The 144,179-nt window shown below is 39.8% G+C and overlaps 1 protein-coding gene across 1 annotated transcript; it reads right to left on the reverse strand.

The window, feature by feature from the left end:
- Nucleotides 1–6,382: 6,382 nt before the first annotated feature.
- MARCHF11 (membrane associated ring-CH-type finger 11) lies at nucleotides 6,383–118,529 on the reverse strand. The gene is made up of 4 exons (XM_030813922.1): nucleotides 117,780–118,529; nucleotides 116,467–116,622; nucleotides 29,806–29,998; nucleotides 6,383–7,039 (listed from the first exon to the last, which is right to left on the reverse strand). The coding sequence occupies exons 1-4, from the start codon at nucleotides 118,314–118,316 to the stop codon at nucleotides 6,717–6,719; spliced, it is 1,209 nt and encodes a 402-aa protein (XP_030669782.1). The 5' UTR covers nucleotides 118,317–118,529; the 3' UTR covers nucleotides 6,383–6,716.
- Nucleotides 118,530–144,179: the final 25,650 nt, after the last annotated feature.

Below are 144,179 nucleotides of genomic sequence, written 5' to 3' on the forward strand. Positions count from 1 at the left end.
GTCTTCCTGACAACCTGGCTTATCCATGCCCTGCCACTAACAGTGCCCAGCACAGAAAGCGCTCCATGTTTCTGCCACAAATAATTGAAAAGAGACAGGCTGCATATAGCTTCTAAATCTGTATCATATTGAAAAAGATTTTGAAGATAATAATTTAAAATATTTCCAACTCATTTCCTTACCATAAATGTTTTTGACATGTATGGCAGCCTGAGTTTGAATTACTGCATTAACTCATATAGCATGATATTAAGCATTTTAATTATTTTAAAGCTCTATTATTTCAATTCTTGAAATGCACTCCCCAGCCTTGAAGTGTTTCTTCTGGGTTTCTGTTTTTTTTTTTGTTTGTTTTTTGTTTTTGAGATAGGGTCTCACTCTGTCGCCTAGACTGGAGTGTAGTGCAATCTTAGCTCACTGCCAACTCTGCCTCCCAGGCTCAAGCGATTCTCGTGCCTCAGCCTCCTGAGTAGCTAGGATTACAGACGGGCACCACCATGCCCAGCTAATTTTTGTATTTTTAGTAGAGACGGGTTTCCCCATGTCAATTGACCAGGCTGCTCTCGAACTCCTGACCTCAAATTATACACCTGCCTCAGCCTCCTAAAGTGCTGGGATTACAAGGATGAGCCACCACGCTCCACCTCTTTTGAGTTTCTATGCAATCATTTTCATGAATGGTACATTTTGTTGAGTGGAAATTCTGCCAATTTCTTATTCCATCATTGATTCAGTGTGTGTGTGAAGGTGGGAGCTGTGAAGACAGGATGTAGACAAAAGGTACACTCAAAGAGCAAGGTCTTGGGAAACAGGGAGACTAGGGTGCGTGTTTTTTATTTTTTTTTCTGATGGATATTTCCATCATCCACTCTCCTTTCCATCATGCAGTCTTGTCTCCAGCCATCTCCACTTCATGCACCCCATACAGTCATTAGAGAAAGTGGGGTTCTCATCCTCTGTCCCTTTTTGTTTTCGAGTGAGTTGATGTGAATACAAAGGTGCGCACTAATTCGAAGGGCAGTGGAACAGTGATAATTTGTGTCTAAAGTCTCTTAGTGCAGTATTTTTAACACAATGCTCTAAATTGTAATGTCAATAGTAATAACCACAATTCTTATCCTCTATTAAACGTTATGCTGTTGATGTTCTGCCTTAGTTATGCTGTTGATGTTCTGCCTTAGTGATGAAACTGTTCAGGAATCGCACCCAGGATTGTGCTCATGGAACATCAGATTAAAACAAGCAATTAAACAAAGTTTGAAACACTGTTTAACATTCTCACCGTCTAAATCTGCCCTTAAATAGTGGCTGAATTTTCCTTCTTTTATGATTCATTTTTCACATTTCACATTTTCACATTTCTGTAAATTGTCACATCCTTATCATTGTGACACAGCTTTTGACTGGAAAAATATTATTTCAAGTTTTGGGAGAATTTGCTTTGGAGGAATCACAATTCTATTCTGTGAGGTATTCCATTATGTACACATGAACTATTCTATTATTAATCACCCAAAAGTTATTTTTAGAAAATAGAACATAAAGCATTTTATGTTCTATGATTTAAAATCTAGTCATTAATTACTTCAAACAACCAGCATGTTCAATTCATGTTTCTAGGGAAAACATCCTTCCTGTCTTCTCATCTACTCTGCAGTTGTTCATTAAAATGTGCCAATTAACTCCATTAGGTAGATAAGAAGGTAGAAAATCCCCAGGTACCACTAGTTAGCAACCTGTTCCTGGGGAGTCAATAGCCTCATTTTTTGCTTCGTCTTTAGACCACAGTGCAATCAAACTAGAACTCAGGATTAAGAAACTCACTCAAAACTGCTCAACTACATGGAAACTGAACAACCTGCTCCTGAATGACTACTGGGTACATAACGAAATGAAGGCAGAAATAAAGATGTTCTTTGAAACCAATGAGAACAAAGACACAACATATCAGAATCTCTGGGACACATTCAAAGCAGTGTGTAGAGGGAAATTTATAGCACTAAATGCCCACAAGAGAAAGGCAGGAAAGATCCAAAATTGACACCCTAACATCACAATTAAAAGAACTAGAGAAGCAAGAGCAAACACATTCAAAAGCTAGCAGAAGGCAAGAAATAACTAATATCAGAGCAGAACTGAAGGAAATAGAGACACAAAAATCCCTTCAAAAAATCAATGAATCCAGGAGCTGGTTTTTTGAAAAGATCAACAAAATTTATAGACCGCTAGCAAGACTAATAAAGAAGAGAGAAGAATCAAATAGACGCAATAAAAAATGAAAAAGGGGATATCACCACCGATCCCACAGAAATACAAACTACCATCAGAGAATACTATAAACACCTCTATGCAAATAAACTAGAAAATCTAGAAGAAATGGATAAATTCCCTGACACATACACCCTCCCAAGACTAAACCAGGAAGAAGTTGAATCTCTGAACAGACCAATAACAGGCTCTGAAATTGTGGCAATAATCAATACCTCACCAACCAAAAAGAGTCCAGGACCAGATGGATTCACAGCCGAATTCTACCAGAGGTACAAGGAGGAACTGGTATCATTCCTTCTGAAACTATCCCAAACAATAGAAAAAGACAGAATCCTCCCTAACTCATTTTATGAGGCCAGCATCATCCTGATACCAAAGCCGGGCAGAGACACAACCAAAAAAGAGAATTTCAGACCAATATCCTTGATGAACATTGATGCAAAAATCCTCAATAAAATACTGGCAAACCGAATCCAGCAGCATATCAAAAAGCTTATCCACCATGATCAAGTGGGCTTCATCCCTGGGATGCAAGGCTGGTTCAACATACGCAAATCAATAAATATAATCCAGCATACAAACAGAATCAAAGACAAAAACCACGATTATCTCAATAGATGCAGAAAAGGCCTTTGACAAAATTCAACAACGCTTCATGCTAAAAACTCTCAATAAATTAGGTATTGATGGGACGTATCCCAAAATAATAAGAGCTATCTATGACAAACCCACAGCCAATATCATACTGAATGGACAAAAACTGGAAGCATTCCCTTTGAAAACTGGCACAAGACAGGGATGCCCTCTCTCACCACTCCTATTCAACAGTGTTGGAAGTTCTGGCCAGGGCAATTAGGCAGGAGAAGGAAATAAAGGGTATTCAATTAGGAAGAGAGGAAGTCAAATTGTCCCTGTTTGCAGATGACATGATTGTGTACCTAGAAAACCCCATCATCTCAGCCCAAAATCTCCTTAAACTGATAGGCAACTTCAGCAAAGTCTCAGGATACAAAATCAATGTACAAAAATTGGCCGGGCGCGGTGGCTCACGCTTGTAATCCCAGCACTTTGGGAGGCCGAGGCGGGCAGATCACGAGGTCAGGAGATCGAGACCACGGTGAAATCCCGTCTCTACTAAAAATACAAAAAATTAGCCGGGCGTGGTGGCGGGCGACTGTAGTCCCAGCTACTCGGAGAGGCTGAGGCAGGAGAATGGCGTGAACCTGGGAGGCGGAGCTTGCAGTGGGCCGAGATTGCACCACTGCACTCCAGCCTGGGCAACAGAGCAAGACTCTGTCTCAAAAAAAAAAATCACAAGCATTCTTATACTCCAATAACAGACAAACAGAGAGCCAAATCATGAGTGAACTCCCATTCACAATTGCTTCAAAGAGAATAAAATACCTAGGAATCCAACTTACAAGGGATGTGAAGGACCTCTTCAAGGAGAACTACAAACCACTGCTCAATGTAATCAAAGAGGATACAAACAAATGGAAGAACATTCCATGCTCATGGGTTGGAAGAATCAATAGCGTGAAAATGGCCATACTGCCCAAGGTAATTTATAGATTCAATGCCATCCCCATCAAGCTACCAATGACTTTCTTCACAGAATTGGAAAAAACTACTTTAAAGTTCATATGGAACCAAAAAAGAGCCCACATTGCCAAGTCAATCCTAAGTCAAAAGAACAAAGCTGGAGGCATCACGCTACCTTACTTCAAACTATACTACAAGGCTACAGTAACCAAAACAGCATGGTACTGGTACCAAAACAGAGACACAGATCAATGGAACAGAACAGAGCCCTCAGAAATAATGCCGCATATCTACAACCATCTGATCTTTGACAAACCTGAGAAAAACAAGCAATGGGGAAAGGATTCCCTATGTAATAAATGGTGCTGGGAAAACTGGCTAGCCATATGTAGAAAGCTGAAACTGGATCCCTTCCTTACACCTTATACAAAAATTAATTCAAGATGGATTAAAGACTTACATGTTAGACCTAAAACCATAAAAACCCTAGAAGAAAACCTAGGCATTACCATTCAGGACATAGGCATAGGCAAGGACTTCATGTCTAAAACACCAAAAGCAATGGCAACAAAAGCCAAAATTGACAAATGGGATCTAATTAAACTAAAGAACTTCTGCACAGCAAAAGAAACTACCATCAGAGTGAACAGGCAACCTACAGAATGGGAGAAAATTTTCACAACCTACTCATCTGACAAAGGGCTAATATCCAGAATCTACAACGAACTCAAACAAATTTACAAGAAAAAAACAAACAACCCCATCAAAAAGTGGGCAAAGGACATGAACAGACACTTCTCAAAAGAAGACATTTATGCAGCCAAAAAACACATGAAAAAATGTTCATCATCACTGGCCATCAGAGAAATGCAAATCAAAACCACAATGAGATACCATCTCACACCAGTTAGAATGGCGATCATTAGGCCGGGCGCGGTGGCTCACGCCTGTAATCCCAGCACTTTGGGAGGCCGAGACGGGTGGATCACGAGGTCAGGAGATCGAGACCATCCTGGCTAACATGGTGAAACCCCGTCTCTACTAAAAATACAAAAAATTAGCCGGGCGTGGTGGCAGACGCCTGTAGTCCCAGCTACTCGGGAGGCTGAGGCAGGAGAATGGCGTGAACCCAGGAGGTGGAGCTTGCAATGAGCCAAGGTTGCGCCACTGCACTCCAGCCTGGGCGACAGAGCGAGACTCTGTCTCAAAAAAAAAAAAAAAGAATGGCGATCATTAAAAAGTCAGGAAACAACAGGTGCTGGAGAAGATGTGGAGAAATAGGAACACTTTTACACTGTTGGTGGGACTGTAAACTGGCTCAACCATTGTGGAAGTCAGTGTGGCGATTCCTCAGGGATCTAGAACTAGAAATACCATTTGACCCAGCCATCCCATTACTGGGTATATACCCAAAGGATTATAAATCATGCTGCTATAAAGACACATGCACACGTATGTTTATTGTGGCACTATTCACAATAGCAAAGACTTGGAACCAACCCAAATGTCCAACAACGATAGACTGGATTAAGAAAATGTGGCACATATACACCATGGAATACTATGCAGCCATAAAAAATGATGAGTTCATGTCCTTTGTAGGGACATGGATGAAACTGGAAATCATCATTCTCAGCAAACTATCGCAAGGACAAAAAACCAAACACCGCATGTTCTCACTCATAGGTGGGAATTGAACAATGAGAACACACGGACACAGGAAGGGGAACATCACACTCTGGGGACTGTTGTGGGGTGGGGTGGGGGGGGAGGGATAGCATTAGGAGATACACTTAATGCTAAATGACGAGTTAATGGGTGCAGCACACCAACATGGCACATGTATACATATGTAACGAACCTGCACGTTGTGCACATGTACCCTAAAACTTAAAGTATAATAATAATAAAATAAAAGGAAAAATAAAAAAAAAGAAAAAGCAGGATATATCGACCGGAAAAAAAAAAAAAACTCATCTAGTGAAAGAAGAAGACTTCTCACTTCTCACTGCTGGCAAACACGTTTCATAGAACTTCATTAAACCAAGTAATAGGATTAGTGTTTAAATGATTTAAGAAGGTATGTAAGGTTTCACAAAAAGAAAATCTAATTAAGATGGTGCTCAAGGAATTCAAGACACTAATAATTAACTAAATTAATTGTCATAGGTCTATCAGAGGGCTATGCAAATGTTAGTCATTATCATTATTGCAGGTACTAGGACACGACATTTTGGTGAGCTTTTGGGGTTATAAGTATGCAAGATACTCTGCTTATGTAGTATGTACTGCAGTAAAACTATTTTTATTTCACTCATTTTTATCTTTCTACAAGCTCTCTGTTTCAGAAATTAGATAACAAGACATAAGTCCTAGACCATGCATTCCTGGTGACTGGTTACTTTAACACAGCAAAAAGTCATGCTTCAGTTTGCCAACCAGCACGAGGCACAAGAGCATCACCTCGGAGCTCTCCATGTCGCAGAAGTGACAGGCACTTTGGAATCTGCCCACAGCATCCCAAACTCTTAACCATTTGTAACAGGTCTGAAAAATTACACACAGAGCGAAAGCTTTCATAAAAATATATTTAAAACAAGCAAGAAAAAATAGTTTTGGCCTTAAGGATAATTTTCATTATTCTCTTAACCAAGTATAGTTAAATTATATGTATAATGATTTCAAGTACCAACTTATAAAAGATGTGACAAACCAGACAACGAAGAACAAGAGGACTCTTTTTCTCAGAAAAAAATGTATTTGCAATTCAAATGTTCATATAAAAAGCATAAATTTTAAAAAGTTCATAGATGTGTTTTTAGAAGTGCTATGGTTTTGCCATTCATTGCAATTACATTCCAAAATGTGCAGGGTGGTCCACACTGCATCATCTTATGCTTTTGTCACACTGAAGTCACTCTCATCACAACCTCCCCCGAGCTGTTATCTTCTGATAAGTCTTCATGGGGCCTCATCCGATTGAATAGGTGCAGTAACACGTAGCCACACTGAAACCTTGGCGAGGTTAACTGAGTTGGGTGGACCAAGTTTCTGTTCCGCAGGGCTGTCAATGGCAACCACAAAGTCCTACTTGTGGAAGACTCTCCCCGGCTGCTTTCTTCGATGTCTGTGGCTTTGTCATAATTTAACACATCCCAGTGCAAATTCACAGCTCGCCAGCGCTTAAACACTCTGTAAACTGCAGCTCCTTCATGAACAATGAGACCTAAAATTTGAGGAAATAAAAAACCAGAAAGACTGGTGATAATCCAAGGTTGGGAGTGTTATTTTGTATACAAGTAAGGGATCCAAAAATAGTTGTTATTCATCATCAGCAAAAATACGGTATTCTGTTTACTCAACTATTATGGCTAATGGCAAGTTACTACCCATATGACAGAAATAATCCATTTTTGAAGAATAAGAATACACATTAATATGTAGAGAATCAAGCTATTGTGGATATAATTTCCTTGCTCCATCATGGCTCAGATTTTGCCTTGGGCATTTATATTGCCTTAGGAGAATTATTAGGTTCATTTATGCATTTAACACATATTCTTGAGTGCCTATTGTGTGGCCAAGCAATGTGTTAGGGGCTTGAACCCAGCTGGCAGTTTAGTTTTGAGAAAGAGACAGATGTTAATGTCATTACAGATACTAAGGTTACTGTTTCCCCAGTTCCTAAAACAATGCCTGACGCACAGTAAAAACCATATAAATTTTGTTATTTGTACTCTCCTCAACAATTCAACAAAAATGTATTGAACAGTTACTTTAGAGCTTTATGAATATTATCCCATGTAGTACTCATCGTAGTCATATAAAGTAAGTACTAGCACTTCCCCCGTTTGACAAACAAGGAAACCAAGCCTTGGGGATGTTCCGAAACTTGCTCAAAAACATACAACTAGTAGCGATGGAGAGCAGGGATCCAAAAACAGGCAGGCTGGCTCCAGGGTCCTTGCTCTTTGCTGCTATAAAGTGAATCAGCTCTTTCCACATTTCTGAGACAGACTCTCAGGAAAATAAAGTAATACGGCAAACTTGGAAACCGTTAAGCCAGACAGGATGCACTAGCACATGTGCCATCTCCACTATCCACTCCAGATCTGTCATGCACCCTGCATTTCACACATCTACATTTCAGCATGTAGTCCAAAGGCTTTTGAATTTGTGATCCCTCACAAAAAAGTAGTCCCTGGAGAAGGTCTCTCAGGTGAGGTGAAGTGAGGAAGAGCTCTTCTCTTTGAGGAGGCTGCAAGTCCACTGAAGTTGGTGGAGAGATCAATGAATATCCTTTGGTAGATGAAGTACGGCATGTGAGCAGAGCATGTCAGCTGGCACAACCATGTTTTAATGATAAATTTAAAAATGAGCAGATCCCACCTTTTAGTAGACCTTTGGGTATATGCCCTAGAGAAACTCTCACAAATGTGAACAAGGAAGCAAGTTAAAAAATGTTTACCACCTAATTGCCTGTATTTGCAGGAAAAAATTGCAAGGCATCTCAATGTCTGTCCTCAGAAGAATGGATAAATTGTATGTAGAACCAATGGATAAGGGTAATGAGATAAAAGGAAATATAGTCATATGCATTAATGTGGATACCTCTAAAACCATAACGACAATCCCAAAGTCACAATGAAAAAATTAAAGTTTCAGAAAGAAACAACCAGAATGAATAAATACTATACATTTTAATGAAGACACACACATATATATATATATGGTAGACATATAAAAGCATCGATGAGAATAATAACCACTAAATTCATGGTAGTGAGGAAGGAAAGAAAGAAAAAAAATTGGGAAGTGGCTTTAAAGAGGGTTTCAACATTTGGGTGTCCCAAATGTTGCATTTTTTAAACTGGGTGGTGGAGATATTGATGCTCAACATATTATTCTGTGTATTTTTGGTGCCTGAATAATTCAAAATTTCAAAAATAACAGAGAATTTATTAGCAAAGTTAATCTAAAGTGGATTTGGGGAGTTGGGGAGACAGTAAGGAGGTCACTGCGTTTACATGAAGAGCAGAGTGATAGCAGTAAAGACAGGACAGAGAAATAAAGTAATAAATTCCCAGGGAAAATGGACAGAAACTGTAATGGAAGAAAGGGGGGAAAATCAAAGTCCCATGTTTTTAAGGCTGGAGGAATGCGTGATTAAAAGATTGCTAGTAACCTTCCCATAGGTACAATGAGGTAAGTGTTTTGAGCACGTTTTTCTTGGAGAGACTATTACCTTTTTCTGTCAGATAAAACAATGCCAGGTGGTTATAGAGATACCTAGTCCTTGAAAAATGACACCTACCTAATGTCAAAACTTAAGTTTTGTATTGGTCCTTTACTAGGAGGTAAAGATACATGTGACTTACAAGCATTCCAAATATATTAATATAGGCTACAAAAAATGCATGTGGTCTAACAAGCAAACATATCTTAAGCCCAGTTACTATATATGACCAAAATAATAAGGAGAAATGTAAACTTCTGTTCATCATAACAATTTCAAATAATTGTTTTTATCAACTTCTTTTTTCAAAGGAATAATCAAAGTTGACCTAACTGATCAGATATTTTCAGGAAACAGGCAGAATGAAAAGTCAACACTACCAGATTTTAATTGATGGTTCTATTATTAGCTTGCTGAATTCCCCATGGTCAATAATTTAACATTTCACGTTCAATTTTTCCTCCTTAAAATGAAATCGGAATACCTAATCTCTACATTCAGCCAGGCAGTATAAAAATAAATTGGAATTCATCAACTATAAAGCCCTCACATTTCTTCTGGGATGGTAACTCTATAAATACAAGACATTATTATTAATTAAAAATCCATAGTGAATCTATGTGGTGGGGAACACACATTCACACTAATCACAAAATAATTACAGCCCGAGACAGGTTCATTCTGGGTAAGAGCAGCGATGGAGGGTGCAGGGGCACAGCTTCGCCAGAGGAAACCACTGACTTAGCAAGATCCTGTTCTTTTTTTATTGATTTCCTTTGCAAGGCCAGAAATCAGATCACTTACTAGAGCTTAAAGTCACTTTCTGGGAATATATTCCTGGTAGCTCTTTTCTAAATACATAAATCTAACCAATATGCAGAAACAAATCCCACAGGTCTTTATAGTACATTTTGAACCAAATTTAAAGAGAGAGAACTACTTGAAGTTTTCATGAAGACACAGTCCTTTTGAATTTCCAGCTCCCTAGGCTGCTTTTTAATTGCCCGTAGGTTATGAACGATGTTTAGGTTTTGTTTTGTTCCCCACGAGCATTCAGAATTACTCCTTGGCCTCTGCAAGCTCAGATTTTACTGAAATGCAATGAATTCCATTCCCATCCCCAAGGCTGTTCTCTGTAACGTCCATTTTTCCCCCTTTTTCTTTAAATGCTGTGGCATTACGGCAAACGCCTTTTGTGCTAGTGGTTATCAGGTGTGACTACTGTGATCATTAAAGCCAGGGTAAGGATTCATTCAACTCTGGCTCATTCTGTTGAAAATCTGGCTTTTAAAAACTCTATTAGTATGCTTTCTTACTGATGATCAAATGAATTGTCACCTTGACATTTCAGGTCATATGTGAACAGACTGACGTACTTTTTCACCTGAGTCACTAAGCCTACATGAAGCGAAAAGCAATGACCACTTCTATAAAATGTAAATACTAAATATTTTAGGATACTCACTACATTATTAACAGCATGGATATAAAAAAAATGTCATTCATGAGACTTTAGGTTTTGAGAGTTGAGGAGTATGTGTGTGTGGCTGGTTGGTTGGTTGTTGTCATTTTCTTACTAGTAATGTTTAACTGCAGCATCGCCTTACTGAAGTGCAAAGAAACATTTTTGTTAGAGATTAATCTTGACAAAGCAGGCTTAAAGAATTTCTGGTTTCACTGAATACACAGTTTTTAATTTAAGCAAAATAAAATCAAAATTAGGAAGTGATGTGTTACTTGAAATTCTTTCTGGTATTAGGCTATTTACCCAAATAAGTGATGGGGAAGGCTATCAAGGTACATATGGTCACATGCTCACATGCTTGTGCACACATACACACACACCATTTGTCTATGTTTACTTTAACATGTGAAGTTTTATAATTAATAGAGACTTACAAAATGTATGATCAAATGCAAACAAATTTTATCTGATATTAATTACCAAACCACTGGTCAAAACATTCCATATTGTGTTACCAGTCTCAGCTTTTGTTTGGATAAGTTTGGTTGTTTTTCTAATTCATGACATAAATTTGTATCAGGAATATATTCTGTGCCAAATACTGTGCAAAGAGCTTTGCATGCACAATTTTCATTTAATCTTGACTGCAACTGTACAAACAGGTACTAGTTTTTGATTTTTTGTTCGTTTGTGTTTTTGAGACAGTCTCGCTCTGTCACCCAGGCTGGAGTGCAGTGACGTGATCTCAGCTCACTGCAAGCTCCGCCTCCCAGGTTCACACTATTCTCCTGCCTCAGCCTCCTGAGTAGCTGGGACTAACAAATACAAACAGGTGCTAGTTTTAAACAACGTTACAGTTGAGAAAATTCAGACCTAGAGAGCTGTCCAACATCATGAAGACAGAAGAATCAGAGCTGAGATTGGAACACAAATTTGTCTAAAATATAAACCTTGAGTACTACAGTCCCATCCATCCTAAATCTTCAAAGTATAGAAGTCTCTTCTAATCACAGAATAATCAAATAAAAGAGGTTACTATGGACTAAACATTTGTGTCCCCAATGAACTCATATGTTGAAGCCCTAATTCCCAGTGTGATGGTATTTGGAAGTGAGGCCTGAGGGAGGTAATCAGGGTTAGATGAGATTGTGAACATGGGGCCTGCATGATGGGATTAATGCCCTTACAACAAAAAGAAGAGACATCAGCGCTCTCTCTCTCACTCTGTGTGTGTGTGTGTGTGTGTGTGTGTGTGTGTGTGTGTGTGTACATACACCAAGGAAAGGCTATGTGAGGGCACAACAGGGAAATGGTAGTCTGCAAATCAGAAAGTCTTCAGAGTCTTCAGCAGACACCAGATACGCTGCTGGCCAAATATCTGCCACAAGTTGTGTTATTTAGCTTTCCCAAGGGTTATTTTGATTAAACAGCACACAGAGTTTTGCCCTGCACTCCTTTGTGGTTTCATCAGGGGCTTGCATTTCCTGGGAGGGCTGGAGGTGAGTGTGGCTTCCCAGGCAAAGCTCTCATCATCTGCAGTGTTGCTTTCAAATAAGCCTTGCCAACCCTTTTCTCCTCGTGGATAGGAAGGGAGAGGAGGGAGTGGATGCTTCACCTGCACTCCTAGAGGTATAATAATGTCAGTGACACACAAGGATGGTAAAGACAGAAACTAACTGTATAAACTTTGCTTAAATCACAAACTCCAGAACTTAATTTACTCATGTTTTAAATGAGGGTGATGCAGTTTACCTACAGTCCCAATACATCTCATATATTTATACACCCAAAATCTATAATACATAGATATAATCCCATGTCATTCTGAGAAGTCAGTGTGCACAGGAAGCAAATGAGGACTTTGGGCTCTGTTTAATCCCATGTGCTAGAAGAGCATTTTAGAGCCCATCTAATAAACTGGTGCAACTTTTGACTCCTTAATTTCTGCTGCTACTTGGTGAAGGCCAGAGCATGGTTGTTTCAAAGAGGATTAATCAAACGAGACTGTGGCCCAAGACACCCTTTGTTGTGATGATCTTTGCTAGAATATAATACAGTGCATGAATCCTCCTGATGCTGTTTCTTAACCTACCCCAAACTTAAATGTCCAGGAGTTGTGGAAACTTAGACGTGAGTGTAGAGGTAATCACTTTAAACGTCACTAATCTATTGTTGGGTCTTGTTAATATGCATCAAAGCAATAACTGTAAGTCATGGTTACTTCCGCATGTACTGAATGTTTTTTGTTGGACTGAACTACATATGAAGCTATAGACATATAACTGTATATGAACTATATATAAATAGAATATAAAGTAATATATAATATATAATAATATATATAGAACTATATCCGAATATACTTGCAAAATATGCAAAAGATAAAATGTAAAGACATAAAGACTGAAAGATATACATATGTCATCACAAAAGTCACTAAGCTCACAAAACATAGCTGTCATAAACTGATATCCTAAAACCCAGATAACTGGGAACTACAATGTCTTAATTATATATGAGTATTTTGTGAATATGCATCTCCATTGTTGTCCATATAAAAACAAATAATGTAAAAAAGTAGCCCACGTAAAATGCACCTATAAACTGTAACCTAGAACAGATGCACTTAATAGATATTTCCAGAACATTCTACCCAACAACTGCAGAACATACATTCCGTTCATCAGCACACGAAACATTCTCCAAGATAGACCATATGATAGGCCACAGAACAAGTCTCAATAAATTTAAGAAAGAAAATGAAATCATATCAAGTAGTGTCTTAGACCACAGTGGAATAAAACTGGAAGTCAACTCCAAAAGGAATACTCAAAACCATGCAAATACATAGAGATTAAATAACCTGCTCCTGAGTGATCATTGAGTCAACAATGAAACACAGATCAAAATTAAAAAATTCTTTGAATTGAAGGATACTACTGACACAACCTATCAAAACCTCTGGGACACAGCCAAAGTGGTGCTAAGAGGAAAGTTCATAGCATTAAATGCCTACATCAAAAGGTCTGAAAGAGAATAAATAGACAATCTAAGGTCACACCTCAACGAGCTAGAGAAACAAGAACAAACCAAACCCAAACACAGCAGAAGAAAAGAAATAACCAAGATCAGAGCAGAACTAAATGAAACTGAAAGAAAAATACAAAAGATAAATGAAACAAAAAGCTGGTTCTTTGAAAAGATAAATAACATTGATAGACCATTAGCGAGATTAACCAAGATATGTTGGTTTTTCCCTTGTTGACTATAAATGGTATAGAGCTTTGCTCTTCTCAGAATGATCTAGAACCATGTAAAATTCACAGAACTGGGTTGAGAATGGCATGTTGATCATCACAGCTCAAGGGCTCAAACACAGATGCATCATTACCATTGATAAAATAAAATCCTCTGTGCAAGAAACATAAGGACAATGAATTATTGTCAACCTTACCATGACAATAAAACCCTTGACACGAAGGGGCTGGCTAATTTCTAAATATTGATGATCCAACCCACCCCCAAGTAGATAAAAGCACACATGAAGAAATGATTAGTGCAATAACGAAGATCCTAAATGATGTCAGAGTTTCTCCAGGAGCACACACAAGAAAATCAGTGTTCATTCTATGACACTGACACTATGTCCCCCTGTCTGCTTCATGAAGTCTGCAGCTATCGACCTGGACACAAAAAGCACATCCGTGCTGGATCTCCAGTGCTGATAACACCACTGCCTGGAAGAACAAGATGGCAAAGCCCAATTGTCAGATGGGAGTCTCATCTTTTACTAATTGGCAGTGAATGAAGCACACCCTTTTCTGAAAGGTTCTGACATGGGTTAAATTTGTCCTTGTCTTGCCATCCCTGTTTTAGTTAATGACCATCCCTCATGTCAATTAAACCAGAAACCTAGGAGACACTACGACTCCTCTCTCCTCTTGCACAAACGTCTGCTAATTCTGTCTTCTTGGCCAACCTGAGCTGAAAGCATAAGATGGATAATTTCCTGGAATGCCCACTCTTACATTTGCACAATGAAATATTAATTTGCTTCAAGATCCAGATTCTCTCGTAATTTCTTCTCTGATGTACTCAAATAAAAGCAATCTTTCCCTCCTTCTACTGCCCACCACTCCACACAAGAAATATGTGCACCGATTTCCTTACTACCTGTACTATAACAATTTGCTTCTATGCCTGTAATCCCTAATCAGCTGTGTGCTCCCTGACAACAGAACCATGTCTTATTTGCCTTTGGGAATCTGTTCCTGTCTCAGTACCCAGGTCAAAACTCAGTCTTTGCTGAAAGAGAGGGAGAGAGAGAGAGAGAGAGGAGAGTAGCTATCACTGAGATCTAAGGGGTCACAAGGAATGACTTAATCTAGTTGTGACTGCTCTATGAAAATAGAAAAGAATCTTGAGCATTGTTCTTTGAAAGGTTAAAGTAATATTTGCAGATGCCAAAGAAACTGAGACAGGCAGTTCAAGATGAGATTGGAAAAGAGTTTAGGGATTGGGGCCCATAGTTCATGAGTGGGTTTTGGTCTTTGGGGGTAATGGTGGTGAGGGGAAAATATGAGCAGAGGACATGGCCAGGGCAAAAGAACTAAAATTCTTAAAAATATCTGTGTTCAGCCCCAGCAAACTGTAGCTGCCTCCCCAACTGTCTTGCTGGCCAGGTCTTCAAATGTTTGCCTGTATCAATCACAAACTGAGATACTGGGCTATGCCCAGGCCTAAAGCCTAGGAGACAGATATGGATTCCTCCCTGCCATTTCAGGCAAAATAGAGAGGGCAAAAAGGGAAATGTCCATTCCTCTGACCTCTTGCTTTTCTAAGAAGCCAATGAATCAATCATTCATTTAATTGATTTTTAAAATTCCTTGTAGATGGCAGTATCTCCTGATCTTTTAATTAGTAACCCTGAAGCACAAACCCACTACCGGCACATTCAAAGAATATTTCTCAAAAGCTGTGAAGGTTATATATTATTAAAAATATGGTATATCTTTTTTATCAATTTTTTTAAATGGATTAACAGAATTCACAGGAGAGAAAAATTGTTATATTATCTAAGTTTCTTCCCTACAGTGCTCTAGAAAAAAAACATGGATATGTTTTTTTAATAAAAGAAATAAAAGAACATGTCCAATACTTTTATAGATAATAAATATCATAAAGATAGCCCAGAGTTCTCCTATAATTGGTGGAATGGATTGGAATCAGTTAAATTTTAGTGGAATGAAGTTTCAATTCTGTCTCTCAATTCTTGGACAGACGAAACACCTTGCAGCAAAGGGGGAGCATCATATATCACAGGGGTAAGAACATCAAGAGCCTGGCGGACAAGCACAGTCACCGAATTTCAAAATTAAAAAGTAGTGGATATAATTCAATCCAACCCTCTCACTTTGGGGAATAAGGACTCTGAGACCCAGAGAAGTGATGTAATGTGGCTTGCTCAGGGGCCTGTACCTAGGAAGTGTCTGAGCCCAGAATCAGAGTCAGACACAGGATGCCTGTGTGCTTGCTCTGCAATGACTCAGACCTCGGGAGCCATCCTCGGCCAAAGCCAGTCATCACCGGTGTCTCCTCAGCCTGTGAAATGGCCAGTGGCCAGAAGGGATATTACACTGACTATGAAGGAGATGACAGAATTAAATTACAATCTCTTTTCTGGAACAGCAAAGGCTGAGATGGGTAGATTTTTCTCTGGTCTTTATCCTAAAGGGTACATTGCAGCATTTGGATAGGGCATAGGAGGATTACGGCAACCTTCACAATTTATGAATATAAATAACTCTGCAACCTCTGATTCAATGAAAACCATATTTGGTATAAAAAGCCTATCAGTGTCTATCTTCTGTGTTAATTTAAGGTTTTAGCATGGGGAATTGCTTTGGTAGATTTCCATTTGTTTCCCACACTCTAGTATACGGACTAAAGCCAGTTCTTAGAAAGAGACTTTCTAAGAACTTTTTCTAAGAGACGTGGTGGTAGGCTTTTCCTAGTGGCAAGTGAAAATAAATACAACTAATTGTCTATTTTTCTCCAACGGATAAACTGTCTACTGCAAACTCACAAAAAAAATGATTTTAATAATTTTCACAGTAAACCATACATGTATTTGTTGTTCTGTTTTGGGGGAGTGAAAATAATATTTTTAAAGATCTAAATTGAAATGTCTAATTAAAACCTGTTTATCTTTGTGACTAGTAATAGGCTATTTTATTTTTGTTGGCTTCATTTTTCACTTCTCTTAAATCCTACAGGAAGAAGGCGAAAATTCCAAACAGAAACTACCATCTAAGTATAATTAAAATTTGTAACTCTTCTGTTTCATTGCATGACATCAGTAAGATGCTTATAATTAAAACTATTAATGAAATTTTTAACCTGAATATAAAAATGCTCAGACAGTAGTTTTCTTAATATTCTATTCTATGTCCTAGTAAGAAAATTCAAGATTGGGATGTGATTCTTTACATAGATAATTCTTATTAAGAAATTGTGTCACTCAGAACTGTGGGAAGAGAGAAATGACTTTTGGTATGGTGTATTCCATGTTTTCCATTCCCCTTACTAATGTTTCCATTTGTTTTAGACTCTTTTGCACTCTATTAATTTAGAATAAATGAATGAATACTTTGGGCTTTCAAGGAAAATTTTTTCTCCATTTCTGATCTAAACTCAGTTCATCTGTTATTTAAAAAGGTATTTACTCCCTATACCATGTCTTAGGTGTTTGAGACAGTAATTTAAATAGCTTCACTTTATTGTTTATATAGAAAACATTTTGTAAGTTCTTCAAGTTATTCAAGCTCAGCATATAAAGAGGGGTTTTTACCAAACAATAAATAGAAGTATGTGGGTCATCTTACTCATTACACAGGCTGTGGAGTGACAGGGTCTGGGTTCTTATTTTGGGTCCTGCTCACCATCTGTTTGATCTTGGGGAAATTGCTTCATCTGTGCCTTTGTTTTCTCATCTCTCAGATGAGAACAACAGTATTTATGCCTCCTAAGGTGGTTGTGAAAATTAAGTGGGAAAATCAAGGTAAAATGCTTAGAATGTTGCCCAGATCACAGTAAATACAATCTTAGGTATCACTGGAGATGCGTTTTTAAAAACCCCATGTCAAATTCTTTACTTGGAAGTGGCTGAAAATATCTATGGGCTTCATTTCTATGCTCAGCCGTGTGGTTCCCAACGGCCCAGAGTTTGTCTCCCCTGCCCTGCCAGTGTCCACGGTTCCACATCCTCAGTGTTCTGCATAGAAGCATCATTTAGAAGAATGGTCATGTTCACATTTCTTTGAAAGTTCTTTGGTGCAAAATAGTACAAATCCAACAGTTCCCCAAAGAGGCAGGGTTGGTTCTGAAGAACAATCTTCAGGTTTTCAGGTAAAGGGAGTGGCCTCCTCTGGGCCTTCCCCAGTGAGGATGGGGACAGGTGGCTCTTCTTCTAATGGTGTGACCTCACTGCTGCACAGTCTATTTTCTGCTTTCTCTTCCAAGGAAAGCCTCCCATTCCCATGCTGATTTGGCCTCTTACATAAGCTCACTTTAGACTTCCTGGGGATACACTCAGATCTCTCTGAGGCTATGCAGTTGCTCCTAAGCCTCATGTGTTTGGAATTCCCCCAGCCTCTCTTCTGGAAAGCCATGGAGTGACAGGGTAAAGCCACACAAAACACACACACATGCACACTCATATATGGAATAAAGCCATGGGAGATATGCCCTCCTGGCCTCTCAGCTACCCTCCATGGTCATGGATGGTTTGACCCGTGGCTCCTGGACCTCCTCCATCCCCCTAGACCCACATGATTCAGGGTCCATGTGGATGGCTTGGCCTAACATACACAACCCATTGCCCTCCACTATTCATCCTTTGCCCCAGCCTGGGCCTTGCTCTTCCAGAAACCATTCCAATTCCAAGCTCTGAAGCTCTCCCATCCCATTGCTGACAACAACCTCCTATGCCTCCCACTCACCCACCTTCTTAATCTCAATGCACCCCCTTCCACCTCCTAAAGACTTTGAGGCCCTCGACTGCATGATCTTTTCCCAATGCACCAGCTTCTTTCTGGCTTTGGCTCCTTCCCTAGCAGCCTAGAAAGCTCAGCCCATCCTGGAGCCATTCTCTCCTCACTTGAGGGGAAAGGCAAGGTTGATCTTGCTGCTCTGCCTTCCAGAAACTCTGGAGAACAAGACCCGATCTTAACCCAGTCTCACCACTTCACCTCTCTGCACTTACTCTTCATCCCTATTGGGCAACAGCCCATAGCCACATGGCCTTGTGGATCTGGTGGCCTTGCTCCGGCCTCAAGGAGGTGTTCAGACATGCCCAGTGATTCTGCAGGGGGCTCAGCCTCCTCTCCCCAGGGCCCTCAGCAGCTGAGCATCACATTCATTGCTCTCCTCTGAGTCTTTTCCCACATTGTGCTTCTGTTGTCTAAGCAGATGGCCACACTATCTACTTACTAAGAAACGAGGTGTCTTTTGAAAGCAGGCCTCTCAATGTCTTATTCTCTCAGAGCAGAATATACAGCTGCCTCCAGCTCTGCGCCCCTCCCCTCAGGACACAGGGTCCCTCCTGTGCAAGGCAAAGCCCTTCCTGGGTGCGGGGTTCTCGTCTCTTCAGTCCCAGGGACCTCAAGCTGCCCCTTCCCATCTCTGGATTTTCACTCTTTCTTCTGATTTCTTCTGGGTCTTTCTTTTCAGCATCCACCCACGCCTAACACTACTATTAAAGCAAACAAACAAAAATCTTTCTCAATTCCACACCTCCTTCTGGCTTCTACCTTCATTTAACTGTGTCCTTTGTCAGCTAAGATTTGTGAACTCACCTCTGAAACCCCTTCTGCCCATCCCAGCTATTCTCAATTCACTGCGGTCTCACATCCATCCATGTTACCCCCACATTGCCAAGTCCAGTGAGTGATTGTTGGCTGGACTTCACCTAACCCTTGACAGAACATCTGGCACTGTTGGCCACTTGCTCCTCCTTCTAGAAGTTCCCTCCTCCTCGCGTGACTGACCCCACTCCTTTTCCATCCACGATCCTCTCCCTCCCCTTCCTGTTTCTCCACTGTGTTCCCCAAACTGCTGCTCCTCTCACCAAGGCATTTCCCTGCAGACACTGGTTTCAACTACCAGATACAAATCTCCAGTTCCAACCTCTAGCCTGAATTCCAGACTCTTAAATCTGGGTGCACACTGGCCACATCCACTTGGATTCCCCAGAAACTCTGCAAAAAGAAAACATTCAGAATAAGCCTATGACCTTTCTCTCCCTTAGCCCTCTTCTGATAGCCAGTGTTTTAGCAACTGATGGCCTATCTCCCAATCAGCCTCTGTGAACGATACTTGAGGGCCTCTTGCTCTTAGCTCCCCCAACCCCTTCCATCTTACTTCCATCCAGCTGATCACCATATCTTGTGATTAATCCCTTTTAATTCTAGCAGCTTCCCAGCAGTCTTAATGCAGGCCTAATCACTTGCCTGGGTTATTATAATATTTCTCACTTTTTCATCCCCACTCTCCTTTATGCTTCCATGCTACCAAACACCTCTCTTTAATATTAAGCTTGATCAGCCACGTTCAGAGATCCTTCTGGGGCTCCCTGAGCATTCAGTTTGGTCTCCCTCCGGAGCTCCACCCACAGGCTCCTTTTCCTTAGTGCTACGCCTCAATAGACATCTTTTGTTCTTGCCATACCAGATTTCATATGATTTCTTTAAAAATGACAGGACTTCATATGTTACTAGGTCTAGGCGTTTGCCTCTCTCCTGGCCCCATCCTAATTCCTGCTCTTCCTTAAAATTCTTCTCTCCTATAGACTTAGCTGGTCCTAAGTGTAATTAACCTCCCCCATTAGCTCTCATATACATTTCTCTCCTGGCACTTTCAGGCTATAATTGCTTATTTCCCTGGCTGTCTCCTCTTCCTCAGGTGGAAAGTAGGGAATTGTTATATTCCAGGGCTCCACAAACCTTTTCTGTAAAGGACCAGATAGTAAATCTTCAGGCTGTGCTAACCTTTCATTCACTGTCACAACTTCTCATCAACAGCACATAAATACATGGATATGGCTGCATCCCGGTACAACTTTATCCAAAGGCACCAAAGTTCAAATTCGCCACAATTTCCACATGTCATGAAATAATATTTTTAAAAATGTATTCAACCATTTAAAAATGTAAAAGCCATTCTTAGATCCCGGGCTGTACAAACACAGGCAGTGGGCTGGATTTGGCCCTCGGGCTGCAATTTGCCAAGCCTTGTTCTATTTATACCTCTATCCTGCACTCCAGGCTCAGCGCACAGTAAATATGCAACGAATATTGGCTTGACAGATTACTAATGCTGCTTTGGCTAGACTGCCCCCAATGAAAGAGACAACTGACAGTGTCACACTATCTCCTATGGAGGAGATGAAACTCAACAGTAACATATTTGGTCTGCTGTTCTGCTAATTATATTAATATTTCTCTGTAAGAACTTGAATTTTACAGAGTCAAATAAGAGCAAAGTGTTAGGTTGGGGTGTCTTCCCCCCTTGAGGGGGACTTAAAGGGTTAACTAGCCTTAAGAGACCATTCCATGCGCAGCACTAAGGGGCAAGTAGCAAAAACAAGTTCCCTTCTATGTTATTTCCCAGGATTTTAAAGGCAATGGTGTCACTCATAACCAACTATGATAATAATCTTTAAAGACATCAGTGAACATCAGTATGATTAAGGCATAGAAAAGCCCATAATTTGTACCTCCAGAGAAGAGAAAAAATAATGGCCTACTTCTCAAAGCATATAAAGGATAAAGCGTTGTTTCTCCTTTGACAATTTCACATCACAAAGGGCTGCTCTGCCTCCGCTTTCCAGGGGCTTTCCCAGTATGTGCTCAAAGCATGGAGGATCCCGAGGCAGGGACTCCTGTTGGAGGATAAGCTGCTGCTTGTGTTTCAGGCTCATCACGTTGAATCAGAATCTCTCTAAATGAAGCTAAGGCATTTCCTGGGGTGCAAAGCATGCTAAGATAGTCTGAAGCCAGGAAATAATGATCTGTGCTCGTAAAGGAATTCTACTCAATTTAAGAAACGATTCCTAATGAGCTACCAGAACATGCCAACCTGCAACAGTCACGTCTGCGCAAGTAACAGACGCCCGGCATGGCCAACCTCACAGCCCAGGGCTCCTCCACTTGGGATGAAATTTGAAGGAAAACCCACAGGGGTTTGGGCAAGAGGAGAAGAATGTTCCTGTCCTTCCTGCAGAAGCAGTTGTGCAAAGGTCTCCTTAGTAGTCAAATTGTGATGCTCGGGAAGATGTAGTTCCCAGATCAAATTATAAATCAGGAAATGGAAGCATTTCCTGCAGCAGAGGTGGGTGATATACTTCTGTCTGGAGGGAAAATTGCAGTGATATGAAGTCTCCAAAAGGAAATACTAGGCTAATCAACTCTCCTGGTTATTAAGCTAAATAGTGTTTAAAGTGAGTTTCATTCCTCACGTGCCCTGTGATTTATGCAGACACATCCACGTTAATACTTCCCATGAAACTCGAAATGAGATAGACACAGCAACACCACCTCCTACAACTCGCCTGCCATGTAACCCAAAGTGTCAGCCTCAGCACGTAAGCAGCCCTCTGCACCCCGACTCCATGGGTGAATGCTGACCTGTCAAATTCCAAAGCTCGGCTATCCTCAGTGACCCCAGGAGCTCAGATTCCAGGCTTGGTAGTGGTGGCGGTGATTGGGTGGTAATCGAATGGTTGGATTTGGGCTCCAAAAGTCTTGTGATGAAAGTCTTTTGATCAAAATTGATGACACTTTGGAATGGTGTGCAGCTGCTCTGCTTGTACAGCTCTGAGATGCACAGGGGTGTTGGTGGTTGGCAGCTGTGGTCTCCACTTCCTGTACAGAAAGTATCTTCACTGTGCAAGTGGCCCCAAATCAGACCACACTGGATTCTGGTGGTCTTGGCTCTCCACAGGGAGACCAGGAAAGAGCTTGGTCTACTCAGACATCCCCAAACCACGCAGGCCCTACAGTCTTCAGTGGACATTTTGATTGTTCTCTTGGTAGCTTTACATTCTTCCCTTGAAACTACTTGATAAATTTCATATTTATTCATAAATATTTTACAGCTTAAGAAATTGCTACCTATCGACAATGATCCAAAGGCCTCACCAACAGTTACACTTTCAAGCACACTCATCTATGGTTGATGAACCTGTGTGGCAATGAACTTAAGGCTCTCCTGCGGTCTTGGGCAAACTCATTTTTTCCTGCTGTAAATTACGGCATATTTCAACTTCCAATGCTAATTTCTTTCTCTTTCCTTTCAGTAAGTTTTTAACCTAAAATAATTTAAGAAATCATTGTCAACTCCTGAATCATGCTGAGAGATACCAGAGGGTATGAAGAATTTTTTAAAGGAGATAGTCTAAAAGTCATGTATATTTTGTTTGAAATGGATTAGAAGTTTTTTCTTTAGCAGTAGATTTATTTTCTTAATTATGCCTTCCTTATTCTAGTTGGTTTATATTCATAGAAAGCAAACTACAAGGAGGACAACGATGACCTAAAGGCATCATTTTAGGGGGAAACAACACTAGTTTTAAATAGACAAGTAGTCATCTTCCATGTGGGAAACTTATTTGTGATCACAGAGTTTGATTATCCTGAATTTCGTTTTCAAAATTCTTCACCTTTATTCATACAACACAGAGTTAGTAAATGTATATTTTAAGTTTCGTGTCAATAAAATGTTAGATTATGTGAAACTTTTAGCTACTCTATCTGGAAAAAAAAAGTAGCAAAGTTAAGCAGGAGAAAAATATTACCCTCACTTTAAAAAATGTAAATATATGTCCAATATAATCCATCTAAGACCATAGTAATACATGGTATTTATTATTCTGAAATTCTATAATGAAATGTGAATGTATTACCAACTGGTAATTCAAAGTAGTTTTCTTATGTGTGCCAAAGTAGCTCTAGCTAGATATATTATCAAATAGGACAAACAGATTTTTAAAAAGGCTATAATAATAACTGTAAGAATTTACATAGGCCAGGCGCCATGGCTCACGACTGTAATCCCAGCACTTTGGGAGGCCGAGGCAGGCGGGTCACTTGAGGTCAGGAGTTCAAGGCCAGCCTGGCCAACATGGTGAAACCCCATCTCTACTAAAAATACAAAAATTAGCCAGGTGTGATGGTGTGTGCCTGTAATCCCAGCTACTCAGGAGGCTGAGGAAGGAGAATCGCTTGAACCTGGGAGATGGAGGTTGCAGTGGGCCAAGATCACACCACTGCACTCCAGCCTGGGTGATAGAGCAAGACTCTGTGTCAAAAAAAAAAAAAAAAAAAAAAAAAGAATTTACATGTATTTAAAGAAAAATTATTTCATTTCAAAGTACAAGAAAATAAAAGTTTGTTGGAGAGCATGAACTTTCTGTAGAAGGAGCATCTTCTTTTTTTAGTATTAAATATAACTGGTATAATAAGATATTTTCATCTGATCCTCATTCTGGTATATCTCAGGTTATTTTTTAAAATTCCCTAATCCCCGTAGCTTTCAAAAGAAAGACAACATAAACAATTACATTATACTTTAATTCATTATTTCAAAAGAGCCTCAAGAGAGATATTTTTGGTTCCTCGTGGGTATATATCAGGGATCAATCATGGATCAGAGTGTGTGTGTGTATGTGTCTGTGTGTGTGTGTGTGTGTGTGTGTACCTATATTTCCTCCATTGTCCATGCTTGTGCTTTGAGAAATAAAATAATATGAAGAACAGGCAATAACAGGATCAATACTTTAGCCACAGAGAGAGCTACTTTTCTTGAAGCAATTTCAGGGAGCACTTTCTACACTAAAAAGAGACAGACTGAGAAACAAAATCCCCTCAGTGTTAAAAGTATAATAGATTTTTTTTAAAAAGTGACCCAAAAACTCCTAAAGTGTGCTGGAGAATGCAGGGTTTTTGAGAGGCAAAGGTCTCTGCTCTTGATCAGTTCTTAGTGTTTACAGATTAGAGCTCATCTATGTCCCTGCCTGTGGCATCCCTGCGATCCCAAAAAACATCAGGCAGGATGTGCTGCACATTGGCATGACCTATGTGAGCCATTTTTATTTTTATTTTTTAGATAAAATTGTCCCACAAACTTAAATAGCTATGGAATTAATTTTAAGAAAACTACTCGAATGATGTTACATGTAGTTAAATCCACTGATTAAAATGTCAAACAAGTGATGATATCCATAGTTGGCATGGTATGAGAAAACAGGACCTCATACATATCGGTGTGTGTGTGGGGGGGGATCAATTGATAAAGCCTTTTCAGGTGGCAATGTAAAAGGACTTATCAAAATTTACTTAGGCTTATTACTCAACTCAGACTTTCCACTTCTCAGAATTGTGCTAAAAGAAATATTCGTGTAAAACGATGTCCTTTACAGTATGGTCCCTAAAGGCAAAAATTGGTAACAACATACAAATTCGTCAGTAGAAAAAAGTTTAAATACATTGTCGTACATCTGTTATAACAGGGAACGATCTCTAGATTATATCGTTGAGTGAAAAAGACTATTTTCTCAACACCATGTACAGTATGATCTCACTTATAAATAAAATGCAGAAGTATCCATGTACCTAAACCCATGTAAACCTAATGAAAAAATCTGGAAGATAAACATCAAAATGCAGAAAGGGGACTTTTCTGCAAAGGGAGTAGCATAGCAGAATTGGGGGTGTGAGTTAAGTGGTCTTTTGTTAACTTTATAGATTTCACAATTATAAACACAAATTTCACATGTGTTTGTATATTATGTGGACAATTAGGAAAAATTTTAAGAGACCAAAGCAATCCATGTTTTTAAGTGTTATAAACATAATCAGTATCTTCCCATAGTATTTGAGGGAAGATCAAAACATTTCCAAACTTGGATTTGCCATTAACTTGCGCTGTTGATTAGAGCTGGTACAAGCACGACTATCTCTATTTTGCAAATACCACTGATGATAACAGAGTTTTGGTTTGCTGCTTCTATTAACCAGAACTTGAACTCACCTCATCTGGTTCTATCAGATGCTAAAATGACTTGGTGACTGCCTTCACTCTTTAGATGCAAGTTAATCGAATAACTCCTGTCATCACATGGCCCTCTTCTGGTCCCTCAAACATTTAGTCATTAATAAACATATTCTTCTTGTGGCACTAGCTTCCCTTGAATCAAAGGGTCAATGGAAATGATGGTCTTCTATTTTTTCTCAAAGTGTCCAGGGTGTAGTGAAGAAGCAAATCCTCTGCCCAAGGCCTTCTGCCAGGCAGGTGTGCTTCATTTCTGAGTTTGCTCATCTTCCTTTGTTCACTGTGCAAATCTTTTTTAGTGGGGAGCCAACATGCGCTTCCTTGGCTGTTACTTCTCCCTAAATTACTGCCACTAGCTTAAATCCTAAAGTGACTTAAATCCTTTCTATTAGTTTTCCTGGTTTACAATCATGCCATCTATTTAAACATGTAGAAGCACTCCCCAAATATAATCTCTTTACATTCTAATTTCCTTAAAACAGATGTGAATTTTATAATAAGTACAGATTGAAAATTAAATTCACACTTGATCCATAGAAGTATTCTTAAAAAGTCCAGTAACAAAAAGAGTCATTTGTCAAACATGTCTTTCCTTTATCACTGTCTAACTCTTGGCAATCACACATAATTTAACACCCTTCTTTTAATTCTCAAACTCATTTTCACTTTATTCACCTCTCTTGGAAAAGAATTCCTTTATCACTTAGGAAATGCAACCCATACAGACAAAGGGAAACCTGTTATTCAAGCTCTTACGCACTTACCATTCCACTATGTAGAATCTGTGTCTAATATAATAGTCACTAGCCACATGTGGCTATTTAAATTAAATTGAAAATTAACTTCTCAATCTCACTAGCCATATTTCAAGTACTCAATAGCCAAACTTAGCTACTGTCAACAGAATTGGATGCCACAGATACAGAATTTCATCCTTGCAGAAAGTTATTTTGAACAGCCCTGATCTAGATGTTTCAACTATAATAGCGGCTAGACCCTTGAGCGAACTCAAAACGTTAATAGCAAGAAAAAAAAACCAAATATTGGGAAAGAAGAAAATGTATTAATTATGAATGAAAGCAACAAACAAATTCACTGTGCCTAGGAATAAGTAAATAAATTTCCCCAAGTAAACAAACGTTCTCCAAATCTTAACTTCTATTTAACAATCCAACTCTCCTAAGCATTACATAGACTGGCTGGATGATAACATTTTTGGATTCTGGAATAATCTTCTATGGATTTTCAGAATTATTTTTTCAAATAATATTTATGAAGCTGCCAACCTGTTTCTTCTGCTTAGGTAGAATCAAGTTTGGAAAGCTTGGACAGATAGGAAAGAGGGATGTCTCCAATTATATTAAAATCCTTTGAATGGGGAGCCAATCTCACATCTTCCCATGGCAAGAAGGAGGCCAGCTCTCTACTTGCCAAGTATCTGTTCATCTACTTGGCTATCGCTTCCCCATGAAATCGGCCTGAAACCTTCCCCTCCCTACACACAGCACCACAGAGTTCATCCCTCCTGGTGTTCAACTACCCCTTCCCGTGCATACTTCCACAACTGTGCACATCCCACTGTATTCTAATCACTTACTTACCTGCCTGTCCTCCTCATGAGCTCCTTGGGGAAGAAAGTGGGTGACTGTTATTTTTATTCACAGAACCTAGCACTGTTCAACACACAGAAAGTTCCTAGAAAATATTTATTAAACTGAGCTGAGGAAAGGGGACACAAAGTTGTAAACCTGCTTTTCACACTAACGGGCCTCTAAATCTTCCAGTCAGGAGTATTTAAGGTACAATCAATATAATCTTTGTTACTGTCTGCATTTAATTTGCAGACATTTGAATTAATTTGAAATATTAGCAGGAGATCTTCCTGGCTGCAATCCAATTGGCCATTGGTAGACTAGGAGTATTTTGTTTTCTTTACTATAATAGTTTCTTCATTTATTGGGGAAAAAAATTAAGATATTCTCCAAGCCACAACAGACTAATTAGTGAAACTGCCAAGTAAAATAAACAATGTTCAATCAGAATTCTTTAATTTTTTTCAAAACATACAAATAGATCATGGAATGATAAAAGTAGGATTTGATGAGCCAAAACACAACGAAAACTGCCATTGATATTTAAGATTCAGATAAAATACTCATTCTCCAAAGTATCTCCAGAAAAATGGCAACTGTTTTTGTTTCTAAGAAATTTGACTTTATAAAATGGGCAAATTCTCAAATTTCAAAAGAGAAGCTTGAAATTGTCATGTATTACTGAAAGATTATTTGTTCATATGTCTGTGCTCTTGAAACCAGAACTGTAATAATCTTGACCAAAATATTAACGTTAGTCATCAAAATTTAAGATGTAATAACTCAGCACTAAATGCAAGTTGTGAAATTAAAAAAAAAAATCATTTCCTGACCATGAAATGCATGGTCTTTTTGAGTGTTTACACCGAGGGCAAGAAAGTCAACTGGACGTTTTTTCTTTCCAGGTTGGATTGGGAGCTAACTGGCTCTTTTATTTTGCATCTCCCCTTTTAATATCAACGGAACACCTCATTTTATATCATTCATGCTGAAAGACAGAATAAACACTGTCTTTGAATGTGTTAAGGGATTCAATTTGCACATCAATTTTGTGATTCTTTATTAGAGCAATGCCCTAGAGATTATATTTGAATAAAGAGTTAGAACTTCCAAATGCTTTCATATGCATTATCACATTTCATGCAAACTGTTCATATACATGATTAGCTCAATTATTCAGGCAACATCTCTTCAGTTTATATATTATTCAAAACATTTCGCTCTTTTATTTTTTTCTTTCTGGCCTGAAATTTGATCGTTTTCTTTCCTATTAGACTTGTACTAGTGAGAAAGAAGGAAAGAAAAAAGTTAAAAAAAAAATCATGCTGATCATATTTTAAACATTTATAGAATTCTTTTAGAAAAAAATGGCTGAATATATTAAAATTGCTAGTCAAATTAAAGCTCCAGTAAGTAGAGGCATTAAGTTGAAGTGATCTCAAAGTTATTCAATGTTTTCAACTTAATCAAATATACTTAATCTACAACTTCTAATTAATAACATAATTGTTTTATAATCATTATTTCCTTTATTTAGACTTGTATGGTTGGAATTATCCTTTGCATTTTTATAGGTGAGAAAACAGAAGTATGGAGGGATGAAGGTGACCTGCCCTAGCAGAGGCCCGGATTAGAAACCAAGTCTCTTGATCCCAAGCTTAGCATCCATCCGCTGAAGCTGGTAGTCCTCAAGCTTCAGCATGCATCAGAACCTCGGAGGGGCTGTAAAACCCAGATGGCTAGGCCCCACCCCTGAAGTTCCTAATTCAGTAGATCTGGGTGGAGCCTGTGCATTTCTGCCACATCAGAGCAGGAAAATGCTCCCAATGCCGTAGTACCTCCCTACAGCCACCCACACCGCTCTACCCCTCGCCCACTGGTCACCATTGCCATGCCTGTGCACCTCACACATGCCACATAAATGCTGCATGATTGGCTTCCGTTTTCTCACAGTACTAGGGAGCAACAGATGGGTCAAATGAAACACAGAAGTAACCTTTTTGCAGAGTTTATTTTAGCTAAAATGTTCGATACTTTTTCTCTTCTAAGTCACTGAGTTTATTAAGTAAAACAAAGAGACACAGGCCGGCAAGGAAAACTGTCCCCAAGTCCCTAAACTTCCAAGGGGCCCCTTTCTGCCCTCAGAAATCTGCACAGTCATCATGATGTAAGACATCGAGATGTCTGTCCTCTCCCCAAACACACAATATAGTGCCACCATTTGCATCAGCCAGGACTTCCCCAGCTTTGTAAAGGGAAACTGGTTTGCTCTTATTCCTTAGAAATAAATGACTATCCTTATACCACTCACTCCAAAGAATTTCTTCAACCCTTCCTCCTTTCTTTCAGTTGCACAACATCTCACTTTAAATGGGCATTATCCTGTTAATTTTTTTTCAAACCACACGGGAATATAGATGCTATGCTTTCTTAGAAAAGCAGCCCAATTGTGACCCACAGCTAATTCATTAACTGGAGAACTGAGATAAGTCAATCCACAACATTCTCTATTAGATCCGAATGGTGAAAACGTAATCGCTGAAAGAAATGGATTACTGACAGTGTGTTAACGTTGAAGGTCATGGTCTTACCTATGCACACTAGATCCATAAAACCATACATTCCATAGCAGATCTGAAAAAGGATGTCCTTCCTCTGCCACACTGCATAGGGGCTGAAGGCTGACCAGAGGAGCCAAGTCACACTGGCTATTAAGAACAGGGATCCTAGGATTACAGCAATCATCTGAACTTTCTCAACCAGTGTTATAGAAATGCTCTGCCACTAAAAGAAAAACAGAGGCATGTAAGAAAGGTGCTGTGTATAATTAAAAAAGAAAAAAAAAACATTTTCAGTCCTGTGCTTCTTTTCATAATGTTAGACCCTTTGAAATCTGATAAGCCCCCAAATGAATTTTTTCATTTCATCCAGGCTATAAAAAATAGAGAAGCAGATAAAGATTAATGACTTGCCTTAACTTCATTATTTTCAGTAATTCACCATTCTGTAAGTTTAATCTAGTTTGATTCCAGATAATAGTACTGAGTGTGAATGGCTAAGGAATATTTAGTACCTGGAAATCACATTATTATCTTTCATGCATGCATGAAATTAAATACACTCTGACCATACATGGTGAGAACTTCTCTATCTGGTAATTTAGTTTGCTCTTAATACATTTGGCTACTGCAAAAAGAGGGAACTGTCTCTTGTTTTTGTAGAAAAAAATGTAAAAAGCAAATAAGTTATATAAGAACATCACTGAAAAAGTCATTTAAGATAACACACTAGAATAATCATAAGGGAAGTATAAAATTGTACATTATCTGTTATTGGTACCTTCCATATAGTCAGATATTACTGACTTTTTATTATCTAATGGGTAAGCCATGAAGTATTTTTGTCAAGATTTAGAATTTGTACCTACATGACGTATCTCTGAAACTCACAACCATTTTCAGCATGTACTCTTCAGTGGGGCAAATAATTTGGTGCCCTAAGTATCAATATTCAAAAGAATTTACAGTACAAATGATCAAAAATCCTTCAAGACTGCTATTGACTGGAGAGGATTAATTAATCATGCTCTCACTTTTGCATAATTGAAGCAGAAATGAAACCAGAATTGTTATTAAGGTTTGCCAGTAAACCATGAAACTCAAAACAACCTGCATAATTGACTCATCCCGTGTGGAAGAGCTATGGCTATGGCAACATATGGCTTCTCAGAAGAATTCTTAAACAGTTTTTTAAATCTTTAAAAAAATGAGCTTAAGCAATCAGCATCCATCGGATGAATCTGAAATTTTGTCAAACTCTTTACTTACCTTCGATCTGAACTTATGTATCCCCAAATGGCAAGTTTATGACACTGATCCTTTCTCCCTCATTGTCTGTCTCTCTGTCACACACTCTCTCTCTCATACACATACCATAAATAAATAATTTACATGTAACATTTTTAAGTATGTATGTGACCTTGCATATTCATGATACTATTAAATTCTACATTTGTTAAAGATTAAATACCAGTGTACATTTGAAATATTTCATTTTCTAAAGTCAATTACCTTATTTTTCTTTTAAAAAACAGAACCAAACAACAAAGTTTGGTGAAATACTGTGAGAAAGAGATTTCCATTCATTTTAATGTAAAGATTAATTTAGTGAGAAATGGTTTGTGCTTTTACAATTCCGAATGAATAATAATTAAACTATTTCATAAGTGGGAGTTGAACAATGAGAACCCATGGACACAGGGAGGGGAACATCACACCGGGGCCTGTTGGGGGGTGGGGAAAAAGCGGAGGGAGAGCATCAGGACAAATACCTAATGCCTGAGGGGCTTAAAACCTGGGTAACGGGTTGATGGGTGTAGCAAACCACCATGTATACCTATGTAACAATCCTGCACGCTGCGCATCTGTATCCCAGAACTTAAAGTAAAATAAAATAAAATAAAAAATAATTAAACTAGTTGATATTATTTTGTCATTACAAATGAATCAAGGCTGTATTCCAAGATGTGTCTGAAGTTGTTTTATTCCTAGTTTACTGACATAATTTTAAGTACATTTATTCCAAACTGCCAGGCCTTCATATCTTTAACCATTTTAAATCTGGTGTCACCAAACAGATATGAAGTGTCAGTATCTCTTGTTCTTGTTCAGTTTTGATACTCATTAAAATTTGTTTTGAATGCAATATGGTGAGCAACGAAGAAAATTGCTATCAACCATCCTAAATGGGCGCTACCATGTCTATACACGTTACTTTACCCTTTAGCAATTTATTAGTCACATCAGATAGATGAAAAACAAAGCATACTTTAAGTCCATGAGGCGTGTGTGTGTTTGACTTTCATATGGTGGGCCGCATGTTCAAAATGTGTATGCCGGAACTGGAGGAATCCTAGGTAACCAAAGGGGGGTAACAAGGATTCACCAAGAAGAGACTTTACTGATATCTATGTTCTGTTTGCCAATAAGTCTATGATGTAATCTTAGGGGAGTAAATTTGAATAGCTCAAAATTGCATAATGAATTATATTTGGCTTCAATTAGGCCTACTAATTAATTGATCCAATTCTCCTTGCATGATAATTCACCATGGTGTCTGTAGACATAGTGTGGCTAGGCCCTACCGAATGCTTGGATTTGGCAGGATGGAAGTCATGGTTGGATGCATTGGCTGTAGTGTTTCCTGGGACCCAGGAAATCGAGTGGCCACGCGCTGACCCTGAGGTGCCAGCCTCTTCCATTTTCTGTATGGCATGCTTCTGACACACAAGGTGTGGCTGATCCTAGGTGAGGTGTGGCTGATCCTAGGTGAATAAATGAAGGGAGAGGCTCACCAGAAGCAAGAAACAGGGACGCTTCACACTTGTTTTAGTGACAGCAAATTTAAATTTGTGTACAATTCAAATGCTTGGCAGTTTGGAATGAACATGTTTAAGATTATGTCCGGAGGCAAAGAAAAAAGAGCAACCCTTGATTACAGTACACTGGGAAGCTTAACTATTCACTATCATCATAGAAATTATTTTTGTTGTAAATGTAAGAAGTAATTTAGGATTTTTGAAGATTATTTTTTAAAGAAGGTTAAATTGTACAAAATCTATAGTGAGCTCCCTGAAATTTTTTTTGGTTTTATATCACTCTGCTAATAATGCAAATATGCAAATGTGTTTACAAGTAAACAGACGTTCCTCATATACTGATGAACCTTAAAATTAACATCACTTTTGAACAGTTAATGAGGACACATCATTACTGAAACCAAAATTACTAAACTCAATTATAAACACAGGAATTTCCCTTTGAAGACAGCTATCATCTTGGTAATTTCTCTGCCCACTATATACGGTGCTTTCTTATATCTACCATTATGTGCAAAAAGGAGGGTTGTTCTCATTCTTCCGCTAGAAGAAATAATTCTGCCTTCGACCAGCAGAAAACACTCACCCAGTGTCCTTGTCCTTGGAGGGCGTGCATCATCTAATGGGCTCAGCCTGAAGGAGCTGTGTTAATGGGCCATTTGCTTCGATGATAAAAGTAGAAAATAAGTCTCGTGGGACTTCTCCCTCTACCCCAATGTTATATCCATAAGTTTTGGAAATAATCCAAAGGCCAGTTTGTGAGATTATTTCCAAAACTTTTCAGCAAAATATTTCACTATCTCCTCTAAAGAGATACATAGGAGTGTGTGTGTCTGTGTGTACGTGTGTGTGTGTGCACATGTGTGTGTCTGTTGCATTTAACTTTCTTCCCACATTTGGAAAGAAAAGTAATATAACAATAGCCAGATTGGCTCTAAATAGTTGCTACTGCTTTCTTTCTTTCCGTAATAGTTGAATATGTGTGATCCTTTCATATTCCTGAAAAGCTGTTTACTTCTACAAAACAAACAAGTTCATGTACTGTTTCCAGCAAAAGTGGGACCAACTGGCACCTCTTTTGAAAGCTCACCCTCATTTAGTGCACTAGAAGAAGTAATTTAGTAATTTACTAAATTTAATAATTTAATAATTATAGCTTCTATTTGTACAGGACTGATATATGCCAGGCACTTTTCTAAGAGGTTATTTATTTGTATTAAGTCATTTAATTCCCACAACTCCTCTATGAGGGAATTACTATTGTTATCCCCATTTTACAGGTAAGTAAACTGAGACAGAGAGAAGTTAAACAACGTGCCCAAGGTTACACATCCAGTGAGGACTGGAGTTGAGGTACAAACCCAGGTAGTCTGGCTTCCAGGTTCATGCTTTTACCACTTACACTAGACTATGTAATAATTCCACCGAGAACTTTAATAACAATTAATGGCATACACCCCGCCTCTGCAGTGCCATGACAGTTCTCCTGATGAAGCTTCCCAGTCTGTCTTCTCTAGGCTACTGAAAGAGCTTTCTAGCTGAACTTGAAGCTGTGAGTCATTCCCTGCTCCTCAGAGCAATTCCCCGGGGTTCATTCCTAATGCAAGGGGAGATGTCCCTCTAAGCTTCAGCGAGGAGGGCTAAATGGTTCAGCACGTATCCTCAGTGTCTGGTAGAAGGATCAAAAAGGGATGGAGGGCGATTAAGAGGAAGAGAGGAAAGGAGCAGGGAAGGAGGGAAGGAAGGAAGGAAGGAAGGAAGGAAGGAAGGGAGGGAGGGAGGGAGGGAGGGAGGGAGGCAGACAGACCCCTCAATTCAGCTTCATATGACTTCTTTTTATTCTCCCAAATGCACTGTTTACTTTGGTCCCTCTGTGTCTTTGAGCATGGTCTTTCCTCGGCATGCAACGTCTGTCTCCTCTTTATTCAACTGATCCATCTGTCCATACCAGGCACTAATGCCACCTCTTCTAAAGAGCCATCCTCTCATGCACTTCCTCTCCTAAACAGGATCCTTTTACCTGGGCCCCTACTGTCCACTATTTATACTTCTGGGTAAGGCTGGCTTCCTTCCTTCACACTCGAATCCCAGATAGCCATGTCCGTCCCCGTTGTCCCCGGACTGCAGGTTTCCCGGTGGCAGAAGCTGAGTCTCATGCCCCCTCCTGTGCACCACAGAGCTGAGCACACCCAGGAAATGCTGGAAATACATGGAATTCTGACTTTAGTTTCCACCACTCATCCAACTGCCAGATTTTCATTCTCTCTGCATCCATCCCATCAGTATCTATGGGATAAAGACCCACTCCGGCCAAGCCACCAGTTAGTCAAGAAGTGAGAACTCAGATCTGTCTCCAAAGCCTCAGTTCTTTCTAAAATGCCCTTCTCTCCGCCTACTCTCTCTGCTCTCACTCCTTAATTCCCTACTTAAACTGACACATCCTGTATCTGAAAGGAAAAACAACACGGGCTCAGTCACACCTATTTAAAAGGTGGCTGTGGGAATGGAAAAAATTCACCACCTGCAAAAGCAGTCCAACAAAGTTCCAAAATCTGACTCATACCTTTCTAAATGGTATCTCCAAATATTTCTTGAATCTGAAAGCTGCAGTTTGTTAATTTTAACACGAAGAAGATAAGCTCAAGGAGTTATATCTCTTTAATTTTAATGAAATTTTGGGAGAAATTAAATAACTCACATTGGATATTATGTAATATTCTCTTTACATGTAACTTCCCAGAGATGTACCAATAGGGTCCACCAGTCCTACAAAGATTCTGAAAATGTACATGGCCCAGAATTGGGTATCTTTGTGTGGGAGATTCCGTGTTAGTGGAGTATTCTCCATGAGAAATTAGAAAAGCACTCTAATAATTTCCACAGATTGCTGCGAAACCAGGCAAATACTGTGTTCTTATCAATGAAGTATGACTAATTAATGGAGGTTTATTACTGCCTTCAGAAAATAAAGGAGGGAAGAAAAAGCTATGAATTTTCTTTAAGGAAATGACAGGATACTCCAAGTCTCTTCCTGTACAAATCCCTTCCAACCAGTAAGCTAAGCACTTGAGAAAGACATACACTCCATCAGGTCTCTAAGAAGCTATTTAGAAAAAGGTGGACCTGTCTTTCTGCTGTCTGAAAGAGTTAAGGAACCTTCTCAATTTAGGAACCAATTTCCTCTCTGAAAATAGCACATGCTCAGAGGGCACTAGGCTGAACTCCGAGGAAGAGAAGACCTGTTCAGGGTGCCTTAAATCATTCAGTCTCAGGTACCGTTTCATCTTTGTTTTTACAAGGCAGGCCAGAATGAATCATAAGTTAATAGAGTTGTAGTACGATGATTTATACTGTGTGTTATGACAGGTGGGATTACTCAACAGTGTCACAGGAGAGAACACCTGCTCTTAAGAGGTGTCCTCTTCAGAAAATGAATTTAGCTAAAACTTACATTCAGTCATCTTTAGATGGTGTGCAAATTGCAACACTAAAGTTGGGATTTGAAATGCTGGCAGAAAACATCTCAATGTGTAATCAAGTTGACATGTAGATACAAAATTCAGTTAATTATATGCCCATTCTTTGTAGAGCTGTATTTATAGGCTGCATATTAAAAGTGATTTTCATGATTTGGTATGAGTCTTTTCTGCTAGAAAAGCATTTTCACAAACTTATCAGAGCTGAGCTAAAGACTAGACAAAAGCAATTTGCTTTGCCTAAGAAAGAGGAAATCTAAACAACCTAGAGAAAATCATTAGAAAACATAGAACCATTTCTCTGGAAAAACTGTTAACAATTACTTAAATGAAAGAGGAATATAATAACTGATCCTAAAGATGGAAAGAGCAATAAGGAGATACTATAAATAACTGTATGCCCATTAATCCCACAGCATAAAGGAAATATGTAACTTCCTTGGAAAACTTAATTACCAAAACTGACTCAAGAAGAAATGGAATGTATGAATAATTCTACATAGAAACAGAAGTTGTCATCAAAAGCCTTCCACAAACAAGATAACAAATACCTCCAGGACCAGTTTCACCAGATATTATAAAGCATTTAAAGACAACATTTTATCAATCTGACATATTCTCTCTCAGAAAACAGAGGAGGACAGAACATTTTCCAACTCATTTTACAAGGCCACACAACACTGATACCAAAACCTGACAAAAACATTATAAGAAAAGACAAATTTCAGGCCAATATTCTTTATGAGCATGAATGAGAAGAAATCCTCTACTAGATATTAGCAAATTGAACCCAGCAATATAGAAAAATAACAGTGCAGCATGAGTGAGTGAGGTTCACCCTAGAAATGCAAGGTCAATATAACATCCAAATAGCAATCAATGCAACAGACCATATTAGAAATAAAAATATCCTCTCAATAGATGTGGTAAAATCATTTGGTATACCCTCATCCATGATGAAAACTAGGAAGAGAAAGAAAACTTCCTAGCCTGAAAAAGGCATCCAAAAAACACTTAGAGATAGGATGGTACCTGTGTGGAGGGGAAACGCTATCTTTTCTCTGATCAGGAACTAGGCAAAGATTTTCACCCGTTTTACTTCTATTTGACTTTGCATTGGGTGTCCTATTCAATACAATGAACCAAATAACAAAAAGAGAAAGGTACAAAGATTATGAAGGAAAAACTATAAAATTGTCTCTCTTTTTAGATAGCATGATTATCTGTGTAGAAATGCTAGGGAATTTATAAGAAAACCTATTAGAATTAGTAAATTAATTTAGCAAAGCCTCAAAATACAAGATAACAGGCAGGGTGTGGTGGCTCACACCTGTAATCCCAGCACTTTGGGGAGGCGGAGGCAGGCGGATCACCTGAGGTCAAGAGTTCAAGACCAACCTGGCCAACATGGTGAAATCCTGTCTCTACTAAAAATACAAAAATTAGCTGGGTGTGGTGGCAGTCTCCTGTAATCCCAGCTACTCAGGAGGCTGAGGCAGGAGAATTGCTTGAACCCAGGAGGCAGAGATTGCAGTGAATTGAGATCATGCCACAACACTCCAGCCTGAGAGGCAGAGTGAGACTCCATCTCAAAAAAAAAAAAGAAAAAAAAATACAAGATAACAATGATCAATTATATTTAAATATCAGCAGCAAAAAGTTGAAAAGTGAAATTACAAAAACAATACTATATAAACAACAAAAATCATAAATGACTTAAGACTAATTTTTTTAAAAGATAACCTACAAATTGTTGTTAGATAAAATTCAAAAAGAACTATATAAGATTTATTTTTTTAAAAGTTGGAGTGTTCTTGTTAAATGATCCTCCAAACCTCTTCTTCCTTGTTTCTACACTTTTGATGTACACACTTCTTAGCTTAATAAAAGCCATTTTCTTTGTAAAAAGAGGAAAAGAGAAGAAAAATATAGATGTGAGCATTAAACAAATAATGCACACCTATTAGAAATAGGTTTACTAATAGAGATTTTTCAAGAAAGATGATCAAATTTTCAAGAAATATGACCCACTTATATCTAATTTATAAGAAATATGAATTTGGGCTATGACAACTATGAGTCAGCTCCTGTCACATCAGCCACATGGTGGAAATTTGATACTGTATGGAGATACATTTAATGTTTCAAATTTTTATAGAATCATTATAACCCACAAAAGAGAGGGAAAAAAAGGGTTCCTCAACTGCTTACATATTATAATGCAAACTATCACTTTGTTGATTTTTCACTGATGTAATTTCATTAAAAACATATTTAAATGCCAAAAATAAATAAGACTCATATAAATTACAGTTGTGGCTAAAAAGACTCACCATTGTTCAAATTGTCATTCTCCTCCATTTTAACTTCAAAAGTTAAAATAGGAGAAAAATAGTAACAGAAAAACAAAAGCTTCTTGTTTTGTTTGGTTTTTTAACAAGTTTTTTAAAAGAGACCACTCATTTGAAGTTAATCAGTATAATTTTAACTCATAGAAATCAAAAAAGAAAATTGTTGGTTGCTATTTCCAAAAGAATTAGGCACGAGAAAATGCTTCAGACTCACTTTCTTGTGTGAAAACATCTTTCCTCCACTTCTTCAGCTATTGGTAACGCACATCCTTTGAGGGATGGTGTCTTGACCATAGATCATCATTTTGTTCATTAAAATACCTTGAACTCAATCATGCCACCAACAGAAAAGCAGAGAAGTGGGCGGGAAGCTCCCGATGTGTACTCGGGAATGCTGTCAGGATTTCATGTTACTGTACAGAATTTAGAATGTCAATACAAATTTTCTTCCAGAAACCTGGAAATCCCAGGGGGTTTGAAGGGCCATGACCCAGGACTATGGCAATGTGCTCAGTAAGATTTGCTGCTCAGGAGGAAGAAATTAAGCCCCCTGAGGGATGGGTTACACAGGGGGTTCCTGGAATAAATGTCCAAGACCATGTGCCTGGGTCCCAGAATTGCAAAGAAGGAGAGAAATTTTCTTTCCCCAGAAAAGAAGCCCTGGGAGGAGACAGCCTCAGGAAGACTTCGCTCTACTAAGGAGATTCTTCCCCACCTTCCTCGGGGTACTGGACTCAAGTGAAGTGGACACGGGAGTAGGAGAGGCTGCCCTTTAACTCCAGGACTAGAAGAATAAAGTCCTAGATGAATCAGAACAAAGGTAAAACTGGCCCAAGGCCATGGAGGCAGCAGCAAAAGGAATACCAGACCAGGGCCAGAGTGACCAGATGAGCCCGGAAGTTCCAAAATTCAATTCCAGGAGGAGGAAAATTAATACAATGTGAAGGTTTCGTTATCGAGAATCAGGACCAGTAGAGCCCAGTGATGTGGAGTGGAGAGTGACTCTAAATGGCAGAGGCAGCTGTAGGTGGCCAGGGAACAGGACATGAACAACATGAGTGAGATGGGCCTTACAAAGAAGTGTCTACCCAAGAAAACCCTTCCATCAAAGGCTGCCCTTTACCCAGGTGCCAAGTCTTTGGAAACAGGAGTTGAATCCTGTTTCCAGAATCTCCTATCCGTCTGTCTCCATTCACAGGAGGGAGGTATATCAGAGCAGCAGAAGGTGTAAAAAGTTTTCTTAGAAGGAATAAAGATGTTTAGTGGGAAGTTATGTCTAACTGAGAAGTTAATAAGAGCAACAACTATTTGGACTGACTAGCAAGCATTAATTTAGCAACTATAGGGTACAGAGTAATTTAGCAACTACAGGGTAAGCATCTTACAAAGAAGGTTATGTCTAACTGAGAAAAATCCCCGAATAACTGAGTATTAACAGGAGCAACAACTATTTGGACTGACTTGCGAGCATTAATTTGCCGACTACAGGGTACAGAGGCCACAGAAGAAATACCAAAGATTCTGGATCTCACAGGAAAAAAAAAAAAAAAAGCATATTTATTCCTTTATTTGCATTCTCTAATTCTTCCAGAACCATCCACATCTCATCTCTCCATGTTATCTCCTATTTGATTGTTGTAGATTTTCATATTTGTCAGTGGCTTATTAGTCCAGATTTAACAGTCTAAAAGTTGAAATAAAAATGCATTTTAGGTTCCTGTAGTCCCAGCTACTCAGGAGGCTGAGGCAGGAGAGTGGCGTGAACCCGGGAGGCAGAGTTGCAGTAAGCTGAGATCATGCCACTGCACTCCAGCCTGGGCGACAGAGCGAGACTCCATCTCAAAAAAAAAAAAAAAAATGCATTTTAGCTTTTCAGTTTTCGATTTATGCTGCCTTCTCCTTCTCAGTTTTAATTGCGTCTCATAACAAAAGCAGGTGCTAGCTATTATTTCAAATCAGGGAAATCTTCCCCAAGTGTCAGCTGTCTAATATGATTAGGCTTAGTAACTAGATTTTGCCCCATATGAATTAAAAGTGTGTGTCTGCATGTGATGCGTTTTTATTTCATTACTCCTCTCAATATTCCGTATTAATTATGTTTAAATACAGACTCCCCAGGGGAGCCCTATCTAACTAATTAGTAGGCGGTCATAACTAGATTTGCTTATTCTCTCCACCAGGAGTTGAAAGCTACCTTTGCTAAAGGAGCTTATTTAAACTCTCAACAGGCCATTGCTGTTTTCAACCTTGCTTTTGGAGCAGAATTTTCATTGAAAGCAACTGTCAGGCCTCTGAGCCTGACAAGCTAAGCCATCATATCCCCTGTGACCTACCCTTACACATCCAGATCTCGGGTTCCTGCCTTAACTGATGACATTCCACCACAAAAGAAGTGAAAATGGCCTGTTCCTGCCTTAACTGATGACATTGTCTTGTGAAATTCCTTCTCCTGGCTCATCCTGGCTCAAAAGCTCCCCCACCGAGTACCTTGTGGACCCCCTACTCTGCCCGCCATAGGACAACTCCCTTTTTCCCCCCGCCAGAGGACAACTCCCTTTTTCCTTTACCTACCCAAATCCTATAAAACGGCCCCACCCCCATCTCCCTTTGCTGACTCTCTTTTCAGACTCAGCCCGCCTGCACCCAGGTGATTAAAAGCTTTATTGCTCACACAAAGCCTGTTTGGTGGTCTTTTCACACGGACACACATGAAAGCAATGACCTTCCCACTTGAAATATTTCAGTTCATGTAGGCCAATGCAATTTCTCCTGGTAGTCAGAACAACACTGTTAGTAATTAGGGACCATAGAATGAGGCAGATTAGCCCTTGCATGAAATTTATGCAGAATCTTTTACAAAGTGGCTTCTCTTGGCTACAGGGAGGCAGCATACTATGTTGGGACAAGCAGAGAGCTGTGAATTGGCACTGCTACCAAGCAGGTAATTCTTCTCATAAGGACCTCAATGTTCTTTATAAAATGACATTTGGTATATCTTAGAATAATTGTATGTTGATGCCTCCATGCATTGGTCTGCTTCCTTAATTGGGGTTCTAAGGAATGAAACAATGGCTATAAGATCATAAGGTGGCTGAGTCAGTAACAGAAAAAACACAGCCCATTAAGCTGATCTGAATGTGCAGTGTCTGCTACTACATGGAACTGGGCTTTGCCTCAGTTCTTGGTTAAAGCCACACTGTAAGATGACACTGATACGTACAGGAGGCAGGGAAATACTGGGTAGAAGAGGGTGGGGTCCCTGGAGAGGGCTTCACCCTCAAGCCTGGACCTGTGATCCTAAATGAGAACATCGCATCCCTGTTTTCCTGCCTGAATGTTGCCTTCTGGTCTACCACGCCCTCTGTCCTGTGCCTGTAAGAACCCCAGACCTGAGACCCAACACACACACACACACACAGAGAAGAGAGAAGTGTCTGAATGTCTAGAGAAGCAGCAACTGGACGTCGGAGACTATGGCCAGAGAGGAGTTCAGCCACGGACAGCCAAACTCCAGGGGAAGACTGCCTTCCCACTCCAACCCATTTCCAGCTCTCCATCCCGCTGAGAGCCACTTCCACGGCTCACTAAAATCTCCACATTCACCATGTTTCAAGTCTGTGTGACCTCATTCCTCTTGGGCATTGGACAGGGACCCAGGTGCAGGTCAAGAGGCTGTCACACTGACTTTCCACTGAGCTGTTTAATGGTTGCTGTGGGCCAGTTCGCGGTTTGTTCCTGCCAGGACCCAAAGGCACTTGCCCTGGCTCCTGTACCCACTCACCTGCATGTTCCCCGTCTTGCAAGGCGTTTGAGCATTGTTGGCTGAGTAAGGGAGCCACCCTTTCACAAGTCCCGCGAAGGGGTCAAGGGAACTATCTTGTTTTGACACCACTGATCTAAAAATACATATGGAATTCCGACCCCTTTAAGCATCTAATATGTATAAATGTATTCATTCAACATGCAACTTATCAGATGTCTGGTACATGCCAGACCCTACAGAAGTCACCATGAGATCACTGCCCAAGCAGAAAAAAAAAAAAAAAAAACTCCACAAAAGTTTAAAAATCACAATACAGCTTGGTATGCACTCATAGAGAAAAGTGAATATGGTGCTTGACGAATGGAGAAACTGCATCTGCCGTGGTCATCAAGTCATCAGCACTTGAGCTGAGTTTGACAGGATGGGTCAGAAGAATTGGCTAGGTGGAGAGACAGCAGAGGACCTGGGGAGACGAAGGACAGACAAGGAGAAGTGTGTGCACAGGAGCTGGTGTGTTTGGGAAATAGTGGGGTTTTATTGTTGCTAGAGAGTAGAATCCACGTGAGCAAGCTTGAAAGGGGTTTCTAGGATTAACTATGGAGTTTCAATTTTATCCTACAAGGCAATGACGATTACAGAATCACAAGAAAGAACCAGGTTTAAATGTGGAAGGATGTTGCAGAGATGTTCACCTGCGTAGTCCTGTTCTTGCTTCCTGTATTTTCCAAAGATGGTTAAAATAATACATCCTGTCCATGTGCTCTTTTGCCATGTGGCTCTTGCCATTCCCCATCAAGAAGCCGTGCCCATTTCTCCACCCCCTAGAATATAGGGGATGCTTTGACCAATAGCATATGGAGAAGTGGCTCTGTGTCAATTCCAAACACAGATTTTAACTGACCTGGCAGTTTCTGTTTCCCCTCTTTTAAAAGTCATGCCACATAAGAATTACTGAAACCACCATGCCATGAGAAGCTCAAGACACATGAGAGAGGCCCTGGCAGATGAGACGCCATGTGGAGAGGAAGACCAAGGGGCACCGAGGAACTAGACATGTAAGCGAAGTTCTCATGGAAGTGCATCCTCCTGCCCAAGAATCCTAGGCAGATGCCACATTGACCATAGACAAATCACCCAGCAGAACCCTTTCGGACCATAAAATTGTGAGCAAAAGGAAAACAGTTGTTTGAAACCACTAAATATCTTTGCGTCATGGTAACTGCAGGAGTAACAGACTAAAATTCAGAAAACCAGACTCTTCGTGTACCACCAACTCAGCTGAGCTGCCCAACTTCTCGATCCTTTCTCTTCCTCATCTTTAAAATGAAGATTTTGATTAAGTCATCTTTAAGGCCCCTTTCTGCTCTATAATTCCCTAGAGTGCTCACTTCACTTTATTATTCAATCTTTCTTTCCTTCCCACCTTTTCCCCTTACCCCTCCTTCTCCATCTCCTTTTCCCCACAACTACCTTAGGAATTCTATAACAAAAAGCCCTTAAAAGGATGAGAAATGTTTTGGGGGTGATAAAATATTCTAAAACTGTATGGTGATAAAGGGTGAACAAGTCTATAAATTTACTAAAAATTATTGAATTGTACACTTAAAATGGGGGAATTTTATAGCGTATAAATTACATCTCAATAAAACTATTTTTAAGGCCCTGGAAAAAAAAATCCTTAAAATAGCAAATTGAATAAAATCTTTTTGTCAATTATTTGTCCGGTTGGTGTGTGTTATCTTCAATTGTAAAATACTTGAAATACACTTAATTTTTTTTTTTTTATTATACTTTAGGTTTCAGGGTACATGTGCACAATGTGCAGGTTTGTTACATATGTATCCATGTGCCATGTTGATTTCCTGCACCCATTAACTCGTCATTTAGCATTAGGTATATCTCCTAATGCTGTTCCTCCCCCCTCCCCCCACCCCACAACAGTCCCCGGAATGTGATATTCCCCTTCCTGGAAATACATTTAATTTTTAAAAGTAAATCTAGCTCCTGTCACAACCCAACAGAGAGGGAACCCCAAGGAAGGCCATTTACCTCAAAAAAAAAAAAAAAAAAAAAAAACTCAGTTTTTTTTCTTGTTTTTGTTTTGTTTTGTTTTGTTTTTTTGCTTCCTGGAAGGTTGTAGGCTGGCTAATGAGTTTGGACTCTGAGGTCAGATATGAATCGAGGGTCTGTTATTCCATCTCTTTGCTATATGGCTTTGAGCAAAAAGAACCTATTTTCCTCATCTTTAAAATTGTATAATAGTAATTATTACATAAGGTTATGATAAGGACTAAAGGAAACACAAACACACACACACTCTCACACACACACACACACACACACACACACACACATCCCACATCCCACAGTCCTGGGCACATAGTGGGTTTTCACATAGCTGTAATTTTTCTTCAAAGGTAACAGAGCGCTAACTGATAACTTCTCTGATTAAGGCAAATCCCCTAGCCCTTCACTTCTGGAGGCTTCTAGATGAAGTCTGATGGAAGAATAATCACCAGTGTGTCTGGGCACTGCTGCCCGGCCCATTTCCCAGTTAAACTCCAAATCATGTCTCCTTTCCTGACATCCTGCTGTGGCTTGCATATCACATTGCTTGAAGTGCAAAGAAATTCTTTCCACTGACATAAAGAACTGTCAATCTCTTATGTGAGGTTTGGCAGCTCATTAATCCTCAGTAAGGCATGGGGAAAGGGAGGGATAGCTATGATGCCTTCTCATATTTTATCCTTTACTTCAAATAATATTTTAACATAACAAACAAATGCCTTTCTGTGAGTTCCTAGAATTCCTCGCAGTCCTTTAGTTTTCCCATCAATAAGGGTTTTATGGTATTAATAAAGAACAAGCTTTTCCTCACTAAAGAGATCCTCCCCTTGCTTAAACTTTAGGGCAGTCATTCATATTTTGATTGAGAACTCACTATTTGCCAAGCCAAGCAGAAATGTACTGAGATACCCCAGCCTCTGGACAGAACACCTGACAGTCCAGGAAGAGAGGAGACACTTGGCCAATGGCTGCAGGGGATCCCCCAGTCACCTCAAGCCACAGAAAGCACAGAGAAGGTAACATGGGCTCCGGGGTTTTGAAGCATCTGTAGAAGTTTATTAGGCAGAAAGGAATGTGCCCATCAGAAGGCCAAACACCTCTCGATCTCTGGCTTCCAGTTTCTGTTGTTTTTTTTTTCAATTTCATTTTATCTTTCACTTGCCTTCCCCATACTTTTGAGTTCCCCTCCCATGTCTGGTTTTGCAAGCCAATGACAAATAATCAAACAGTGACTTGCTTAGCCCTTTTATGTGAATAATCCAGTATAACATCTGATTTTTACCTTCAAAGGGCTCACAATCTACTTGATAAGATCATGGCATGGGAAACAGAGGGGACCAAATACCACTGCATGTCGAGCCATAAACTGTGTAGAAGAGACTATGAGTTTCATAATGGGAGCTGGGTGGATAGACATCAATGCAAGCTAAAGCAATTTAGAATGGCTTCCTGTAGGAGGCAGACCTCCCTGTAAATGGCAGGGCATACTGAGAGATATAAAAGTCTGAGATGAGACCTTCCAGGCAGAAGCAACCTGAATGAGGATCCAAGAAGGGGGAAGGAGCAAGGGGTGCCTCTGTGGCACCCCATTCAAAATAAGCCTATGTCTACCAACCCCAGAGGGGTCATTTGAAAAGTAGAAAGTGTGGTCGGCAATCTGATAGCTCTATCTACATAACATCCAACAATATGACCAATTTTCTCCCTGTAAACCCTGTTAAAATATGATTGTTCTTTGACATATCTGCTTCCCTGACCACACTGTGAGATCTCTACAGGCAGGATGTCTGAGTTCTGTGACTTGGCCCAATGCCATGGTAGCATCAGAACACAAGACACATTGGGCCTATGCATGAAGTGTGGTTTTGTTTTCTTTCTTTACATGAGTGACTTGTTGTGACAGAATGAAAGGATCCCAAAAGCCACTTTAGCTTCTAATTCTAGTCCAGTCATTCTCAACCAAGGGTAATTTTGCCCTACCCTACCCTACCCTATCACCAGGAGATGTTTGACAATATCTGAGGATATTTTTTGTTGTCATTACTGGAGATGGTGCCATTGCCATCTAGGGGGTAAAGGTTAGGGATGCTGATAAGGACAGACCTCGCAACAAAAACCCTTCTGACCCAAACTGTCAATAGTGCTGAGGTTAAGAAACCCTGTTCCAGTCTATCACACACAAAGACTAAAACAGGTGCTGTGTTTGGATTGTGGGTGTTCTGGTTCTCTCTGGGGTCATATATTCTCACTCCTACTCATTCTTAATCTTCCTTATCAATTCAAGGGAGGTGGCCCATTACTCATGGAAATGGAAGAAACAACTTGCCCCATGAACGTCAGATGTGGCTGGGCCCTGGCTGCAGGTGAGGTGTGTTACAAAGCTGCACCCGTACTACCTGTACTTCTTACAACATTTCCAACTGTCCCTATACACATTCCAAAATAACAAACATTACAGAAGAAATGAAGATGGCAGTATCCACATAACAGCTGAACCACCTTATAAGCAACTTTACTTAGGACCAGGGCTTAACTGATATAAGATGTGCAGGCAAATTTTCTAGAGTTTTTCCTCTCCCAAGGGTTGCTTAGAGTGAAAAAATAAACTAAGTAGTTTGGAAAAGAGAGGAGGGCTTGATGGAAGCACTATTGATTTTTTTTTTTGAAAATCAGATTACCATATTATTGATTTTAGGCAGTTATGTCCCTACTAAAGAATATTTTATTCTTCAAAAAATGTCTTTCACAAAAGTTTTGTGATTGGGAGTACTGGAGTTAAACATGTTTTGCAAATAGTAAATTAAGGTGGCTTATATCTCCCAAGTAATTAATTAATTATTAAAGAGCTACAACAATATTAAATGTGATACAGACAGGAGACAGGGAAATACTGGGTAGAAGAGGGCGGTTCCCCAGCAAAGGCCCCAGCCTCAAGGCTGGATACCCTCAGCCCTAAATGACAACAGGCATTCCTGTTTCTGTGCCCAAAAAGTTGCCTTTTGGCCCATCACATCCCCCTATCCTGTACCCACATAAATACCGAACCCCAGGCTCCAGGAGCAGATGAGGAGATGAGGAGACAAGCAGACAAATGGCAGAATGGCGTGGCAGAGAAAGAGAGGAGGGAAAGAGTGTCTGAGTGCCTAGAGGAGTTTGGCTGGGGGTGGTCAGAGAGGAGTTTGGCCGCTGGATGGCCAAACTCCAGGGGAAGATCATCTTCCCACTCCATCCCCCTTCTAGCTCCCCATCTATCCTGTTGATAGCCACCTCTACCACTCAGTAAAACCCCCACATTCATCCTTCAAGTCCATGTGTGACCTGAATCTTCCATGACACTGGACAAGAGCTCAGGATACAGAAAGCTGTCACACTGGCCTTCTGCCCTTGCGAAAAGGCAGAGGGTCCATTGAGCTGGTTAAACACTCAAGCCATCAGTGGATGGCAAAGCTGAAAGAGCACACTGTAACATGCCTCCTTGGGCTTTAGGAGTCACAGGCACCCACCCCTAGACATAATCATAGCTGGAGTGGGGCTGGGGCCCAAAGTGCTCGCCCACTAGAGCTGGGCAGGGGTGGAGTCCAAAGCACTCACCTAGGCTCCAACACCTGCCTGTCTGCATGCTCCCCCTCCCGTAAGGGGTTTGAGCTCAAGGCAGCCAAACAGAGAGCCACACCCGTCACATGTCCTGCAAGGGAGGACCAGGGAACGCTCCCGTTTCAAAGGTGCCCTTTATTAAAAGAAATAAGCTTATATTTGGACATTTTTAAGCCAAGAAAGAGGAAAGGGAGGGCAGGTATGGGTTGCAGTGGTGGGTACAGAACTTGGAAGGTCATGTCTTGACGTCTGCCAGGGAAAGGAAGGGATTGTGGGAGGCAGAACTGTTCCCAGTCTCATATAGAGAAAAGATGAGGCCCAGAGGACCAGACATGTTTGCTTCCAGATGCCCCAGCTGGCCTGGGGCAGGGGAGAGAGAGAGTAAAGAGGAAGTTGCAAAGCCACACACCAGGATCTTTGGAAGCTGCTCTGGCCTTAGATTACAAGACCAGGAGGGTGGGAGAGTGGACAACGCAGAACAAGACCAGTTTATCTCCAAGTAGCTGAGTTACCTGAGAATGTTGTGCTCCAGAGTGTTTTTCTCCTGCAGCCACAGAAGCAGGGCTCTGCTTGGAGTGCTTTATGGAGACAACATTTGTAAAGTGCATGCACACATGACTCTGCCTACGTTCTCCACCTGCTGGTGATGACGGTCAAGGTCATAACCTTGAGAAGGGAAAACCTCGATGAGGGTCCTAACTGCCATTTCCTATATAACCTTGGATATTCACTTGACTTTCAGATCCTCAGTTTCCTTATCTGCAAAATAGGGATAATAATACCTACTTCAGGGATTATGAATTGCTTGGAGCATCGGTGACATAAGAAATACACACACACACACACACACACACACACACGTTTGGTCTTTGCCCTATGTCCTGGAACACAGCTCCAGGACCCTTGGAATCTTCAAAGTGCTCAATGTCTTTTGTACACTAATAAGATGACTGGTGACTCCTGGATGGACTCAGGATGGGGGTGGGTTGCCTGGGGAACCAACCTCATGATTAGAGGGATAATGTTTTTAGCCCTGCTTCCTGAACTCCAGTGAGAAAAGAGGAGCTGAAGATTGAGTCCATCACCAATGACCAAGGATGTAATCAATCATGCCTATGTAATGAAATCTCCATAAAGTCCTAAAAGGACAGAGTTCATAGAACTTCTGGGTGGGTGAACACATGGAGCTGCCTGGAGGATGGTGCCCAGAGAGGGCATGCAAGCTCTGTGTGCTCCTCACATTCCTTGCTTTATGGCTGTCTTCCATTTGACTGTTCCTGAGTCATATCCTCTATAGCAAATGGGAAAACATAAGTAAAGTGTTTTTCTGAGTTCTGTGAACCATTCTAGCAAACAACTGGACCTAAGGCAGGTGGGGGGAGGCATGGAAACCCACAACTTATAGCTGGTCATTAGAAGCTGAGGTGACAATCTGGACTCGGGACTGGTGTCTGAAGTGGGGGCAGTCTTGTTGGACTGAGCCCTCAACCTGTAGAATCTGATGCTGACTCCAGGTCAACTGAGTCAGAATTGAATTGTGCACACAGAATTGAAGAATTGCTTGTGGAAAATCCCCCACATGCCTAGTGCCAGAAGTGAAGTGTCGTGAGTATAGAGAAGAAACAGCACTAGCTTTTCTAATTCAGCATCACAGGAGGTAATTTTCATAACACAAGCAGCACCATCTCTGGAACATACGTGCTCAAAGAATGGCTTCTAGTTATTAATTGTTAAAAGGGCCAAGTTCCCAGAAATTCCTCCACTGTGCTCTGATAGAAAACAATCCCAGTGATGTTTTATCAAATGGGCAACTATTGTAACTGTCACATTTTTCTCCAGGCCCATTAGCGTAACATACAAGTGAAGTCTCATTTAAGGAATATGTTTTTCTCTTGGTTCTCTAGAAAAACTGGACAAGTTATATTCAGATTTTTAAAAATTAATTTAGAAAATTTTATAACATATACAATTTTAAAGGTCCCATTTAAATCACAAAAATCGTAATGCAAAGAGTTTTGGGTTAGGGTAGTGACACATCATGCAGTGTCTATATTCATAAAATTGTTTTGCACAAATAAATCATTAAAAGGAGACTGGATACAATGCTGGAGACTGACCAGTACACCTAATTTTGCATTTTTGCACTGCTGACTTACAGGCTGCTGGTCACAAGGAAAGAGCAGCATCTTCATATATGAAGGGCATGATCACAATATAACACAACAAAAACATAAAAAAATGGATATTTATTTGAATTAGAGGATATTACAGGTTTCTTTTAAATATGTTTTTTAGAAATGATCTGGTCCAAACTCCTATTTTAGAGAAACTGAGGACAAAGGTAAGATGATTTATGCAAGGTCATACACCTAATGGCCAACATAATAAAAAGTATAGGTCTTTACATCATCATTATCAACAGCGGATTCAGACAATAGTGTGGATTTATATTTCTAATATCCAGCCTGTGAAGTATTTCTAATATCCAGCCTCCAAGTCTAACAAGATAATCTGAATCATATCAAAAAGTACCAAATTATAAAATGATACTACCTGACATGGTTTGGCTGTGTCCTCAATGAAATCGCATCTTGAATTGTAGCTCCCATAATCCCATGTTGTGGGAGGGACCTGGTGAGAGAGAACTGAATCATGGGGGTGGTTTCCCCCATACTGTTCTTGTGGTAGTAAATAGGTCTCATGAGATCTAATGGTTTTATAAGGGGAAATTCCTTTCACTTGGTTCTCATTCTGTCTCTTGCCTGCTGCCAATGTAAGACCTGCCTTTCACCTTCTGCCATGATTGGAACCATGAGTTCAATAAACATCTTTTTCTTCATAAATTACCCAGTCTTGGATTTGTCTTTATCAGCAGCATGAAAACAGACTAATACAGTAAATTGGTACTGGTAGAGTCGGGTGCTGCTGTAAAGAAACCTGAAAATGTGGAAGCGACTTTGGAACTGGGTAACACGCAGAGGTTGGAACAGTTTGGAGGGCTCAGAAGCAGACAGGAAAAGGCGGGAAAGTTTGGAACTTCCTAGAGACTTGTTGAATGGCTTTGACTAAAATGCCCACAATGATATAGACAATGAAATCCAGGCTGAGGCGATCTCAGATGGAGATGAGGTACTTGTTGGGAACTGAGGTAAACATGACTCTTGCTATGTTTTAGCAAAGAGACTGGTAGCATTTTGCTGCTGCCCTAGAGATTTATGGAACTTTGAACTTGAGGGAGATGATTTAGGGTACCTGGAGGAAGAAATTTCTAAGCAGCAAAGCATTCAAGAGGTGACTTGGGTGCTGTTAAAAGCATTCAGTTTTAAAAGGGAAACAAGAGTGTAAAAGTTCAGAAAATTTGCAGCCTGACGATGCAATAGAAAAGAAAAACCCATTTTCTGAGGAGAAATTCAAGCCAGCTACAGAAAGTTGCATCAGTAACGAGGAGCCAAATATTAATCAGCAAGACAATAGGGAAAATGCCTCCAGGGCATGTCAGAGACCTTTGGGGCAGCCCCTCCCATCATAGGCCTAGAAGCCTAGGAGGAAAAAATGGTTTCCTGGGCCAGGCCTACAGCCCCCATGATGTGTGCAGTCTAGGGACTTGGTGCCCTGTGTCCCAGCCACTCTAGCCATGGCTAAAAGAAGCCAAGGTACAGCTTGGGCCGTGGCTTCAGAAGGTGCAAGCCCCAAGCTTTGGAAGCTTCCACATGGCATTGAGCCTGCAGGTGCACAGAAATCAAGAATTGAGGTTTGGGAACCTCCATGTAGACTTCAGAAGATGTATGGAAATGCCTGGATGTTCAGGCAGAAATTTGCTGCAGGAGCGGGGCCCTCATGGAAAACCTCTGCTAGGGCTGTGCAGAAGGGAAATGTGCGGTGTGAGCCCCCACATGGAGTCCCCACTGGGGCACTGTCTAGTGGAGCTATGTGAAGAGGGCCAATATCCTCCAGACCCCAGAATGGTAAATCCACTGACAGCTTGCACTGTGTACCTGAAAAAGCCGCAGACACTCAATACCAGCCCATGACAGCAGTCAAGAGTGGGGCTATACCCTGCAAAGCCACAGGGGCAGAGCCAACCAAGGCCATGGGAACTCACCTCTTGCATCAGCGTGACCTGGATGTGAGACATGGAGTCAAAGGAGATCATTTTGGAGCTTCAAGATTTGACTGCCCCACTGGATTCTGGACTTGCATGGGGCCTGTAGCCCCTTTGTTTCGGCTTTTTTCTCCCATTTGGAATGGCTGTATTTACCCAATGCCTGTACCCACATTGTATCTAGGAAGTAACTAACTAGCTTTTTATTTTAAGGCTCATAGGTGAAATGGACTTGTCTTGTCTCAGATGAGACTTTGAACTGTGGACTTTTGATTTAATGCTGAAATCAGTTAAGACTTTGGGGGACTGTTGGGAAGGCATGATTGGTTTTGAAATGTGAGGACATGAGATTTGGGAGTGGCCAGCAGCGGAATGATCTGATTTAGCTGTGTCCCCACCTAAATTTCATCTTGAATTATAGCTCCCATAATCCTCATGTGTTGTGGGAAGGACTTGGTGGGAGATAACTGAATCATGGATGTGGTTTCCCCCATACTGTTCTTGTGATAGTGACTAAGTCTCACGGGATCTGATGGTTTTATCAGGGGAAACCCTTTTTCTTGGTTCTCATTCTGTCTCTTGCCTCCCCAGCCACATGGAACTGTGAGTCCATTAAACCTCTTTTTCTTTATAAATTACCCAGTCTCAGGTATGTCTTTATCAGGAGTGTGAAAATGGACTAACACATAACCAGAAAGCATGAATTTTATGGTACTCATGAGAGGAAATTGCTAATTCATTGCCAATACTACTAGTAAACTGAAGACCAAGAAATGCATGATATATTCAAAATAAACTTGGCTCCAGCAGACCTACTATTTTTCCTCAAAATCATTAGTAGATGTCATGATCTATAGAAAGCTCTGTATACACTGGATTGACCATATTCATTGTAACTTAAAATCTTTTTTCAGCATTGGAGAGTAGGGGATATTTCCATTCTAAAGGATGCAATCTATATCTCAGATTTGTTCACTATTTCAATAGTGTTCAATAACAACCATAATTAATATTGACTAGTGATCACATGAAAAGTATGACCAAAATTTGGCAGAATACTCCTGAACATACTGAAGAGACTCAATGTTATTATTGTTTGACTTTAAAAACTAGGATTTTACATAGTCTTACTAGATCAAAGGCTACCTTCCCTAAATGAAACATGCATACATGGCAAAAACCACAATGACTTTTGCACCAAGCTTATATTTGAATAAGGCTATTAAAGGAGCATAATTGAAGAATGACACTTCTTAGAATCTCAACACTATAGTGCCTTTTAAAAAAAGTAACAGTATTTTTATTGAAAGATAATATTTATAGATATACAAGGGGCATGTATTTTGATACGTGCATACGATGTGCAATGAAGAAATCATGGTATTTAGGATATCCATTACCTCCAATATTTATCACTTCTTTGTTTTGGGAACTTTTCAAATCTTCTTTTTTGAAATATACAATATATTGCTGTTAAGTACAGTCTCCCTACTGTGCTATTGAACACTAGATCTTATTTCTTCCATCTATCTGTATGTTTGTACCCAAACCTATCTCTTTGGGAGGAAACTCACCTCTTTTCAACTCCCTCCCCACCTTTCTAAGCCTCTGGTATCTACCATTCCACTCTCTATCTCTATGACATCAGCTCTTTCTAGCTCCCACATATGAGTGCGAAAATGTGATATTTGTCTTTCTGTGCCTGGCTTATTTCGGTTAAAATAATAACCTTCAGTTCCTTCCGTGTTGCTGCAAATGACAAGATTTCATTTTTTTATGGCTGAATAATATTCTACAGTTTCTTTATTCATCTGTTTACAGACACTTAGGTTGATTACATATCTTGGCTACTGTCAACACCAGGATATCTTTGGGAAACTGTTAATACAATCCTCCTTCTTAATTCTAATATTTTATATTGAGAGTATTTTATTTTCAAAAGAAGGCAATGGTCTTACTTTTCACAGAGCTAGTTTATAATGTAACAATTTGAAGTAACAGAAACCTTGGCTTTAAGATGCAAACTGAGATTACAAAACTAAAGAAAAAATACAGAAGTCTAAAATCTGAAATTTTTGAGTTTCATTTTTGCAGAGATTGCTGCAGGTAAATTGCCAACATGTCCTAAATGTTTTTGTTTTATTTTTTTCTTACTTCCAGCTTGTCTATCTCCCAGAAAGCAGCATTACCCTTGGTACAGTGGTAATCTTCCCTTTTTGTCTAGAATCACTCTATAGCCCAACCAGTAGGATCAGAGGATCCACCGCCTGTGTGTAACAAGGGTTGATATTCTTAGAAACTTTACTTTTTTTTTTTAAAGAGATGAGGTCTCACTATGTTGCCCAGGCAGGTCTCGAACACCTGAACTCAAACGATCCTTCCACCCTGGCCTCCCAAAGTGCTGAAATTACAGGCATCAGCCATCATGCCTGGCCAGCAGTTTTACTTTTATAATCAAGAAGAAATGGCTACCATAATTATTAATGTAGAATGAAATATAGTATAGTTTCTTGTATTTTTCCACTGATTAAATTTACTTTGATTATTTGGATGGTTGTTTAAGAATTAAGAACTTGTGATGTGGAATCAAAAACCATTTACCTAAGTTCTTCTACTTGATGGTATTTACTTACAGCATTTAACTGCACATCGTGTGTCAGGCTGCTACGATTATTTCATCTTTTTGCGGTAAAAAAAATGTCTTGCCTTCAGGGAGGTTCAGGAATTAAATCATGAATCTTGACTGCAGTATCATTTGTAACGGAAGCTGAGGGACTTTGTAAAGGGCATTTTGCAAGAAGAATAACTTAAAATGAAGTATCAAGCCAATTTATGTAAGATAAAATTTGTGAGTCTAATTTAAACCATTATTTTGTAATAAGTGCCTTCTCAGTCCTTCATTCATCAATTTCCTTCATAACCCTTGCCCTAGATATGCACTTAGCACCACTTCTGTGCGTCCGTGAATCTCATGGGTGCTGGCTTCCTTCTCAGCTGAGGACGACTGTCAAGTGAGCCTGATATCACAGCCTCATCAGTTTATGAGAAAAGAATGAACTCATCAATAAATTTGAATCAAGAGTCCTAGAAGGTGGAAGAAAGGATAGAAGCAACAGTGCACAAAGATAATTTTCATTTTAGCATAGCATATTCAGAAAGCTTCCATGGTAGCAAGCATCTAGTACTTTTAATACATTGAGTAAGAGGGAAGGAATAAAAAGATGTACACAAATTTTGCACCAGTTTAATTGAAACTTGGAGCTTGTTTGCTTTTTTTTTTTTTTTTTTTTTTTTTTGAGATGGAGTTTCACTCTTGTTGCCCAGGCTGGAGTGCAGTGGTACAATCTTGGCTCACTGCAACCTCCACTTCCCAGGTTCAAGAGATTCTCCTGCCTCAGCCTCCCAAGTAGCTGGGATTACAGGTATACGCCACCATGCCTGGCTAATTTTGTATTTTTAGTAGAGATGGGGTTTCACCATGTTGGCCAGGCTGGTCTCAAAGTCCTGACCTCAGGTGATCCACCTGCCTCGGCCTCCCAAAGTGCTAGGATTACAGGAGTGAGCCACCATGCCCGGGTGCTTGTTTACTTTTTTAAATTCATATCTTTCTCTAGGAAAGTTTCAATGAAAGTGACTTTTGGGTTGGTATGCATTTTGTGAGATAGAGAATCATTAGCAGTGAGATGGCAAACGTTTAGTGGCATGATTCTAGCCTTTGGAACATGAATGTACTTACTTATGACCACCAGAAGATACACTGCAGGTAACAAAGAAAATCATGCTCTTCTTGTTTACCAAATCACCAAGTCAATGAATAGTATTCTTGAACTTATTTATAGTATCCTCAAATGAAGCATTTAAATCACACAAGGCTTTCCGTCTGTCTGTCTAACTCTGTACAGCCACAAAATTGAATCAATTTCTGTGAAATCAAACTGACCACACTTCAGTGCCAGGGCCGGAGGGATTCTCTCTCCCCAGGAAATAGACAGCATCCACTACACTACCTCCAATCCCATGCTCTATCTAACAAGGAGTTGAGATTGCACAGTTTTCCATGCCTACAATTTCATCAAACAACTCTGAATATTTCAAATAGCTTAGTTCAGTGTTACCCCCACCCCTCAATTGCAGAGAATTATTATTACAAGTGATTTAGAAAATCATTTCTGCTACTATATGAACTTCTAAAAAAAGAAATGCTGTGCTATTGGTTTCACTCTGTCTACTTTGACAGAGTAAAAAGATGCCATAGTGACTTTAGAAAAATTAATCTTAGGCTACTGGGATTAAAAAAAAAAAAGTAAAAGCTGTTATCTGCCTACCAAGCATGATGGCACTACATTTTGGAATATTTGGAAAGAATGCAAAGATATATCATGCAATGATGAACAGCTGCATAAAAATATCTAAACCTACAAATGAATGTTTAAGAAATGGGATTTGGGGAAAATGCATGAACAGCATCTTTATAATAGAAGTTGCTTTCTCTGAAACAGTCCCTCCATCCCATGTATGGTCAGAGAGTGGGAGGTGCTAAGACTTATTTCAAGTACAGGGAATAAAAACTCAAAGAGAAGAGTGAACGCTGCCCAGATGAGACATTTCAAAAGGACAGAGATAATGGGAGGGAATTTAACACTAATATAAATCATGCTGGAGATTTTAATTTTAGAGCTATTACTTAAGTGACAAGTTAGAAACACACTGAGAAGGACAAACACACCAATACTGCAGTGGTAACTGCAGCAGGAATTTTACCAATTAGTAAGAAGAGCAAGAGAATAGATGAGTTTTGCAGTAGCTCTATCTGAGAAGAACAACCTAACTCCACACACAGAGGAGGGGGTCTAGCTAAGCACCACGATTGCTCTGGAAATTTTTCAAACTGATTTTCTTCGATACAGAGATAAATAAAATATGACTGAATTGGCTGTGCTATAATATGGTTCATTTGGGATGCTATGAATTATTCCTAGCTATCCATTCGGCATGTTTTCACTAACCTTTTACAGCCATCTGATAAAATGGTGAAAACTTTTCTTAAATTGATTCATTTGGGTAGACTTGTTTAAGGACCAGCTTCCTTCTTTGCACTCCTGAACTAACTTTCATTTACACCTCTGGAGAAAACAGCATACATGTAGGTAATGATTTGCAAAGCAACATTTGGTCTTGAGCCTACAGGAAGGCCTCACAGGAAGGCAACAGGCCCAACAGAAGTTGATGACTGCTTTATTTAAACTCACCTGTCAGCTGGTTGTGACATGGCCGAGTCAGGCAGAGCCTGTGAGTCCTTCCAAAGGGATTTGAAGTTTTCTTCCAAGCTAATCGGGGAACCAATCACGAATGGGTTTTAAGGCGAGAAGTGATGTCTCCTTCACTGCTGAATGCGGACTGGATGTGAGCAAGGGGGAAGTAGAGAATCCATTTAGGAGGTCATTCAACTGGTTCCAATAAGAGGTGGGGGGTGAATGACTTGAACCAGATGGTGGCTTGCAAAGGCAAGTGAACAGGGGTGCTATGCACTGAGACAAGGAGATTGGAGAACAAGAAGGTTTCGAGAAAAAGACCAAGAATTCTGTTAATAGACTTATTCAGCTTGAAATTCTCATTAAACAAGCAAGAGACAATGTCAACTAGGGAGTGAGATTCATGTGCATGAAATAATTGCCACATTTGATAGAGGAGGGATCAGGATTTAAGAAATCTAAACTACACTAAGCCATCAGCGAGATAAAGGGAACCCGAGAGAGGAATCAGGAAAGCAGGTAGACAAAGGAGGACGCCACGTACCATGTTCAGAGGCCTCTTAGGATCCCTCTCCCAGGTCATAAATGGCTTTGGCAAGAGCAGTTTTGAGAAAGCACTGGAGTAATACATCAGCTTGGAGTAGACTGAGGAAGGACAGGGCAGTGAAGAGGTAGAAGGAGTGAAGTGTATATAACACTTTTAAGGAGAGTGGCTGGGAAAGGAGACTACAGCAGTGGCTGGGTAAAGGAAAGGTTTGTCTGTTAGGTTCTTGCTTTTTCTGCTCTATTTCTTAGAGTGAGGGGGTGAGAGGCTACATAACTCTATATAATGAGTCTTGGAAATAATCTAATAGTGACAGACACTTAAGAGTCAAGGAAGAGTGACAGGGCTCAGTGGCTAATGCCTGTAATCCCAGCACTTTGGGAGGCCAACGTGGGTGGATCACTTGAGGTCAGGAGTTTGAGACCAGCCTGGCCAACATGGTGAAAACCCATCTCCACTAAAAATACAAAAATCAGCCAGGTGTGGTGGCTCACGCCTGTAATCGCAGCTGCTTGGGAGGCTGAGGCAAGAGAGTCACTTGAACCCAGGAGGCAGAGGTTACAGTGAGCCAAGATCATACCACTGTACTCCAGCCTGGGCAACAGAGTGAGACTCCACCTCAATTAAAAAGAAAAAAAAAAAGTCAAGGAAGTGAAGAAACAACTGAGGAACAAAAGCTCTGAGCTTCCAACAGGGCTGAGCTCTGGAGCAGGAATAGAAGGATGTACCCTGAGGAGGCTGGCATTTCCTCTCTGGTGCCTCATCTGGTGCCTCCAGATGCCTCTGTGGGAGAGACATCACCTAGGGACCACGACCCTGACATGCTCCACAAGGGACCTTTCAGGAAGAAAAAACATTATTTTAATTTTTTGAAATCTCCAGAGCCATGATAATTGGAAGCCTTATAGGTTTTAAAATGTTAAAAAAAATGCCTATTCATGAACACTATAGGTTTTGGGATGCTGAGGTCCTATCAGCTAACAAAACAATTATGTTTACTGATTTGCTGACAATACCATTTAAGAGCCCTCAAATTCTGAGTTTATTCTACCAATTATTCCTCTAAGGCAAAAAACCCCCCAAGGCTCTGTGTTTTATTATTTCTATTTATATTAGTAAAAACTCAATCCACAGATTCAAATAAACAATGCAGAATGCAATGAAGTCAAATGAATGCGCTTAAAATGCATTACTAAATAACCCTTCACAAATGAATTCTCATAGGCTTTATGTCTATACGTATGCCGCTAAGTGCTTATCTCAAGGACACTCCCATCCCAGCAGATGGTCCAAGGACAAGAGCAGAGGCCTGTATCTGTGCAGCAGGCCAGAAACAGCCCACAGCCAGAGGGGTCTCCTAAAGAGTTTCTGAGAATGGGGCTCTATCTGGTTTCTGAAAGTTAATCTTGGAAATTAAAGCTTCACAGAAGCATTTGCTCATTCTTTAACAAATATGTACTGGATATCTACCATGTGCCAGCCATGGCTCTAAGTGCTGAGAACATTGCATAATAAAACAATCCTTGCCCAGAATGAGCTTCCACTCAAGATGACTGAAAGAGTGAATCAACAGAAAAGGGCCGTCAATGCATGCCTGGAAAGTGTTAACTTCTCACCCCCTTCATGGCTACCTCCCCTGTACAAGTCTCACTTAGACTGCTACCATAGCCCCTCTACCTAGTCATTCAACTTCCACTTGGCCCCTGTAGGGTCTCTTCTCCACAGAGCAGCCAGACAGTTGCTCTTCAATTATTAAGTCATATCTTGCTAAAGCTCTGCTTCACATGCTCAGATGGCTTTCCAACTTATATTTACAATGGACATTCTGAACAAAATGTAAACTTACATTCACACCTTACAAGGCTCCACTACTCTCTGACTTCATAACCTGTCACTTTCCCTGGGGTAGACTGCAAAACTGGCCACATGAGACGCAACTCCTCCCATCAAGAGCTGGAATCTATTTCCCCACCTCTTGAATCTAGGGTTGGCTGTGAGACTGGCTTTGACCAATATAATGTGGCAGAGGTCACCTGCCATGTCAACAAGCATGAAATAACGTCTCGGAGGATGAGAGGCCAGTGTGGACCACAGATAAGCCACCCCACTTGAGATCTCAAAGACCAGTCAGCACTCAGTGTCCTGGCAGCTTCTAGAGATATGCATGAGCCCAGTCAAGACCAAAAGAAGAACTGCCCAGCTGAGCGCAGTCAACTTGCTAACAGGTTAGTGAGCTAAATAAATGGTGGTTGTTCTAAACCATTAACTTTGGGATGGGTTGTTATGTGGAAAAGCTAACTGATATATCCCTCTTTATCAATTTTGTTCCCCCCACACTGACTTCCTTACTGTTAAATAAATGCAAGTATATTTTGCACTTTGTGCTTGCTATTCCTGATACTTAATAGCATCCCTCACACAGACAGCCAACATGTATCACTCCCTTCAGATTTCTGCCCAACTATGATCCATCAGTGAGGCCCTCCCTTAATACATTCATTATATAGAAGTACAAACACCAGTCCAGCCAAGCATTCCTTTTTCTTTTTGCCTGAGGTTTGTCACCATGTGACATACTGTATTTACTATTTATTTATTCATTTTTAATATGCCTTGCCCATTAGACTGTAAGTCTTATGAGAGCCAGGACTTTCTCTCGTTTTATTCATCCCTATGTCTCCAGTAACTAACACAGTGGTTGGCACATGGTAGGAACACAGTATATATTGGTTACGTGAACAAGTAAATAAATGAATGAAACAAATCAGAAAATATAAAATAGCAATAACTACTATAGAGAGATTTAAAATAAGGTGAATGGGTAGTAGGAAGCAGGAGCCTACTCTAGATTCGTTAGTGACAGAAGGCATCACTGAAGAGGTGACATTTGAGTGGATACCTGAATAAATTCAAGTTCTTCTAATTACAGAAGGGCCAAGGTACAAGTAAGTGTCACACTAGCAGTGTTGCTGTTCTCAACGGCAGCTAACTGTGCTGCAATGGCCCAGTGAACAGTCTCCATTCATAGATCCAAAAAGCAAAGCTAATGTGTTTATGCTCAGTAAAATAATCTTACCTCTCCTGAAGCAGGCAGACTTTATCTTCACCACTCCACCAATCCTACCATCAATATTACTGTAGCAATACTACCACAGCTGTCCATAATAACAATGCTAACACTTTTTAGCAACTGCACTCTGCCAGGTACTAGTCTATGCACAATATAGACCGCAGCTCACTGGTGTTATTATGATGCTCTTTTGAGTACTCACTGGTACTCTTTTTAGTTCTCCTAGAAACTAGAGAATTTAGGTACTCTGTCCAAAGGCACATGGCTAAAAAGCAGTAGGGTTGGATTTACACAAAGGCAATTTGTCTCTGACACCCCTACCCTTTCTCACCCACTGTACATGACTTCACATCAATCACCCACACCAATCACCCAATGCCTTATTCAGAACTTTGACAGAAGGAAACTTCTGGGCCTTGGTCCCTAAGCATCACACTTTCCCAGGGAAAGCATGCACACGTATAAGCATGCACCGGGCCTGAGTCTGGACAGAAAAAGGAGTTCCTCCAAGGAGAGAACTGAGATGCTTCTCAACGGTCTTCATTATGAGAGCCAGTCTTGCCATGCCACCTACTGTCCAAGTTTCAGGATCCTCCTTTGGTCAGCAATCTGGAATACCAGTGCTCATCACATGTGTGGTCTTTGTGTTTACTAGCTTAAAGCCAAGTAGAAATAAGTAATATTTATATTTTTAGGTCAAGAAGAATTCAACAAATGTTAACAGTTCACAATGTGGCTTTCTTGTCTCCGTGCCCAATGACCACCTTGCCTTTCTATCTCAAAATAATGCCCATAACAGTTTTGCTCCACACCATCTGGATCCCTTGTGCAATCCTGTGGTTTTCCCTTCCTCATCTCTAGGCTCCTGTCCCAACACCACACATGCTGCAGTGGCCCTCAGCCTCGCCACCCACTCCTTCCTTGTTACAGATTAAACCCCCGTGGTAGTAAAGTGAGGAGTCGGGTGAGATGAAGGTTTGCTGGCCTCATTTCAGAGTGGAAAGCACATCATCAAAGGAGAGGGCCACAGAAATGTTTAAAAACCATCAGACCCTATACTTGTGCCCATGTTCCCTTAAAAGATACCTCCCCAGGAGCCACACTTTGCTAAGCCAGAAAGGCTGGATGATACCGTGTTAGTTTTGCATGTATTGCTTGGACAAGTCTTTCTTTCAGTGTTGATGCTGTGAGGCTATAAATGCAGTGGGATTTCCTCCAGCGCAAGCCCGTTCCCTCTTCCGCACCCTTTGCTTCTTAGCTGTTTATTTCCCGCATACAGTACGTTATGGGCTGAACTGTGACCTCTCAGATACTTATATGTTGAAATCCTAAGCCCTAGTACTTTAGAATGTGGCTGCATTTGGAGATACGGTGTTTGCAAAATTGATTCAGGTGCAATGAGGTCATTCAGGTGGGTCCTAATCTCAAATGACTGGCCTCTTATAAGAAGAGGAGATTAGGATATGGGTACAGAGGGAAGACCTGGTGAAAACCCAGGAGGACAGCCATCTGCAAGCCAAGGAAAGACTCCCTGAACAAACCTTCACAGCCCTCAGAAGGAAACAATCTTGCCGACACCTTGATCTCTGATTTCTAGCCTCTACAAGTGTGAAACAATAAATTTCTGCTGTTTAAGCTGCTCAGTTTACTTTGTTACAGTAGCCCACACAAACTAATACACCATACATAGTTTTGAGATAGTCCTGTGTGGCCTTGTCACTGAACTCTTAAGAGTTTTATTTTACAGCTTGATTTGGTTGCATGGTGGTGTTGCAGTGAATTGTATTATTATTTAAACTGTGTGGGCTCATTTCTATGACAAGCTATAAGGACAGAAGCCACTTATTCATGTACTGCCTCATAGATACCTGCTGCAGCATCTCCGATCATCATCATAATGTCAGTGTTCAGCAGAATTTGCAGAATTAAAGATGGATTTGCAAGAGACTATTTTTAACACATGCTGCCTTGCTATATTAAATATAAGTCACAGCCTTCTTTAATTAATAGGCATAGAGACCCACCTTTTACAAGTCAATATGTGGCACGCAAAACGCACAGATATATATGGGTCAATGGGATAGAACATTTAAATCAGGACTGTGTGGGGAAAGTCCAGCACAGTACCTTCCTCCAGAAAAAAAAACAAACAAACAGGAATTGCAACATATCAGGTTTTATATGTTTACAAAATTATCAGGCTGAAATTTTTAAAACAGGCTAATGTTTGAATTCAGGAGACAACGAGAGTGACGTTGTGGGCCTGGGAAGTTCATTTTAAGAGCTTCTCAGAATGGAATGACCAGGATGGGAAGCAGCGTGGCCTGGGAACAATGGAGAGAATTTATGAGAAGTTGTAAGGAAAAAAAGATGGAAGAAGAAAATGAGGAACTGCTACCTAGAACCTGAGGGTTCTGAACACCAAGAAGTACCTCTGTAATGTGACTCACAAGAGGGACTATTAGTAAGAAGGACAAGGCAGGACTGGATGACCGGGATTGTTGGATAAACTTTTGGAATTGATTTCTGTTACAGAAATGGAAGAAAAGTTCACACACAGCTCCAGACAACGGTTCAAGGGTATCACTTGTTAGAATTAGTGGGGACAGGATTTCAGGGAGTTAGTTCATCCTGAACTCAAAAGTAAGACACAGGAATCCAGGCAAAATTGGCCTTTCTTCATTACCCCAGGAGAAGACAGAACCATCAGTTAGGATGCAGACAGCCACCAGTGAAGTTTCTACATGGGTCTGGGAAAGGGATTACTTAATAGACTTGCAGAGAATACAACAGTATGTTTTCCAGAAATGGAGTCAAAACTGGAGGCATGTTCTATTTCCCACAGAGAAGGGTAAAAGATGCTATCTCAAGGAATTTTCCTTCCATTCATGTCAGTGATACCTACAGAGAGAATTCTTAGACATTCAGTCACCAATTCAGGACAATTAAAATCTCAAGATAAAATCTGAGTTTGTATCATTAGTTTATATCTTGAACACAATACACTTAGGGGCAAGATTCATAATTAACAATAGAATGTGTAAATCCATACTTCTAATAACCTGTTAATCATTTCTAAGTTTTTGGTTGACATTCTGTCAATCCCATTAGACTGTCATTATTTTCTCCAGAAACATGGCTGCTCTAGTGTCAGGAATGTTGGCTTGGCCAAGTTCTTATTGTTTGATTAGGTTTGCATTATTATAATTGCCTTCAATCTGAGGTTTCTTAGCAAGAATATTTTTTGGACTCTTGGCAGTTGTGTGACAGCAAAGTGGTGTTTAAGCCATATATTGTAATTTGCAATTCCAACTCAATAGCTCCCCAATAACTGTGATATGTCATGCTAGGTTGAAATGTAACACATGAGGGTGACACTGCTGATAGCTTATTGATGGCAACCTGATGCTTGAACTGAATACTGGGCCCCAAAGCCAATCTGTACAGTAAACATTGGTAAAGCTGCTGTGGTATGAATTGAGGATAATACACTCACTATCTAGAACCGGGACATCTCACAGTTCATGTTCAACACATTCTATTATCATCATTATCCTGGAGCTCTCTGTGCTATAAAGAGTCCCCAAAATGGCCACCTGCAATGTGGGTTTTAAAGCATCGAATCAACTTCCCAGTAATGTTTGGGGCTGCCATGAGGAATCCAGTCTCAAGCCTAGTCCCCAGGAATGGACTTGGAGCTTTTAAAGGCAGCCAAGACCTTAGGACTAGCTCCTACATGGTCACCTTTCAGCTGGTGCACCCTGGCGCTCTCTCTCTCTCTGTGTGTATATATATATATGTGTGTGTATGTGTGTGTGTGTGTGTATATATATATGTGTGTGTGTGTGTGTGTTCATATTGACCACTACTTTATTACAATATCAAAGGGGCCCATGTCAAGAAGCCAGGAATAAGTGGCCCAATTATGAGGAAATCCAACTACATTTGTTCTATGAAGGAAAGAAAAGCTACATAAGAAAGGCAGAGGAAATGTAATACAAATCCCTTATGGGTTAACTTGACACACACCAGTAGGTGTGCAAAGTAAGCTGCACTTTTACTTTTATCCATAAGAAAGGCACAGCAAAGAAGTGTTTTGCCTGAAATCTGTAGATACTAAGTCAATGTAATGAGAATTTCCTCATTTTGATTTGTGAACATAACTTCTTGCTTGCAAGCTTTAAGAGACTAATTCGAATAAGTGTTCACTGTAAGGGATTCAGGTTGGTTTCTTAAATAACATCACTCTGGCCAACAGTTACTGCCCACAATTAAGTATTGTAACCTAGTACAGTTAAGCAGTCATTGAGTCATTGTTAATGAAGGGATAAAGAATCCATCACTGTAACATAAACTACAAATGGTTTTAAGCTGGGGTAGTGAGTGAAAGGGGCAGGGATCATCTCACATAGAAAGAAAGGAAAGAGAATTGAGAATTAAGATAAATCATTTTCTGATTAGCATGGTGCTCGCCAATTCCATGAAGCAACATGCCAAGAATGTATCATATAAATGCCACTAATTAAAAAAAAAATAATTTACTAGAAAATGTTGGCAGATAAACTAATTTTTAATTTTTAACACATGAATTATTTTGTACTTTATTCCAAGTTATAATACTTTGCATCTGGAATTAAGCTTAAGTTCTTAACTGCAAAGCCCCTATTTAATACTTCTCATTGTTATAACAGCTACTTCTTTATGCACTGCATAGACATTTTATAAAGAAGAACTGACTGCTCATAATAGTAGGGAAAAATTATGAGTATATGGTGGTTCTAAATTCCCTAGGGCAAAAAAGCTAAAAGATACTATATTCTTTCTCCAGTCTTTGGTCCTGTGTACTGCATTTCAAATATTTCAAAGTTTCTCATGCAATGGGACACACAGGGTTAAGATTCTAATGAGTGCTGACATGAAATCAGTTCACCCTATGAACTACTCACCATAATAAAATTCATTGTATGTTCCAACCTTAAGGAATGGTATTTTCAAAAGCTCTGCTTTTGTTAGCATCTACCTTTACTGGTGTTAACATTTTAGAAGAAGTCAAATTAACAACTTGCTTCAGGCATTAAAAATTGGGGGAATATTCTTAAGAGGTCATAAATTTTTAATAACAACATAAATCTACCTGCTTACATTACCTTAGCTCAGTCGGAAAAAAGGCATCTCCCCAGTGGCTCGTCCAAATAATGAGTTATGGTGATAATTAAAGTAGCGTATGTAGAGTAATATAAAATATTCAAGTTTCACAGGGTTAGGTGGGCAACAGGACTTAATGGGTATGTGCAGTCACAGAGGTTGAATACTCAACCAGCATGTGTTAAGGAGGCCAGGCTCACTAGACGTTATAGTGATTGCTGAGTTTCAGGCACAGAACAGAGACTGCCAATGCTCATCAAACATCCTGCCTTTTCCTGCAGTCAGGTTGGTGCAACGCGACTAAGTGGTCAGACAGATGTAAGCGACCAGATGTCATCACACAAGGGCAGGCCACAAAAAACATCTTATGTGATCCTCTCCCTCGTGGTGACCTTGGAGGCCCCAAGTTCCAGGGGGGACATCTACAAGACAGAGGAAGACCTTGACTCATGTGGTGCTTGAATGTGAGCAAACGGAACTTTTCATTGGATTAAGCCAAGGAGACTTTGAGATTTGCCCCCAAATCAACACCTAACAAGGCATATCTGAACAGATCTGGTGAACCGCCTGGGTCAACACAGTAGAAGTTTATTTGTAGCTTCAAATAACTTCTGGATAAGGAATCAAGGACCACAGTTACAACCTACCATTGTTCCCCAGCAGGGAGGGACCCTCCTCACTGTAGTGAGGCATCTGCTTTGCAGATTTCGACTCCAACCCAGCTCCTAAGGCACACGCCTACTGTGTTGTAGGAGAGAAGAGGTGAGAAGAGATGTGCCAAGTACTCTTGATTTGGCCTCCAGACCTCATGTCTGTCTTTCTCCGCTTTGTTCTCAATCACAGGAGCTGCCCACCCCTCTGGCTTCTGGTTGAACGGGGTCAATGGAGAAGATTTTAGACTATCACACAGAGGAAGCAGAGTGAAGTCAGGGTAGCTGCTCCACTTGCTTTTTCCCTTTCTGGCCATGAACTTGGCAGTGGCCACATTCTCCTATGTGCCGCTCATCCCCTCTTTCACAGCTACAGCCTCCAGGAACTCTGTGCCTGCCCCTCCCAAGGGCTAGTGCAGTCCCTGGGTGCCTGCTATCTCTTGCTGCTGCTTCTAACCCTACTCATACCACCCACAAAACCTGCTGAGTGCTCCATCTGCTTCCTATCAGGGCTGATGCAGGCTACCTGTATTTTTATTGAAATTTCACAACACAAGGTAGCACTATTTATCAGGTGAAGCACCACCAAACAAAAAAAGGCAGATGTCCTCCCTACTCTGACTCAAGGCACAGTGCAGCTTGGCTATTTGAAGGCTCCCAGACACATTCTGGCACTTGTGAGTGACTGAATAACACTCATATCTCTGGAGGTAAAAGGACCCAGCAGGGATCACGTTTGTCTGCAAGCAGTTCAAATGCAGGCACAAAAATGTGGCTGGGTACTTCTGCACAGCTTTGCAAATTGCTGAGGAGCTATCAACTGCCAAGGCATGCCCAAAGCCACTGAGATAACCCCTAGGGATACCCAGAAATAGATGGGAAGGGGTTTAAAGTTGATCAGGGTCCCACTGAAAGAAGGAGGGGAAAGAACCAGGGAAATAGAATTTAACGTTCTTCATTACCACTTCCGTTGATTCTAAGCTGGTGTGACCTGAGAAATAATCCTTTTTAGAAGAAGCTGCTATGGGAAAAATCATTGAACATAGAAGGTATCTTAACAAAAGAAATAACGTCTTTGGAGTGGATTTTAGTTCACTGTTTATATGCCAAACTTGACTGTTTGTGTGTGTGTACGCATGTGTGTGTGAAAACACCATTTCAAATGTGTCATTCAAAGTCCATAATAAAATGTATTCAATATTCAAAAATTTAGAAGAAAAATGTGAGCAAGCTTGGCCATCTGTTCATGCCAGTAATTCATAAACCATCAATTGTAGCTGGATATTTAAGCCTTAGACATTTCCTTATTCTGCCCTGTTGTACTTATTTCCATGTTCAAAACTGTCTTTTATTTTGCACATATGGCCACACCCTTTTCAACATTTATATTTTTACGCAAAGAAGTCCCACTAACCCTTGATTAGTGAGGGGTGGTCAGAAGACAAGCTTACTGCTTGAGTGGCTCTAATTTTAACTGCATCGTTCAATCCTTCTATGTGGCAATCAGAACTTACACATCGTTCACCGTAGTTCATGCCATTGGCATGAAACTGACATAAGCTGGCACTCTGCTGTATATCTTGGCACAATATTGCTTTCATCTCTGGAGTCGGGTGTCTTACAAATTTAACAGTGTAAGTTGGGACTGTCCAAAGATATTTACAGGTATGTAAGACTGTAGAATGGCTGGAAATGTTTTCTGTCATCTTCTCTTGATAAGCAGTGTTTGTTTGGTTATATGGGCATTGCTCAGGAAAGCTTTTTCCAGAATAAAGCGTGTCTTTCATTTCTTTCTATCAAGCGGTATATCAAAACAAACCATTTTAACATCATCATTACAATGGGAACAAATTCTTTATTGTTGTCAATTGTTTTATATTGAATTAGCTATGCCAAATTTAATTGAACTTAAAGATGTTCACATAATATTTATTTTAGAGTTATTTTATATTCCCATTATGCCTTAAGTAAATTATATTTCAAACAACCTGTTGGCTCAGCAATATTTTATTTCTACATTGAGTTTTAGCAACTCTAAAAAGGCTTTGTAAAAATTAACTGTAGAATGGAATAAGATATTTGCAATACACCCTTCTTGAGTTTGTTTTCAGGTATTTCAATAAGACGTAGTGATTTCCAATTGACATTTATTCCAGTAAGTTACAAAATTCTTCTGTTTGAAACCATTTTATGACATCTGGACCAAATTACTTTTATCTTAAGTGGCACCAAAGATACGTTACCAGAGCGAGGAAAGCCTATCAATCAGATCAGGGTCAAAAAACATACATAAAAAATTTTAAAATGAGGAAGGAGTCAAATTTATGCTATGAAATCTGATATTGATAAAGTTACCATCTCTTCCATTTTTAATACTTCAAGATAACATTTTCAAGAAAATCAATAGAGACAAATTATTTTAACAATTACAGAGAAATGAGAGATAATTATTTATTGCCCACTAACCTTCTGTCTAACTTCACGGGTAAATACAGGTAAAATCTCATTTTAACAAATTTAATAATTATATACCGATTCATTTTGGAAATTTGGTCCACTTATCAGCTAACAATTCATAGTAATTCTTGTGCTGATTAAAAGACCATAAATTCCAGGTACATACACACATACACACACACACACACACACACACACAAAAGATGTGTTCACCTTTTTTGTTAACCTTTACTCTGTCTTACTAGCCAATAAAGGTTATGAGCACTTCAGTAAGATTCAGATCCTTAACTTGAACACATTTGCTATGCTAAATAATTAGGAAATTGTGATTTAAAATGTGCTGGTGATATGTGGGCATTATGAATATAGTTTTGTTGTTTTGTACACTTCTGTAAAGATTCTAGCTGGGCAGTTACAGAATATAATTACTGCAGGGTGCTACTAAATAGAGAGGATAAACCGTTGTTGAAAAAGAAAATTTCTTGGTTCTGGTAAAAATTCTCTTGGTGATGGCATACATGAAAGGAGCAGACATAAAAGGACAAACAAAAATAGCAATTTTATCAGTGTAAACAACCCAGAAGTGTCATTGAATGGAGTCAGGAATGCTCAAGGTACACTTCTAATTTGTATTGTCGTTTTTGGGGTAGAAGACAAATGCCATCACAGGTTAATCTTAGCACTACTGCCAGGGATCAAACCATGAACTGACGGTCTAACCCCAGATATGTTTATGTCATTTTTACTAGACATCACATTTTCCATTCTCATTGAAATTAGTTCACCTTCTAACTCTTTTTCTATCTGACACAAATTATTTTAATGCATATGCCTGAAGGCTCCTGTTAATTTACCAGGCAAATATGATCTGATATCGTCTTCATTTTAAGTTGATAAGATAATGTTGAATATTTACACGTGCCTTTAAATATATATGTGAAAGCCAGCAGTACCTTGAATATTTCAATCAGCAGAGGATAGCCTGAATAATAGATAGAAGGGAAAGGTAAATTAACACAAATCAACATGTAATATTAAGGAAAGTGCTAAAACAGTTCAAAGTAATTCCTTAAACAAGTTCAAAACTCTGATTCTGATGGCAGTGACTCCTAATTAATGTTTAAGGAAGAAAGCAAATAACCATCATGAAGAAGTAACATGCAGCAATGCAGTTTGGTTCAGTAAGCAGTCACATAATCCCCTTTGAATTACCTTCTATGGAGAAATGGGAGTAGAAAACAATTACCTAATAAACTAGTTTGTTATCTGTAATTTTCTAGACAACAAGAAATCAATTATTGAAATATATTCAATCCATTTTGAACTAGAATAAATATACAATGTGTAATTATACTAAAAGAAGGGTGAAAAACATGTGGACCCTGGTACTAGAAAGGAAAGAAAAAATGCAATCTAAAACAAAATGTAATGTTATCAGCAAAGCAATGAGAAGAACTGGTCGGGGTGGGAGTGGTGAAGAAATAGGCAGAGGATTTAGGAGACCTGTCTTTCAATGACCAACTCTGGAATCATAAATGAGTCGCTCAACCCCTCTAGGATTCGGTTTCCTCTGATACAATGACGAAGCTGAACTAGGTGGTCTCCCAAATCCATTTCAGCTCAAACATTCTGGGAACATTGCCATTTCATGATAGCTTAAATGGAAAGATCACTACTTTGTGCTTAAGAACTGGACCATATGTCCTTTTGTTTTTCTAAATACCTACTCAGTTCTAACTTTTGCTGGTTTCTGGTGTCAGATATTAAGTAGTGGTGATGTGGCATCATTTAAAGGGAGACACAGTAATTAAGTAGCAGGTGCTCTGTGGTAAAGTAAAGTTCACCAATGTAGAAAGAACGAAAAAGGAAAGCAGTGAAGAAGCCACTGACGGCAATCCATGAGTGTCGTTCAGAGACTGGCTACAGGGGATTCATTTCATCCCTGATCTAGAGCTCCGTGGCAAGGGCTCAGGGCATCTACTGACTGTGACTGTGGAGACTGCCCAGATGGTGCAGGGGGATGCAGGATGTGTACAAGCCTATAAACAGGTTTACTGCCACGTTCAGAGCCAAGTACCAAATTAGATATTCTCCAGGTGTTTAAATGGCCTAAGAGCAACAATAAGAGGAAATAAGTATACAGCTGAGAATTAGAAGGGACACGGTGTGATGAGTGGCCAGCTGGCTATGTTCCTTTTCATCTGATCTCATCAACCTTCAGGCCATCCAGGTGGATCCCAACAGTCCAACTTAGTACCTGTGCCAGGGTTCCACTCTTTTTGGTCTAGAAGTTTTCACTTCTTTTGTCTTCAGCTTCTTCCTCAACATGGACCTCATGACCCTTCTACAGTGCCTGACACGGCACAGTCAATGATGGACAGTTTGTACATGGAACTCTAGTTGTTGAAGGAATGTTTTTTAAAAAGCAAACTACTAGGATAATGCAAAAACATTTGACTGATAAGCAAACAAAGGGTTGTATTTGGATATGGATGATTTACATACAAAGTGCTGGGGGAACAAAATAGGGTGAAGTGTTGGCCTGGACACCAAGAATAAGAGAGCTAATGTTTTATTAAAGAAAATGCAAGGACATTTTGGAAAACTTCTTGGAAATCTAAGAAAGTATGAAGAAAGCTATGCTTGATAAGAAACAGGAACAGAAAATAACATGGAGAGAAAACTCTTCAAATGAAAAGTTAGTAGGAACAGAGGAAAACACAATTGGCTGCAATAGAAATAAAGATAAATAATTGCAAGAAAATAATAAAACATAATAGGCAAATCAAAATTCACACTGCAGTAAGCAACTGACATAAACATGAACAATAGGAATGGATGCAAAAAGTAAAGATGTAGTGAATGAAATCTTCATGTACTTAATCAGAGTAAAATTAATTTTAAAAAAGTTTATTTGACATTATCTTAGAAAAAATAATCAAAAGGATGAAGAGATATCCTAAAATGATTTTTTTTAAGTTGCCTACTGTGGAAGATTGAAAAAAAAGTGGCCCAAATTATTCACTCTTCCTTGATCTATGCCCTTTGTAACATATAAAATTTGCAGTTCCTCCCACTAAGAAGTAGAGTCTATTTCCCCATCCCTGGAATTTGGTCTTCATCTCTGAGTTGTTTTTCCCAACAGAATGTGTCAGGAGTAGCTATGCACAAGTTCTAAACCTTTCTTGGAACCCCATCATTTGAACAAGCTAAGCTTACTTGCTTAAGGAGAGAGAGCCCAGTTGCCCTAGCCTAGGCCATCAGAGATCAGCCAGCCTGCCAATGCCCAAAATGCAAGAGACCTCAGCTAAGATCAGCAGAAATATCTCTTCACCCCACATCTGACCACAGAAGCATAAGAGAATCCAACAAGACCAAAAGACCACATAGATACATAAAAACTGACAAATAATAACAAAGAATTATTGTTGTAATCCACTGAGTTTGGGATCTTTTCTTACACAGCACTAGCTAACTAATTTACCTAAATAGAAACAAAAAATGTTACATGCACATGCTCATGCATAAACACACATACACATGCACACACACACACACACACACATTTGCAAAAATATGCAAAAAGTTGAAATATTTAAAACAGAGTGTCCAATCTTTTGGCTTCCCTGAGCGACAATGGAAGAAGAATTGTCTTGGACCACACGTTAAACACACTAACACTAATGACAGCTGATGAGCTTAAAAAAAAATCTCATAAGGTTTTAAGAAAGTTTATATATATTTGTTTTGGGCTGCATTCAAAGCTGTGCTGGGCTGCTTGTGGCCTGCGGGCCATGGGTTGTACAAGGTTGGTTTAAAACGTCCTTAAGGGAAATAATCAAAACACTAATATCTGCACAGAAAATTGGCCAAAGGACCTGTTCAGAAAATTTTCAGAAGAAATATGAATAACTTGTTAACATCATAAACTAGTCAACTCTATTGATAAAAAGAAACAATCATTAAAGCAATGGAGTGTCATTGTTCCTATATTAAATCAAAGCAAATTTAAAAACTCATGCGGCTCAATGTTGAGACTGGCATGGAAAGGCAGTCACCCATAATACTGGTGGGAATGTAAAATGGCACAGGCACTCTCATAAGCCATCTCCCATTATATATCGCTGTGGTTGACTGTGTCCCTCAAAAAGCATGTGCTGGAAATGTAATACAATCGTGTGGGACGTGGGACCTAACGGGGAAGGTTTAGGTCATGAGGGTTCCACCCTCATGAGTGGATTATTGCCAATTATAAAGGGCTTGAGGCTGCAAGTCTGATCTCTTGTTGCCTTCTCTTTGCATGCTGCCATGCGATGACACAGCAAAAAAGGCCCTGCCAAATCAGCTCCTCAATCTTGAAATTCCCAGCCTCCAGAACCATGAGCCAATAACTTTCTGATCTAAGTACACTACCTAGTCTGTAGTACTCTGTTATAGAGGCACAAAATGTTAATGCTTGTATTATATAGCTATACATGCAGTATTCTGAAATAAAAAGACAGAAGAAATTATCACAAAAAAATTCTCATGTTCTTTCACCTATTAGCCATACTTCTCAAACCCTATCTTAATGAAATAGTTATAAATAAGGACAGAATTTGATAATATAAGAATTTCAACAATAAGAAAGTGATTAAATAAGTTCTGGCATATCTTTATATTTAAAAGTTTTGCAGCCATTACAAAATCCATATGTAAAGAATATTTACCAACATGAGAAAGCATAATACAAAGAGAAAACTTGATAAAAAATTTTAGGTATATAAAACATGAGTACAATTCAATAAAATTATGTGTGCATGTATATTTAAATCTAGAAGGAAATAAAAAATCATGCCAACTAGTCTCTATACCTGCAGGATTATGAGTGATTTCTCTCTCTCTCTCTCTGTCTCTCACACACATACATACACACACACACACACACACACACACGCACACAAACATAGTTTTGAGTGAACTTAGAGGTCAGTTCCTGGCCAGCCATTTTAGAATATTTTTCATCAATGACTGCATAATGGCAGAACATATAAATTTAACAGCTTTGGGCCAGTTACTAAACCAGGAGGCTGTATGAATTCAGACTGACATTGTTAAGTGCTGAGGTGAACAGAAATAAACAGGATGAGATTCAGAAGGGGCCCCTGCTGGGTCATTTACAGAGGATAAACCAATTACACAAGACAATGTAGAGAATGAGTTGCAGATGTGTCTGACACAGATCTAGGAGTTAGTGGGCCAAAACTGGACATGAATTGGAAAGCTGGTGCATAAAATTAAGTACATTTTTGAAACCAAAATTGAAGAACTAAAGAATTTAAAAAATCAAAAAACCAAAATTGAATAATTAAACATGAGATTAATTCCCTCCACCCTACTGGCCATCTACAGTCTCTTCTGAATATTGCCTACGGTTTTGGGGTCTACAATTTAAAAAGAAAGGCTCAAAGAAAAACATTACAAATAATAGTATCTTTTAAGAAATGAGATCATGTAGCTCAAGAAGAAAACACTGTTGCAAAAATTTTCAAGCGTTGATACGGATGAAAAGCAATCATTACATAGATGGCAATGCCAGATGGTCTCCAGGCCTACTGAGAAAATACCAAAAAGTATGAGTAAATCATACTACGTAATACATACACAGCTTTATTTGGAACACTTATTTGGAACAGCCGCACTTTTATTTGGAACACTCTCCTCAATGCAAAGATGTGGAAAAATACATCAAAGACCACAGGAAAGAAAGGAAGGAGGGAAGGGAGGAAGTGAAAGAGATTTAAAAAAAAAAAAAGAAGGAAGGGAGGGAAAGAGAAAGAAATAAAAAAAGGAGAAGGAAGCACAGAGGGCAAGAAAGAGCAAAATGATCTGAGAAGATCTTCAACAGGAATAAAGGCATTCTGAAAAGACGGAAGGCAGACCAAGGCTTGATTCCTAGCCATTCCTGTCTACTACCATGCCTCAGTTTCTCATCTACAAATTAAGGAAGATAATAAATTAAATATGCTCTTAAAAATTCAGGAAGAAAATGATAGTAGTTAGAGAAGGAGATTCTATATATGCATAAATCGTGTCCCAGAAAAAGAAAACAGAATAGGACTAAATAAATAAACAAAGTGTAATTCAAGAAAATGTTTGAGTAATAAAGTATTCAAGGGTATATTGGGTACCAGAAAAAAAAACTGATATGTAACAATAAACATGAAGTAAGTGGACTTCAGTGATAAAGAAAGATCTTTCTGGCATCCAGACAGGATAGAAAGATAAATCTATCTTGAAGGGAAACACATAAGCAACTGTGGGCTTCTCTGCAGCAACATTCAGTATCAGGACATGAGAGAAGGCATCCCAGGTCCACAGGCAAAGAAAGTCAGGAGACAAATGAGACACAATAGTAAAATGGCTAGTAGTGATTACAGAATGCATTCAAACAAAAAATGAAAAGTAATGCAACTGTGAGAACTATGGTTATAGAATAGAAATGAGCTATGCTATGACAAATGTAGAAATGGGGTAACTAACAAAACTTGGGGGTACACAGGAAGAGAAGTGGAGAATGAAGTACATTAATTGACTCATCTTTTATAGCCAATGTAAAACATAAAATTTAAATCTGGTAAAGGAAAAGCAATTTAACTTTATTAAAAATATAAAAGTAAATAGCAGGATAGCTAACAATATATATATTACAATTAAATAAAATCAGAAAGAAAGGATGGAAGGTGGAAATATGCTCAAAAATGCTTATTTCTTCATGGGTCTAAAGGGATATAAGTAGCATCTAAAGAAACATAATGAACTAAATAGATCTGTGAAGCTCTAATTACAGAAGTTATCTAACCTAAAAGAGTTACAACATTACATGACCTTTCTAAATAACAATAAAAAATATAAAATCAAATCTAGACCACGTAATAAAAATTAAGTAATAAAACAAATAACATAAAATATGGTTACTGTATTAAAACTAACACATCTATTATGTAACTAAGCCCCCATTATGTTCAAAACTCAGCAGAAAAAGGCCCGTAGATTGGCTCCCCAAGGGCGAAAAATCGATATACTGATATGGTTTGGCTGTGTCCCCAACCAAATTTCATCTTGAATTGTAGCTCCCATCATCCCCATGTGTCATGGCAGGGACCCAGTGGGAGGTAACTGAATCATAAGGGCAGGCTTTTGCCATGCTGTTCCCATGGTAGTGAATAAGTCTCATGACATCTGATGGTTTTATAAATGGCAGTTCACCTGCACATGCTCTCTTGCCTGCTGCCAAGTTTGATATGCCTTTGCTCCTGCTGTGCCTTCTGTCATGATTATGCAGCCTCCCCTGCCATGTGGAACTGTGAGTCCATTAAACCTCTTTTTCTTTATAAATTACTCAGTCAAGTTTTCTTCAGAGCAGTATTAAAATCGACTAATACAGATATTGGTACCAGTAAAGTGGGATATTGCTATTAAGATACCCAAAAATGTGGAAGTGACTTTGGAACTGGGTAACAGGCAGAGGTTGGAATGGTTTGGAGGGCTCAGAAGAAGACAGGATGATGTGAGAAAGTTTGGTGCTTTCTAGAGACTTATTGAATTGTTTTGACCAAAAAGTACAGTCTGAGGTGGTCTCAGAGGCAGATGAGGAACTCATTGGGAACTGGAGCAACGGTGATTCTTGCTATGCTTTAGCAAAGAGACTGGTGGCATTTTGCCCCTGCCCTAGAGATCTGTGGAACTTTGAACTTGAGAGAGATGATTTAGGGTATCTGGCAGAAGAAATTTCTAAGCAGCAAAGCATTCATGATGTGACTTGGGTGCTCTTAAAAGCATTCAGTTTTCTTCTTTCACGAAGATATGTTTGGAATTGGCACTTATGTTTAAGAAGGAAGCAGAGCATAAAAGTTCAGGAAATTTGCAGCATGATGATGCAACAGAAAAGAAAAATCCATTTCTGAGAAGTAATTCAAGCCAGTTGCAGAAATTTGCATAAATAACAAGGAACCAAATGTTAATCACCAAGACAATGGGGAAAATGTCTCCAGGGCACATCAAAGGTCTCCATGGCAGCCCTTCCCATCACAAGCCAGGAGGCCTAGGATGGAAAAATGGTTACATCAGCAGGGCTCAGGGCCCCCTACTGTGTGCAGTTTTGGGACTTGGTGCCCTGCATCAAGTGCAGTTTTGGGACGTGGTGCCCAGCTGTGGCTAAAAGGGGCCAACAAACACCTCAGTCCATTGCTTCAAATGGTGCAAGCCCCAAGCCTTGGCAGCTTCCATGTGGTGTTGGGCCTGCAAGTGCACAGAAGTAAAGAATTGAGGTTTGCGAACTTCTCCCTAGATTTCAGAGTATGTATGGAAATGCCTGGATGTCCAAGAAAAGTCTGTTGCAGGGGTGGAGGTGCCCTCATGGAGAACCTCTGCTAGGGCAATGCAGAAGGGAAATATGGGGTCAGAGCCCCCACACAGACTCCCCACTGTGGCACCACCTGGTGGAGCCATGAAAACAGGGTCACCATCCTCCAGAACCCTGGATGGTAGATCCATTGACAGTTTGCATCACATGCCTAGAAAAGCTGCAGACAATGCCAACTCGTGAAAACAGCCAGGATAGGGGCTGTACCCTGCAAAGCCACAGGGGTGGAGCTGCCCAAGGCCATGGGCGCCAACCTCTTGCGTCAGCATAACCTAGATATGAGACATGGAGTCAAATGAGATCATTTTGGAGCTTTAAGACTTGACTGCCCTGCTGGATTTTGGGCTTCCATGGGGCCTGCAACCTCTTTGTTTTGGCCAGTTTCTCCCATTTGGAACAGGTGTATTTGCCCAATGCCTGTACCCCCATTGTATCTAGGAAGTAACTAACTTGCTTTTGATTTTACAGGCTCATAGGCAGAATGGACTTGCCTTGTCACAGATGAGACTTTGAACTATAGACTTTTGAGTTAATGCTGAAATGAGTTAAGACTTTGGGGGGGCTGTTGGGAAGGAATGAATGGTTTTGAAACATGAGAACATGAGATTTGGGGAGGGCCAGAGGCAGAATGATATGGCTTGGCTATGCCCCCACCCAAATCTTGTCTTGAATTGTAGCTTCCATAATACCCCCATGTTGTGGGAGGGACCTGGTGGAAGGTAATTGAATCATGGGGGTGGGTTTTTCCCATGCTGTTCTCATGACAGTGAGTAAGTCTCATGAGATCTGATGGTTTTATAATGGAGTTCCCCTGCTGAAGCTCTTCTTGCCGGCCACCATGTAAGATGTGACTTTGCTCCTCATTTGCCTTCAGCCATGATTGTGAGGCCTCCTCAGTCATGTGAAACTGTAAGTCCATTAAACCTCTTTTTCTTTATAAATTACCCAGTCTCAGGTATGTCTTTGTAGCACTATTAAAATGGACTAATACATATGCTATATGTAAGGAACATCTAAAATAATGTGACTCAGAAAAGCTGAAAATAAGAGCTTGGGCAAAAGCATACCAGACCAGTACCAACAAAAAAATCAAGAATCTTAATCTTATTATCAGACACATTAAATTCAAAGCAAATACCATCTAACAAAGAAAGCTACTTTAAAACTGTAGGGTGTATAATTCACAATGAATATCTAACAACTATAAATATGGTATCAATATTTACATAGCAAAACCTATCCGAACTACAAAAGTATAAAAAATATAGTAATGTTGAAATTAATCTCTTTCCTGACAAAGAATGATCAAGTGAGTAAGAAATAAGAATAAAATTACCAAGCCATTCTAATTGATATGTAAATGGAATTATATGTCTCAAAATAGAGAATGCAACTTCTCTACAAATTTTTATGGAATCTTTTCACTACCAATAGAAAAACAAAGCCTCAATAAATTACAAAAGCAGAAATTAAATAGACAATAATTTCTGTTGACAATGTAACAAAAATCTATAACAAATCAGAAAACCAAAACACCCTGCCATCTGTAAAATTTTAGTTCCCCAAAATAAACTTTGTGTCAAAAATGAAATCAAAACCAAGAATACAGTATTTGCAGAAAATAGTGAAAATAGAATGTCCTCTATCGGAATCTCTGTATACAGCCATAATGGGCTGAGAGGAAAATTCACAGCCTAAACTACTTATACTAGTAAATAAGAAAAAAATGCATAATTTTTTTAGAAAATAAACATTCAATTCAAGAAATGTAAGGCTAATAAATGAGATAAACCCTTAAATAACCAAAATAAAGAAAAAATATAAAAGTCAGAATATGGAAATAACCATAGATTATTCACAGACTATATAAATCATAAAAGCTCCTTGGCTTAAAAATGTTATAATAAATGCAAAAACCTGAATGATGGGTAATTGTATATATAGCTAATTGCCACAAATGAAACTGCAATAAATTGTCAAAGAATACCCCTCCCGAAATGCACCAGACAAAATCAACTTCACACAAGTGAATTCTATGAATTCTTAAAGAAACAGCTCATTCCAATGCTATTTACAATACATACGGAAAAGGAAGGAATGGTTTTGAACCTTTCTATGAAATTGACATAACCCCTACACCAACCCCCTACAAAGGCAGCACATGCACACAAGGAAACCACAAACTTCCCTTACGTTCTCAACATAAAAAATCTTAAACTAAATCTATGCAAACAAAATTGTACAACACTGTTCAACATTTTAAAATATGTCCATATAATTATTCATATTAGTAAGTACAGGGAGAGAAATATTTTCTCCATTAATGCTGGGAAGGAATTTTACAAAATTTATTAAAACGTAAAGTTTATACATTCTTGATTTTTCAGAATTCTTAATAAAATAGAAAAACTTGGAGACATCACTAATATCATAATACTAACATTTATATAGTGCTTATTATGTTCCTGGCATCCTAAGCAAATGTGCGCCTATTCAGAAATTGTTACTTCCTTTTTCCTAAAGTAATGCTGAGGTCAAGCAATGGCAGTGGAACTGTAGAGGATGTGGGGGCTGGGCCAAAGCTGTGGGACTCCGGAATTATTTTTTGAGTTGGAGAATTGTCTAGTCATCAGACCAACAGAGGAGCAAACCTCTGACAGCATCTCCCTGCTTCTTCCCACCCTCTCAACAGGCGGCAATGGAGAAGGTTTATCTAATGACTGACATCTGACGCATAAGGTGCAGGCACACTTACTCAGGGTGCGAATATTTACTGAATGTCTCCGTGGGGCCATACGCTACTCTAGGCGCTGGACATACACCCGTAAAGAGAAGCTGTCTGGCCGGGCGCGGTGGCTCACGCTTGTAATCCCAGCACTTTGGGAGGCCGAGGCGGGCGGATCACGAGGTCAGGAGATCGAGACCACGGTGAAACCCTGTCTCTACTAAAAATACAAAAAATTAGCCGGGCGTGGTGGCGGGCGCCTGTAGTCCCAGCTACTTGGAGAGGCTGAGGCAGGAGAATGGCGTGAACCCGGGAGGCGGAGCTTGCAGTGAGCTGAGATCGCACCACTGCACTCCAGCCTGGGCGACAGAGCGAGACTCCGTCTCAAAAAAAAAAAAAAAAAAGAGAAGCTGTCCTCATCTGTCTGACTTTCTGGTCTTAAATCTAAAGCCAAGAGGCATTTAGCAGCACAAATCCTCTTCAGCAGTCAACACTCCCAAAGTTTCAGGCACTGAAGAAAATAAAAACAAAACTGTGGCCCTTTCCCAAGAAGCACACAGTGTCCACAAGGATGTGAAAGCCATCTGGAAACTGATAAACTGCAAAAAGCTCAGCCATCTTCTGTTGGCAAAATAAAAGAATGATGTCCTTGGAAGAATGATGTCCTTGGAAAGACATCAAATAAAAATGTGAGAGAAACACAGCCATTAGAAGCTAAACAGCTTGGGACACCCTTGTCTACACAGCACGATCACTGTAATATTTTGAAGTAAACTGATGTTTTTAAAATCCAATAAAATCTACTTTCCATTCACCTTGAAAATGTGAATTGAAACTCAAGAGCCAAAAATAAAAAAATAATAAAAACACAAGAGAACACTATATGCTGACCCTGAGTCTCCAAAACATCTATTTTGTGCAAAGCACTTTCCAGTATCCAAGTACTTCACATTCATTGCCTCACGGCATGAGGACCCCCTCAAGGCCTTTAACCATCAAGACATTGCTGGATTCGTGGGGGGATCTCCTTCCCATTTTTCTGGAAAATCACTTTTCAAAGAAAGATTTTAAAGGGCAGAACAGAGGCAACCCATGGTTTCTACATGAGTCATTGCCAAAAATTTAGAAGACAGACTTGTGATCATTTTTAAGAGGAAAACCAACAGATTCTATCTTAGTCACACAGAGTTATCAACTCAGGCCAAAATGACAAAACACTCGAAGGGTTGGCTTCACTATTTCCAAAACCAAAATAGTTATCAACAAGTGGTTAAAATCGGGGGAAGATTGCACGGTATCACGTTTTAGAGGCAAGCCATTTCCAAGTTAAGATTTTAAGAGGCACAAACATCCAAGAACTCATAATCATGACATGGTTTTCTCTTCCACCTAGGACCTATGTCCTCACTTCCTCCACTCATGTTCACCTTTAGTGTAAAAATAGCCACCCTGGAAGTAATGGCACTCTAGGAGCATTGGGGCGAATTTCAAAAATCCTTCTTCTGAGCCCAATAGTGTCTTAAGCCAAGTAGACAGCTCGTAGGGTAAACACATAGCAAAATACATTCTAGAGCACTACCATGCACTACCATGCAGGCTGGTTTTGCCCTACAGAATCAAACTACCTGCAAGTTCTGGATGCAGGTTTTGAGGGAGTATGGTGAGCTGTGCGGTCTGGTGAACTACGGAACGCCCACATTTCTGGCTTCCACTACCCCGGCCTCCCTCTTTTTTGTTAGCTCCACTTAAAGGGAAAGCCCTGTGTACACTTTTTATATTTTACCTTTTTTTTTTTTTTTTTTGAGACGGAGTTTCGTTCTTGTTGCCAAGGCTGGAGTACAATGGTGTGATCTCGGCTCACCGCAACCTCCGCCTCCCAGGTTCAAGCAATTCTCCTGCCTCAGCCTCCCGAGTAGCTGAGATTACAGACATCTCCCAAGTAGCTGAGATTACAGGCATGCGCACCACCACCACACCTGGCTAATTTTTTTTTTTTGTATTTTTAGTAGAGATGGGGTTTCTCAATGTTGCTCAGGCTGGTCTCGAACTCCCGACCTCAGGTGATCCGCCCACCTCAGCCTCCCAAAGTGTTGGGATTACAGGTGTGAGCCACCGTGCCCCACCATATTTTACTTTTTAATGGATAAAAGCAAATAGTATCAGACCTTAAACGGGGCAGAATACCCTAGGTCCATTTCTCCTGCCCTCTCCTTTTTCTGTTCCTTCATTTCCTTACTGGCCCTTGGCTCTTCATTCTGTTTGAAGCCCTTGTATGTGACATGTCTGCTGTATCTATTCTGACTCCTAAAATAGCCTCGTATAGAGTCAGAGACCCCCACGGACATGCCGGAGTCAGGGACGCAGAGTCGTGTGGGAAAGGACAGTTGACAGGGAGACAAGTCTTGACCTGGCCTCATTTCCTATTTGCCAGTCATTCTTGGTCCCTCTAACAATGTTAGGTCTGGCCCATTGGGCCAAGGCAATTCAGCTGCCCCGGCCCACTCTGGCTGGCCTGTTTCTCCTCACTGTGTCCCAGGAGCTGGTTCACCAGGCCACTGGATGTCGATATTCTCCCCATCCAACAGGAACTCCTTTCGACCTATTTCTTTCGAGTTGCATTAGTGTAACAGCTAATCTGATACACTGTTCAGCCGGAATGTGCCCTTGGAGGAGACCTGTCCTAAGCAAGGGCTAGGCCCTGGCCTGCGTTCCAACGAACAAAGGCATTTTTTCCTCAACTCTGAGTCTGTCTTTCTGCCTAAACCAGAGAGACTAATTGAAAAATTTTGCAAGGTCAAAGAGCAAAAGGCAGATATTTGAGAAATTTTTGTCTGGGTCCTGGGGAGTGTGGCATGGAGCAGAGGTACAGCCAGAATCCTGGCCTGCGTTTGGGTGACACCCCCAGAGAGAGACTCTGCTTAGACAGCCCTGTAGCAAAGCCTTTTCCAAATACTGGCAGGACTTCAGAAGTAGTTTGATTTAAGTGGATTATGCTTAAGAGTCTAAGGCCTGTAGTCAGTAGATCCCACAGGTCCAGCAGTCCCTGCAGTGACGATGCTCACTCCATCTGTGTTAAAATCAACTGAATTGCATTGAAGCCAGCTGAATTTCTTAGTTGTTTATCTCTTACCAAGTAATCCAGAATAAACTGCTTACCCTCCCTAAGCCTTAATGGACCCATCTTTGAAATAGGACTAATAATACAACTAACAGCACAGATTTTTGAAATAAGAAGTTATTGAGCTAACACATATGAAAGCACTTTATACACAGAAACACAGTAAGCAAATCTTTATGATTATTTCTCAGAGAAACTCAGAATGAATGCTGTGAAGCATCAGAAAACATAAAAGTCGAGAATATGTCCTCGAATAGTCTCTAAATATTAATTAAGATAACTGTTAATACCCTTGAAACTGGATTTTAACAAATTGCTCCTTGATGCCCAGACCATGCACACTCTCCCGGCGTGTTACTCATCGCAATGTTCAGCCATCAGCAGGTCCTCCCTGCCCTCCTCTCTTTCTAACAGCATCACTCTGCAGAACTTCTATTCTCTCTTTTTTTCAATCTCCAGGACTAACCATTCAACATGTGCTCATTGATGCTGTCTCCTATCCCATCATCCTCCCTCTTCATCAGCTGGTTTGATGGATTTGGGGGTTTTAACTTTTCGTTAAGGCGCGCATTCTGATTCTTAAGGAATGAGATCTGTGTATAAAACACACAGAGGAATGTACAGATATGAGTCACATGGCTCCGCAGCCAGTGAAATTATACCAAAATGTATTAGCCAAGTGAGGAAGTCATAGTGCCAAAGTAAGTATATCACTTCACAGTGCAAACACTGTGATTAAAAAATAATTTTCAGTTCATTATCTGAATTTTTAGGCTGTTAAGCAAACATTTAAAATAAGAGGAACATGGGGATAGCTAACTCAATTTTTCGGTCTTAATCTGGGTTTTAAATGCCATGTGCATGCCACAGAACACCAGCAAAATGAAAAGTGACAGATGATGGAAATGAGAAAAAGAGGCTGTAGGTGGAGTTTGTGGGAAAATCATTAGACAAAATCTTCTCATTAGGATTAGGATAATGGATAGAATTGGGATTCACATAGACATTACAGGTTAGTAGAACAGAGCTGAATACATTCATTTTTAAAGTCAAAGATCCTCCACTCTTTGGGTGTGGGCTGCACTTACTGTATAATTTCAAAAAGCAGATTATGGAAAGAGGTGGGAGGGAAGGAATAATTTTACAGTGGAGAGATCTGCCAAACACTACCTTGGCCAAGATGCTATGGTTTGAATGTGTCCCCCAAAATTCATGTGTTAGAGACTGAGTTCCCAACACAGCAGGGTTGGTAGGTGGGGCCAGGTGAAAGGCAGAGTGCTCATGAACTGGTTAATACTGCTACAGAATGGGCATTCAGGAGGGGAGCTGCTCTCTCATTTACTCTTCCACCATGTGAGGACCTTTCTCCCCTCTGGAGGACACAGCAACCAAGTCACCATTTTAGAATCAGAGAAACTGGGCTCTAACCTGACAGTGCCTTGATCTTGGACTTCCCAGCCTCTAGAACTGTGAGAAATACATTTCTATTGTTTAAGCCTCCAGTTTATGGTATTTTATTATAGCAATCCAAGCAGACTAATAACAGTTCTTTATGGAAGACAAAGTCCTTTTAGAATTAGGGACAAAACATATGTATGCTATATAATAGGACACATGTGTTGAAAAGACCAGTCTCAATAATGATAGAAGTGGATTCTGGAAAAATATAAACAATGTCCCTTTTTTCTCATTCCAGTACAAGATTTTATGAAAAAAAAAATACAAAAAGATGTGCTACTTTTCACAGAATCACCATCTCCATATTTCAACACAGATATGACACACGGCCCTCAAATGGGTGTCCTGGTAGTAAACTTTTTTATGTTTCTAGGTAAGATTTATCTACTTTTGTCCAAAGTGAAGAATTAGATACAACCTCACCTTTTTTATGAACTGAACCTCTGAGAGGGTTTTATGTGAAAGCATTTCAAACCCCTTATGGCCAATGTAAACACTGCCCCCAACACTCACCAATTCCATAAATGGAGTGTACCATTCAGTGTCATTGATTTAGGGAACACCTTAAACCAAAGTTCATAACAATTTTCAAGAGCAGAAGAAAATTTCTTGATTTTGTAAATAATCTAAATAATTGAGACATAATGTCAACCTCTTCAATCACGAGTGGGTGATAATCTTGTGAATCTCCCTGTCCAAATGTCAGGAATCTTTTTGTTTCTATTCTATTAAAATAAAGGAGCAGGCAGTGTCCCTATGACCTCTCACAGTGGCCTTCTTTATATTACACCAAATCATTCAAACACATGGAAGTCGACACCTGTTACTCATCAGTTAGCTCCCACTAAAACCAAAAATTAGCAAAACAAGGTGCAGTTAAGCAAAGCCTTTCTCCTTTGCTGAAAGCATTCTATTTCTTCTCTTTCCACAGATGGTTTTGAAAAGAGTATTCATGTTGAGGATGATCTCAACTTAGAAGTGTAGAGTTCTCTCTGATTCATCACCACTTGGAGAACAGTAGAAAGACCCTGGGACTCAGGGACCAGGACCCTACAGCTCATTTACTCCTCCAATTCTATGACCTTGGGAGTTTGCAGTATATGATATCTAAGGTACTTGCAGCTCCAAGGACTGAAGACCTGAAAATAATTCAAAGTTTTGATTTGAAAGGCTGTGAGAGGCCAGATAATCTGTTTGGAGTAGGTTGTTTCCAAATTTTTAAGTCTGTGGCACAGTAGTTAAACTGGGAGGACAATCAACAATCTCAATTTAGCTTTCAACAATAACACACTTTGAAGGCAGGCCAGCTAGTGCAGAAGCAGACATACAGGATGTAGCAGCAGCCACATGTCTTAAGAAAGAACAACTCTTTTCTTCTATTACGGTACTTTGTGGGAGATGAGATAGCAAGAGGCATAACCAGAGGTCTTAGATTAGCTATCCTATGCTAAAAATCTTAAAGAGACTGAGATAGAGACTGAGAGAGAGACAGAGAAACATGCTCAACTAACTGCATTTCAGTTTACCAGGATGAAAATACTGGAAGCATTTTGTCAGATAAATTCATCAAAAGAAAGGAATATTTCAAAAGACTATGTTTTATTTGATATTACAGTAGATGCCATCTTTGAGGTGACTGCATTTAGAGGCAGGCACAGCCACAATAGAACAGGTTTTGACTGGTGAATCTGTAGAGAGTTCCAAGAACACCTTGAGAATCAGTGCTTAGTCTCTATGCTCAAACTATACAGCCCTTTACTTAAAAATCACTGCTAAAGCAAGCTGACATGTACTCAGTGCTTTTTCCATGTGTCACTCTGCTAAATGCATTATGTGCATCATTTCATTTAATCTCCCCAAAACCCTATGACGCAGTTACTACTATTATTATCTCCATTTAATAGCTGAAAAAAACTGGGACACTGAGAGGTTAAAATACTGGCCCAAGGTTACCAAGCAAGTAAATGCAATGAGACTTGAAACCTCATCTGTGGGCTTATTAAATCATGCCCTCAACTATGAAATAACTTGTAAGATATAGTAGGTCCTAGTTCTAGACATGAACTGGGCACTACCTCTGGGAGCTTGGCTACCTCATCTCCTCTTTGAGTAAAGAGGCTTGGTCTAGATGATCTTGAATGTGCGATAGAAATACCAAATTGGGATTTCTCAGATATGTTGAATGACCATGAATCTGTCCTCAGTTATTCCACATGAGTCATTCCTGGACAGTGGGATCTACAGGACCTGTTTATGCAACTAAAGACTGTATGGCATACATAGCAATCCTAATACACTGCACACTGGTTTGCAGTTACTTGGGTCCATTGCCTAAGTACTACTAGAAATTCTTCAAGACAGAAAACATAATTCATCATTGTACTCCTCCACACTGGCTAGCCACTGCCTTACCTATTCTATGCATTCAGCGAGTGTATTTCCAATGAGATGAATGAAGGGGAGACTGCTGGTTCTTGGTTCATACAATTGTATATTCCAGAGAATATCTATGTCACCAAGTAGGCTACATGACACCAACACATCATGGGGGAATTTCCATAATGCATGTTTTTCTTCATCTTCTGCCTCATTTTTTATATTACGCACTTCGGGAAATTAAATAAAAAGTTAAGGAGAGTGCAATCTATAACTTTCAACAGCATATCCATTTAATAAATGATCAGAGGAGGAGTTAAGTGTACAAACTGCTAGGAAACAGAGGGCATGAATTTACTTTATGTTAAAAGGAAACTAGCTGGTAGGATTAAATTTATGAAAAAAAAGTACCTATAATGGGTAAAACCATATAGACATCATAAATGGAACATATTTTATAATCCTACTTTTAGATACCCCTTAGAAATTAACCAAATGCAGTGGCTACATGGGATTTTCCTCGTCTCTTTCCTTCTTTCCTCACTGGCCTAGAGACCCACTAACATCTGGCAATCTCTCCCTGGTACCAACTTCCAAACCTAATCAGTATCGATCCTTGTCCAAAAGCAAGTGCAGAATGGCAGGTTTGGTGATGAAGACAGAGGAAGAGGGAATAAGCATCCGACCTTTTCATTGCCTGTCCCCACGTGACCTATGGATCTTTCTCCAGCCAACTGTTAGCCACCTGTTAGCAGTTTGCAGGCAAGCCAGCTAGTGCAAAAGCAGACATACAGGCTGTAGCAGCCACACTTCTTAAGCAAGAACAACTCTTGCCCTCCATTATAATGCTTTGTAGGAGACTAGCTAGTGAGAGGCATAACCAGAAATCCTAGCTTAGCTATTTTGTGCTAAAAAATCTTAAAGAAACTGAGATGGAGACTAACAGAAAGAGAAAGACAAAGAGAGAGAGAGGGACAGACAGGCATGCTCAGCTAATGGCATTTAAGTTTACCAGGATGGAAATACTGAAAGTATCTCAATAGTTCTCAGATAAATTTTCTCAAAAGAAAGGAACATTTTGAAAAACTATCTTTCATTTGATATTACACTAGATGGCTTCTTTGAGGTGACTGGATTTAGAGGTGGACACAGCCACAACAGAACAGGTTTTGACTGGTCAATCTGTAGAGAGTTCCAAGAACACTTTGAGAATCAGTACTTAGTCTCTCTTTATGCTCAAACTATACAGCCCTTTATTTAAAAATCACTGCTAAATCCCTTCTCATTTCCTTGCCCAGTGTCCTCCTTACCCGATGTGGCACTACTCCCCACTGAAGCCCTAACTTCAACTTCCAAGGCCTTCCTTTGAAATGTGAGGTCTTCTCAGAAAATCACCACTGCATCTTGTTTTAAAGACCTAGGGCCTGAATTAAACGAAGAGGAAGGGTAATGGAAAGTTGAGATGAGAAGGGAATCCTTTTACATTATGGCTGTTTCTTGGCTGGTATGGTTAGAATGAAAAATCGTAAGAATTCAATACCTAGTGTTAGCGAGAATGCAGAGCTACTAAAGCTCACTTACATTGCTGGTGGGAATATGAACGGGTAGAAGCACTTGGGAAACTCTTTGGTAATATCTACTAAAGCCATACACACATATACCCTAAGACGCATTGTCATTGACTGCTTGATGGCCCAAATTCTTCACTTCACCCTGTATTCATGCCCTTGGCCATGAAACCCTGCAGTTTCTCCCACCTCCATTGAGGAAATGTATTTCCCTGCCTCTTGACTTTGGACCCAGCCATGGAATTTGCTTTGACCAGTGAAATGTTAGCAGATGTGTACTTGGTTGATTTGTTATGTTCTCTTGTGCTTCAACCATCTCCTTATGAACAACATGCCCTGAGAAGTCCACTGGTCCCAGGAGAAAGACAGCTGCATAGCTGACCAGCAGACCTGCACCTGTGGTACATCCATACAATGGAATACTACACAGCAATAAAAAAAGCAAACTACTGCTGCATTCAACCATGCAGATGAATCTCCCAAACATAATGTTAAGCCAAGGAAGCCCAAGACAAGACAATAAACACCATGAGATTCCATTTATACAAAGTCCATAAATAGATAAAACTAATCCATTTTGATAGGAGTTACCTTTGAGGGGCTGTCTACTCAGAGGGAACACAAGGAAGCCTGTTGGGAACTGAAACTTCCTCTATCTTGGTCTGGGTGGTGGTGACACAGGTGTACATGTATAAAAGATTTATCAAGTTATACACTTTAGATTTATGCACTTTATCCTCTGTGGATCATTCCTTAATGAAAAAGTACATCACTACAAATAGATTATATAATTCTTAGAATTTAGAAGGGAAAGCAGGGAGTTATGAGAGCCAATTCCTGCTGCAGTCTGTGCTGCTCAAAACTAGTAAGTAGTGTGAGAGTCTTGCCTTTCCAGGCCCTGGTGGCCAGTCACAAGGCTGGAAAGAGCAGAGTTGAGGATAAATGTGCTCCTGTCTACCTAAATCCAAAAATCAATCCACCTTAGAAACACAGTATGTGGTTCTACAGAATAGGCAGGCTAAATGGCCTCCATGGGCAAGCCTGAGAGCCCTGCATTGTCTCTGTGAGTGGGAAAAGCATTGGGATCTACAAACAGGTTTAACTCATTACCTGTTAGTGAGTTGGAGGTGGCCTTTTGTATCAGTGTAACGGTCAGGTCTGCGGTACATTCATGGTTTTTTTTCCGGTATTATTTACTCTCCTATAGCTAGCTCATCCTCTGAATTTCCTGTCACGCCCACCTCTCTCCATACAGCCCCATGCCCTCCACCTCTATTCCCTATACCCAAGGCTTAGGTAAGTTCCTATTTTCAGGACTCCCACAGTACCCTGGGCACATCTTTCATGGTGCATTTTCCACACTGGATTATAATTTATGAGCTTTTATTCTATAAGCTTCTTGAGTCCATAACTTATATTAATTCTGAGGACCAGCTTCAAGAGAACATTGTGGAAAAAAATGCTGTTCCCTGTACCTAAAATGCTGTTCCTGCCTCTACATCTATTCAGATCCTAACTATGATAAATGAATCAACTCAAGTGCTTCCCACTGCATGAGACCCTCCTTTGATCTTCTCGGTTAAATTTTAATTGCAAATGTCAATATTCTAGTAAATGTCTTTTTCTAGCTACTGCTCTATATTCACAGAAATGCTTAGATATATGGAGATAGATAAACAGCTATCTATCTATTCATCTACTAAGACAGGTTAGAGCATATATGTGTTCCATAACCTGATTTTTGTCCCTGAACAATAGGATGTGAAAAATCTAAGTCAATAAGTTTGATTGGTTTCATAGTAACCCATTGTATTCGGCTGCCATAATTTTCATAGTCATTCACCAGCCTTCATGGATGAGCATTTAGGTCTTTTCCAATATTTCTCTATCACAAACAAGACTAAAATCAATATCCTCATGCATACATTATTTCAAACTCGCATAATTACATCCTTAGCATAAGCCCCCTGAGGTGTCATTGTCAAGTCAAAAAGTTGCACATTTTATACTCATGCAAACATTCCTAGACCATCTCCGAAAACACAGTATCAGCTCATAGGCCCCTTATCCTTTTCCCAGAAACCATTCCTTTGCCACATCCCAGGCTTTCAGGCTGATCCTTTTTGTTTGTTTGTTTGTTTGTTTTTGTCTCCTAGCAGGACAAAAACCTGACTGCTTATAGTCATGTATCTTGGCATCAGGAGCATGTCTGTGTGTGTGCATGCATGAGTATGTGTGTGTGCATGTGTGCATGTGTGTGTGTCTGGAACTATTGAAAGCTGATGTCAATCAGCATTCTTCCTTCCCTATTTCCAGTTATTGCTGCAAGTAAACATTTCATATCTCACTCTTAACATTGTCGAAAAATCTTTGAAAATAAATCCAAGCTCCCATTAAGCAAAGGAATGCAAATAAAATAGTGAGTTTTTTAGTTTTTTTTTTGTTGTTGTTGTTGTTGTTGTCATTTGGGGATGAAGACAAAAGGTAATATTCTTTGTCAATGCAACTGTGTGTAAAAAGAACTTATACCCATTTTTTTTTTGTTCTCTTTCGTAATTTGGTTAGCTAGCACTTTCAGAACAATTTCAAATCACAGTGAGGATACCAGAAACTCATGTTTTGATCCTAATATTAAAAGCTTTATTTCCAGTATCTCACTCATTAAGAATGAAAAGGTTTTTCAGTTGAGCTTTATATCTTATTTCCATTTTACTCTCAGTTATGAACAAATGACTTCTCCCAAATGCATTTTTTTTGTATCTCTCAAGACGAATACATAACTGGTATAGTCCTGATGGGTATGATATAAACCAGTTTCTACCTGCTTACCCATCTGTCTATTAAAGAACTGTTCCCATTTCTAAAGCTGAGATTTGTTCCAAGTTTCCGGGACAAGCAAGGCTCAAAAATGTAGTTACAACACATGTTCTAAGTATATCCATAATATGAAAGTAATAACTGTTATCAATATCCATGTTACAAACCATATCAAACCCTGTTAATTAATTCATCTTAAAGAAACTAAGCCAAATTTTGTCAGGATCCAGTCTGATGCAAAGAAAGCCTGACTAAGACAAGAAGGATAGGTGTAAGAGCACAGGATAAGATTATCTACAAATGGTTTTCACAGCAAAATCAGACATCCATTTCTTACCCTGATTTAAAGACACAAATGGAGCCCAAGACGTTTCATCACTCCCTCCCCAAAGTTTATGAAATAAAGTACCCCTGATGAATCCAATTGCAGGAATTGGCATTGTTTCTAAATTCTGCTTCCTCTATTTGGCTAAGAATAAATCTATTAAAATATTAAGATATGCCAGTAAGTGGCATCATGTTTTCTCTCACCACCTGCAGCTAGTTATGCTGTCTTTGAACTAAATGTATCTCTCTACTTATTACTATGATTAAGCACCAATAATGTCATCTGGACCACATAGAGTATAAATTATGTTAATGTAATATGATAGCTTAAATTGTATAAAGTAAATATTATGGCACCAAACACACACATTTTAAGAGCAATAAATCATTCACTTCAACTTCCCTTATTGATGCATTGTCCAATGTCCCACGTATAGCAAGGCACTGCAGAGGATGGAAACAGATGTCAGGCACTGATCCTGCCCTCTGCTTCACAATGTGGCAGAGAGATAAAAAGTTGTCCATAATGGCAGAAGCACAGAAAAGATAAAGGCCATGGACGTTCCAAGAGGGAGAAGATTACAGACAGGTAATGTGACATGATCAGAAATGGCTTGGAGGACAAGTGGCTTAGATTAGACATGAAAAGCAAGAGGAGATTTATCCATGCAGAAAATAGAGAAAAGGCTCTCCTAGATGAGAAAAAAGTGCTTCCAGCACAGGAATTAAAGTGGGAGTCCGGTGTGTGCTGTGAAAACAAGGACAACTGGTTTGGCAGGATCACAGGTTACAGGAAGCACAGGAAGTGAGCTTATATCTAGTAACTTCAGATGTGGCTAACTCAATGAAGACCCTGACTACCATGCTAGGAAGCATGACTGTCACTGTAGGCAACTGGGAGCTGCTAAAGAAGCTCTTAAGAAAGAAACAGCATGCTCGGTGTTTTTTAGAATGTGTTTTAGAATGCAGAAAAGGTGGAATTCTAATTATTTTAACAAAGATCACATGCATTTAAGCTCAGTATTCTTTACACAGCAAGACATTTGTATTCAATAAACTATTTATTGATGGATGTACATATTGATAAAATTGGTTACAGCAGAGAATGCTAATTGTGGCTTAACATCTGTTTATCCTTTTCTTAGTAAAAACAAACAATAAAATCCTAAAAGTAAACAGTTCACAGGCTAACTAGAATAAATATGACATTTTCTAGCTTGCCTTACAGTTTGATGTGATCACATGATTAGGTTGTGGTCCATGCTATGTAATCTAAAGTGCTGTGTGCAACTTCTGAGAAATGGCCTGTAGATTTTTCTAGACATCTCTAAAGAGATGTGCCTTCCCCTCTTTTTCCTCACTCCATGGGAAATGTGGATGTGATGTCTGGAGCTAAAGCAGCCATTTTGGGCAGACAGATAAACTTAGGAATGGAGGCCACATATATCAGAACAATGAGATAGGAGAGCCTGGACTTGATAACACAGAGCACTTCACAGCCATGGCGCACCTTACCTGATACTGTTATGAAAGAAAGAAATTCTGACCTTTTCTGAACTTCAGATATTTTGGATTCCCACCACTAGCATCTAAACCAAATCCCATCTGGTATTTTTGGGAAAGTGATGCCAGGGGTTTTCTGGAGCTGCATGTCTAGCAAATCTGTTAGGTTCACCTTGGGAACTCACAGAATTCTGTAAGGAGTCATGTGAGCCATACTGGACAATCCAATTAAACTCAAAAAACTGCATCCAACCACTGAAGAGAACAAATTCTTTCCAAGCACACAGGCCACATTTACATAAAGTATCCATATATTTGGCCAATATTCAAGTCTCAGTAAATACTGAAAAGACTGAATTCATGCCAAATATATTTTCTATTTTCTAATCACAAGGCAATTAAGCTAGAAATTAATAATACAAAGGTAATCCTCAGATGTTCAAATAGTAACTGTGTGATGATCTGTTAATGTCTATCTCCCAATTACATTGTAAGTTACGTAACAGCAACTGACAGACCAAGCTGCCACCTCCCAAAAAGGGGAGGGGGGAGCTTTGTAACGATGTGAATATACATTTAAAAATTAATGTTTGATTTCAGTCAAAACTAGGCAAATAATATAAATATATAATTCACACACACACAGATCTGCAAATGGTCAGCAAACAGAAAACAATGTTCAACCTCACTAGTAATCAGGGAAACACAAGTTTAAAATAACAGCATATTTTTATGCCACATTCATAACTTATTAATAACAATTCATAATTTCTGTATTCCTGAGGATGGGGAATGGGCACTATCCTACAATGCTGCTGGAGGTTCACACCAGCACACTGCTGATGCTGGACAATTTGGAATTATCTATCAAAAGTTTAATGGCTCATATTTGAAACCCAACATTCCCACCACATCTGACCCAACCCTACAGTGATACACCTGATGTGTGTGTAGGGTTTGGCACATCATTTTTATTACAGAGGAAAATGAGAAACTATCTAATGTTCCTAACTAGGAAAACTGTTAGATAAACTGTTAAATTCATTCTAAAGAATATAATGCATTGGTTAAAAAAAGTAGAAAGCCATACGTACTTACTACTAGACTATTAAGTGAAAGACACTGTAGAACAATGCAGATAGAAGTTTCTCATTTGGTGGAAAAGAAATACTATAAACACAGAAACATATGTATATACATGTAAATGTATTTTTAAAACCTCTTAGAAGGCCATAGACTGTTTTGTTTTTCATGGTGATTACCACCAGGAGGCAAAATGGGTTGGGGTGGGGCCTGAGGGGTAAGTAAAAGAAGGGATTTTCCATTTTTACGCTATTGGTATCTGTATTACCTGAATTATTTAAAATTTAAAATACATATTAATAATATTGTTTTTTCCTAAGTTATTTATGTAGTTAAAACTGTTGAGTAAATTATTATACTTACCCCCAACTCCTAGTGTTACACAGTGGTGCATGAAATAGGATTCAGGCTCCCTAACTGATTGGACAGAATTCTTTCCATTTTCCTAAATTGATTTAAACTTTTCTGAATTTCGGAGATCTGACTGATCTTGTAAATCTTGGTACAACCGAAGCACCTAAAAGTAAAATACAATTTCCCTAAACTGATTGTTCTTGCCCAATTTTGGGGAATTAAGTCAGGCGTTCCTACTAAGCACTTTGCAAGGAGCCTGATGTGTGAGAGCTCAATAAATGGCAGCTATTATTGTCATTAAGTATGTCTAGAAGTCGTCATTGTATTGTAACACAAACGATAATAAATGTGCTTCTTTTCTAAGCTCACCAAAAGTTCAGCCGTAGTCAGCCTGTGAAACTGCACTTTGAGGGAGAAACGCCCGAGAATACTCGTAACTTCCTACTCCAGACGGCTCTCAGACATACCTAATAAACGTTTCAGTCCTGGAAATAACATGTTGAGATTAGCTTAAAGTAAATGCTTGTCTAATCTACATCATCTTCCACTGCAGTTTGCTATGCTATCAAGTTAGTTTTAATCCATGAATATCTATAAGTCTGTAAAGAAATAAATTCTTTGTACTGAGTTCTGAATGTATTTACTGTAAACTTAATAACTGTATAATTTAATCTCTGTGAGATCACTTTGTTGACACTGTTTGGTTTTGATCAGACATCTGAGAGAAATTCCACTATTATACTCTGACGTGATATGAGAAATGAGCTCTCTTACTTCTAAAGTACTGGCCAAATTCTGACTCACAATTGATAAGAAATTCTGTGCTACTTTTCATATCATAGAACTGTCATCCATACATAGTTAGCACCTTATTTTAAGTTAGGACTTTGTCTTCAAAATATAAACTAAAACTGCCTTTAATAGTGCCAATATTCATGTAGTTCTTTATAACTATCCTAATCCTTTGTCAGTGAGGAACTACTAGGAAATGATTCAATGAATATATTTTAATACAAGCATGCAATTCAGATATGTTAATGTGAGCATGTCTTTCCTCACTCCCAATGACATTTTATGCTGTTTCATTGGATATTGTCCCAGTTTTGTACCAATCCTTTGCTGCAATATTTAATAATAATATGGTCATTAATTGCTTAATGATGAGGATATCTTCTGCAAAATGTGTCATTAAGTGATTTCGTCCTTGTATGAACATCAGAGTGTATTTACACAAACTTAAATGGTATAGCCTACTACACACCTACGTTATATGGTATAGCCTATTGTTCCTAAACTACAAGCCTATACAATATATTACTGTACTGAATACTGTAGGCAACGGAAACAAAATGGTATGTCTGTATCTAAAATAGAAAAGCTACAGTAAAAATACAGAATTGTGATCTTATGGCACCATCATAGTCTATGTGGTCCATCGTTGATGGAAACCTTGCTAGGTAGTGCATACTGTAATTATTTTATTGTCATAAAAATTAATATGCTCTACATTTTGCTAAATGTTTAACTGCTAAAAATGTTATTGACCATGTTATTGGTGCAGTGAACTATTTGAAAAGAAATCAATAAAACAATCCTATTTACAACAGTTACAAAAATACTTAGAAATAAATTTGACCAGGGAGGTAATGTGCACTGAAAACTACAAAACATTGATAAAAGATGTTGAAGAAGGCACAAGTAAATGAAAAGATACTCTGTGTTTGTGGATTGGAAAAATTAATATTGTTAAAATGTCCATACTGGACAAAGTAATCTACAAATTCAATGCAAACCCTATCAAAAGTCCAATGTCATTCTTCACTTAAATAGCAAAAAAACCCTAAAATTTGTATGGAACCATGAAAGACCCCGAATAGCTAAAGCAATCCTGAGAAAAAAGAACAAAGCTAGAGACATCACACTACCTTATGTCAAAATATAATACAAAGCTACAGTAATCAAAACAGCATGGTGCTAGCATAAAAACAGACATATAGATCAATGGGACACAACAGAGAGCCCAGAAATAATATGTTCATGATCAATTGGTTTTTGACAAAGGTGCAGGAACACACAATGGGGAAAGGATGGTCTCTTCAATAAATGGTTTTGGAGAAAGTGAATATCTGCATGCAAAAAATGATGTCAGACTCTTAGCTCACACTGCATACAAAAATCAACTCAAAATGGTTTACAAATTAAACATAAGAACTCAATCTATAAACCTGCTAGAAGAAAACACAGAGGAAAAGCTCCATGAGATTGATCTGGGCAATGATTTTTTTGGAGATGATACCAAAAACACAAGCAACAAAGTAAAAATAGACAGGAATTACATCAAACTAAAAAGCCTCTGCACAGCAAAGTAAACAATCAACAGAGTGAAGAGACAACTTATGGAATGAGAGAAAATATTTCCAAACCATCTATCTGATAAGGAGTTAATATCCAAAACATATAAGGCATTCAAACAACTCAATACTAAGAAAACAAATAATCCAATTAAAAAGTGGGCACAGAGCTTAAAGAGACATTTCTCAAAGGAAGACATATGAAACAGGCATATAAAAAATGCCCAGCATTACTAATCGTTAGGAAAAAGCAAATTGAAACCAGAATGACATATCACCTCACACCTGTTAAAATGGCTATTATCAAAGCGATGAAAGATAAGTGTTGGCAAGGATATGGAAAAAAGGGAGCACTCACACACTGTTAGTGGGGGTGTAAATTAGTACAGAGATTATGGAAAGCAGTATGATTGGTTACCTCAAAAACTAAAAATAGAACTACTGTATGATCCATAGATAGCTGCACTCCCATAGTCATTGCAGCATTATTCACAACAGCCAAATATAGAGTCAACCTGTGTTCATCAACAGATGAATGAATAAAGAAAATGTGGCATCTATACATAATGGAATACTATTCATTTGCAACAACATGTATGAACCTGAGGGACACTACATTAAGTGAAATAAGCCAGGCACGAAAAAGACAAATACCACATGATCTCACCTGTATATGGAATCTATAAGTCAAACACATGAAGCAGAGGGTAGAATGGTGGTTACCAAGGGCCGAAGGTGACAAGATGTTTGTCACAGAATAATAAGGGTTACAAAATATTTTGTCACAAAATAAGGGTTAGATAGAAGAAATAAGCTCAGGAGATGTATTGCACAACATGTTGACTATAGTTAATAACAATGTATTGCATTCTTTTTTTAAATTGTATTTTAAGTTTCAGGGTACAACATGTGCAGGATGTGCAGGTTTGTTACATAGGTAAAAGTGCGCCATGGTGGTTTGCTGCACTTATCAACCCATCACCTAGGTATTAAGCCCAGCATGCATTCATTATTTTTCCTGATGCTCCCCCTCCCCGCACCCCTCAACAGGCCCCAGTGTGTGGTGTCCCCTCCCTGTGTCCATGTGTTCTCAACAATGTATTGCATTCTTGAAAATTGCTGAGAGTAGATTTTAAGTGTTCTCACCCCCAACAAATGATAAGTATGCAAGATAGGATACGCCAACTAGCTCAATTTAGCCATTCCACAATGTATGCATATTCCCAAATATCATGTTGCACATAGCAAATAAATACAACTTCTATTCATCAATTTAAAGTAACTATTAAAAAAAAATAAAACCATATTGACAAACTTCTCATACCCAGTAACATTAAAATTTGATGATCTATCTTGAAAAATTATATAAATGAATAAAATAAGTTTAATAAGTTTTATGGACACACCATCATACAACGGAAGCTTCCTGCTCCTAAAGTCAGTTCCAGAAGCCCCAGCTCCACCTGAAAGATCCTTGAAACCCACAGTTAAATTGATTTTCCCTGATAGAGCATAGCATTCCTTCTAGCTTTTGCCACACTTTCAAATAGATCTTGGTATATGAGTTAGATAGTAAGGCAGAGACAGTACAACAAACCAAGTTCTTTATAGCTACTTGCACACCATTCATTTTCAGTAACTAATAGGTTGTATTCTCTGTGCATCAAACCAAGAACAATTTTGGCCTCATTGATCTGAAAGGATATGCATGTGCTTCCAGACAAATAATGTTCGTCTAATACCGATTATTAATGTTCTCGAATTGCTTTATACCTCTGAAATGAAATTATATTTCCCATTTAGAAAAAGAAAATTATTTCTATCTCTTCCTTTTTCTTCTTTTATTTCTTTTTTATTTTCAGTTATTTCCAGGGTACAGAGACATTTTCAGGGATTCACAACCTGCCAGAGAGGCTCATTCTCCGTACATCCTCCCATCAATGACTGATCCTCAGGAGATGGTTGGTGCCTCAATAGTTACTGCTTAATTAATGTTCCTCTGGTTGTTAACTAAGAACTTAAGCTGCTTGGGAAAAAATTTCTCCCTCTAGCAAGATGGCTTGCCATTAGTAAAATAATCCTTAGTAATTAAAAATCTCATTTTCAAATACAGTTCGTAAGTTTTACATCATGAAAATGGTTTCTCATCTAATTCTCTTTAAAAATGTTGCCCTAAGCAAAATAAAATGCCATCTTTGAAAATCTAAAGCCAAACAAAAGAAGCCAAAATAGAACGACTGTTTCTCTTTCAAACAACAAAACTTCCCCTATAACTGGTCAGTGGTTGCTTTTAGATACATTAATCCAAATAAGTGATATTCTCTAAAGAATTTTCTCTTAGTTGAGAAAAATATCTAAAATATTTGATCATCAATATACTACAAATATTTTGCCAGAGACCACTAGATGTTATAATTATCTTTTACTTAAACTTGTTGCACCCAGCTATACAATGGACAATCAACATTTGAATGTACTCACTATGATAACTTTAAATGGATTTAATATTATATCTGAGATCACATGATTTATATTCTTAAGATAGTTAAGAAGTAGTTGTTTCAAAGTATCTGAACAGAGTAAAGATTTAAATGCCCAGATTACAAAGTGGAATAAAGAAAATGGAAAATGATTGATTAAATCGAAATCTCACCAAATAGAGAAATAGACACCTTGGTTTTAAACCAATTAGGTAAGCAATAACAAATGGCAAAGCTTTTTAAGTAAATGGAACCTGGGTCAAATTTATTTTCCAAAAAGGTGAAAAAAAATGCATAGAAATGTCTCTAACCTAATGGAGCTCTGTGTACTCCGGGTCAAATTCCAAGAACACAACTGTAGTTCATGTGAAACACTAGAGGGCAGAGTTGCACAGTGAAGCTCTTCTGACATCTAACTGAGGAAATGGATACCAACCCTTAGGATGCTTGCTCCTGTAAACCCTCAGAACACACTGGCTTATTTTGAAAGGTTTTAAACTTTTAACAGATGATCTAAACTAGTCCACTATGAAAGCAATCAGCCAAATTCAGGAAACCCAGACAAGGGCTCCATGGAGAGTACTTATCCTAAAAATGATCTGTCTTCCTTCCTGCATGTGTTCATAAATAGCACATCTTATTCCTCATGAAATGACCATAGCTTTTCTGCTGAATAAAAGATTCTTAATAACCCACTTATGCTTATGGACTCTGAGAGCTAAAGGTTTTAAGTTATGGATTACATTTCCCATCTTATTTGGGAAACAGATTATTCCATTTTGGTTGACTAAGTACCATAAACTCAAACAAAATGTCTCCATATTGTTAAGAGTTTTGCAGAGGAAGGAATCTTCACCCTTCAAAACTCCTTTATATTCATATTTACTGTCAATGGCAAAGATTCAAAAAATACAGGCTTCCCAGCATCTTACCACACTGATAAACGGAAGCCATTTATTTCAAATGGAGTCTGGAAGCCCAAATATCAATTTGTGTAGCTCCAGGAGCAACATAAAAAGTTATTTCCCCTCTTTAAGCCACTGTGTGTCTTTCCCAGTGGCCAAGTCATGTACAAGCCACTTCAATATCTCGCAATTATATTATCTTGAAAATTACAGCCTCAAATATTCAATCTCCAAATAGCCAGGTTCCTAGAGGGCATTCAATGAGATGATGAAGCTTCTCTTCAAAATAATCCATCTCAGAAACTGTGGACTTTTAACAGAAAAACAGTACTTGTCCAAGGAGAACACAGGTCTAAAATTATTTTTCACTTGTTGTATTATCACTGTATTTATAAAAATCGATATTAAAAATAATTATAATCCCAGGTAGACCCAATTTATCATATACAGAGGTTTTTGAGATCCTAACACTTTGATAATTCTATAAGTTAAATGCTTAAAATGGCAACATAAATAAATATTTTAAATAACTCAGGAGGAGCAAATTGACCACCTGTTTCTCAGAATCCAGAATCCATTTTCGCTATTCTTTTTCTCTTAATGTCTATCTGATTGTACTCATTTTTTCCATGCCCCTAAAACCAACATCTCACTATAACATGCTAGATATAGAACAGATTGAGAAAACTGAGCCTTTATCAAAGCTTTTTACATATTGATATAAGCTATAAAACTATAAGCTGTAAATATTGACCTCTCCAGTTAACTCATGGAAAACTAAAACCCAGAGTGAAATATACTTCAGTAGGAAAACAAACCATGGTAAATATTCACTAGCATACCCTATTTCTAGAAGGCAATATATTTTTTAAAATCTGTCAAATCAATTCAAAGATCATGGATTGGTAGCCTTCACTGACCATACTATCTAAAATTTTAACAATATCTCTCAACAATTCATATCCCCCTTCATTGCCTCATGTTTTTTTCTTATGATTAGTTCTTTTACTCAGAATTTCTACTTATATATTATGTCTGTTTGCAAGGTATGAGCCTAATGGCTGAGATTTTGTCTTTTTTGTTTACTTTTATTCATCCCTAGTGCCTAGAATACTGGTATCTAGTAGGTAATTAATAAATATTTGTTGAAATATTAAATGGATGAATAAATAAATGAATACACAGCAAATCCAAAATATAACACAATTTTATGTATTGCAAGCCTCGTTCTAATAAGACTAGGAATCAAGAATCAATAAGAGACCGTCAAATGCCAAGCATTTTGAAAATGTTGCTTGATTTCATCCTTCCAACAACATTAAGAAATTAAACGTAGAGTTGCATTGTTGCTTATACAGCTCAGTAAGTGGCTGAGCTGAAATCTGGATTTGGTCTGTATATTGCCAAAGTCCATGCTTTTTTTTATTATATTACACTGATCCTCATACTATCTCAACTCTTCTAAAAGATGTGTAACAAATTTTGAACAGTAGGGCGCTTAAGTTACAAAAGCTAATTGTGTCAACATAACTTCATAATCAAGATGCTCTGGAGGTGCAGAAGAAGCAACTGACTATGAATGGCAATAAGAATCCCGTTTACCAGAAAAGACCAGGTTTCACAACTCCTCGGTTGCTCACAACAGGTCTCAGGTCATGGCAGAAGGAGAAAATAGGGAAAAATAAAATAGTTCCCTCACAAGTTATGGAAGAGGACAATTGCATAAATTCATAGGTTAACAGAATATTCACAGCAATTTCATCTAGGGATTAAAAATCATAATCTCAGACAGCACATATTCACCATGATTAGGGAATTTTAGACTGTGCTAAATTGATAACATAACAATCAGAAAGCAATTCCTACAATACTTGCTGATTTTCACAAGGCTGTATTCCAGGAATAACGTCATACAAGTCCAAAATCCACTACCCTATAATCCAACTATATGCTTTTTTGTAAGAGGCACACTTTACATGCAAAAACCAAATAGGTTGAAAGTAAAAGGATGAAAAGATAAACCATGCAAAGAGTAAATAAAAGAATTTGAGTAGCTATATTAATATCAGAAAGAATAGACACGAAGACAAAGCTTGTTATTAGAGTGCTATGATTTGAATGATGATGTCCTCTCTAAAATTTGTAGGTTAAAACTTAATCATCAATGTGATAATATTAAGAGGTGGAGCTTTAAGAGGTAATTTAGTGATGAGGGCAAAGCTCTCACAGATGGGATTAGGGCCTTTATAAAAGGGCTAGAGGGAGTACGTTTGCTTCCTTCTGCTCTTTGCCATGTGATAACATGGCATTTATCCCCCTTTTGACTTTGGGTCCCTTCCATTAAGTGAGGACACAGTGTCTGTCCCCTCCAGAGGATGCAGCAACAAAGTCCCACTTGGAAGTGAAGGCTGGGCCCTTACCAGACACCCAACCTGCTAGTGGCTTGATCCTGGCCTGCCAGCCTCCAGAACTGTGAAAATCAATGTCTGTTATTTGTTAAATTATCCAGTCTGGTGTAGTTTGTTATAACAGCACAAACAAACTATGACATAGAGACAAAGGACATTCTGCAATAATATAATGGTCAATCCCTCAGGAAGATATAACACTTAATAAACATATTTGCACCTAACAACCAAGTCCCAAAATATGTGAAGAAAAAATGGACATAATTGAATGGAGAAACAGACAACTCAACAGTAATAGTTGTAAACTTCAGTACCCCACTTTCAATAGACAGAGGATCAACAAGGAAATAGAAATCTTGAACAACACTATCAACTACCACACCTAACACTATAAATCAACTACACCATACAGACATGTATAGAGCACTCCACGCTCTAGGACAGGCCGTGTGTTAGGCCAAAGTCTCTTACCCAAAATTCTTTGGCCCATATGTGTTTCAGGATCCCAAGTTGCCTGGATTTTAAAAATATAATATGGCACATTTTCAGTAGATTATAAAACATCCACACCACCATCAGGATTTAGGTCAGCACCCTGTAGCCAATCACAATATTTCTACAGCAAAATATATAATAACTATTGATAATAAATGAGATAAAGGCTATAAATAACTTGAAGTTAGAGTCCACATGTTTTTGCCAAAAACAAATTGTAAAACGAAATTAGAAACCTACTGCTTCTACTTCAAAGGCATCTTTCAAATGTATCCATTTTTCTTCATCCCTGCCATCATCCTAGCACAGTCACCATTTTGTCCCTTTTGTCCTTAAAGGAACATTTTAACAGCATCCATGCTTCTACCCCTGCCTCTCTCCAGTCCAGTTTCCACAAAGCAACTGAAGGCATCTATTATTATCACCATTATGTTATTTCTCTGCCTGAGACTCTCCAACAACTTCCCACTGCTCTTGAATGAAACACTAATTCCTCATGACATCTCCTATGCCTCATTACTCAAAGCCGTCCAGCCACATGGTCCTTTTATTCCCTCAAACACCCAGTCCTTCCCTGCTTAGGGTCTTTGGTGTCACTCTTCCCCTTCCAGAATGCTCTTCAAATAATTTTTCAAAGGTAGGATCGTCATCAACCTTTAGGTCTAATCTCAGATGTCACCTCCTCAGACTTTCCCTATCCCTTCTATCTGTTCTTGGCCTTCCCTACATTATTTTTGTTTGTTTGAAGAAACTTCATTTTAGAGTAGTTTTTTTATTTACATAAAAGTTACAAAGGTTGTACAAACAATTGCCATACACTCTGAACCCAGTTCCCCTATTGTTAATATCTTACATTGCTATAGTCTTATTTGTCACAACTAATAAACCAGTGCTGGTACATTACTATTGACTAAGCTCCATACTTAGTTCTGTCTCACGACCTTTTTCTTTCCCAGATCCTGTATCCAGAAGACCACATTACATTTAGTCATCATATCTCCTTAGTCTCTGGTTTGTGACAGTTTCTAAGACTTACCCTGTTTATTCTTCAGCTTTGAGAAGTACTCCTCAAGTTATTTTGTAAATTGCCCCCAATTTGGTTTTGTCTGATGTTTTTCTCATGGTTAGACTATAGTTATGGGTTTTAGAGAGGAAGACCACAGGTGAAATAATCTCATCACATCATACCAGGGGCAGATGCTATCAACATGACTTATCAGTGATAATGCTATCAGTTATCACTGATAATATTAAACTTGATCACCTGGCTACACAGAATTTGCTAGCCTTCTCGATTGTAAAGGTATTTCCTCATCCTTTCCACTCTATTACCAGTCTACTCTTTGGAAGCAAGTCACTAAGTACAAAGGATAGGGGGAATTGAGCTCTACCTCCTGGAGGGGAGATTATATACATAAATTATTTGGGAGGCGAGAATTCTACCATTGAACCACCAGTGCAATTACTTGGAATTCTGTAAGGGAGACTTGTCTTTTCTCTCCCATTTACTTATTTGTTTGATGATTTATTTATATTGGTGTTCACCTACAGATTTTTATATTATAGTTCAAGATACAATCCAAGCTAAATTGTTGCTCAAATATTTCCAGCTTTAGTCACTGGCGGTTCTTCCAGGTTGGCTCTTGTGTCCCTTTGATGACTTATCCCCAATTCTTTTGTTTTTTGAGCACTTCTTTACAGTCTGGCACTACAAGGAGTTCCAGTCTCATATTGCATGTGACTATTTTTTTAATTGGAGAATGATGTTAGAAACTGAGATCTGGTGCCAGGTGAGCTTATTCTCACTCAGGTGCCACTAATACTGAACCCCCTCAACAGACAAGAGCTAGAAAACATATATATGTAAACTAATCAAAGCATAAGCACATATGTGTAAATATTTCTATATTTAACCATGTCTATCAATAGAGATAAAATGGATCATGTGATACTTGATTAGAGTGGAGTACATCAATATAAACTCATGCTTTGCTTAAGCCTGAGTTCATATAAACTATATAAACTATTTCTATCAACATAGAAATGGTTACATATAGAAACATTTACAAATACATATAGAAATTTCTATATGTAACATTTATATATATTTCATAGATATGTAACCATTTCTATATGATTACATATATTTCTATATGATTACATCTATTTCTATATGTAATCATTTATATAGAAATGGTTACATATCTATGAAATAAATGATTACAAATGTATCGTCAATATAGAAATAGTTACAAATGTATAGTTTATATAAACTTATGCTTAAGCAAAGCATGAGTTTATAAGAATGTACCCCATTCTAATCAAGTATCACATGATCCATTTTAGCATACTCTTTTTAATCACCCAGTATATTTTTCAGGTTTCACCAGAGAAACAAAACCAATAGGATGTGGGTGTGTGTGTGTGTGTGTACATGTGTGTGTATGTATACATATGAGTGTGAGGAACATACAACGATGTTCATTTACTGATGAACATACAACAATGTTCATTTACTTATGTCCCAACATTACCCCACTGTAAGCTGAGGAGCATACTGAATGCATAGCACTTTCACACCATCATGAAATTGAAAAATTATAAGTCAAACCACTGTAAGTTGGGAACTGTCTGTATATACACGTGTGTGTGTGTGTGTGTGTGTGTGTGTGTGTAAAGAGAGTAATTATAAGGAATTGGCTCACACAACTATGGAAGCTGACAAGTCCCAAGATCTGCAATCAGCAAGCTGGACACTCAAAAGAGCCAAGATTGTGGTTCCAGTTCAAGTCCAAAGGCATGAGAATCAAGAGAGCTGAAAGCACAGATCTGAAAGCCTACTAGTCCAAAGGCTGATATATTCCAGACCCAGGAAGATCTAGTGTTTCAGCTGAAGTCCAAAGAAAATAATGACGTTCCAGCTTGAAAACAGGTAAGCTGAGTTCTCTCTCAGTCAAGGGAAGGTCAGCCTTTTTGTGCTAGTCAGGCTTTGAACTGAGTGGCTGCAGCTCTCCCACATGAGAGAGGCCGTCTGCTTTCCAGTGTGCTTTATCGGTCTACCAATTCCAGTGTTCATCTGCCCAGAAACACTCTCACAGACATACCTAGAATACTGTCTGACCAAATACCTGGGCTCCCCATGACACATAAAATTAACTCTCACACCCAGTTTATTTCCATTAGCATCATTAACACAATCTATCATTAGCTACTTTTTGTATTTATTTGCTCACGTGCTTTTCTTCTGTTCCTTACTATCAATAATTTAAGTTCTAGAAGCAGAGGCCCTGCTTGTTTTAACCAACTCTGTAACTCTACGGCCTAGAACAGTGTCTGCTATGTACTAGTGGTTAACGTGTTGAATAAATGAAAAAAGAATGAAAAAGTACCAATTATCAATTTCTACTATGAGTAACATAGTAGAAAACAACAAAGAATACTTTGAGGCTACCTCTAGAACATGAGTAAAATCATCTTCCAGACCAAAAAATAAACACACACCAATCTGTCACTGTGTCACATTATATGAATAATCATGCATCCATCATCACTTCATACTGGAATTCTCCCCACAGGCAATTCAAGGGATGATTGGTGTTTTTACCTGAAGCTTACTGTAGTAGAGCTTAATCATGTCCAAAATAAAGAAGCATATTTCTCTTTCAAGTTTTCTTTTCTGTAACAAATATGACTTTCAGTCTTAGTAGTATTCAGGTTGAGGGCAGTAAGCAGACAGGAGGCAGGGAGATTCATCACCTATCCTATATGTTTCACCAAATCGCTCAAAATTTTTCCAATATCAAAGCATCTTTCACTCCATAGCCTAGGAACCATGTCACCCACAGCTACCCAAAAAATTCTGGCACAATTAGTTGTAATCTTGTTGGCTTAGCATGTTTTAATGTCTTTCAATGACTTCTCAAATTGCCGAAAACCTAGTCTAGATTTGAAAATGAATTTGTAGAAGCGATGGTAATGTGACTGAGAGAGACCACTGTGAAAGCAAAGACTGTTTAGGAGGAGACGGAAAGGTGGTTTTGCATTCAAAATTTGTTTGATTCCAGGGGAAGAAAGCATGGCATGGTTGGTCCAGAGAATGCCATGCAGGCAAAGACTTACACCCTATTCACTGTGCCCTTCTCCTTCTTTCCATGGGGCTGGAGGTCTCACTGGAAACCTCCCACCTACTCATTCCCACACAAAAGATGAGAGTCAGATGATGTTAGGAAAAGGAAGAAAGAGATGGAAGAAGTATAAGACAGATATTTACTGAACGCTCAATACAGGCCTGGCAAATCCTGTGTTCTTGACTACTCTAAGATTTTTATTTCCTTTATTTAAAAAAATAAGGCACTTACATACATATTTATGTTTTTTAAAAAATCTACAAATATAACATAGGAAACAAATTAATACTAGGGAGAGAGTTGGGGGAAAGAGAACAGGGCAAAATTATTTCCTGCGGGCTTTGGAAGATTGGTTAATAAGAATATAAGAAAAATCCCCTCACGGTGTGTGAAAGATGCTTCCTTCTTAAAATCTTTTCTAACAGGTTGAACAAACCAAGGCAAGCCTGTGTAAGTGTTCTGAAACAATTCTTTATTCATTTGAATGATTCTATAGCTCAGAGTCATGACACAAATGGAGTAAGGAGATGAAATCTTACACAATCACAAGACCATATCAAACAAAGGAGTGCCAGAAGGGTTCCTGGAATAAGAGCTGGATACTTATGGGCGGCATCCTCCCCACCCCCGACACCCCATGCCCAAATTAAGCACTTGGCCACCTGCACCAAATCAGTATACCAAAAAGAGAAGAAAAGCTAAAAGGCACACTAAGGCAACAATGGAACTCTATTGTTATAAGGAAGGGACATCCATTGTACAGGTGTCATCAGTCAAAATGAACCAACTCAAAGAGGTAAAAACTAAAGAGAAAGCATCTTTTTAGATGGTAGTTTTCAAAGCATTCCACTCCTAAGGGAAGGATGGAATAAGAAATGTGTCCTTAATAAGTTCCCTTATTGACTTTGCTGATATAGAAATGTTTCTGGGTTCTTGTCATGTCTTATCATATAACAGGTTCCAGTCCACCTCTTCTTACATCAACTTCATTTGGCTACATCATGTGGAACAGCTTTTGAATTATGAGTTATGCTCACAGGGAAGATGTTGTCAGATATCCAAGGATACAGAAAGCACAAACCACAGTGCAGTTTTTCTTGGCCAACTCCTCTGTGTCTGCCATCCATTTACTTGTAATTGTAGGTGATTATCTACTCATCAGTCCATTCCCTGCTATTCTGAAGGGTCGGAAGTACTCTCATTTTGCCCTCAGAGTCATCCCATTCTACTCTCAGAAGGTCCCAAAATAGAAAGAAGCCGAGTTTCCTTTATACCAATCCCTTTAGCAAAACATCAGTCACAGCACAGCACAGCTACACGCCAAGGCAAAGCAGGAAATTAGTGAGGAGGAAATAGCCTGTTCTCTGGCTACATCTCCCTGGGTTTGAGTATTGTATTCACCGGTGGAAAATCATTTTTGAAGTTATGTTACAACTGTGCAAACTGCTGATCAAAAAAGTCACCTTGTTTTAAGCCAGGTGGCAGATTTCACACCAAAAACTTATATCCAGTAGACGCTCTTAGCAGCTCATCTATATCCATGATCATACAGTAAAATTTCCAACAAATTATTCAAATTCCCTGAACAAATGCTAGAAGAAACCCTTCAACCAGTGACAGTCTCAAGAAAGTGAGGGTGTCACACATGGGTAATTCCACATTCACAGACTTTTTCCATGACATTTTATTTTTTGAAAAGAGCAGATATGTCTCACTGGAAGCTTTTATAAAAAAAAAAATTCTAGGTTTTAAAAAATAGATCCTTGTGTTACTCTCAAGGCTTTTTTCCTATGGTCTGAAGAACTGAACATACTTGCCCAGGCAACTTGAGAATAGCATTATTAGAAGATCAACTTGAGATACAAGTTGAAAATTAACAATTATTAGATGGCTAATGTATGAGTAATGAATGCAATTTGTTTTCCCTAAATCATATTCTCACTCAGAAATAATATAACCTCCATGGTTCTTGCCACCTTACAAAAACATTCAGGTATGCATCTATTCATTCACACCATAAATATTCATTGAATGCCCACAAAGTGACCAAGAAAATGAACGTCAGCAATATTGAGCTGTGTTATATAATGTGCTCTAACACCTGTCCCGCTCATTGCTATGCTTGTCCCTCAGAATACAGGCCCAGAAACCCTAAGCAAATTAAAATAATCTCATTTCAAGACATTCAGAAGGGAATATTCCAAGGATATTTACTGCACTGCAGACAGCCTCGGGCGGGGTAAGAACATTCTTTAAAATGTATTCCAGGACTCACGGAGAGGAGGACAGTGGCCTGTTCCAAGGACACTTATTCTGAGATGCCCCTGCTTTCCACTCCTGACTTAACCGAAGTGACTCCTCAGAATTTAGGATTTGAATCTGATACGACCAAGAAACTGTTTCAAAGAAGCAATGGTTTTAATATTTAATACTGAAAAGTTAATAGCATTTCTGTATGGAGCTAAAATGCCACCGTTTTCTAAATAATGTAAGTTTATAAGAGGTTCATTCAAAATTACAAAGAAACATAGAAATTTAGAAACATCCCACCCACTGAATTTTCAAAGAGGTTATAAAAACCTAAGTCCAAATCACTACTCCATATGTTTAAATAACTACCAAATGCAGCTGGGTGAACCCAGCTCGCCACCTCTTTTTGTGTGGCCCATGAGTTTTTACATTTTTACATGGCAGGGGAAACATTTTTTTTTAAAAAAGAATACTATTTCTTGACACATTAAGATGATATGAAATTCAAATTTCAGTCACTATAAGTAAAGTTTTACTGGAACACAGCTATGCTTATTTATTTATACAGTCTCTATGGTAGCTTTCATACTAGGACAGTAGCTTATAATGGCCCTCCTAGCCTAAAATATTTCCTGTCTGACCCTGCAGAGGAAAAGCCTTCTAACCACTAATTTAAATAGTAATACAAATGTTATCAAGTAAAGACAGGTTGGAGCCATGACAAGGCTCCTCTACCCAACCACTGCCAAATCTTCTTGCCATCCTGACTTGCTTTAACCCATAAGTCGACCCATTTCTGCCTAGGATGTTCTTTCTTCTACAGGAAGCTGGGTGGAGGGGCAAACAAAGCACAGAAGAGGAAGGTGTCCAAAGGGAAATGCACTTAAAAGGGCTGGAAAATGTAGAAAAGTAGAAGGTGTGTAGAGAAGGAAGTCCTGAAGGGTATCACCTATAGGGTCCGCATTGTCCCCAAGCCTCATTCTAAATAGTTTAAAAGCAAATACCAGGGCATAATGCCCTAAATGACCTTTGGCTCCTTTTACCGCTGTGTCAGAACCATCTGGCTTAGGAGAAATTGTAAAATCACTGCACATGTAGTCTGTACAGTAAATAAGATGGCTATAGTACTATACAAAGTAAAATTTACATATTTTATTCAGCAGAAAATCATTCATTTCTTCTAGTGAGTAAAATGCAGATTCTTGTGTTTTGAAAATTAGTAAGCAAATGAAACAAAAATAACTCTTAAGGTGAGAAAATTGCCTCGTGATGTGCTGCTCATTTTGACATTTTTAGTTATCTACAAAATATGCCAGGATAGATATTTAAATATTACATCTCAGCATTGTTTTTTAGTTATTCAGCCATGGTAATAAAAAAGTCTCCCCTCAGCTTGTCATTTGCTGTTAAATCTGCAGAGAATGGAAGTAAGAGCAGCAGTTAGAGAACAAGTCAAAGGGGTGTCTCACCGTGTCACAGGTTGCACATATGCAGACATTTTTAAACCATGAAATGCAAATGTCTTGAATGATTTCAAATGACAGAATGCAATGCTGATACAGTTCATGCTCTGATGTTTTCTTGAAACATTTTCAAAACCAAAGTCAGTTTTCAATGATAATTTGTCAGCTCCTCCTAGCACATCAGCTACATCCTACTAACAATCAGTTCTGAAGGTGGAAATGCCCCTTTCAGGATGGAGCCCCATTTAGAAAAGTAATGACCACGGGTTCCTCAGAAAGTTAATTAAAGTTCTATGTATGTCTTACAAGAAGGTCTGGAAGCTGTACCTAAGAAGGATAGCCAAATAAACCCACCTGCTGCCCCTCCGATTCAAATCCATTATGATGAATCCCAGGGTTTTAAGAACATGGATAAAAATCAAAAATAATCTCAAGTCCTTCTCCTTGCTAAGAGATTTCCCAGTCATTCTTACTGCTATAAGAAGATCTGCTGCTGACAGCACATTAGAAGAGTTTAAAGGAAAAGGAGTAAGGGAAAGGCTAATAAAAAACAGTATAGGCCAATAACAATGGCCAAAGCCTAATCCCTGAAAAGGTCTATGGATCACATGCAAGTCTCTAACCCTTCCCAAGTAGGCAACGGAGGCCTTCGGTGCTCCAAGCAATGCAGGAGGAGGAAGAAGGAAAGTTGGTGGACACCATGATTCCCTTTGACTCCCTTTGACTGATACTCAGCCATTACCCCTTCTGTGATTGTCCCCCAGAAATCTCAGACTTCTCTGACCTCCTACCTACTCACAGGTTACATGCACCCCACCTGACAGGGGCTGTTCTAAAGCATAAACGAAGTATGGCTGCCTGACCTTGAATAGTGCTGCCCTGTGCTTGGCCATATTTAAGAGAATCTCATTGCTCCAATTATGAGTAGACTCCAATAAGGACATAAATAAGACCCACAGTGAGGGACGTCTGGAGAGTAAATATGCTCACTGCACTGAGATCATTATATCTCATTACACCTGCTTTTAAAAATGCTGATTCATTCATCACGGATGTCAACTGATTTGGTCAGAAACTGAGGTGGGATCCCAGAAAAAGCAGGGAATAAAAATCCAAGGGTAAAGAAGGATATGGAAAGAGGAGCCATGAACTTCACTTTGGTGACACAATGAGAAGTAAACAAGAAGGACCTGTGGCAGTGAGCAAGTGAAGGTCCCCATCCCTTAGCTCACTGAACAGATCATAATATCCAAAGCCAGCATTTAAATGGCACCTGCTGTAGACCAGGTGTCATTCTAAGCATTTCACACATATTTATGTGCCTAATTCTCAAAATAAGGTATAAGATAGGTACCATTATCATCTCCTTTTTGAAGATGAGTCAATGGAGATGCAAAGAGTTTAAGTAGCTTGTCTAAAATAACAGATATTACCCTCCATTTACATTTTCTTTGTTTAGGCAATACAGTCTGTCTTTTATAGAAAGTTTAAAATTTCACATACAGTACTTTATCCCATAAATGTTATCTCTTCAAAGATCCATCATGCCTCTGGAAAAAAACATTGAGGCCATTCATAAACTGGAATATGGCTTAATTAATGTATAATGCTCCTAACATCTCAAAATAAAATTGATCTTATATGTCCACGCATTTCACTAATTTTAGGCCAGATTCAAAACAGAACTAGCCTTTACTCTCAAATTGTCCTTAACGCATCATCTTGGATATGTTAATAAATAAAATAGATTATGCCAGTAAATAGGAAGGTGAATGCATTTTAATTACCTCAAATGTCTTAATTAACTCCTACTGCTAATGATACGGCAATTAAGGTTTAACTATGTTGTACAGGATACATCTGCTAGGTTTCTATTCGGTAATGCTGCCGAGCATCACTGAAATCCAATGAAATTGGGAGGTTAGACTCCAATTCTCAAAGAATTCAAATCTCAATGAGAAACACAAGTGAAACTAAGGTGTTAGGCTCACTGCAGCGTGTTTTCCTCACACACACCTGCTTCCTGATAACTGCTCTTTGCCCTTCTCTGTCCTCATCTTCCTCCGAGCACAAGGAAATACAACATGGTAATACTTGCTTGTGAAAGTGCTTGAGGATATACATCAAGCACCACTGGTGAGTTCTTGCATACATTGTTTTAACCTCCTTTGGCTCAGAGCCCTGGAAGGCAAGTTATGGTGATATGTGCTGATCTACCTGGACTTCATGAGGACCAAATGCTGAGACCAGGTCAGGAAGGCATGGCCATTTTAGTAGCTAACTCCTATGGTGGATAAAGATGGCCACTCTCTTTAAAAGAAGGGCCAGACTCCAGAAGTGGAGTCTATTTCCCCTTCTCTTGAATCTGAGTTGGGCCTCTGTCTAGCTTTACACAAAAGAATGAAGCAGATGGGGAACCACATCATTCCCAAGGCTATGCCTTAAGAGATTTGTAATTTTCACTTTCATGGTCTTGGAACCCAGCTATCACAGTGAAAAGCAGCAGCCACATGCAGGGAGAACTGAGACACCAGGTGGCAGCCCCAACTGGGCTTCCAGCCAACAGCCAGCACCAAAACCATGTCAAATGAGCAAGCCTTCTTGGATGTTCCAATCTGGTTAAGCCTCCAGATGATGATAGCTCCAGGTGATGTTGCATGCAGAGAAAGACATCTCAGCTGACTTCCATCAACCCATAGACTCTTAACAGATCATAAATGACAGCTGTTTAAAGCACTAAGCATTGAGGTGGTTTATTATGCAACAGTAGACAGTCAAAACCTTCCCAAACCATCTTAGAGACCCAGGTTGAAACTAGTTCCTGTTTGCTACAGCCTTTTCCAGGACAAGTCCTGACAGATCCAGAAACATGAAGGTGGCTAGGATGGGATTGAGAAGCACACTTTCCAACAGGGCAGCTAAGACAGTAGACCCTGGGCCAGAGTAAGTCTGAATCTTGGCTTTGCCTTTTACTAGATAGGTACCTAGTAGAAGTTACTTAACTTTACTGTGCCTCAGTTTCCCTTTGAGTAAAACAGAAATATTCCTCACCTCATAGATTTGTCATGAAGATTAAATATCAGTATCCATATACGTAAAGCATTTAGAACAGTGCGTGGCAAAGTATTTGTGAATATTAATATGTGTTCTCTGTTCTGTTCTACATCTAAGAAACCACCTGCTCACAAGGGATTGGCCTCACACAGATACATGTGTATCTGATGTAGTCCTGAAAAGTTATTTCATCTCCAGCATGTTCTGAGCTACCATCATCACATTCATATGAACTTTGTTTCTACATATGATTTTGCAGGTCACTACAACAATCAGATCAGGTTACAGATAATAGTAGTATTTACAGATGTCATAATAAAATTAATCCTAAATATGCTAGTAGTACCGGATTAGTTTTTGGGTTTTAGTTCTTTTTGGGGAAAAGGAAAATCATATGCACAGTTTGGGAGTTACTTTTTAAAAATAACGATTGAATCTTTTTTAAATGAAGCAAGAGACAGTAGTAACCAATTCTTTTTGCTATAGGATTAAAATTAGTAAATAGTATTTTTTTTTGCCCCAACTCTTTATCTCCTCTCTATTTTAAAATGTCCATCAAGAACTTACCTCTATTTACTTCAAAATTAATCATCCCAAATGAATTAACATATAGTTGCCATAAGTTCAAGCTCTTTAAATAGTCTTCTGTTTCAGCCAATGAGTGTCTGACCATAGCTCTTCTCATGGAACTTTTCTCTAGAGCCCAAAACTCTCTCATTTCTTATTTTCCCACATACTTCTATTGATAAAACTGTTGTAGATCCAATTATACTACCTATATACTAGTCTTTGAAAATGGTTTCATCTGTTTTTCAAGACAACTATGATGGATTCATAAATTGATATCCAAGTAGTTCAATCAGAGGTTCTGGGAAAAGGTGTCAGGTTTGTGCCTGTCTTCAGCATGATAATATCACTCATCCATATTATTTATGCTTTCTCTTTCCAAATTATTCATAAGCCCTAGGTCAGCTTGAGAAATACATATTTTCATTTTGTGCTTGCTAATCATGCATTAAATGGAGACTATCAGCGATGCAAATTAATTGTAAACTATATAAAGGATGCAAAAATTTTAAACTATGAAATTTAAATTATTAATGCACTAGTAATTCAGCTTCCAGGTTCCTTCTGCAAACGCTGGTAGTTCCACCTCTATTACATTGCTGAACAAAAACCAAATTGGGTGATTTAGATAGCAACAAGGAACACGAGAGTTTATTACTTTTTCCCCTCCCAACTTTTCAATTCCCTATTCTTTTTCCTTCCATTACTCCTTTGTCTCTGTTTTGAACCCTATACTTTTATGTCTACTTAACTTCAGCCTACCAGATAACATTAATTACACATTATTCTGCTTTTCCTTAAGATGTCATTCTTAATATTTTATATTCTACCTGTTTGTTCAAAGAACCTGAATCTGTTTCACAATAAATTTTAGGCCTATTTTCCAGGGCATTTGTGGATTTATGTGTATTGTGTTATTATGTGATTATACACAAAAAGTTTAAGAATATGTAAGAATACTATTTCATTAGTATTACTGAGAGTAACTGTTGGGGGAATACTTCTGCATCCACTATGTAGTTGAACACAGCAAAGAAGAAAATCAGCCAAAATTTAACTGCGAAAGAACATCACATGAAAAACAAAGCCTGGTTAAGTGGAAATAACATTCGGATTAGAACTAATAGGTTCAACCAAAGTTTTCATACCAGTGAAGTTTTGCTTTACTTGTATCTGTTCTCCATAAATGGAGCCCATTAGAGCTTAAATGCTTAAGTTAACAAAATATTAATAAAACCAATTGTGTAACATTTCTAATGAATAAAATTGATTTAAGTGTAGTATAAGTCATTTTACCAACTTGCCTTTTTAGAAAAAAGACGGGTATCATTTTATCAATAAGTAAAAAATTAATAAAGGAAACCATTCGATTAAAATGTCTTTTGAGTTTCTCAGATAAAATGTCATGGCTTTCTCAAAACACATGTTTACAAATTCTAAATCTTGGTTTTACTGTAATTTTCACAAAATGTTTTTAAGTAGCATAAGTAAATATCCTTAGTAATAACCAAGCTTAGTGCATTCACGTTAACAAAATTATTTCAGGAAAAATAAATGTTGAAACTGCTTACCTGGCAAGGTTGTTTCATTTTAATGGCTATAACATGGTATCTATAACAGCAGAGTTCACAGGTCCAGGAACCTCTCTCACTGATCCACTTTAGCAGGCACAGCTGATGTGTATACCGAACTGACCCATCACATCGGCAGGGGTTCAACAGCTCACCCTAAAAAGAAAACAGTTCAGTGTGAATATTTGTGTCTGTGTCTCTATTTTAAAAACCTAACGCTTCCTTTCTTTTCTTTCAAAGCCATTTACTCAGGATACAGCATCAGGCTCTATCCTAGGAAATGAAATTAAAATTTTATACCTCTGATGGGAGTGAAACTAAAGTCTTAAAACTATTTCAAAGATATTGCTTAGAGTTATGACATAAATGTTCTACCAACATACAAAATGTCTGCAAGATATAGCTCCCAATACCCGTGGGGGAAAGCTGTACTATTAAATCTCTTTAATAACTTTTAAGTGGATGGTCAGATGCATTTCCTCTGCAGTTATTCTTAATCATTGCTAAAGAAGAAACACATGGCATCCCAGAAAGCGGCATTATGCTTTTTTTTTTCTAAATGTAGCATCAAAAATATTGACTTAGGGCACTATATTCCGAAAGCCTGTATATTCTTATGCAATTTCCTTACTTTTAAAAACATTACACCTAATCTTTTCTCAGACCACACATTTGTAAGGGACATATGTTATCCTTTCCTCTGCATGATTACTCTCATATAAGTGTGCATGCACCTATAACGTTGTTTATAATTTTAGAATTGTGTTGCTGACAAAATATAAAGTACATTGTTGGCATAATAGCCTTTCTTTCAAAGTCCATTCCTATTTCTCTTGTAAAAACTATCACATGCTTTTCACATCCGTGAGATTAAGTCACCCAAATTTGCAATAAGGAAAGACTCTGCCCTTTCTGGCTGTGATATGACATCCGTCTCAAGATACATCTGTAGAAAACGGACTTCACCTTACATCTGACAGGTTTGCTTCTGAGCATAAATCAAAATCCATCGAATAATTCACAAAAGCTACTTTTGGCATTATCACTAAAGCATCTGAGGAACACGTAGCTGCTAAGCCAGGAAGGAAAAAGAAAGTGTAGATGAAATGAAACCCAGAATTCGCCACTGGGACATTTTTATTTGCCTTCACAGGAAGGAAAGGGGAAGGCATATTGGAGCCAGTGCTCACAGGGCAGAAGAAGCCGAACCTCACTGGAGGCAAACTCCAGCGTGCGCTGTCCGTGGTGCTGAAAGCTTAACCGGCGAGAGCTGGAGCCGCCGCCGGCTGCCTCGGGGTCCCGCCGGGCCTTACCTGCTCCGTGCCCTGGAAGCAGATCTTGCAGATGGGCTGGTGGTGCTGGTGCTGGTGCCCAGCGCGCTGGTCGCCGCCGCCACTGCTGCTGCTGCGGCTGCTGCACACCGAGCGCGTCTCGGACTGGTCTCCGGCGCCCCGCCGCTCGCCCTCGCCGCCCGCGCCGGCCTCAGACTCCCCGGGGCCGCCTTTCGCTGCCGCCGCCTCCGGGAGGCGCCTCGGACCTTCCCCGGAGTCGCCGGCCGCCGCCACTTCCTGGCCGGCGGGCTGCAGGGGCAGCGGCGGGGGCGGCAGCTCGTCTGCGCCCCTGCGCCGCGGGGCCACCTCCCCTAGCGGCTCGCTTGGCCCCGCGGCTCGCGCGGGGGTCGCGGGGGACGCGGGCAGCGGCGGCAGGCAGCACGGGGCCGCGGGGACCGGGGCCGGCTCTCCCGGCGGCGGCGGCGGCGGCGGCGGCGGAGGAGGTTGCGGGGGAGGCTCGGCGTCCCCGCTCTCCGCCCCGCGACACCGACTGCCGCCGTGGCCGCCCTCAAAGCTCATGGTTGTGCCGCCGCTGCCCTCCTGCCGGCCCGGCTGGCGGGCCGGGCTCTGGCTGCACGGAGAGAGAGCGCAGAGCGGGCGGGAGGGAGAGGGGAAAAGGAGGGAGGGGGCCTGGGCGCCTGGGGCTGGGGGGCGGGACGGGGAGGGGATGCGGAAGGTGCGGCGGCGGCGGCGGCGGCGGCAGGCGCGGCCGTTCGGTGGAGCCGCCGGCTCGGCTCTGATGGAGGCGGCGCCGAATTCGGCTGCGCGTGAGAGCCGCGCCGCGGAAGGGGGGGCCGGGGAAGCGAGGGGGCGGGAGGGAGGAGCGGCGCGGCGGGGGTGACCGGGTGCGGGGTGGGTTGGGGGCGCGAATCAGCGGGACGGAGCTCGGGGTTCGGCTCCGAGCGGGAGGGCTGGAAGTGGGGGATCCCTCAGCCGCCTCCACGGGCCGGCCCGCGCTCACGTCGGTTCCGGGGCGGATGACCCCTCTCCAAACGGCGCAGCACTGCGGCTCTCGTGAGCGGGGAAGGAGGGGGCAGGGGAGAGGCTGCGGGTCCAGTAACCGTTACTGGATGGGCCGGTGGGATGTGGCGCGGGCCAGGTGGGGCGCGACAGTCTGAGCCGAGACCCGCGTGGGCTTAGGGGCGCGCGAGGCGGGTGCCCTGGGCGCGCCCGAACCGGCTGAGCAGTGGAGCAGGAAAGGGCGCTGGACCCGGGACTGTAACCGCCACTTCCCGGCGCTCGCTCCCCGCGCTTGGAGCCCTCAAGGGCACTCTCAGGGATCCCCGAGAGCCTTAAAACAGAAGTCTCTGGAACTTGTGTCCTCTCCCTGTCTGTCCCGCCCTCGAATCCCTGTGTCCTCCTCACCCGCTCCCTCCTGCAGTGAGCATCCCGGGTTGTTGGTAAAGATCTTGGTGCCTGGGAGGTCGGAGCTTCGTCTCCTGAAATGGTTTATACTAGTGAACCCTGGCGCCACGTTCTGTGGCTTATAATCACTTTCGTCCTCGCCGTATGAGGAAGCAAATGACACCGCCCCTTACCCTGGAAAAGTGGCTGCAGCCTTCCCCGGATCTTAGTTTTACTCACCCCGAAGTCAATTTCTCGATAACTCCACCGTGCAAAACCTCTGTGGGACTCATCTTCAGGGCAGAGCTACAGTTTCCTTTCCGGAAAAAAAAAAAAAAAAAAAATCCCTCACCTGCAGGGAACTAGGCTGAGAATCGTGCACATGCAGTAGTTTCCAAATCCGTGCAGTGTGAGATCATAAAGCACCGGATTTATATGCGGCAGTGTGTCTATCCGAATTTTCACTGATGTGACGCTTTCAGTCTTTGACACAAAGACACAGAGCAGTCATTTTTGGCAGCGTTTCATAGCTGAAGACCCAGGATCAGAAAGACAAAATAACTTGTTCAAGGTTATAGAACTATTAACAAAGAACTTCTGTGTTCCCTGACTCCAGATTTTCTGGTTCAAATGCCAATAATTTTTTCTTCCAATCCTTTCTTCTGCCTCCTAAAATAGTATTGTATTACATTATGTGTTTGGCGCCATTGACTCCCATTAATAGTTAGATACTCTGTAATGGCTGAGATAAACTACTAGCTTAAGTTCATTTTTCCATTTCACGTTTTGGCAGTAAGAAGTATATTTGATTCTTAAAGAAGACCTACCTCTTTTGACAGAAATTAGTTTCATTTGTCAGAGAGAGAAGGTACTGAAAAATAATTCAAGAATGTTTTGTCACAAATGGTCTCTGATGAACTAGTTTCCAGGAATGTCCTCTAACACTTAGCCTCTTCAGACTGGCTATTTTTGGTAGCAGAGTGGCAGGCAGCAAGCACATTTTTAAAACAAGAATCTCCAGGAACTTATCACGTTGAAGAAATGTGGTTGTAGATGTGCTTTCATTTGTGGTCTTCACCTGTCAGGATGACAACACAAGTTTGTGTATTGCCACAGTCAAGATAATCATAAGCCTTATGATCATCATAAACCTTCTTCATAAGTTCTCGAGTTAAAGGGTGTCTAGATTTGTACAGAATCCCTTAAATAATTCCATTTGTGACTAGTAAATTTCTACCAGGTATGATAAAGTGCATCGGTACTCAAAGGACAGCATAAAAGCTATGGGTTTTGTATAAATGGTGTAGAATAATTCAGACAGCAAAGCGGCATGGATAAAGGAGAAAAGGGCCACAAGGCTAGATGTGTCCTCTCAGTTAATTGTTTCTAAAAAATAAAAAAAAATAAGTTTGCTTGCTAAATTGGGTAGCCACATAAGATTCCTTCCCAGTTTCAGTGACCTCCAAAGCTGACCAGTCCCTGAAGAAGGGAAACTTGCTCATGATCTTCAGTTAACCCAATGCATTTTCAATGGGTCCAGGAAAAACACCTTCTTTCTCATTTTGGCTACATCCTCTGTCATAAAATTATAAAATAATGGAACGCAGAAAGGATGAATTCCTCTCAGCTGCTGGCATCCAAGTGGAAGAGAGATGGAGACACAGACATCAGATAGAGCAGTGCGCCGGTGGCCACTAACAGCCATCAGTAGCAAGGTGCATCTGCCAACTGAAAATGAATGAGGGGAAATGCAGGTTTATCAAATTTGAGCAGATATTGAAAGGATGATCAAATCTTCATGATGCCAGTAAACCAGTTGTTCATTCATTTAGTTGTTTAAGCCAAAATCCTAGGTGTCATCCTTGACTTTACATCATACATTCAGTGTACAAAAATTTCTTTCAAATGTACTTTCAAAATATTCACCAAATTTCACTACACCTTTTCACCTCCGTCCCCACCATCCCAATTCAAACCACCATTATAATGCATGAAACTGTCAAAACCAACTTCCTGTCTCCCTGCTTCTCATTCTTGAGCTTACACCCTACACCAGCCAGGATGATCTGATTCAGGTGTTAAGTCTAGTCATGTCATCCCTCTACTCAGTACCCGCCAATGGCTTCTCATCACACTTAGTGCAATACCAAAAATGTTAGCATCCCCTGCAAGTCCCCAGTGTGGCCTCTGGCTGCCTCTCTAAAGACCCCTCCATACCCTCCCCACCAGCCTACCCTACCCTCCCTGCTACTCATTTCTGCTACACTGGCATCCTTGCTATATCCCAAGTACACCCCCTCTACCCATCTTCAATTATTATGGCTGACTCCGTCACTTCACGCAGATGTCTGCATTTCATAAAAAACACCTTCCGGCCAGGTGCGGTGGCTCACGCCTGTAATCCCAGCACATTGGGAGGCCAAGGCGGGTGGATCACCTGAGATCAGGAGTTCCAGACCATCCTGGCCAACATGGGCCAACATCGTGAAACCCCATCTCTACTAAAAATACAAAAAATTAGCCGGGCGTAGTGGTGGGCACCTGTAATCCCAGCTACTAGGGAGGCTGAAGCGGGAGAATCACTTGAACCCAGGAGATGGAGGTTGCAGTGAGCCCAGATTGCACCATTGCACTCCAGCCTGGGTGACAAGAGCAAGACTCCATTTCAAAAAAAAAAAAAAAAAAGACCTTCCATAAATTTTCCATCTGATATAGAATTTTCCACTCTCATTTTCCCAGTTTTACTCTTTTTCATCTCACCTTACTACTCGACATTATATATGGATATATTTTGTGTATTTTGCTTGCCTAATGGTGTTAATTAGTCATTTGTTGCCCTGTATAAGTGAGGTCAGCATCTTGGATCACCTTGATTTCACGTTCACCAAAGACATGTTAGAAATTCCAACATTTGTCAATTCTACCCTTAAGTTTGGTACCATTCTTTCTGCCAATCTTTCTAGCTTTGCCTCCTGATTCTCTCATTGTTTTCTGTACCTGCTGGTTCTTCCACTCATATGGGCTTCCAAATCTAAGTCAGCCGGCCAGTCTCTCACTTCCCTTACTGGGTGCCTTGGTCCTCACCAACTTACATTAACCTGGCTTTTCTCTAAGAACCTAGTATCTTCTCTGAAAGCTCACTAATACCTAAATTCTAGGTACAAACAGCATTCAACACTCACTAAGTCCTACCAAAAATACTTATTTCAACCTCCCCCAAAATGTTTTAAGACCTTCAAAACAATAAAATAGTATATTAAGGACATGTTTGATTTGTAGAGGATCATATTGCATTTTTTTAAAGTAATGACCAAGCATTGTTTTCTTCCCTTGGTCGTCTCTGACTTGAACCTTGGAAACAAGTGCTTTCAACATAAGCGATGTGAAGGCATTAAAACATGTTGAATAGCTGTGTGCACAGGATATCCTACACCTGCCTGACATCTGGAATGCAGGTGAATCAACCTGACCTGATGGAGCCACCCACACTTTAGAAGAATCTCAAATACAGCCAACCCTGATCTTCCTCAGCTGAAAATCATCCGACTACCAAACTCACAAATTAAACATGATTTTTATGATATTTATTACATTATGCCTTGCGTTGTGGTGTTAGGGCATGCACAGATCTGGGTTTATCCCCTTGTGCTAGATAGTAAGTCACTTGGTTTGAGTCTGTCTGTTTCAATGACCCTTTTCTCTAAAGCATTTAGTTAACATGATGGCTGACATCAGCGAGAACTCAGTAAATGTGGATTAAATGAGAAAATTCGAAAGAACGATTACTTACCTTTTTAAAGTTATCAATGGGTTCCATACAAATAACAACTTAAAGGTCACTATGTTTCCAGGAAGTTTGGGTGGAGAGCAGAGGATTCCTTTTCTAGACAGAGAACTTGTTAGACTGAAACAAATCTTTCTATGGAAAGTGTTGGGGTGCTGGCCTGAATCCTGGCTGCTATAGGGTCCCTGCCTCTTTCTTGGGCCCCTGACCTTAGAAGAATCTTCCTTCAGATAAGAAGAGGAGGCAGCTCCAAGTTTACAGCAAACCACCAGCCTCACACACCACTCCCAACCCACCCTTTTTCCAGACTTTAAAACATCCCAGAAAAGGATCATGATTGCTCCAGCCTGGACCATGAGCTGCTGAGCAGTCACTGAAAATCCCTTCAAAAAAATGACATAGCTGATGTGAGTAAATAGTAATTCCTTGAAGAAAGAGAAATTCTATTTCCAGGGGAATGACTGCTTGACAGATAAAAAGAGACACAAGTATCCCCACATCTTAGAATTTGACCTCTAGCCTCCACAATTGACCATATTTGTCATCACCTTCTTCTTGTCCAGCTGAACTCCTAAACGTGCCACCCCACCCCTAGCTAAGCTAACAACATGAAACTGCGCCCCAAAAGATAGTGAATATTTACTGAAATGCAAAACCAAGAGTTATAAACTGAAGCCACAGACAAGACTTCTTAAATACAGGAAGTTTTGAATAAGTGGGCACAAGTTAATACAATTAAAGAAAAACAATATTTGATATTTTGGACATGAGCCCAATGTGCTGGTGTATATGTGTGTGAGTGGGCGGGTGGATGGGGGAAATCCCACTAATGATGGGTGTCATCAAGAAAGACAATCCAAAAACAAAACTACCATTCATTTGTACAATTAACAACTAGAAAGTGACAAATGTTTAATAATACACTTGGAGTGATACATGGTTGTACCTGACCTCAGAAAACTCATGGCACAACTAAGAAGACAGAGACATAGACATAAACATGTCACATAGCTTGAGTTCTAGTTGGAGGATTAAAAGTGTTATACAAGTACAGATATAAGAGTTCTGCAGAAGAAAGATGATTTATTATAAGAAAGTTCCTCAGAGTGGGTCATTTGAGCTGGGATTTGAAGGCTAAATAGGAGTATGTCAGGTGTGCTTCATATCAGCAACTAACAAAATCAAAGAGACAGAGAAACTGCTGTAGTTGTTAAAGTGACCCCATCTCTACAAAAACTACAAAAATTATCCGTGTGTGGTGACACACCCCTGTGGTCCCAGCTACTTAGGGATGCTGAGGTGGGAGGATGACTTGAGTCCAGGAGGTTGAGTGTTCAGTGAGCTGTGATTGAACCACTGCACTCCAGCCTGAGTGACAGAGTGAGACCCTGTCTCAAAAAAAAAAAAAAGAAGTGACATAAAAGTATAAGTAGGAGAAACCTACCACATATTGAAATAATAGAAGACAAGCACCTTTTGCTGGAAAAGCATCACTGCAGGAAGAATTTCGTCCATATAATTACCAAGAAGTCACTATTCCATCAAATGCAACCTAGAGCCACCGAAGTATCAAGAAATAAGCAAATCGGCCTCTAAAATACCATCACAGCCCACCCCACACAATCACATAAAAATCTAGTTACTAATGCTTCCACTTTCCTCTCCAGTGAGACCACTAGATATGCTATATCTGACTTTAAATATAATCCTAATAAATACGCTCACTTAATTTTCCTGTCCACAGCAAATTGCAAATAACAAATCTGGAAATTAAGCAGAGTAGCAGCATTATGAAATAACAGCTAATATTCCTGCCCTTGCCCCAAAGAAAGCAGTCCAATAGTTTTAAAACCTCAACAGGAAGCATTCATTTAAGAACAAGCAGCTCTATACACAGCTGAGTAGCCACTGGAGATGTTATTTTGCTTTGTATCCTGATATTCATGATGCATTTGTGTCTCCAAGAAAAGTTTATACCTTGTTGATTAAACAGTAAAGGATGATGAGAGGCTTGTTCAGAAGATTCCCTTTCAGTATGGTTAATTGCAGATTTTTACCATGTAAAATAACCAGATTAAAGTTTTCTCATACCATACTCCCCTCCTTCCACCTCCAAGCTTTGGTGGGTGCACCTGTTAGGCCTTGCAGTGCCCCTGCGAGCATGCACCCTCACCACCCTCCTCCAGCCGACCGTAAGTCACTTGAGGGCAAGTCATTTATATTCATGTAACATTTATAGTTTGTCCCCAGTGCTTAGTTCAAATGCCTTGGCACATGATGGGTATTCAAAAAGGGTTTATATAATGGACAAAGGAAAATGAAGTGATTGTAACACTTTTAAAGATTTATATTAAAAATGAATGAGCTTCCTCCTACACGAACACTTCCTTTGCGCTCACCAATGAAAACTAAAATTGATTGATCATTTCCTAGGTCAGGCACTGTGCCAAGCATTTCACACATGTGAATTTAATCCTCACCACAGTGCTGTGAAGCAGGCACTATTATGTTCCCTATACCAAGGAGGACAGTGAGGTCCAGACAGTGTGCTGTGCCCAGGCAGGCAGCCGGTAAATGACAGAGGCTGCCTGCACACTCTGGCAGGCTGGCTCCCAAGCCCGTGCCCTATCCACTCTGTCATATACCTCCAGTGTTATATTATTCATAGAAGACCAAAAAAAGAAACTTATGCGACTCACTGCTGCTAAAAGGGGTTGAGAACGTCAATGTAGCTTCGCCGGTTTACAAAAAAATCTTAGTGGTTGCACAACGTTGTGAATGTATGTAATGCCACTAAGTTGTACACTTAAAATAGTTACAATGGTCATTTTCATGTTATGTATATTTTACCACAATAAAAAAGTTTCTTTTTAAATCCTGGGGTATATTTCTGTAATGCTATATCCAGGCCCTCCCTGCGTGAGTGACTGGCACATGAGGAGCACCTAGATTCTAGGTTCCTAGGCACCTCCTGAAGCTCCTTTGTATTTGCCTTCCATGAGAACTACGTTTCCAGCACTAAAGCCATTTTTTAGGTTGAAAGTGTTACAGTGGGGCTCACCCTCCCTCATTTTCCACCTGAGTCCCAATATGATCGCCTGGATTCTGGAGTGTGTGTGAAGCCAATGACCACTCCCATATGCAGAATTTACCAAATAGCACACCTAGACTTGATGCTGCAACCCTGGAATTCACTCTCCTATCATTAGAAAGGCAGGATTGAAGGAAAGGTTTCTTTATACAGAGATGTTGGCACTAGAAACGAAGCCATCGAGAGGCAGGGGTTTGTATTCCCAGCACCTGCAAGCGGGAGCGTCTAGACACAGCAGATGCTGAATAAATGTGTGTGGAGGGAATCATGGATGTGCGTCTGCTCTACTCCCTGCTTTGGAGGAAAGCTGCTTTTCTCGCCCCAAACCTTACCAGTGGAGCTTTGTGGGGACCCCCTCCATTCAGGGAGCCTCTTGGCAATTTGGACACACAAAGGGCTAGTTGGTTACTGACTGACACTTGACAGATGTGAGGTAGATGGTGAACTGGGTCTACTCCTGCCCAGGAAATCCTGAGGGCCACAGGCATTGGTGCTAGAGGCAAGAGCCTGCTGCCGTCTTGTATCTGCCTCCCCTTTCGGTTTGCACATCAAAGGATCCTTACTACTGATCATCACTCAAACATGAGCCACGCAGGAGAGTGAGTGAGCAGGGTGTCATCTTGGCTGCTGCCCAGCTGGGTCCTTTGTTGGAGCAAGTAAACTCCAACAGTAAGAATGTAGACATGGGCGGGGCGTGGTAGCTCACGCCTGTAATCCCAGCACTTTGGGAGGCTGAGGCGGGTGGATCACTTGAGGACAGGCGTTCAAGACTAGCCTGGCCAGCATGGTGAAACCCTGTCTCTACTAAAAAAAAAAAAAAAAAAATACAAAAATTAGCTGGCGTCGTGACGCATGCCTGTAGTCCCAGCTACTCAGGAGGCTGAGGCAGGAGAATCACTTGAACCCAGGAGTTGGAGGTTTCAGTGAGCTGAGATCATACCACTGCACTCCAGCCTGGGCGACAGAGCGAGACTCTGTCTCAAAAAAAAACTGTGGACATGGACTGCCCAGTGGCCACAGGCTAAGAAGAGAATCATTAGGAACTGTCCAACCTAAAATTCAAGGGAGCAATCAGCCAAGCAGAGAACCTCCAGAGAACTCAGAAAAGTAGGAAGGAGTCAGCTTAGATGAGTCACACTGGGGTACCCCCAGCTCTAAGCACACATCAGGCCTAGAAGGACAAACCCATTCAGCAAGTGAGAGCTGCTGTCTATCCTCACCTCTTCTCTCTTCTCTCCCACTTTGACCCAGGGAACTGTCTGGGTCATGAGAGAGCTGGGTCATGGGTGAAGAGGGGAGCAGGGAGAGAGCTGAATGCAGAGGACCCCACCTCCCCTTCCACGTGCAAACTTCCTTCTGGCAGTGTACCCACTCAAGAGGGTAGAGGACAGCTTGGGTTAAATGGGTTTGAATTTTGTATATACTCATTTGAATTTGAATTCTATATACTATATATTCATTTAAATTCTATATACTCATTTGAATTTTCCTGAACTAAGACTGTGCAAATAAAAATGACTGTAGGGCAATTACCTGAAAACAAGCAGAGAAACTGTGAGGCCTGTCCATGTCTTCATCCAGGGTGGAAACAACTCACCAGCCCTGCCCTAGTGTTCAGAGGAAGTGAAACATGAATATGTTCATCACAGTCCATACCTAGAACTCTGCAGGCATTTTTTTGCCTTACGTGCCAGCTACATTTACAAATAATAATAATAATAATTTTCTAGAAGACAGACAAGTTGATACGGGGTCTTGTAGGGGAAAATAGGGTTTCTTTCTCACTCATGACTAAGTTTATGGCCAAGATCCCTATAACAAAAGACAGGTTAACAAGAGAAAAACACACAAATGTATTTAATATAAGTTTTACATGGCATGGGAACCTTTGGAATAAAGGCCTAAAGAAACATGGGAAACTGTGTTTTATGCTTAGGTTGGACGAAGAGGTGGTTAGTTGTGGAGAAGTATGATTGGACAAAGTGCGTAGATCTAATGTTAATAGACTCAGGGAATTTAGCAAGGCCTGTTTGTTTAGATTCTCCTCTGCCTTCCTGTGTCTTCAGAGATAAGGCTACTCCTGTGAATAGTGCTGCAATAAACAAAGACTTGGAACCAACCCAAATGTCCATCAGTGATAGACTGGATTAAGAAAATGTGGCACATATACACCATGGAATACTATGCAGCCATAAAAAAAGGATGAGTTCATGTCCTTTGTAGGGACATGGATGAAGCTGGAAACCATCATTCTGAGCAAACTATCGCAAGGACAGAAAACCAAACGCCACATGTTCTCACTCATAGGTGGGAATTGAACAATGAGAACACTTGGACACAGGAAAGGGAACATCACACACCAGGGCCTGTCGTGGGGTGGGGGGAGGGGGGAGGGATGGCATTAGGAGATATACCTAATGTAAATGACGAGTTACTGGGTGCAGCACACCAACATGGCACATGTATACATATGTAACAAACCTGCATGTTGTGCACAGGTACCCTAGAACTTAAAGTATAATATATATATATACACATATATAAAAAGAGATAAGGCTGCTCCTTTCATCTGGGTATAGGGAGAGCACCTCTCACATGAGAGTCTTATGACCTTCTTTAGAGGAAACTTAAGAATTATTATATGGGCTGCTTCTGGGGAGAAGCTTGGGAGAAGGACAGAGACCTTCCTGCTTCTGCTGTTTTCTGAAATACCAAGGTGCCATAGTTTGGGATAGGGTATCTTGAACCCCATCAGTCTGTATTACCACCCGCACATGATCACCCAGGAGGGAAGCCAGGGTTTGAGCACTGAGGCACAGGACCATGTAATTGGATGCCAGTACCCAAGGGGCAATGACAATAGTGTACTAAAACCTCTAAACCAGAATACGTTAACTTTTAAAAGACTTGCGGGAGGGGATGAAACAACAAAAAAAGCATATGCAGAGATGGTTTGTGGCCTCCAAAGCGTAAAATATTTACTATCTGGCTTTTTACAGAAAAAGTTTGCTGGCCCCTGTTTTAAACAGCCCTGCAAGATGTATATTAGTGTCCCTAGGTTACAAAGGAGGAATCTGAGACTCAGGGAGATTAACATGCCTCATAAAGGAAAATATTCCATTTCTGAGCCAACCTAGCAAAAGGAGATATAATTAAGACCCAAGAGAGCTAAGCGGTAGGAGAAGGACCAGAACCAATGGGGAAGGAGAGTCAAGAAGGCTTCGGAGGTCAGCTTGGCTTTCATCCACATTTTCCCCTTTCTACCCCTGAATAACAGGGAAGGCTAGGATGGAAAGGGGTGGCACTGGGGAGAAGGGGTTCCATACCCGACCTTTTGAGATTGATAGCATGAAGGATCATAGCTATACCCTTTCAACATTGTCTTTGGATGGCACTGGCAGGGAGGAATAACAGGAGAGGCGAGCCACTGACTTGAGAAACTAACACTTCCTAGGCTTTTACCTGTGTACTGTCTAAAAACAATACCCTACTGTAAAAGGCCTGTTCATCTTCATGTTTCAGGCAAGAATTTTTTATAAGTAATGATAGAAAATGATAATATAACCTAAAGCTCATTCAAACTCTGTGCTTCCTATATGGTAGTGGCTTTGCTCACTTTTACCCCATCACTCCCAGCGGACATTTCACCATGTCTGGAGACAATTTTGGTTGTCACAATTAGTGGGACGGTTCTTCTGATATCAAGATGGGTAGAGGCCAGGGATGCTGTTAGACATCCTGAAATGCACAGAAAGCCCAAGGTAGAGAAACTCCACCCTGAATAATAGCAAAACTCTTACCAAGATATGAGTACAGGAGAAATAGTTAAAATTTTTTAAAATACCACTAAAAGGGTAAACTACACAAAGAAGATTATTCTGAAAAAGAAAAGTTTCAGAAGAAGTGAAAAAATATAGCAATGAGAATTTGAATATTTTTTAACTTGACAGAAGTAGAAACAATTAAGAAGTAAGAACAGTGCCCAAAACTAATTGGACAGGCTATACATAATACAAGAACATAATATTAAAAGCTAACTAATATGAAATAGGCTAAAAGTAATGCATATGCAAGAGATAAGCCATCACAAACTGGTGACAGTCACTTTCTTTCAGCTTATTTTTCATTTTCTTTAATGCTCTGTGAACAGAATTCCCACTGATTTTAAAGGATATCTTGGTTTTGAAACTAGCTTTATGAAAGCTAAAAATTAGACTTTAAACATTGTGAACCCCTAGTCATTTATATTTAGTAACTCCTAGGATATAGGGACAGGCATATATAATTTATGCTGAAATCCATGTATTAATAAAATGAAACTTTTCATGATAGTGATGGGAATGATGCCTGCATTTTTAGGAGAGGTGACGGTGAAAAGAACAAATTTGAATTATATAGGAAAATTTGATCCTAAGCAAGGAAGTTTAAAACCAAAAACACATACAAAAGAAATTCCCAATAGTCAAAGAGATCATGGATAGTAACTCTTGACAAAGATTCTTTGCTTGACCAAACTTTAATTAGGCTTCTGAACCTTCTCCTATGCCCATCTGTGCACTTCCTTGTAAAATCCATTTTTAACAAACAAAAAAAAGACCCCTGCTAGGTCAGTTCAGTGAGAACCTGCTTTGGATATCTGATCACTTCCATGTCTGATCAGGTTCATCATCTTCCTCCCTCTCCCAAGGCCAAGCAGTAGTAAACTGCCAAGAAGTTATAACTGTATTAACAAATAGAAACAGTCAAATTTAAAAACAAGCTGCAATTACTCTTTTGAAACACCTAAATAAATAAATAAATAAAAAAGAGTCCTTCTTTTCAGATGGTTCCCTTTTTAATTCCATTATAGCGTTTACAATGTCATTACTGTTGTTCGTCAGGACTCGGACCGTCTTTGCTCTTCACCCCTTTGTTTGTGACATAACGAATTCTATGCCCTAAACTTCCACATTTGTTTCATTACACTCCACCACTTCATCTCCTCTTGCACTACTGGAGTCTGTGCTTTTTAATGTGCTACAGTTGGCTTCACCCCGACCTTCAAATTTCTTAGCATCTGGTAGCTGTACTTGCTGAAATGTATCTTTGCTCTTGGCTTCCCCCAAAATATAGAGATATCTGAAGCTGGGCTCTTGTAGACATCTGGCCTTGGGATGACAAAGAGGGTATTTTTAGGTTTCCTAATGGTGATCGTAGTAACCTCTATAATGGCTCAATGACCTAATTTGGACATGGTCTACCACTCCATCTTGCTTCACTTTCTCAGCTGATTCTTCATCTGCTTTCGTTGCTGCTGCTGGCGGGGCTCACTGTGTGGAGTCCTGCGCCTTCCGCTCTGCTACTGATTCATCGATGTCAGATTCTGTTTCCCACCTTGTCTTGGCCTGGGCTGTAGCAACTCCTGCTCTGGGGCAGGGGCAGTTTCTATGGCTTCACAGGGCATTTTTGTGAGAGGGAATGTAGAATCAAGCTGTCTTCAAAATACCTTGGGTATCATCCTCTTTTTTGGTTTTGGTTTTTGTTTTTTGAGAAAGGGTCTCATTCTGCAGGCTGGAGTGCAGTGATGTTAGCATAATTCGATGCAGCCTCAAACTTCTGGCCTCAAGTGATCCTTCTGCTTTGGCCTCCCAAAGTGCTGGGATTACAGACATGAGCCACTGCATCAAGCTGAATATCATCTTTTTTAAAGCTGCAAAGTTGTCCATATTATGAATATATCTTAATTTAGGTACATCCAAAATAATTTAGGTTCTGCCCATTGTTTCTTACAGGATGTTTCTACTTATATATCTGAGTGTGGCTATTTTCATACAAAAGGTTTCTAGAAGTGGAAATCTAAAGCAAAAGATGAGTGGTATGGTTTAAATTTTGATAGATGCTGGCCAATTGCATTGCAAACATTTTTATTAATTTGTCTTTCACCTAGAATTTTTTTTCCTCCACTTTCAACAGAACAGGATATAATCAATCTTTTGAATTTTTGAAAACCTAATGTGGGCAGGGAAGGTATATAAATAGGGTCTTCTTGTTTTAATTTGCATAACCCTGATGACCAGTAAGGTTTTCTACTTTCTGTAGGGGAGATAAAGTTGTATATTCTCCTAACCATTTTAAGGCTCATGGCTGAAACCTGTGTAACAAAAGACAGATAAACAAGAGGAAAGCATAGCAAATTTATTTGATAAAGGTTTTATGTGACATGAGAGCTTTCAGAAATGAAGGCCCAAAGACCCAGGGGAAGTGTATTTTTCTGGACAGTTGTGCGAAAGTATGATTGGAGGTCAAATGGAAATAAATGGGAAACTTAGCAAGGCCTATTTGTTCAGATTCTATTTGGCCTCTCCACTTCCCTCCAGTATAGAGCAGAAAACCCCCTCAAGAATCAGGGTCTTATGACTTATTTTCAGTGGAAGAAGGTCAGAGAATTATTTTACGGCCAGCTTTCAGGGGAGAAATGTGGGAGAAAGTCAGGGAGTGACTGTCTTAGTTTATTTGTGCTGTTATAACAAAATATCTAGGTAATTTACAAAGAACAGAAATGTATTTTCTTACAGTTCCAAAGGCTGGTAAGTCCCAGGTTAAGACTCCAGTAAGTTCAGTGTCTGGTGAAGGCCTATAACTCATACATGGCCCTGTCTAGGTGCCCTCATGTGGCGGAAGAAATGGAAGGGGAATACATGATGGAAGAGAAGACGAGAGTGACCTCATTTCTTCAAGCACTTGTATAAGAACCCTAATTCCATCCAAGACTTAATCACCTCCTAAAGGCCCCACCTCTTAATACTATCACAGTGGCCATTAAATGTCAACATGTGAATTTGGGAGGATACATTCAGACCATAGCAGTTACCTTCCTGCCTCTGCTGTTTTCTTAATTTCCAAGGTGCCATATTTGGAGCAGCACTTCCTGCACCCCATCATTTCCATCTGTTTGTTACTTATTTTTTCCCTTTTCTGTGAATAGCCTATTTACATTTTTTCAGGGCACTTTGTCTAGGTTGGATACTGATCTTTAATGCTATTTATATAGCAAGTATTTTTTTGCTCTCTCTCTTTGTGAAATAATTTCAGTTATTTCAGTTTTTATCTCATCTTGATTTAATACTGATTATTTGTATTTTATTAGAAAGTTGGCTTTCTGTTTGCTTTTCTTCTTTTGAGACAGGGTCTCACTCTGTTGCTTAGGCTAGATTGCAGTGGCATGATCAAGGTTCACTGAAGCCTTTACCTCCCAGTCTCAATTGATCCTCCTGCCTCAGCCTCCCAAGTAGCTGGGACTCTACAGGCAAGCACCACCACGCTCGTGATGTTGTCACACACACACAGAGTAACTATGTGAGATGATAGATAAGGTCATTTGCTTTACTAAAGTAACCCTTTTACTGTCTATATGTGTCACATGACATCATGTTGTAAAGCTCAAATATGCGCAATAAAATTTATTTTTTAAAAAGTTGCACATCTTGTTTTTAAAATATTTATACTATGGGGCCAAGAGGGCTGATTAGAAGCAGTTGAGGTGTGTGGCACTCATGAGAGGGATAAAAGAGGTGAGTGAATACAGCATTTTCAACTGAAATATCCAAGTACTCTCATTGGGACTGATCAGGAAAACAACTCCACCCATGAAGAATGAAGAAAAGCAGGGTGGGGCAACGGCCCCCCCAAAGGCAACATGGAGCCAAGGGAACCCCCACCCCCAGCCAAGGGAAGTGGTGAGTGAACGTGCTGACCCTGGGAAACCACGCCTCTCCCACAGATCTTTGCAATGGTCAGATCAGGAGATCCCTCCCTGAGCCCATGCCACCATTGCCTTGGGTCCAACACATAGAGCTGTGTGGAGTCTCAGCAGAGCAGCTGCTCAGGCATACACAGAGACTCAGGAGCTTTACATACTTCAACCCTGGGAGCCCCGACAAAGGGGTATCCCCCAGTGAGGAAGAATGGATAGTTGCAACTCAGGCAAGGCAGGAGGTACATTCATACCCTTAGGAAGGGAGCTAAATCCAGGGGGCCAAGCAGCATCAGTCTGTGGGCCCCACTTCCATGGCACCTCATAAGATAAGACCTATTGGCTTAGAATCCCAGCCAGCCACTGGCAACAGGGTGGAGACTTCCTGAGATGGGACAGAGCCCCTGGGCAGAGGGGTGGGCCACGATCTTTGTTGTATGGACAACTTAGCCATTCCAACCTGCAGGCAGATGAGGAAGGGTCCCGCCAGCACCACACAGTGACTTTGCCAGAACCTGGCCAGACTGCTTTCTTTAAGTGGGATCCCTATCCATTCTTCCTCACTGGGTGAGACCTCCCATCAGGGGCCTCTAGCCACCCCCACCTGCCCACATACTTTGGACAGAGCTCTGATTGTTCCCTGGGATGGAGTGCAGGCAGTGGTGGGGGAGGGTCGGGCTACCATCTTTGTTGTTTGGACGAATCAGTTGTTCCAGCTCATGGGGTTTGGAGAGCCCAAGCAGAATGGGGCAAAGGTGGTTTCCCAGCATGGCACCCAAATCTCATGCCCTCACATTTCAAAACCAATCATGTCTTCCCAACAGTCCCCCAAGTCTTAACTCATTTCAGCATTAACTCAAAAGTCCACAGTTCAAAGTCTCATCCAAGACAAGGCAAGTTCCTTCTACCTATGAGCCTGCAAAATCAAAAGCAAGCTAGTTACTTCCTAGATACAATGGGGATACAGGCATTGGGCAAACACAGCCATTCCAAATTGGAGAAATTGGCCAAAGCAAAGGGGCTACAGGCCCCATGCAAGTCCAAAATCCAGCAGGGCAGTCAAATCTTAAAGCTCCAAAATGATCTCCTTTGACTCCATGTCTCACATCCAGGTTACGCTGATGCAAGAGGGGGGATCCCATGGCCTTGGGTGGCTCTACCTCTGTAGATTTGCACGGTATAGTCCCCCTCCTGGCTGCTTTCATGGCCTGGCGTTGAGTGTCTGTGGCTTTTTCAGGTGCATGGTGCAAGATGTCAGTGGATCTACTCTACCATTCTGGGGTCTGGAGGATGGTGGCCATCTTCTTACAGCTTCACTAGGCTGTGCCCCAGTAGGAACTCTCTGTGGGGGCTCCAGCCCCACACATCCCTTCCACACTGCCCTAGCAGAGGTTCTCTTCAAGGGCCTCAGCCCTGCAGCAAACTTCTTTCTGGGTATCCAGGCATTTCCATACATCTTCTGAAATCTAGGTGGAGATCTCCAAACCTCAATTCTTAACTTCTGTGCACCCACAGGCTCAACACCATGTGGAAGCTGCCAAGGCTTGGGGCTTCCACCCTCTGAAGCAACAGCCTGAGCTGTACTTTGGCTCCTTTTAGCCATGGCTGGGGTGGCTGGGACTCAGGGCACCAAGTCCCTAGGCTACACACAGCACGAGGACCCTGAGCCTGGCCTATGAAACCATTTTTTCCTCCTAGGCTTCCAGACCTGTGATGGAAGTGGCTTCCGTGAAGGTAACTAACATGCCCTGGAGACGTTTTCCCCATTGTCTTGGGATTAACATTCGGCTCCCTGTTAGTTATGCAAATTTCTGCAGCCAGCTTGAATTTCTCCTCAGAAAATTGGATTTTCTTTTCTATCACATTGTCAGGCTGCAAATTTTCAGAATTTTTATGCTCTGCTTCTTTTATAAAATGGAATGCCTTTAACAGCACCCAAGTCACCTCTTGAATGCTTTGCTGCTTAGGAATTTCTTCTGCAAGATACCCTAAACCATCTCTTTCAAGTTCAAAGTTCCACAAATCTCTATGGCAGGGGCAAAATGCAGCCAGTCTTTTTGCTAAAACATAACAAGAGTCATCTTTGCTTCAGTTCCCAGCAAGTTCCTCATCTCCATCTGAGACCACCTTAGCCTGAATTTCATTGTCCATATCACTATCAGCATTTTGGTCAAAGCCATTCAACAAGTCTGTAGGGTGTTCCAAACTTTTTACATTTTCCTGTCTTCTTTTGAGCCCTCCAAACTGCTCCAACCTCTGCCTGTTACCCAGTTCCAAAGTTACTTCCACATTTGCAGGTATGTTTTCATCAACACCCCACTCTACTGGCACCAATTTACTGTATTAGTCTGTTTTCATGCTGCTGATAAAGACATACCAGAGACTGGGAAGAAGATAGATTTAATGGACTTACAGTTCCATATGGCTGGGGAGGCCTCACAATCATGGTGGAAGGCAAGAGGGAGCAAGTCACATTTTACATGGATGGTGGCAGGAAAAGAGAGAGCTTTTGCAGGAAAACTCCCATTTGAAAACCATCAGGTCTCTTGAGGCTTACTCACTATCATGAGAACAGCACAGGAAAGATCCAGCCCCATAATTCAATTGCCTCCCATGTGGTCCCTCCCACAACACCTGGGAATTCAAGATGAGGTTTTGGTGGGGACACAGCCCAATCATATCAAGCTGACAGCCAAAATACTCAGTATAGAGAGGAACATAGCTGCCCTAATAGACCTGAAAAACATACTGCAAGAATTTCACAATGCAATCACAAGTACTAATAGAATGGATGAAGCAGAGGAAAGAATCACAGAGCTTGAAGACTGTCTTTCTGAAATAAGACAGGCAGAAGAATAGAGAAAAAAGAATGAAAAGGAATAATAAAACCTCCTAGAAACATGGGATTTTGTAAAGAGACCAAACCTACAACTGATTGGGGTACCTGAAAGAAACGGGAAGAATGGAACCATTTTGGAAAACATATTTCAGGATATCCTCCAGTAGATTTTTTCCAACCTAGCTAGACAGGCCAACATTCAAATTCAGGAAATGCAGAGAACCCCAGGAAGATATTCCATGAGAAGATTATCCCCAAGACACATAATAATTAGATTCTTCAAGGTTGAAATGAAAGAAGAAATGTTAAGGACAGGCAGAGAGAAAGGCCAGGTCACCAACAAAGGAAAGGCCATCAGACTAACAGCAGACATCTCAGTGGAAACTCTGCAAGCCAGAAGAGATTGGGGGCCAATATTAAACATTCTTAAATAAAAGAAATTCTAACCCAGAATTTCACATCCAGTCATACAAAGCCTCAGAAGAAAAGGAGAAATAAGATCCTTTTAAGACAAGCAAGTGCTGAGGGAACTTGTTACCATTAGACCTGCCTTACAAGAACTCCTGAAGGAAGCACTTCAGAAAATGGAAGTGAATATGGAAAGGAAAAACTGATACCAGCCACTACAAAAACCACTGAGGTACACAGACCAGTGATAATATGAAGCAACCACGTAACTCTGCAAAATAACCAGCTTGCATCATGATGACAGGATCAAATCCACACATAACAATGCTAACTGTAAATGTAAATAGGCTAAATGCCCCAATTAAAAGACACAGAGTGGCAAGCTGGATAAAGAACCAAGACCCTTCAGTATGTTGTCTTCTAGAGACCCATCTCACATGCAAAGACACACATGAGCTCAAATAAAGGGATAGAGGAAAATTTACCAAGCAAAGGAAAAACAAAAAAAGCAAGGGTCATAAATCTAGTTTCTGAGAAAACAGAGTTTAACAAAGATGAAAAAAGACAAACAAGGGTATTACATAATGGTAAAGGGTTCAATTCAACAAGAAGAGCTAACTATCCTAAATATATATGCACCTAACACAGGAGCACCCAGATTCATAAAGAAAGTTCTTAGTGACCTTCAAAGAGGCCTAGACTCTCACACAGTAATAGTGGGAAACTTTAACACTCCATTGAAAATATTAGACGGGCCGGGCGCGGTGGCTCACGCTTGTAATCCCAGCACTTCGGGAGGCCGATGCGGGCGGATCACGAGGTCAGGAGATCGAGACCACGGTGAAACCCCGTCTCTACTAAAAATACAAAAAAAATTAGCCGGGCGTGGTGGCAGGCGCCTGTAGTCCCAGCTACTCAGAGAGGCTGAGGCAGGAGAATGGCGTGAACCCGGGAGATGGAGCTTGCAGCGAGCTGAGATCACGCCACTGCACTCCAGCCTGGGCGACAGAGCGAGACTCCATCTCAAAAAAAAAAAAAAAGAAAGTATTAGACAGATCACTGAGACAGAAAATTAACGAAAACATCTAGGACTTGAACTCAGCTCTGGATCAAGTGGACCTGATAGATATCTACAGAACTCTTCACCCAAAAACAACAGAATATACATTGCTCTCATTGCCACATGGCACTTACTTCAAAACTGATCACATAGTCAGAAGTAAAACACTCCTCAGCAAATGCATAAGAACTGAAATAATAAAAAACAGTCTCTTGGACCAGAGCACACTCAAATTAGAACTCGCAATTAAGGAATTCACCCAAAACCATACAACTACCTGAAAATTGAACAACCGGCTCCTGACAGACTTTTGGGTAAATAATGAAATTAAGGCAGAAATCAATAAGTTCTTTGAAACCAATGAGAAGAAACATACAATGTTCCAGAGTCTCTGGGACACAGCTGAAGCAGCGATAAAAGGAAAATTTACGGCACTAAGTGCCCATATCGAAAAGCTAGAAAGATCTAAAGTTAGCAACCTAAAATCACAAATATAAGAACTAGAGAACCAAGAGCAAACAAACCCCAAATCTAGCAGAAGACAAGAAATAACTTATATCAGAGCTGAACTGAAGGAGACAGAGACATGAAAAACCCTTCAAAAAATCAACAAATTCAGGAGTTAGATTTTTGAAAAAATTAATAAAATAGAACACTAGCTAGACTAATAAAGAGGAAAAGAGAGAAGATTTAAATAAACACAATCAGAAATGATAAGGGGGATATTACCATTGACCCCACAGAAATACAAACAACCATCAGAGAATATTATAAACACCTCTATGCATAAAAACTAGAAGATCTAAAATAAGTGGATAAATTCCTGGACATGTACACCATCCCAAGGCTGAACCAGGAAGAAACTGAATCCCTGAATAGACCAATAATGAGTTCTTAAATTGAGGCCATAATAAATAGCCTACCAACCAAAAAAAGCCCAGTACCAGATGCATTCACAGCTTAATTCTACCAAAGGTACAAAGAGGAGCTGGTACCATTCCTACTGAAACTATTTCAAAAAATTGAAGAGGAGGGACTTCTCCCTAACTCATTCTATGAGGCTAGCATCATCATGATACCAAAACCTGACAGAGATAAAAAAAAAAAAAAAAAACAGAAAACTTCAGACCAATATTTTTGGTGAACATCTATGCAAAAGTCCTTAACAAAATACTGGCAAACTGAATCCACCAGCACAACAAAAAGCTTATCCACCACGATCAAGTAGGCTTCATCCTTGAGATGTAAGTTTGGTTCAACATATGCAAATCAATAAATGTGGTTGATCATATAAAAAGAGCTAAAGACAAAAACCACATGATTATCTCAATAGATGCAGAAAGGCCTTCAATAATATTCAACATCCTTTCATGTTAAAAACTCTCAATAAGCGAGGTTTGAAGGAACATACCTCAAAATAATAAGAGCCATATATGACAAACCCACAGCCAATATCATACTGAATAGGCAAAAGCTGGAAGCATTCCCCTTGAAAACCAGCACAAGAAAAGGTTGCCCTTTCTCACCACTCCTGTTCAACCTAGTAATGGAAGTTCTGGCCAGGGCAATCAGGCAAGAGAAAAAAATAAAATATATTCCAATATGAAGAGAGGAAGTCAAACTATCTCCGTTTGCAGATGATATGACCTTATATCTAGAAAACTCCATTATCTTAGCCCAAAAGCTTCTTAAGCTGATAAGCGACTTTGGCAAAGTCTCAGGATACAAAATCAATGTGCAAAAATCGCTAGCATTCCTATACATCAACAACAGGCCAGTGGAGAGCTAAATCACAAATAAATTCCTATTCATAATTGCCACAAAAAGGCATAAAATACCTAGGAATACAGCTAACAAGGGAAGTGAAGGAGCTCTTCAGGGAGAACTACAAATCACTGCTCAAAGAAGTCAGAGATGACATAAACAAATAGAAAAACATTCCATGCTCATGAATGGGAAGAATCAATATTGTGAAAATGGCCAGCCTGCCCAAAGCAATTTATAGATTCAAGGCTATTCCCATTAAACTACCATTGACATTCTTCACAGAATTAGAAAATACTAATTTAAAATTCATATGAACCAAAAAAGAGACTGAATAGCCAAGGCAATCCTAAGCAAAAAGAACAAAGCTGGAGGCATCACACTACCTGACTTCAACTATACAACAGGGCTACAATAACCAAAACAGCAAGGTACTGGTAGAAGAACAGACACATAGACCAATGGAACAGAATATAGGACTCAAAAATGAAACTGCACACCTACAACCATCTGATCTTAGACAAACTTGACAAAACAAGCAATGGGGAAAATATTCCCTATGTAATAAATGGAGCTGGGAAAACAGGCTAGCCTTGTTCAGAAAATTGAAACTGGACCCCTCCTTACACCATATACAAAAATCAATTCAAGATGGATTAAAGTCTTAAATGTGAAACCCAAAACTGTAAAAACCCTAGAAGAAAACCTAGGCAATATCATTCAGGACATAGGCATGGACAAAGATTTTATGATGAAGATGCAAAAAGTAATTGCAACAAAAGCAAAAATTGACAAATGGGATTTAATTAAACTAAAGAGCTTCTGCACAGCAAAGGAAACTATCAGCAGAGTAAACAGACAACCTACAGAATGGGAGAAAATTTTTGAAATCTATGCATCTGACAAAGGTCTAGTATCCAGCATCTATAAGGAACATAAACAAATTTACAAGAAAAAAAAACAAATAACCCCGATAAAAAGTGGGCAAAGGACATGAACAAACACTTCTCAAAAGAAGACATACATATGGCCAATAAACATATGAAAAAAGCTCTGCAACACTGAACATTAGAGAAATGCAAATCAAAACCACAATGAGATACCATCTCACACCAGGCAGAATAACTGTTATTAAAAAGTCAAAAAGCAACAGATGCTGACAAGGTTGTGGAGAAAAAGGAAGGCTTCTACTTTGTTGATGGAAGTGTAAATTTGTTCAACCATTGTGGATGACAGTATGGCAATTCCTCAAAGATCTAGAGGCAGAAATACCATTCAACCCAGCAATCCCATTACTGGGCATATATCCAAAGGAATATAAATCATTCTAGTATAAAGACATGTGCATGCATATGTTCAGTGCAGCACTATTTACAATAGCAAAGACACGCAATCAACCTAAATGCCCAGCAATTGTAGACTGGATAAAGAAAATGTGGTATATATACAACATGGAATACTATGTATAGCCTTAAAAGGGAATGAGATCGTGTCCTTTGCAGGGACATAGATGGAGCTGGGGGCCATCCATGGATAACTTAGCAAACTAACGCAGGAATAGAAAGCAAAATACTGCATGTTCTCACTTATAAGTGGAAGCTAAATGATGAGAACACATGGATACCTTGGGGGAAACAGCACACACTGGGTCCTGTCTGAGGGTGAGGGGTTGGAGGAGGGAGAGGATAAGAAACAGCTAATGGATGTTGGGCTTAATACCTGGGTGATGGGATGAGCTGTGCAGCAAACGACCATGACACATGTTTACCTATGTAACAAACCTGCACTTACTGCACATGCACCCCTGAACTTAAAATAAAAGTCGGAAATTTAAAAAATCATGTAAAATGTTTATAAAAATATTCTTCTCAAGCCTAGTGTGTTTTATTTGTGTTATCTTACTTGCCACTTTTCAAAGATTGAAGTTTTGATTTAATTGCTCTTATTTTAATTTACATATATTTAGTTCTATTTTTTTAAAGTGTAAATCATCTCTGGAGTACTACTTTGGATGCACCTCAATGAGTATTTTCATTGAATTCTAACTAGAATGTAATTTTGTGTTTTTTTCTTTCACCCAAACAGTATTTTTTAATGATTCTAAAATTTCCAAGGATGAAATATTTAAGAAAATACCCTACATTTTGTTGCTTGTTTGTTCTTTAAAATGTAAATATACATGGAGAATGTAACCAGCATAGTTCCTGTATTTCAAAATATGAAAGATTTTTTAGGCAGCCTGGTATTTTCTTGAAAAAAGAAAGTGATGACCATGCCTTTCATTATTTAAACTGATCAGAATTTAAAAGCTCTTAATATAGTGAGATTGCCTAGGTCCAAAATGAGGCTCCACCACTTTCTAAATGTATGATCTGGACAAATTAATGTGCCTCAGTTTCTTAATTTGTAAAATGTAGATAGTAGTACATAGTCCCTAGAATTGTCATACAGAGGACATGTATAGGATACTCCATAAATGCCAGCTGTTATTTTATGTCGTGTATTGTTAAACCTTAATATTTTAAAAGCTGTCCTTTACTTGTGATACCATATGCGTATGTGTGTGGAGATACAGAAGTATGTGTGTGTGCATGTGTGTGCATATTTATTTTTGTGCTTTTCAATAATAAAAGCTAGCACTTACATCGTGCTCACCATCTTCCTTTTAAGCACCTCACCTATATTAATGCATCCTTCAGAAGGAGAAGTCACAATGGAAATTAGAAAATATTTTGAACTGATAATGAAAACACAACATGATAAAACTTATGGGGCACTTTTTTCATTATGTTTCCTAATTAGATATTGCTGGTGTCTTAAAAATGTTTTAGTTTCTGTTCATTTATTTTGAATTTAGTTTTAATACTGAGAAAAGCCTCAGGCAGAGGGCTTATGAGCTATTTCTTTATTAGGAATTACCATCTCAGGGAGCAGGAATGAGGCACAGGGGGAGTGAGGGAGGCAGAGGAGATGGGAGAGCAGAGAAGGCAGAGCCTCGCTCACCACGTGTAGGGGTGGGCTACGGGGATAGCTTCCACCATCAGTTCTGCTCAGTGCATGGGACCCACTCTGAGGAGCTGTATGAACTGCACTTTTAAGGATGGTCTTGTTACAGAGGGGGTGTACATGGCAAGGAGAGAAGGGAGGGAAAAGAAGGGGAATATTTTATCTACCAGCTTCCATTTTCTTCCTTTGCTCTGGGATATCATCCCCTCAATTCCCAGCCTTGCAGAAATCCAGCTCAGTGAGATCATTTCTTTCTAGGAACTTAGGCCCTCCAGTCCAAGCTGCCTCAGAAGTTTCTGAATTTTCCAGTGTATGCAGCTTTTCTGGTTGTTCACGCTGAGGCATTGATCAGTTATAAAGTACTCCATTGAGATCAAAAGTGAAAGCTCACCTCTAGGTTTTAATATGTGATTGTTTTCATTGCTTTTTTTTTTTTTTTTTTTTGCTAAATAATCAATACTTTCAGTTTAGCTTAAATCTTGAATCATTGAAGTATGTTGGCTTTTAAAAAAAAATAGTTTTCTATTGCTGCATAGAAAATTCTCTGAAACGTAGTGGAATAAAACAATATCTATTATCACACTGTTTTTGTGATATATGAATCTAGACACAGCTCAGCAGGGAACCTCTGGCTCAGGGTCTCCCAGGCTGCAATTAAAGGAGATAGTCGGGATTGTAGTCACCTCAAGGTTCGAATGGGAATGGATTTACTTCCAAGCTCACTCATGTGGTTGCTGATGGGATTCAGTTTTTCTTCAGAATCCTGGGCTGAGGGCCTCAGCTCCTCCCTGGGTATTGGCCTGAGGCTGCCTTCGGTTCCTTGCCACATGCTTCATCAGCACGGCAACTCGGCAACTCACTTCATACACCCAGCAAGAGAGAAAAGCCAGAGAGAGAGTGCAGCAGGAAGGAGCCGGTCTTCAGTGATCTCAACTCGGAAGTGGTGCCCCATCCCTTTTGCTGTATTCAGTTTGTTAGAAGTGAGTCCTCGGGTCTAGCCCACACTAAAGGCTTTTTCTATGACAGAAGACTTCCCCTTTGACCCAGGAAGAGCTCTTGTTCCTCCACAGAAAGTGGAAATGACAGGTGCTACCCTTTCATTGCCCGCCTAGCAGCTGGGATACAGTCACGTAATCTACACTTGCCCACTTGAAGATACCACTGCAGACCGAAACGAAAGCCACTGATGAAGGAAGCATGATGCAGCCACATCCAAGCCCCAGAGTGTAGCAGAGATGTTCCAGATTCTGCATTCATTGTTCCTGTGGTCCTAACTGAACACCTCTGCCTGATTATCTGCCTGGTTCCTGCTAACCTAGACTCCACACATGATTCTGCTGGGACCTTCTTGGAG

This window comes from Nomascus leucogenys, chromosome 6 (assembly GCF_006542625.1).
Source record: "Nomascus leucogenys isolate Asia chromosome 6, Asia_NLE_v1, whole genome shotgun sequence".
In the NCBI taxonomy this organism is placed as follows: domain Eukaryota; kingdom Metazoa; phylum Chordata; class Mammalia; order Primates; family Hylobatidae; genus Nomascus; species Nomascus leucogenys.

Excerpts from the sequence above, each read along its gene's own strand:
- MARCHF11 (XM_030813922.1), bottom strand. The coding sequence starts at position 118,316 with ATGAGCTTTGAGGGCGGCCACGGCGGCAGTCGGTGTCGCGGGGCGGAG. Across the intron at positions 116,623-117,779 it reads GCTTCCAGGGCACGGAGCAG|GGTGAGCTGTTGAACCCCTG; the intron begins GTAAGGCCCGGC and ends TTTTCTTTTTAG. Across the intron at positions 7,040-29,805 it reads TATGGATCTAGTGTGCATAG|GTCTCATTGTTCATGAAGGA; the intron begins GTAAGACCATGA and ends CTCAAATTTTAG.